This window comes from Nicotiana tabacum, chromosome 17 (assembly GCF_000715075.1).
Source record: "Nicotiana tabacum cultivar K326 chromosome 17, ASM71507v2, whole genome shotgun sequence".
Classification (NCBI taxonomy): Eukaryota; Viridiplantae; Streptophyta; class Magnoliopsida; order Solanales; family Solanaceae; genus Nicotiana; species Nicotiana tabacum.
The window spans coordinates 150,658,269-150,802,447 of NC_134096.1; the positions used below are offsets into that span (position 1 = coordinate 150,658,269).

Genomic DNA, 144,179 nt, shown 5'->3' on the forward strand with positions numbered 1-144,179 from the left:
CTCATCGCATGCGTTTCAACACCCTGACCTTATATCACTGCATGACTTCTAGTAATTCCCACACTAGCCACGCGTTTCAAGCCACGCTTATCTTACCGCATGCATATCAATATCACAATATTGCACAAATCGCACCACAAGTGTCCAAATATCACAGCATAATACACCTTGCACCTCAAGTGCCCAAATATCACGGCATTTCACAAATTGCACATCAAGTGCTCAAATCTTACAACATATTAAAAATTATACATCAAGTGCTCAAATCTTACAACATGTCACAAATTGCACATCAAGTGCCCAAATATTACAATTTGCCACAGAAATGAACAATACATTATTTCCCACAATAAGGAGCCCATGGCTCGACCATAATGTGCACAAAATCTTACAAAAAATAACAGGAAGTGAACAGCTCAACAAAATAATATTTCACAAAAAATCAAGGTGGCAATCACACCAAATCATCGTATAAAACAATTTAAACAAACAAGGATCTAGGCATGATAAATAGAGGATTTAATAAGTGTCAATAATTTCCAATTTAATAGCTAAGGGCGTTTAAGCATTTTTAATCAACGAAATTTGCACATATAAACCAAGTACGTACTCGTCACCTCGCGTACATGGTTTTCATTTACATAGTATGCACATAATACACAATGCCTAAGGGGTATTTCCCCCACTCGGGGTTAAGCAAGACACTTACCTTTTAGAAGTTATGCCGATATTTTAAAATCATCTTCTTGCTTGAATTGACCTCCGGACCGCTCAAATATACTCAAATCAGTTGTATAACTTAATTAAAATTCATCGGAAACAATTCCGGATAATAAAACGTCGACTTAAAAATTTATTCCAAAATGTCAACAAAAGTCAACGCGGGGAACGCTTCTCTGAACCAGACAAAATTTTTACGAAATCCGAATACCCATTCTAATACGAGTTCAACCATACCAATTTTATCGAATTCCAATAACAAATCGACTTCCAAGTCTTAAATTTGTGGTTTATGAAGTTTCTACAATTTTTCCCAAATTTCCATCTCAAAGTACAAATTAAATGATGAAATCAGTGATATATTCATGTATATTAACCAAATCCGAGTTAGAATCACTTGCCCCGATGAATTTCTTGAAAACCCCACGAAAGATCGTCTCAAACCGAGCTCCCAAAGTCCAAAAATAAACTAATAACCTAAACCTCAGATATATAGTACATCCTCTGAACTTCCAATGTGCGGTCCGCACAACTGCAAGTGCAGCCGGACATCCCAGCTCCTACGGTCCCACAAAAATGGTGCGGCCGCATCCTTTTAGTGATTGCACTGTCAGGCTTTAGTATTTTGGCCATACCTTTCTCTACAGATATCCAAATGATGATCTCTTTACCTTTTTGGAAACTAGACACGAAGGGTTACAACTTTCATTTTTAAATCATCTTAAGATTCCTTATGGATCAAAAAATATAAGCTTCCGAAGTCGGACCATCGAATCTGAGAGTTCCTGGGTGTGGCCGCACACAAAATTGCGCGGTCCGCACACTCCACTGCGGACTGGAGTGCGGCCACACCAAAAATGTGCGGTCCGCACAACTCCCCTGAGGTCCACACTTCCCTTTTGCCTCAGCACTCCAAAACTCATCCGGAACCTCCCGGACACAAACCATATATGAATTTCAATCATAAAACACGCTACGGACCTTCTCGCGCACTCAAAACACTGAAAAGAGGTCGTCTTGACCCGATATTGACCATGGTCAAACTCCCAAATTTCTTAACTTTACTAATCTCTCAACCAATGACCAAACATATACACCCAATTCCCTCGGGACCTCAACCAAATATACCAACACGTTCCAAAATACAATGCGAATTTAGTGGAGGCTTCAAATAACGTCAAACAAATGTGTGAATTACGAATCGTGCCTTGAATTGAATTATGAGTTTTCGGATCTTCCAACTTCTATATTTTGCGCCGAAACATATCAAATCAGTCCTGAATGACTTCAAATTTTGCACACAAGTCATAATTGACGTAATGGAGCTATTCCCATCATCGAAATTTCATTACGGTCGTTTGCTCAAAAGTCAACTCTCCGGTCAACTTTTTCCATTTAAGCTTCTAAATAAGAATTGTTCTTTTAATTAAATTGTGAATCTTCCGAAAATCAAATTAGACCACATCCGCAGGTCATAATACTTATTACGAAGTTGCTCGAGACCTTAAGTCATTGAACGGGGCATTAATTCTTAAAACGACAAGTCGGGTCGTTACATACTCCACCTCTTAAACAAACGTTCGTCCTCGAACGTGCTAAGAATTATTCTGAGGTTACAAAATTGATGATTTTACTTCTACACATATACTCACGGTTGATCCCACATTACCGCATTTGAGATGAGCCCGACAACACCATCTCAATTGAGATTATTTCTTTTATCCATATTTGTAAACCTTAAGATCAATTTCTTTCACTCCAAACATTTTCAAAAGGCGTGATTTTCACAACAACGCACGGTATTAGTCTAAACTGGCTATAGTAACTCGTGCCTACGCACACATCAACTTTCTTAATAGTGTTTAAGTATTTCAAAAAATTTCTGGGTTTTACATTCTTCCCCGCTTAGGATCATTCGCCCCCAAACACATAACATAATTTATCTCTTCTTTTGCACGTCTCAATCCCCCAATTTTACTAACTCCCAAATTTTTCAGAAATTTCTGCAGAGTCTCCCCTGAAATTGGGCATATCCACCTGCCGGAGTAACACCAAAATAACTCCTAACAACACATCCACAACCCAATAAAGCACCACAATGTAGATATCAATAACACTAATCTCAGCATTACAAGCACTGCATTATCATAATGATATCAGGACATGAAGCACATCATATGTATACCCATCACCACATCTCTGGTCTTAAAGGTTGTTCATAATTAATTCCAGCATCATCAATTAATCTCATATTAACCACCACCTCGTTTTGAATTTTCACAACACTGACAACAGAATGTGAGGCATGAAGACCTCATGAATAGTTACTCGGATTAATGAGTCACATTTAACGCCACCTGGGCACTCACCTCATAGGCTAAAACTCAATGTTTACAGTACAAAAATGGCTGAATATGAACAAAAAATATACAAGAATTATCAAATAAGCCTAACAGGAATGACTCCATATTAATATTATTGTACAAATTTAATTTCACAAGGGAGAATTTAAACACATAAATTTTCATCACAAGGATCTAGTCCTTATATAACTTCCACCAAGGCTCGTAGCCCGGTTTAACATATCAAATCATATTAAAATGTGAGGATCTCGTCCTCAACTCCGAATCACAAGTATTTTGTACATTGTGCCAACCGAAATTTTCAATTTCCTCTCTTTATTCTTTTCAAAAAAAAAAATCATAAACAATATTTTTATAACACATAACGAACCCTCATACCGGTATGGCATATAATTCATAAAAATTAGAATCAATTATTCTGAAACACATTAAACCCACTATAGTGCATAATAAACATTACTTTTGGACTTATAGTCCCCAATGGTGTACAAAAATAAAATGACAGACACGGGCTCACATCTTTATATCTCCCAACAGGAATAAACATATAAGTGGGTCACAAACTTACGAAGCTCGCCCATAAACGGAGCATAATAGGAGGACACCTCAATATTTAGATCCATATTCAACTAAGGGAAATATTCTTTTATAACAATCGGGATCGTACCTGTAATGGGTCGACTGCTCGAGCCTCCGCTATAATGGGTCCTAGCTGAATAGTAAAATCCATTGAACCCTCCCGATCTTTGAGACCGTTTGGCCTCCTTAGACTCCCTTTCCTCGCCTAACACACCCTCAATCTTCCTTGCAATCCCCACTACTTGTTGAAATGGAGTATCAGTTTGCAACTCTCGAGCCATGCATATTTTAATATCATAATCGAGCCCCTCAATGAATATGTGGACCCGCTCCCTGATTGTAGGAACTAAGATAGGTGCATGGCGGGATAGGTCACTGAACCTGATAGCATATTCTGACACGGCCATACTGGCCTGATGCAAGCATTCAAACTCTGTGCGCCACACATCTCGGAGAGTATGGGGAATAATCTCCTTCAATAGGTTGTACCGGTATTGCCACCTGAACCTGACCAACGTGAACCTACTGCTCAGGAGTTGTGGTAGGAGTCTGAGCTACTCCCTCAATCCGCAAAATATTTGGTGCAACAGGGATTAATCCCTCCCGAGTTAATGTACCAAACATACTCTAGAACTGTGCTAAGGTCTCCTGAAGTCTGGGGTAATAACAGGTGCTTCAGGTACCTGTCCCCCAACTGGATCTACGGGCGGCTCCTTAACTGTTGCTCTGACAAGTGCTTCAGTCGCAGCACGTGCCCTTCCTCGACTTCTGCCTCGGCCTCTATCTCGGCCCTGGCCTCTTGCTGCCCTAGCAGTATGTGCGGATGCCTGCTCAGCTAACTCGGCAGCACGTGTCCTCACCATCTGTGAGAGAATAGAGATACAAAAGCTCAAATTCTACAATCAAAAAATCCGCACGACAGGAATGAAAGAAGTGGAAATTTCCTAATAGTTTTGTAGCCTCTCGAAGATAAGTACAAACGTCTCCGTACCGATCCGCAAGACTCTACTAGACTCGTTCATGACTCGTAGAACCTATGGCCGAAAATAACATTTGCACTTAAATTAAAGCATCAGTTAACTACTAATTTGGATGTAAAACAATTTAATTTAAAACACAAAAATTCCTTTTATTTAAATCAACTCAATCATCGCAAATCAGTAAGAAAAACTAGAAATATACTTCTTCAGAGTCACGTGCTAAAAAGCCAAAACCAACACAATATAACTAGGGTCACAAAACACATAATAATAAAGTCAACTAGTACATCACGGAAGAAGATAAGAATTTACATATTAAATGAAATAAAATCACCCAAGACAAGAACATAAATAAAGAAATATCAACAGGGCACTCCCGAGGTACCGCCTCGTAGTCCCAAATCATAAATAAATTCACAATATCTCATTTTCTTATATCACCACGGGAGCCTTCACATTTAATTTTAAAGAAATCATTTTCCCGAAATAGCATCCCGCGTTTTAGGCACCCTTATCACACTGCATGACTTCTATTAGTTCCCTTAGTAGCCACCCGTTTCAAGCCACCTTTATCTCACTGCATGCGTTTCAACACCCTGACCTTATATCACCGCATGACTTCTAGTAGTTCGCCCACTAGCCACGTGTTTCAAGCCACCCTTATCTCACCGCATGCGTATCAATATCATAATATTTCACAAATCGCACCTCAAGTGCCCAAATATCACAACATAATACACCTTGCACCTCAAGTGCCCAAACATCACAGCATTTCACAAATTGCACATCAAGTGCTCAAATCTTACAACATATCACAAATTGCACATCAAGTGCTCAAATCATACAACATATCACAAATTGCACATCAAGTGCTCAAATCTTACAACATATCACAAATTGCACAACAAGTGCCCAAATATTACAATTTGCCACAGAAATAAACAATACATTATTTTTCACAATAAGGAGCCCATGGCTCGACCATTATGTGCACAAAATCTTGCCAAAAATATCAGAAAGTGAACAGCTCAACAAAATAATATTTTACAAAACATCAAGGTGGCAATCACACCAAATCATCGTATAAAACAATTTCAACAAACAAGGATCTAGGCATGATAAATAGAGGATTTAATAAGTGTCAATAATTTCCAATTTAATAGCTAAGGGCTTCTAAGGATTTTTAATCAACGAAATTTGCACATATAAACCAAGTACGTACTCGTCACCTCGCGTACATAGTTTTCAATTACATAGTTTGAACATAATACTCAATGCCTAAGGGGTATTTCCCCCACTCGAGGTTAAGCAAGACACTTACCTTTTAGAAGTTATGCCGATATTCCAAAATCGCCTTCTTGCTTGAATTGACCTACGGACCGCTCAAATCTACTCAAATCAGTTGTATAACTTCATTAAAATTCATCGGAAATAATTTCGGATAATAAAATGTCGACTTAAAAATTTATTCCAAAAAGTCAACAAAAGTCAATGCGGGGCCTGCTTCTCGGAACACGACAAACGTTTTATAAAATTCGAACACCCATTCCGATACGAGTTCAACCATACCAATTTTATCGAATTCCAATAACAAATCGACCTCCAAATCTTAAATTTGTGATTTATTAAGTTTCTACAATTTTTCCAAAATTTCCATCTCAAAGTACAAATTAAACGATGAAATCACTGATATATTCTTGTATATTAACCAAATCCAAATTAGAATCACTTACCCCGATTAATTTCTTGAAAACTCCACGAAATATCGTCTCAAACCGAGCTCCCAAAGTCCAAAAAAGAAATTATAACCTAAACCTCGAATATATTGTACATCCTCTAAACTTACAATGTGCAGTCCGCACAATTCGAAGTGCGGCCGCACATCCCAGCTCCTGCAGTCGCACAAAAATGGTGCGGCCGCATCCTTTTAGTGACTGCACTGCCAGGTTTTAGTATTTTGGCCATAACTTTCTCTACAGATGTCCAAATGATGACTTCTTTACCTTTAAGGAAACTAGACACGAAGGGTTACAATTTTCATTTTTGAATCATCCCAAAATCCTTGTGGATCAAAATATATAAAATTTCGAAGTCGGACCATCGAATCTGAGAGTTCCTGAGTGCGGCCTTACACAAAATTGTGCGGTCCACACACTCCACTACGGACTGGAGTGCGGCCGCACCAAAATTGTGCGGTCCGCACTACTCCCCTAAGGTTTGCACTTCCCTTTTGCCTCAGCACTCCCGAAACTCATCCGGAACCTCCCGGACACAAACCATATATGAATTTCAATCATAAAACATGCTACGGACCTTCTCGCGCACTCAAAACACTGAAAAGAGGTCGTCTTGACCCGATATTCACCATGGTCAAACTCCCAAATTTCTTAACTTTACTAATCTCTCAACCAATGACCCAAAATATACACCCAAGTCCCTCGGGACCTCAACCAAATATACGAACACGTTCCAAAATACAATACGAACTTAGTGGAGACTTCAAATCATGTCAAACAAATGTCTGAATTACGATTCGCGCCTCGAATCGAATTATGAATTTTCGGATCTTCCAACTTCTATATTTTGCGCTGAAACCTATCAAATCAATTCGGAATGACTTCAAATTTTGCACACAAGTCATAATTGACGTAATGGAGCTATTCTCATCATCGAAATTCCATTTTGGTGGTTTGCTTAAAAGTCAACTCTTCGGTCAACTCTTTCCATTTAAGCTTCTAAATAAGAATTGTTCTTTTAATTAAATTCCGAATCTTCTGAAAATCAAACTCTACCACACCCGCAGGTCATAATACTTATTACGAAGTTGCTCGAGACGTTAAGTCATTGAACGTGGCATTAATTCTTAAAACGACAAGTCAGGTCGTTACACTCCAATACCTGGCTCAGCACAAAAATGTGCAGAAGTGTAGTATGAGTAAACCACGGTCGGTACCAAGTAAGTATCAAGACTAATCTCGATAGAGTAGTGACAAGGAATCAGTCAAGACACTCACTAGTCAATTATCATGTGCAGTATAACATTATACAACTAATAATGGAAGGCAGGAATAAAGAAAGTAGCAACAATCTCAACATATGCATATAAGCAATAAAGCAATAAGGATACCGAGAAAACCTCAGTAAAACTAGATAAAGAACACAAAGGCCAATCAACTAATCAAGTCATCAATCACAAGTTCTTTTTTACAACAAAGTCTCTCTGTGGTACCTCATCTTATAATAATAAATCATGGGTCTCAACCCACCATCATATACTCACGAAATCTCGTGCTCACATATCAAATCATAATCTCACGAAGAAATCACGTGCCAATAATATCAATATATGGATCTACACGGATAACTCACGTGCCAATAATGTCAATATGTGGATTTACACGGACAACTCACGTGTTGCACGAACAACTCACGTGCCAATAATATCATCCGCCCGACATATTCACAAGATCACAATCTCAACATGAAAAGGATAACACCAGAGTACATGGACATAACCAATAAATGTCAAGTTTCGTACTCATGAGCTAGTATAAGTAGTATGTTACAGTGTATGCATGTGCAGGTATACTACTACATCCCAAATCAACAAGAAAAGTCAAGTACATCAAATAGTTCATCGAAAAAAACAAGTCAAGTTACTCAAAATGTACAACGAGCACAATGAACACACATTTCTAAAAATAATTTCAATATCACAACCATACCAAGCCTTCGGCTCAACAACACTGAGTACAACAACAACAAAAATGATAACAATAGGAATGAGATGATTAAAGAAATACACCGAACTAAGGCAGTTTAACGCATCACAGAAGAAAAAAAGGGATATTATAACACGGAACAAAACAATCAAACATAAGTGCACCAAAAGAGAAATATCATCAAGGGAACTCACAAGATACCGCCTCGTAGTTCCAAATCATAAATAAATTCACAATATTTCCTTAGATCAGCGTGGGAGCCTTCACATTTAGTTTTAAAAATTATTTTTCCCGAAATATCAAGCCCGGCTTATCTCACCGCATGAGTTTCAACACCAAGACCTTATACCACCGCATGCGTATTAGTATCACAATATATCACAAACCGCACATCAAGTGCCCACATATTATCACTTGCCAAAGAAATCAACAATAACAGTATTCTTCACAATAAGGAGCCCACGGCTCAACCACAATGTACACAAATTCTCAATAACAATAACATGAACGGAAAGGTAACTCATCAAGAAACAACATCTCCTTTAATCACAACCTCAAGTAAACAAATTAATGCCTATTCATAACTTAAAATTCTCATTTAATTAATTGTAGTTAAAAGTCAATTATGAAAGCGTTTCCACAAAAGGGAAACTTAACAATAAAAGTATTCACGAAATTGTCAAAGTGGTAATAATTCCAAATAAGCATATAATAGCAATTCAGCAAGAAAAGAATGTACATATAACTACAATTTCAAACAAGGCATGTAATAGTGAACATGGCGAATAAAGGTATAACAATGTGCCAACAATTTCTAATTAAATACATAAAAGATGCCTTATATTTTTAACCTATAAATATTTCACATATAAGCCTGAGTACGTACTCATCACCTCGCGTATACGGCTTTAACATTACACAAATTGCACATACGACTCAATGCCTAAGGGGTAATTCTCCCACACAAGGTTAGGCAAGATACTTACTTGGCGAAGCTAATCCGATACATTAAATGATCTACGCGTGTGAAAGCACCTCCAGACCGCTCAAATATGAAATTAACCCTGTAATAATAATACGATGGTCCACTACAACAATGCAACACAATTGCGCCATTATTAGAAAGATTTCTATACTTTAAGTCATTTAGACATTTTATCAAACATCTAATGTGCATATTTTTCTACAACCTCCTTCAATGGAATTTCTTCACCTAACAATCACCTTCCACACAAATGATTCACCTCACAATCATCTCTAGGCCATCCACAACTTCCTTTAGCACATGTATGCCCATAGATTCACTCCCAACCCAAAACTCTTATCAATTAATTCATTTTACAATCTCTACAATACCAACATACCTAGGTTGGGCACTTATTGCTTCCAATCACCATCCCATAAGTCCTAACACATTTCGTACATAAATAATCACCATGAATTAGTTAGAGATGGTAGACATACCTCTTGTAGACCAAATCTTGAAAGACAACTTTTAGGGTGTTCTTGATACTTTTGAAGAAATCCTATGGAATCCAATCAAAACCTTGTTGTAACTAGTGATTGAGAAGTGAAATCATCATAAAAACACACTTAAAAACTCACCTTAGGTGTGTATTGTAAGCCTTGGCCGGATGGATGATGGAGAGAAAGACCTAGTCTTGAAGAAATGACTTAGCCACTCTCTATATCCGGCCTTTGGGGTATTAATAGGGCTCCTATGTGCGCGGCCGTGCACTTGGTCAAGTGACCGCGCATTTTTCTGCGCACACAAGGTAGAAACCCCTCTTCTGTGAGTGGGCGCGCATATGGCATATGTCTGGTAAAATGGCCATAACTTTCTCTGTGTGTGTGTGTGTGTGTGTGTGCGCGCGCGCGTGTGTGTGTGTGTGTGTGTGTGTGTGTTGTGTGTGCAATTCTCAAGTACTTAGCTGAGTATGATGCATTGGAAACTAGACTCAAAGGGATTTAATTTGATAGGTATATCACCACCTAAGTCCTTATAGTTTGGTAGTTTCATACGTTTAAAATCGGATCTTGTGCGAATTTATTTTAAATTTTAGCCCATTGCATAACTCTCAACTTGGCTTAGTTTTAGAGATCTCCTTACACCCTAACAACATCCAATACACCTCCTACACTTAATGTCATGATCATCTAAGTTGTTCCAGTCCTTAACCTCTCTTGGAAGTCAAGATGACACTTAAGCGACTTGTGAACGTGCTTATGGCCTCGGACTAATAGGAAATTCGAGGGGCCTAACATCTTCCAACAACACTAGTAGGCCTTTTCCACGATTATCCAACTCCGAATGGCTCAAATCTAGCAAAAACAATTTCATTCTATCATTATAACCATAGGAAACTAATTCAAACAATAAAATTTACGATTTTTGCAAAGAAATAAAAAGTCAACTCGGAAAGTCAACGCGGGGCCCACGTCTCAAAATTTACAAAAGTTACGAAATCCAAACCCCCATTCGACGACGAGTCTAACCATACCAAAATTACTAAATTCTGATCACAACTTGGCTCTCAAATCCTCAAATTTAACCTTAGGGGTTTTCACAATTTTCCAACTTAAAACTTCAAATCATGAAGATCATTCTTCCAACTAATTCCGAATCATCCGAAAATAAAAATCGATCACACACGCAAGTCATAATATATAATATGAAGTTGCTCGAGGCCTTAAATCGCCAAACGGGATGCTAATTCACAAAACAACTAGTTGGGTCATTTACATTCTCCCCCTCTTAAACAAACGTTTGTCCTCTAACGTGCCAGGTACCTTTCCGAGTTCATCAATAACTAAATGTACTTATCATACATATACTCGCGGGTGATCCCACGTCACCCTAATCGTCATAAGTCCGATAACACTATCTCAGTTGTAGATTATTTCTCCCATTCACACTAGTAAACATTAGAACCAAATTTCTCACCATCCAATCATTTCCAAAAGACCCAATTTCCACATCAACACACGGTATCAACCTCAACCAGCTATAACAACTCATGCCTACACTCACACGGTACAACCACACAACGTAACACATCATGCATAGGCCCATAACAATAACTCTAGCCACAATGGATGTTCATAATCAAACACAGCACCGGCAATTAGCCTCATATCAGTTAGAACCTCGTTCTAAACCTTCACAACCCCGACGACAATGTAAGAAACAAGAAGACCTCAAAACCATTTACCCGGATCAGCAAGTCACATTTAACGCCACCTGGGAACACACCTCGTAAGCTAAAAACCCAATAAATACAACACATATATGGCTAAATATGCACAGAGAAACACATAAAAGATCTATCAAATAAGCCAAACATGCATAACTCACTATCAGTGTTATAATACAAATAAATTTCACAAGGGAGAATTTAAAACACATGGATTACCTACAAGGGTTTCATCCAGATATAACTTCCACCGCGACACGTAGCCCGGTTCAAACATATCAAACCACATAGAACTCGAGGATCCCATCCTCCATTCTATATCACAAGTAATATACATATCATGCCAAACGAAACCTTCTTCTTTTTAAAAAAATATTTTGTTAACAAAACCATAATACATAGTGAGCCCCCCCATACTGGTAGGCATTTAAATCACAAGTTGCAACAAAACTACCTAGAAATCACATCAAAATCATTGTACTAAGTAATAAAAAGTCACTTCTAGCCTCACAGCTCTCAGTAGTGAACAGAAACAAAACGATAGACACAGACTAACACCATATAATCTTCCAACAGGAATAGACATATTAGTGGTGTACAGAAATCACAAATTCACCATATGTGGAGCATGATAGGAGGTCTTACCTCGATAATCAGAACTTAATCAAAATAAGAGTAGTGCTCCTCTATAACAAATCAATATCATATCTGTAACAACACCATTTGGTGTAACGGCCTCAGCCATACCATATCAAATATATCAACGTGCCAGATATCCCCCTCTAGGGCGCCCTCTACCCGCCTGACCTCCACCCCTAACTGGTTGTGCAGGTGGAGTAGTAACTAAAATAGGGCCCGTAGCCTGAGTGTTCTGATGAAATCTGCCTCTCCCAAGTCTAGGACAATCCCTCATGATGTTTATAGCATCACTACACTTATAACAACCCCTCTATGGGTGCGCTTGCTCGTACTGAGTCTGTGCCGAATAACTAGAATAACCACCGTAAGAACCTCATGCCGGTGGTGCACTAAAATATGACTGCCCCATCTGAATACCCTGACTAACTGGAGCACCACGAGTAGTTTGACGTGCGGACTAGGTTGGCCGACTTCCCGAGCCTCCGCCATAATGAGTCATAGCTGCAGAATAGAATCCACTGAATCCTCCATAACCTCGAGATCTCTTGGTCTCCTTAGTCTCCTTTTACTCATCTCAAACACGTTCTAACATCCTAGCAATTTCCACTACTTGCTAAAATGGAGTATCAGTCTGCCCGAGCCATATAGAATCTAAGATCATAACTGAGTCCTTCAATGAATCTGTGGGCTCGCTCTCTGACGGTAGGTGCCAAAGTAGGTGCATGATGGGCTAACTCACTAAACCTGATGGCATATTCTGACACAGTCATGGTGCCCTGATGCAAGCCTTCAAACTCTGTACACCACGCATCCCAGAGGGTCTGGGGAATAAACTCCCTAAAAACATCTCTGAAAACTGAGCCCAAGTGGGTAGTTTCATCGGCTGGTCTATACTCTTCATAAACTTGCCACCATTGATACGTTGCTCCTCACAACTGAAATGTAGTAAAGGCAACTCCTCACTTCCACAATACCTAATGTGCGGAGAATACGGTAACACTTTTCTAGAAATCCCTGAGCATCCTAGGTAATTGTGCCACTGGAAGTAGGTATACCACACCTTTTTAACCTCTCAAGCCTCTTTTGCTCCTCTTCTTATTCCCCTGGCCTGATCTCAGGCTGTACCGGCACTACAACCGAAACCTAACCAATATGAACCCGCTGCTCTAGAGTACGGGCGGTAGGAGTATGGGCTCCTCCCTAATTTGCGAAGTAATTGGTGAAATAGAGATCAATCCTACCTGAGCCAATGCACCAAACATGATCAGGAGCTGTGCTAAAGTCTCCTAATGTCCGGGGTTAACAACAGGTGCTTCCGGTAACTTTCCCCCAACCGGAGCAACTGGCGGCTCCTCAACTACTACTCTAACAGGTGCTTTACCTGCGACACATGCCCTTCCTTGGCCTCTACCTCAGCCTGGCCTCTCGCAGATTTAGTAGGGTGAGCAGGTATCTGCTCAAGTGATCCGGTAGCGCGTGTCCTCACCATATGTGATAGAATAGAGATACAAATGCTCAACTCTGAAATCAACAAATTCGCATGACATAAATGAAAGAAGTGAAAATTTTCCTAATAGTTTTGTAGCCTCTCGAAGATAATTACAGGCGTCTCCGTACCAATATGCAAGACTCTATTAAACTTGTTTGTGACTCGTAAAACCTATGAACCTGGAACTCTGATACCAGCTTCTCACGAACCGAAATCCCACCACAGGCGTCCTGATGGCACTTAGTCTCTAAGACTAGGTAAGCCGATTACTATAACAAATTTTTAAGCCATTTTTTTCACAATGATAATTTGAAATAGAGTTTAACACATGTACCGAAACCAAAAGCGGAAACAATTATAACAACCTCATAAGACTGGTAATATTGAGTCACGAACTCTAACTGAATACATGGAAGGATCTCAAGGATCAAAATACAATACTGTTCAAATAATAGCTGATAGTACAATATACGGAAAGACTCCAAGGGACTACGATGACCAAGTAACTCTACCTTGAACCCTTGCGATCAACAATCCAACCATGCCCGAGTCCAATATCTCCAATACCAAGCTCTGCACAAAAATGTGTAGAAGTATAGTACGAGTAAACCACGGTCGGTACCCAATAAGTATCAAGACTAAACTCGGTGGAGTAGTGACGAGGTACTGTCAAGACACTCACTAATCAATTATCCTATGCAGTATAACAATATACAACTAATAATGGAAGGCATGAATACAGTAAGTAGCAACAATTTCAACATGTGCATATAAAAAGTAAAGCAATAAGAATACCGGGAAAACATAAGTAAAACCAGATAAAGAACAAAGGACAATCAACTAATCAAGTTGTCAATCACAAGTGTTTTTTACAACAAAGTCTCTCCGTGGAACCTCTTCTTATAAAAATAAATCACGGGTCTCAACCTACCATCATATACTCACGGCACCTCGTGCCCACATCTTAAATTATAATCTCACAGACAATGCACGTGCTAATAATATCAATAAGTGGATCCACACGGACAACACACATGTTGCACGGATACTAACATGCTAATAATGGCAATATATGGATTTGTACGGACAACTCACGTGCCAATAACTTTAATATGTGGATCTGCACAGACAACTCACATGCTGCACGAATAACTAACGTGCCAATAATATCAATATGTGAATCTGCACAAAAAACTCACGTGCCAATAATATCATCCGCCCAACATTTTTGCTGGCTCACAATCTCAACATGAAACGGATAATACCATAGTACATGGACATAATCAATAAATGCCAAGTTTCGTACTCATAAGCTAGTATAAGTAGTATGTTACAGTATATGCATGTGCAGGTGTACAATTGCAGCCCAAATCAACAAGAGAAGTCAAGTACATCAAATAGTTCATCGAAAAAACAAGCCAAGTTACTCAAAATGTATAACAAACACAATGAACACACATTTCTTAAAAATAATTTCAATACCACAACCACACCAAACCTTCGGCTCAACAACACTGAGTACAACAACAACAACTGAGTACAACAACAAAAATAATGATAACAATAGGAATGAGACGATTAAAGAAATACACCGAACTAAGGCAGTTTAACACATCACAGAAGAAAAAAAGGGATATTATAACACGGAACAAAACAACCAAACACAAGTGCACCAAAAGAGAAATATCAACAAGGGAACTCCTGAGGTACCGCCTCGTAGTCCCAAATCATAAATAAATTCACAATATTTCCTTATATCAGCGTGGGAGCCTTCACATTTAGTTTTAAAAATTATTTTTCCTGAAATATCATCGCGCATTTTAGCCCACCTTATCACACCGCATGGCTTCTAGTAATTCCCCTACTTGCCACACATATCAAGCCTAGCTTATTTCTCCGCACGCGTTTCAACACCCAGACCTTATACCACCGCATGCGTATCAGTATCACAACATATCACAAACCACACATCAAGTGCCCACATATTAGCACTTGCCAAAGAAATCAACAATAACAGTATTCTTCACAATAAGGAGCCCACGGCTCAACCATAATGCACACAAAGTCTCAATAACATAACATGAACGGAAAGGTAACTCAGTAAGAAACAACATCTCCTTTAATCACAACCTCAAGTAAACAAATTAATGCCTATTTATAACTTACAATTCTCATTTAATTAATTACAGTTAAAAGTCAATTATGAAAGTGTTTCCACAAAAGGGCAACTTAACAATAAAAGTTTTCACAAAATTGTCAAAGTGGTCATAATTCCAAATAAGCATATAAGAGCAACCTCGGCAAGTAAAGAATGTACATGTAATTCTCCCACACAAGGTTAGGCAAGATACTTACTTGGAAATAGCCCTTTCATGACTAAAGGAAAGGGTAATGGTTATACACCTCGTACCACATTCACTATTCGATGAAGAAAACAGACTTTAGGAAAGTGGTTCAGGTAGCTCAGCTGGTTAGAGCAAAGGACTGAAAATCCTTGTGTCAGTGGTTCGAACGTTTTCCCAAAATTTTCTTCAAACCTCTCTGAGATAAATAGTCTTTTTTGTGCAATTCTAAATGTGACTCTCTTTGATCATTCCTGTGTTTCGGTGCTTGCCCTTTCTTTTAAGAATAAAGATCTTCATCGATCAGCAAATATCGATCGAAACTTGAACCCTTGTATAGGTATGCAATTTCAGAAAGCACAACAATTGAAATAGGTAGTCCGTATTGGTATCAGATCTATTCCCATGTTCCGATCTTTCCATTTTTTTGACCCATTTCTTGGGTTTTAGCCCTTTCAAGAATGAAGGCCCGCGCGACACTCGGCGTTAACACTCCCAAATCTGGAAATCTTCCAGTTCCTGGATAATCATTCCCGGATAATGCTTGCCGCAGGGGCTAACCCTATCTTCGCGCATACTTCCTTGGTTGTCTGGGAGTTGAATCAGAAGCTAATCCGATACTTTAAATGATCTTCGCGAGTGAAACCACCTCCGATAGCTCAAATCTGAAATTTGCCCCTTAATAATACTACGATGGTCCACCACACCAAACAAATTTCAATCTATGACAATGCAATACAATTGCACCAATATTAGCAAGATTTCTATATTCTAAGTCATTTAGACATTTTAACAAACATCTAATATGCATATTTTTCTACAACCTCCTTCAATGGAATTTCTTCACCTAACAACCACCTTCCACGCAAAGTATTCACCTCACAATCATCACTAGGCCATCCACAACTTCCTTTAGCACATGTATGCCCAATAATTCACTCCCAACCCACAAATCTTATCAATTAATTCATTTTATAATCTCTACAATATTAACGCACCTAGGTTGGGCACTTATTGCTTCCAATCACCATCCCATAAGTCCTAACACATATTCCGTACATAAATAATCACCATGAATTAGTTAGAGATGGTAGACATACCTCTTGTAGACCAAATCTTGAAAGACAACTTTTAGGGTATTCTTGAGATTTTTGAAGAAATCCTAGGAATCCAATCAAAAACTTGTTTTAACTTGTGATTGAGAAGTGAAATCATCATAAAAACACACTAAAAAACTCACCTTAGGTGTCTATTGGAAACCTTGGCCGGATGGATGATGGAGAGAAAGACCTAGTCTTAAAGAAAGGACTTAGTCACTCTCTATCCCTTGCCTTGGGGATATTTATAAGGCTCTTACATGCACAGCCGCACACCTGGGCAAGTGATCGCACATCTTGCCGTGCACACAAGGCAGAAACCTCTCTTCTATGTGCGGCCACGCAACTGGGCGCCCATATGGCATAGGTCCGGTAAAATAGCCATAACCTTCTGTATACATATCCAAATGACAAACAGTTTGATGCGTTGGAAACTATCCTCAAACCACCTAAGTCTTTATAGTTTGGTAGTTTCATGCGTTTGAAATCGGATCTTGTGCGAATTTATTTGAAATTTTAGCCCATTGTATAGCTCTCAACTTGGCTTAGTTCTAGGGATCTCCTTAGACCCTAACAACATCCAATACACCTCCTACACTTAATATCATGATCATCTAAGTTGTTCCAGTCCTTAACCTCTCGTGGAAAGGCAAGACGACACTTAAGTGACTTGTGCGTGCTTATGGCCTCGGGCTAATAGGAAATTCTAGGGGCCTCACATCCTCCAACAACACTAGTAGGACTTTTCCTCGATTATCCAACTCTGAATGGCTCGAATCTAGACAAAACAATTTCATTCTATCATTATAACCATAGGAAACTAATTCAAATAATAAAATTAAAGATATTTGCAAAGAAATAAAAAAGTCAACTCGAAAAGTCAACGTAGGACCCACATTTTGATATTTACAAAAGTTATGAAATCCAAACCCCCATTCAACGACGAGTCTAACCATACCAAAATTACTAAATTCCGATCATAACTCGGCCCTCAAATCCTCAAATTTAACCTCATATATTTTCACAATTTTCCAACTTAAAACTTCAAATCATGAAATTCATTCTTCCAACTAATTCTGAATCATCTGAAAATCAGACTCGACCACACACGAAAGTCATAATACATAATACGAAGCTGCTTGAGACCTTTAGTCGCCGAATGGGAGGCTAATTCTCAAAAAGACTGGTCGGCTCGTAACACTTAGATCCCACACATATTTGGCATTTCAAATTTAGGCAATACTTCCAAGTTAACCATTTTTCGTATAGTTTTCAAGTTGACGTGACCTAAATGTGTATGCCATAAATTATTTGACTCAAGTAAGTAAGAAGAATCTTGAACTTTATTGATGTCAATAACTACTACATTCAACTTGAAAAGGCCATCAGTGAGGTAACTTTTTCCTACATACACATCATTCTTACGTATTACAACTTTTTTCAGAAATAAATACACATTTAAAACCATTCTTGATAAGAAGTCCAGCAGAGACCGAATTATTGCGAATTTCAGGAACATGAAGAACATTATTTAGAGTCACAACTTTGCCCGAAGTCATCTTCAAAGATATCTTCCCAACTCCTTCAATTTTTGTTGTTGTGGAGTTTCCCATAAGGATAGTCTCGCCGGGCCCTACGGGAACATAAGAGGCAAATAACTCTTTGTTAGCACAAACATGGCGAGTGGCTCCAGAATCAATCCACCATCCTTGGTATTTCCTACCAAGGTGCATTAAGATAACATGGCACATAAGTCCTCCATTTCATCATTTTTTTTCAATCATGTTTGCTTGATTCTACTTCTTTTCCTTCTTCGGTGCACGCCAATCCACAGACTTATGTCCAACCTTTCCACAATTGTGATAATTACCTTTGAACTTCTTCTTTCTCGGGTAATTCTTTGGACCAAATGGCTTCTTTCTCTTTCTGTTGCTTGTAGACGCCTCGTCAACAATATTTGCTTCCGTTAATGTTGAGTTACCACGAGACTTCTTCTCAGAAGCCTTCTTGTCCTCTTCAATCCATAAACGAACAATAAGTTTTTCAAGCGTCATCTCCTTGTCCTTATATTTCAAGTAATTCTTAAAGTGCTTCCACAATGGAGGCAGCTTTTCAATAAATGTCGTAACTTAAAACTTCGTTTATGATCATACCTTCAATCAAAAATTTATAATTAGTAAAATAATCAATATCTTGAATAAAAATATTGAATCGATTTATACCATCAGTAAGGAGGTCATAAACAATCACTTGCAATTTCAGACTTGCGTTATGACAGATTTGCCATCAATAATTTTGAAATCCAATAATTTGGCGGCCACAAACTTCGTAAGTCCGGCATCTTCAATTTTGTACTTCTTTTCAAGAGTATTCCACAACTCTCTTGGTGTTTTTATGACTCTATAAACATTGTACAACTTGTCTTCCAAGCAACTTAAAATATAATTTTTGCATAAGATGTCATAAAGCTTCCATGCCTCTGTGACTACAAATTGCTTATTTTCAGGAGTTTCTTCTCCCAGAATTTGGAATGTTTTTGCTGATAAAGCGCTGAGTGTGGTCAGGTAGAAGAATAATTTATGCTGCCAACGCTTAAAGTCCACGTCAAAAAACTTTTCGGGCTTTTATGCCCGAGCCATCGCCGGTGCAGGCGTTGTGCGACTTGAAAACACAGTAGCTATTGCAACAGTAGTAGTCCCAACAAAATCATTTTGTTGTTTCGCACTTGTTGTCATTTTTCTGTAAAAGAAATTGACACAATCAGAAATAGTAAGTCAGTGAAGTTTTTATATCTTCAAACCGAATACAAATAACCTAGTAGAAAATCACAAGGATTTTAATCTCGGATTGAGTAGAAAGTCACAAAGGCTTTAATCTCAAACTGGAGTAGAAAATTCGAAGATTTTAATCTTCAAAACGGGAGTAGAAAATTGCTAGGATTTTAGTCTCCCAAAGCAGAAAGTAAGATGAATACAAAATATAAAAATTAAATTCCTTAAGCTTGTTATAAACCTATGTTCGAAAATAATTTCTGCAAAAAATAAAACAAACAGAAGCGAAAACAGAATAGAAATAGAATAAATAGAAGTTCTGAGCCCAACAGAAAATTGTGTTTCCTTAAGGATTTAATTCCCTCACTGTTGCCCAAGAATATTCGATTAATCCCTCTCCGGATAAAACGGAATAACTATTCTGTAATACCGGCAATGAAAATTACAGAACTTCGTCGAACTCATCAAACTCCAGTAAACCACACTTATGCTTACGTTTTGCTTTGAAAGTAATAATGCAGAAATACATAAGATGAAGGGAGATTTTGCAGATTTTCGGTGGTGAAAAATGAGGCTACTCCTATGTAACGATTGGGGTTTCAACAGGTGCCAAGATACATGTTCGCTTGAAATTGTGTCTGTTTGCCAGAATTAAAATTCTATTAGTCGCAAAATTGCCCGTTGGAAACCGCAAATTTTAAATTAAATTTCCACGAAAAAGAAATTATATAACGAAAAACGGGAAATAAATTTGGTCAAAATATTGACCGGAGCCGAGCGAGCGACAGCAACGACGGCACAAAGCACTACTTCTTAACTATCTAAGAGCTGGAAAATGTGCTTCTCTATATAAGCACAAAAATTTTCTTTTTATTTTTCGATAAGGGACAAAGTGCATTAGTAAAGAAAATAATTTCAAATTTTTTGTTTCCCTCCAAAAAGATTTTCAACTTCAAAACTACTTAGACTTACCTCATTCTCTGTCTTCTTTTTATTACGGTAAAATTGATTTAAAACAAGTGCCTTGTGCTTTATGGATTCCAGGCCCAAGTGGTTTGTAGGGCTGGTAACTCCAATCCAGTACCAACAGCTACAGCAACCAAGACCAAGTGTGTGGCTGGTGAAAATAGCGCGGGGTAGTCAGTTTTTTGAACTGGTAATTAAAAAATAGTCAACGTTTGCAAAGTTATTAAAAAATATTCATTATTTTGCGGCAACACGGAATGTTCCAGCATAATATACTAGAGATTGGTGCACCTGTGTATAAACTTCCAGCATATTATGATGTACCAGTATATTATGTTGGAATATTTTTCGTATTTTGAACAGTATTTTCGTTCAGATTTATCTTTACATGAAAAATGGCTAAATTTCGATTACTTTTGAAAATGTTGTTGTTTTTCAATTAACACTTTTAGATCTTGCTATTTTTGAATTTCATCCGTGTGGCTGCTCAAAGATTCGTTTAGTATTGGGCCCATCAAGTAAACGGAACTTTACATAATGGTAAAAACTTACCCGCATCGGATGTTCACATCAAATTTAGTTAAGTTAACTATGAGATAATATTAACGTCTAGTAGGAGTAGTATATTCAATAAATAAATATTTTTAAAAAAACACAATAGAATCATAACATAACTACTTACAAAGTTTTAGGGCTGCCGTCATCATCTTTATCTTATTTCCTGTAATCTGCTTGGAAAAGTTGTTTTATCAAATGTAAGGTTGCAATATTATTACTCCAACCACCTACAACCAATAAAATGCGCTGAACCTGCTCAGTGAACTAATTGAGAGTCTTTTTGGTGGAATAAAGCTTCACTTTTTTGCAACTTTTGTATTTGCGTGTGTTGTGTTTCGATGGTTGGACAACATTTAGTTTGAGCAGAATAGGAGAACTAATAAGTAAAAATCATGTGATCAACAGTGTAATAATTGGAAAATCGTGGCAACAAGAACTAATAGATGATTTTATTATAAAAATGTCAATTTGTAAATGGTAAGACGAAATAGTTTTCTTGACTTTTTATCACTCCACAAGAATTATTGGAGTATCTTGGCAACAAGAATTGATAAAAAAGTATCACCATTTTCAATCGATCTATTTGCCGTTAAGAGAACAAGGGTATAACAAGGTTATTAAGGATAATTTATATTATTATTATTATTTAAGATCATGTGGCAAAACATATGATAGCTAACTATGGTTAAGTACTAATAATTGTAGTTAAATAAAGTGACAATTATTATTTATTTATTTGTCGGAGGCAAACACCAAGTGCGGATAAGTTTTTACCTCGCATAATTATGGAATCATCAAAGACCCATTACGAATTTTTAGCAATAATCTTAAGTTTTACATACCATAGTAGATTTCAATCTAGGGAAATCTGTTGTGATACGAAAAAGAAATGATGCCCCAACTTGACGGCACTAAGCTGCCGGAAATTCATTAAAAAGGTAGGCCCAACCGATCCTCTCTCCATCTAACCCCCTATCTACTTGTGTTCGTAGTTTCATAAGAGGTCAAGAATGTGGTTCGGCGGAAAACAGAAGTTATCCGTATCAAATGCAGGAAAGTTGTAATTCAAGTTACCTTGAAATTCACTAATTTCCTTGATAAATCTCCTTTTATGATCCTCTGTGTTACTCATCAATTTATCTAATTAATATATACTGTTTTGTCTGTTGTTGGCTATGATTATTGGTTAAAGCTGAAGTATCTTTCATACGGCAAAACAAATTCGACAAAATAATCAATCAATTGCTATAAGGTGTTAATCATAGTCGTTCCCTAAATTGATGCAACCATTAGACCAAGTAGCGCTAAAACAAGATTCATATCAATAATACAAACAAAATGAAATAAAAGTAACGTGGTTATAATTACATAAGATGGATTACAACCATTTTTATTATAGGCTATAGGTGCCATTGAAGTTTTATTCCCATAGTAGAAGCTACACAACAAGTAATTAAAATGTTGGTATACATAAGACCTAATTAACAACTGGGAATGCTAACTCCGCAGGAGCTAGCAACTTTCCTGGCATTAGGAGAGTTGACATACTGCCTAAGGTTAGGATCCCTCATATATCCACAAAGGCAAGGCTGCTGGCCCCTCAGCCTAGCGCAACATGCCTGTGATGGGGGCGTCCCTGATGTGATCGCCCCCAAGCACGGGCTCAGCTGTGTGGCGCTGCATGTCACTGCCTCACTCGCCCCCAATTGGTCACCAATAAGGACCACCACCAACATCACTGCAACCAAAGAACAACCCTTCTTCATTTTTGAGCACTGCTTTATATGTAGGAAAGAGAGAAATTATTAATAAAGAGGAAGTGAAGTAAAGAAGCAGTGAAAGTTTATGGCTCAATTTATAGAGTAGTAATGGGCGATTCAAGACAATGCTGAGGAAAGAAAAAGACCCCATTGTTGAAAGTGTTGAAGAAATGACAAAAAGATAAACAGATCACAAATTTGAAGATGATTTGTAGTTTGGCTCTACTAGAAATGGTGATGCTGGAATATTTGTACATTGGGTTGGTGGCAGATGTAGTAAACATATGACTACAAACCTCGCCGACTAATGGTCGTAACTTTATTTTAGCCATTTACTTACTTATAGATTGATTCATACGTTATACGGCTGCAGGATTTTGAAGAATGGAGATCTGTTCACACTTCTTCATCTCTATATAGTGATCATTTCTCTTACTCTCTCTACACTTAATTTTTCTTCATATGCATATTGTTTTTAAGTGAGAAAACTTGACTTCAATGAACTCAAAGTCATGTTACAGATTTCTATCCCAAACTTAACCATTTAAAGTAGAAGAGAATATAAGATAGCCCGTTTAATTTTAGGAAAAATAACGATGTATAGCCGCTCTCAAAATAATAGCTGAAAAATATATATTTTTTGTATATATACATATTTCTGTATGTTATATACAAAAATATATAAATTTTATACACTTTTGCAGCTACCTGATGTAAATAGTTCCGGTCGTGGGCTAAAAGTGATCTTTGCCCTTAATTTTATAGATTTGCTCAATATATATTGATAGAATCTAAGGGTCCACCAAACTTTATAGAGAATCAGGTTCTCTATTAGTTCCCACAGAACACACGCACACTGCAGTAAGTAAATGACACAATGAAGTTTTGCGTGGAAAACTCCCAGCTCACGGGATTAAAAACCACGACCTACCTTTGTAGGATTTCAACTTCACTACTGAGCAAACTTTAGATTACAACCTATTGTAACCTAGGAATTAACCTCTTAATCCCTCACTAACTTGTAACAACTCTATTACAAGCCACTTTGTAATAACTCTATTACAAAGACTTACAACTCGACTAACTCTAGCCTAGACACAAACACAAGGGTTTATGATTTACAAAGGTTTCCTACACAATGCTTCTAACTAAGCTAAGTAAGAATTACAAGTAAAGAACTTTAACAAAGGTGCAACACAACTAAGGACATGTTATAACTCAATACAGGGAATTGGTCCGTTGTTATGTTGTTCTTTTTTCTTGATGCCCTTGAGAATCGCTTGCCAGATTGATTGATCACTTGAGAGAGTGCTTGATGGATTCTTCAAAATGTTCAAGTAATGTTTTGCCTTTGGTTTAATGTTAATATAACATTGGTGACATCACTTGAATGATGCAAGCATGTTTGGTACAGGAGCATTCCCAATGAAGTTGACTGCTGCACTGTTTTATACTTTTGCGTGTGCAGGCAGCAACTTTACAGCTGTTGGAGAGTTGACCAGTACAGTCACCAGGGGAATTGGTGTCCATTTGTTCCCCTTGTTGTTTCTTTGACTTCTGAAGAGTTGATTTACGTCTCCAGCTTGAGACTTGTTATTCTCACGTACTTGAGGATATATATCAAGTTCCTTATCTGGTTCTTATCATTAAGTTTGTTAGATCATCAAAACATAACAAGGGTACATATGACCTATCAATTTCCCCTTTTTTGATGATGACAAACTTATAATTGAAGTTCTCCCTAAGAACCAGAATTACATACACATATCTTGTATTCCCCCTGAATCTGTTCCCCCTCAATTATTTTTTTCCCTTTTGGCATCATAAAAAGACGGGTAACAAGCAATGAGTAAAAAGAAGTCTAGTTTGGTTAACTCATGCCACATGTGTACACACAAACATGGCTAAAACCAGAACATAAGAGCAAGGCATACATAGAAAAAGAAGGAAGCTTTCATTAATATTTGGATATTAAGCAGGGAGCAGTTCCATTGTTACCAACACAACCACAAAATAAAAATAACAAAACAAAAGTACCAGTCATAAACATCATCAGAACTTAAAACAGAGGACAGACACTAAGAACTTGACACTGGAAAGGGAACACTTTTTAGGGAGCACTGGAAGGGGAAGGCCCAGATGAAGAGGCAAGGGTATTAAGAATGATGTACATTCGAGCATTAGCTGACATCTTCTCATTGAACAGTTTCTCCTTTAGGTCCTCAGCCTGTTTCTTGAGGTCGGCATTTTCTTTGGTCAGACGGGCAACCTCTGTGCTTTGAGAGCTGCTGGAACCAGGTGCCTCCTGAAGCTGACTTAGCTGACCCTCAAGAATGGCATTCCTTGCCTTCAGATTCCTTATCTCATCAGTGGCACTGTTTTGAGCATTGATCAACTGGGAGATAGTAGAAGTGTTGCCAACCCCTCCACTCTTATCAATGTATGCACATTCCTCGAGGGTGATCTTGGAGAAGGTTTGCTTACGAGTACCCACTTTAGCTTTTCCCAAAGGGACTTTGAAGAACTCAAAGGCCTTAGTGAGGAGGAACCTGTAAGGCAGCCCATGATTACTATCCTTGAACTCTGCCACCTTTGGCATGTGCTCTATCATGATGCCAGGCAGGTTTATAGTTGTGTATCCATCCAGCGCTTCCATGAGAACCAGGTCTGCTCGAGATGTAATAGACCTTCTTTCTGCACGAGGGAGCAAAACCTTGTTCACCAATTTAAACAGCAGTTGGTACACTAGAAGAAGGGCCTTCTTGTGTACCAGTTCCCCTTGTTGAATTGCCTTATCCTTCAAGATAGCATTTCTAAAGTTCGAAGAGAAGGATCCCTGAAAAGAAGACAAACCCTCAGCAGGCACTCCCAAAATAGTTCCCAGCACATAAGAGTCCATCACAAAATCAACACCATTCACCATCATACAAATATGATCATCCCCAACTGTAAAGAAGTCGGCATAAAAGCTGCGCACCTCTTCCTCATAAACTTTGGGACTGATACTTCTGAACAGATGTGTCCACTATTGGAATTCACAGATCTCCACCAATTGGCGCATTCCGACCACATCCAGAATATCAGGGGCAAATGTACGGCCCCACAACACCTTTTGGTTTTTCAATGTTTCCTTGCCAGCATCCTTAGTATCACCAACCTTGGTCTTTTGGGAGGAACCAGGTTCCTCACTGGCATCGGCCTTCCTTTTCACTGATTTGCAACCACTCTTTCTTTTCTCAGCAGATTTCTCAGACATCCTCTTCTCTGTCATTTTTTTCTCCAGATTTCTCAACTACCTTTTCACTAGAGTTATTACCTTCAACTTTGTTCAAACTCTCCGTACTCACAGATGACTCCCTTTTGGACTTTGGAATAGTGTGCTTCTGTGAGAACTTGCGATTTAAGGAACTAGGTTCTTCATTTGCCTCATCATCAACATTGATAATAGGCACTACTTTCTCATTCACAATTTTTCCATCCTTTACCAATTTTCTCCTCTTTTGTTCTTCTTTGCTTTTCCTAATAACTGACTCAAGTGCTTCCTTCTTTTGCAACCTAGTGGTAAGTCTTTTAGGAGTTGGCTCTTGAGATGTAGCCTATCTACTCCTATCCCTAATGAAACTGGCAATAGCCACATTATCATAATCATCTTCACTGTCCTCATTCTCCTCCTCAGATAAAGATCTCATTTCAGGAACAACTATGGACAAAGGTTCAGCATAGAAGTGAGGAGAGGGAGCAGGATCAGTACTGACCTGGGGTGCTTGAGAGGAACCAAGGGTTGGCTCCTCTTGGGTGGAGGGATCAAGTCCCTCAGTTGGTGCCTCAGTAGTACTGTCTGGTACTGATGTTTCAACAGGCACCAGTTCCCTATTCTCCACTAGTGTACTATTTTCTTCCCCTTGAGACTCAGACACACATTCACCATCACCAATAACATTTCCCTCAGCAGCTATTGACAACATATTTTCTATGGCCTCTTGGTCTTGTAACCCCATGGTAAACCCAAAAGTAGGAGGAGTATTACCTGTAGAATCAAGGCCAGGAGCTATCATCATGGATATGACCCACATCTTGGTCTTTGCCAGAGCTTTCTTCCATTGGTAGACTAGAAATTTCTTGATTTTCTTCTCCTTCTACAGTATCTTCTTCAACCATTTTTTCCAGCGATGCAAAAGGAGAGGTCACAGCCACAAACTTCTTTGGAGTTGAAGTTTTGTGATTCTGATGAGAACCAATACTCGATTGGGTTGGAGAGGAAGAAGAAGGTGGTTATGACTCTGTCTTAGGGTTTGGACTGGTCGGAGTGGAGAGTGTGGGCTCCATCACTGACGCTTCAATGGGTGAGGACATAGTGGGGATGACACTTGGAACATTTTGTGTTTCCTGGTTTTCAGACATGGTAGAGTGTAGTGAGTTGAAGAAGAGAGTTTGGTTTGAAGAAGGGAAAAGAGGAATTTTGGATTTTTTGATGTGAACAGTGGTGAAAATGATTGTGAATGGATGTATTTAAGAGGAGTGAGGGACCGGTTAGGAATAGGTGGAAATTTGGGTAGTCGGGTCGCTTCATAACGGGCAAGACGTTTGGGTTCACAAATCGGGAAAGAAAATAAAATGACAATGTAATGACGTGGCACCGTTTCAACCGTTTAAAAAATTGTGCATGAGAGTACAGAGAAACTACTAACCTGTGTCGAGGGAACCAGGTTCCCTGACAGACTTTGCAAATGTAAGCCGCATCCTTTGACCAACGTGCAATGCATTAGCTGCTTGTTTGCTCTATAATCGTCATGCGTGTGTACCTGTAACGGTATAGAGATGAGTTAGACTTTGCCAGAAAATACTTTTTAGCTATTTTACATGTACATTTATTTCGTAGCCAATCATCGAGGGACCAGGTCCTCATCTTGGTTTCATCAACCCTAGTGCCAAGTGATTCCCTTTAAAGTGCTCGCTGCTCAGTGCTTTGGTGAATATGTCTGCAATTTGATCTTCTATGCTGCAAAATATCATACAGATGAGCCCTTTTTCAACATTCTCTCTGAGAAAATGGTGTCGCACATCTATGTGCTTTGTTCTCTTATGTTGCACTGGATTCTTGGCCATGTTGAGAGCACCGGTATTGTCACATAGTAAGGGCACACAATCAGAAAAAATACCAAAGTCTTCCAGCTGTTACTTAATCCACAACAGTTGAGCACAGCACGAGGCAGCCGCCACATATTCTGATACATACTAGAAGAAATTTTGACAACCTTTCATACCAAGCACAAGGAGCTTGCTTCAGCCCATACAAAGCCTTGTCAAGTTTAAAGACGTGCTTAGGATGCTCATGATTCTCAAATCCAGGTGGTTGCTTGACGAAGACCTCTTCTTTTAGAAAACCATTTAGAAATGCACTTTTGATATACATTTGGAACAATTTGAATTCCATATGTGATGCAAAGGCAATAAGAATTGTGATTGCCTCCATTAAAGCAACTGGAGTAAAAGTTTCATCATAGTCAATCCCTTTTTCCTGATTGTAGCCTTGAACTACTAGCCTTGCTTTTTTCCTTGTTGTGTTTCCAAACTCATCACGTTTGTTCTTGAATACCCACCTGGTTCCTATAACAGTTCGATCTGCAGGTCGTGGAACCAAGTGTCATACATTGTTCCTCTCAAATTGATGGAGCTCTTTTTGCATAGCTGTAATCCAGTCTGCATCTTTTAATGCTTTCTTGAAATTTTTGGGCTTTATTTAAGAGAGAAAGGCTGAGAAGGCAAGTGAGTTTCCAGCCTTTGATCTGGTTTGAATTCCTGAATCAAGAGGAGCGATTATGTTTTCAAGAGGGTGTGAACTTTTGTGCTTCCAATTAGACACCTGAATCGCATTGTTAGATGATCCAAGTATTTTTTTTTTACTGTGATTCTTGGCTGTTTCTCATCTCACCATGTGGGGTGCCTTGGACAGCATCGACAACTCTGTTCTCAGCTTCAATTGTTGTGATTGCAGGACCAGGTTCCTCTCCATTAGTTGGAGATATAGTTGCACCATCCTCATTTGACTCCTTGACATGGCTCGTCGTGTCAGCCTTTCCATTTGCCATGTCAATGACTTCACCAGGGACAGTTGAATGTTCTCCTTCTTGATCACTCTTATCATGCAAATCCTTTTCACAAGAGTGGTGAGATTCATCAAAGATCACATCTATGATTTCCTCAACACATTGAGTTCTTTTGTTGTATACTTTGTAGGCTTTGCTTTGTGAAGAATAACCCAGAAAGATTCCTTCATCGTTTTTAGCATCGAACTTTCCAAGTGCTTCCTTGCCGTTGTTGAGAACAAAACATTTACATCCAAAGCTCATTAAATGTGTCAGCTTGGGCTTCCTTCCGTTCAGCAATTCATATGGGATTTTGTTCAGAAGGGACCTGATCATGAACCTGTTTATCAAGTAGCATGCAGTTTTGACTACTTTTGCCCAAAAATGTTTTACAATACCACTGTCAATCAGTATTGTTCTTGCCATGTCTTCAAGAGTCTTATTATTCCTCTCTACAACACCATTTTTGTTGTGGTGTTCTTGGAGCTAAAAAATTGTGAGTGATGCCATTTTCAGCACAGAACTCGTCGAATTTAGCATTATCAAATTCTGTCCTATGGTCAGATCTGATACATACTACATTATTGCTCATCTTCACCTGGATCTTCTTGACAAATGCAGCAAACACTTGAAAGGTTCCATCCTTGGTTCTGAGAAATAGAGTCCAGGTGAATCTGGAATAGTCGTCCACTATAACGAAGATGTACCTCTTTCCTCCTCTGCTTGGCACCCTCATAGGTCCACATAGATCTATGTGAAGAAGAACAAGTGGCCTTGAGGTAATAACTTCCTTTTGGGCTTGAAAGAGGATCTGACATGCTTTCCTTTTATACATGCATCACACACCTTGTGATCCTTGAAGCTTGACTTGGGTAGACCACGAACCAGGTCCTTCTTGACCAATTTGTTCAGCAACGAAAAACCTGTATGACCCGGCCATCTGTGTCATAGTTCAGCATCATCATCAACAGCACTTAGATAGCTGAGGTCACCTCTCTACAAGGACTCAAAATCAGTAACATAGATATTTTTATATCTTTTAGCCACTAACACCACTTCACCAGTCATAAGATTAGTGACTGTGCATATCTTTGACACAAATTCCACTTTTTTTCCCTTGTCACGGATTTGGGAAATACTCAGCAAGCTGTACTTCAATCCGTTCACATAGTACATATTTTCAATAGAGTGAGAGAGAGACTTCCCAATCCTTCCAACTCCCAGAATGTATCCCTTCTTGCTATTTCCAAAAGATACACTCCCTCCTTGCAGGGCCTTTAGTGAAAGGAAATCGTTTGTACTTCCAGTCATGTGCTTTGAGCAACCACTATCCATGTACCATTGTTAGCTGCTCCCCTTCACTGCTCCCTGCACAAGGAAATCAAGGGTTAGACTTAGGAACCCAAACAAGTTCGGGTCCCTTGTAATGAGGAAAGGGGTGAATGAGGGTACTTTTGGTCCAAGCAGGCATCACACGTCTTTAATATGAGGGACCAGGTTCTCTAGCAATCGTTACCTTTTTAGCAAAAACTTTATTTTTCTGTTGAGATTGAAACTTGGCCTTACAGGTTTCCTTAAAGTGCTCAGTGTTACCACAGTAAGTGCAGAGCTAGTTGTCAGGTACAGTAACGTACTTACTATGAGGGTTGTAAGGAGATTTTTTTCCTTTGTAACCTGATTCCCTGCTTGTTTCCCTCATTACTCGTATACATGGTAATGATAGCATCAGAGGACCAGGTCCACTTGAGTGATTTTTAAAGATCACTCTTGACTCTACCTAGTTCTTCCTGAAGTTATTTATTTTTTTGAGTTCAACACACAAACTAGATTTCACTGATTTTAGCTCATCTTCAAGCCTAAGATGTGTTTCATCTGCAACTTCCTTTCCCTTTTGAAGAATCTCATGCCTACCTTCTCCTTTTAGTTCCTCAATTGTATCCTTCAGATCTACAATCACTACTAATAGGTCATCTCTCTCATGCTATATGTTAGCAACCTTTTCGGTTAAGGCTTCTTTTTCCTTTTTAACACACTCAATGATCTCTTTTAGATCGACCACAACTACCACTAGATCATCTCTCTCATGTTATAAGTTAGCAACCTTTTCAGTTAAAGCTTATTTCTCCTTTTTAACACACTCAATGGTCTCTTTTAGATTGACTACAACAACCACTAGATCATCTCTCTCATGTTCTATGTTTGCAATTTTTTCAATTAAGGCATCTTTTTCTTTCTTCAGACTCTCAATGGTTTCCTTTAAATCTACCACAACGACTACTAGATCATTTCTTGACTGTTCTACTTCTCCTAGTTCTATAGTTAATGCATTTTTATCATTTATAAGACTGTGATAAGCATCAATTAAAATATTTGCCAAGGACATAAGTTTTTTAGGAGAATAGGATTTCAGATTTCTTTGAACATCTAGAAAGTTTACCTCATCATCATCGTCGTCATCTTCAATTTCATCAGACTGTGCTATCAAGGAAAAGATGGAGTCATACTTAGCTGCTTCACTTTCCACTGCCATCACGGAGCTGTCACCTTGATCATCATCTTCTTCATATTCGCTGGAAGAGTCTCCCCATGCAGCAAGAGCTTGTTTCACAACATTGTCAGCGACATTTTTCCTCTTGAAACATTTGTCAGGAACCGGGTTCCTCTTAGCTGCTTTGTTTGTGTTGTGTTTGTATTGATCTTGATTGAGGAGAGGACAATCCTTAATGAAATGTCCTGGCTTACCACACTTATGACATAGTTCATAACCTTTTGTCTTGCTGGAGCTGCCTCCTTTTGGAATGCCTCCATTTCTGCGAACTATTTTCTGGAATCTTTTGGTCAGGTAAGCCATATCAGTATCCTCACCACCAGAATCATTGTTGTCTATCTTGAGGACCAGGTTCTTCTCCCTTTTGGGCTCTCTTCTCTCATATCCTTCTTCTTCTTCATTTCATAAGTTTTCAGATTACCAACAAGTTCATCAATGGTTAGCGTCTGCCGATCCTTTGACTTTGTGATAGCATTTACTTTGCTTTCCCAGGAACTGGGTAAAACACTGAGTATTTTCCTGATAAGTGTTTTCCTTGGAATGATTTTTCCCAAAGAATGAAGCTCATTGATGATAGAGGTGAACTCATCATCCTGGATGGACTCATCATCTTTCATCATGAAAAGCTCGTATTATGTGGTAAGCATGTCAATATTTGATTGCTTAACTTGGGTTGTCCCTTCATGAGATGTTTGGAGAGCTTCCCAGATCTCTTTAGTAGATTTGCATGCTGAAATTCTGTTATATTCATCAGGACTAATACCACATACAAGAATTGTTTTTGCACGAAAGTTCTTCTCTATGGCCTTGCGATCAGCATCATTGAATTCTTTTCTTGTTTTGGAAACTGTTACTGCTGGGTCACCACTGGTCTTTGTAGGAATGAAGGGTCCATGGTAGATGACATCCTAGAGCTCTGAATCTTCAGCCACGATGAAGTCGTGCATCTTTGTCTTCCACCATACATAGTATTGGCCATTGAATCTTGGTAGCATGTAGGTAGATTGACCTTCTTCAAAGTTTGGTGAAGCAGCCATGAGGTTCCTTTCTAGGTGTTAGCCTGATAGAAAGAACCTGCTCTGATACCAATTGATAGAATCTAAGGGTCCACCAAACTTTATAGAAAACCAGGTTCTCTATTAATTCCCACAGAATACAAGCACACTGCAATAAGTAAATGACACAATGAAGTTTTACGTGAAAAACTCTCAGCTCACGGGATTAAAAACCACGACCTACCTTTGTAGGATTTCAACTTTACTACTGAGCAAACTTTAGATTACACATATTGTAATCTAGAAAATAACCTCTTAATCCCTCACTAACTTGTAACAACTCTATTATAAGCCACTTTGTAATAACTCTATTACAAAGACTTACAACTCAACTAACTCTAGCCAAGACACAAACACAAGGGTTTATGATTTACAAAGGTTTCCTACACAATGCTTCTAACTGAGCTAAGTAGGAATTACAAGTAAAGAACTTTAACAAAGGTGCAACACAACTAAGGACATGTAATAACTCAATACATGGAACTGGTCCATTGTTATGTTATTCTTTTTTCTTGATGCCCTTGAGAATCGCTTGCCAGATTGATTGATCACTTGAGAGAGTGCTTGATAGATTCTTCAAAATGTTCAAGTAATGTTTTGCCTTTGGTTTAATGTTAATATAACATTAGTGACATCACTTGAATGATGCAAGCATGTTTGGTACAGGATCATTCCCAATGAAGTTGACTAATGCACTATTTTGCACTGTTACATGTGCAGGCAGCAACTTTACAGCTGTTGGAGAGTTGACTGGTACAGTCACTAGGAGAACTGGTGTCCATCTGTTCCCCTTGTTGTTTCTTTGACTTCTGAAAAGTTGATTTACATTTTCAGCTTGAGACTTGTTATTCCTACGTACTTGAGGATGTGTATCAGGTTCCTTAACTGGTTCTTATCATTAAGTTTGTTAGATCATCAAAACATAACAAGGGTACATATGACCTATCATATATAAATCAAAAATAAATATACTCTTGTTAGCCCTGTAATGTCCCTATATGTATATCACTCTTTTCTAAGATTTCACAATACAATTCTTAAGTTCAATAACCTCATAGTTTGTAAAATTTAATTTGAATAACTCTTTCGTTTTGTATATGATAGCAATCAAGACACCCAGTCCACTCATTTAGCCTTTTCACTCCTTAATACGTATAACTTTGAATAGTTTGCTTAGGGCCTTAGGCATATAATCATGGAGTATAGCTTATTCTTTCTCTAGGACTCCCCTCGTTAAGAAGATATACAAGAAAATGGTTAAAAAACCATCCTTCAACTATACCTCAAATTAAAACATCCTTGTGCTACTAAAATGAACAAAAATATCCCTAAGCTATTCCAATAATTGCAGATTTCATCCTTCCGCCAATTGTTTGATAGAAACTAACGGCTCAACAATTATGGCCAATTAGTTAAGTAGATTCATCTTTTCAAAACTTGTATTAATACTGTTGACAATCTGTTTTTGCGCTAGCGGATTCAATCAATACTAATACTAATACTAATACTCTTGACAATCAGAATTGTATAATAAAAGCACATTGAAAGAATTCATTCATAAACAAGAATGCTTTGGTGAACAAAAGAAATCATTCTTGTTTATGAATGAATTTTGTCGATGTGGTTTTATTATAAATTTATGATTCATTGTACGTTTGGGGACATGTAATTTCTTTAATAAGAAAATAATCAATGAAGTATCTAAATTTACATCGAAACTCAGATGATTTTACTCTCATACGTCCGATACTGGTCATTCTTATTGAAATAGGAAAAATAATTTCTCCATTTCCTTTTTTAAAATCTTTTGAGTTTTTTTTAAAGTTTTGAAAATAATTTTGTCACTAATTCTACGAATCAAGCTTGAGATGCAAAGTATGTAATAATCTAAGTAACAATCAATATTTTAAAAAATTAGAGTGGAGTAACTCATCGTGGGGTTCATTCTGGTGTAAGTAGAGACTCTAAAAGCTCAATACCTCTTGGTACTACAATGTGTTTTGAAATTATCTTTGTGATACCTGAAGATAACTTATGTAATATATTTTTCGTATGATTTAAATTTGAAGACTAGTATATATTTATGTATACTTGTGCAGTTGTGCTATCAATTCTGGAGATTCAAAGTATTTTTTGAACATTTTGGCTTTTTAATTTTATATTTAATTGATGAATTTTCCGTAATTTACAAATTATTATCTATGGTTAATTTATTTTAATTTTGAAACTATTAAAAATGAGAGCTTTCGCCAACTTGAATGTAATAATGATCATTATTTGCCCCACTCTAACAAAATCAGAAGAAAATATAAATTCAAATTGAATAGCTTAGGGCTTGTTTGGTACGAAGGATAATAGATAATTAATTTCGTGATTAAATTTGAGATGAGTTTATTCCACGTTTGGTTGGAAAAAATCATGGTATAACTAATCCCGAGATTAGTTATTCCGGTAATATAGTGTTATTTTTATTCCTATGGGAGGTGGGATACCAATACTGGAATAACTAATCTCGGGATAATTAATTCTGGGATAACTTGCAGCCCAACCAAACGACGTCTTAGAGTTTTATGGGTTAGACCCATTGGATGGCCTTCTAAAGCCCATTTAGAGCCTCATTTTACTCGATTGATGGGTACATACTAGTAAAAATAGTACGGGCTTGCCAGTTTTCGGACTAGTAATTGAAAAATAGCTGGCATTTGTAAAGTCATTAAAAATAGCCACTATTTTGTTGAAACGTGGAAAGTTCCAGCGTAATATGCTGGATTATGGAGCACATGCGTATAAACTTCTAGGATATTATGTTGGAACTCCAATACACAGGAAGTTCCAGCATAATATGCTGAATTATGGAGCTCCTGCATATAAATTTCCAGCATATTATGTTAAAACTCCAGCATATTATATTGAAATTTTATATGTAAAAAATTCGAACTCCAACATTGTCACGACCCAAAACCCGCTATAGGCTGTGATGGCGCCCAACGTCGCCGTTAGACAAGCCGACGATGAGTTATCAAATTAATTATTCATTTTAATATTTTTGAAATCATGAGATTTTATTTAATAAAGAAACTAAATATAAAAGATTATGATGATATAACGCATAAATACGACAAAAAAGAAAATGAGATGGTAATAATGTTAGGCAAAATCATAGATATCGAAATTTTTAAAATCCCGTGTCACAAGTGTATGAGCAATCTAGTAGAATATATACAACCATATAACTACTGTCTGAAGTAAAATAGATAGAAAAAATAGTAAATATAACAAGGAGGGAATTCCGGGTGCTGTAGAATGGAGCATGGAAAGCAGCTCACTACTACACCTCCGGATAATGTGGATGCGCGCCCAAACAGATACCAAATGTACCCGCCTTAGTACTTGCATAATTTGTGCAGAAGTGTAGCGTGAGTACGTAAAACAACGCGTACCTAGTAAGTATCTAGTCTAACCTCGAAGAAATAGTGACAAGAGATTGATATTGATATTTACTAGTAGTCAATATATAAAGTACCAGAATTATAAATAGGCATGAAATACAACAGTAATAATGAAATAAGAAGCAATAAATAAGTGATTTTTTAATAAAATATCAATTTAAAATTCTCAAATATCACATGCCAGTTTCAACGAATAAGAGCCATCAAGTAATCATCAAATCTCAAGTCATGAAGGCAATATCAACTATAAGCGGACTCCTAGCGACATCACGCACGAGTTATGCTGAGGTCGTACGATCGATCCATAATAATTGTGTACATACACTACCAAACTCGTACGACTCGATCCATGAATGCATCTCATTATATATATCCGAGGCATTCGGCCCGATCCATAGGAATAGAGAAACTCTTCGGACTACGGGACATACATTTACAACACCATGATATGCACATAAAGGAGCATAATTTCCTATCAACAATTGGATATTCCACCAAAACTCAAGTTATCGAAGCTCGGTCTAACATGATCCCTAATTAAATTTTAATTATTAATTCAAGTAATTAAACTAACAAGTTGGGTTCAAATAATATAAATATTGCATGATAAAGTCCTAAGTCTACCCGGACATAAACATGATTTTAGCTACGTACGAACTCTCGTCACTTCGTGTGTACGTAGCAACCACAATTATTAGCAAACAACAATTTAAATACCTACGGGATTAATTCTCTCTTACAAGATTAGGCAAGATACTTACATCGCTTCCAAGTTCACTACTCGTCTCTTCAACCATACTAATTGCCTCAAATTGATACCGAGCAATCCGAAACTAGCCAAAGGTCGTACAAACTAATCAATATATGCTTAAAAGTTCATATTTTTACTATTAGAGTAATTATCCAACCCAATTTGGAAAGACCCTATAAGTCACCCCGGGCTCACGTGCCCGGATTCCGAAAATTTTTGTAGATATTTGTTACCCATGACCTTATGAACTCAAATATATAATTTCTACTCAATTCCATAATTATTTTCGTGGTCGAATCTCATTTTTACCAAATCCTAACTTTTTTAACATAATCCCATAATTTCTACAATTTCTATGTTAAAATCTACTCATAATCTATGTATTAAACTCAATTAGGTAGGAATGAGTAACTTTAAAATGCTAGATGAAAAATCCCCCTCAAAGAGCTCCAAAGTCGGCCAAGAGGTGGAAAATGAAAAAGGAATGGCCTAAGTCCACATTTTTATTAAGCTTCTGCCTAGTGATCCCTTTTTCGCGATCGCGAAGGAAAAACAAATTACCCAGTCCCACAAAAGCCTCTCCGCGAACGCGATGAGGTCCTCGCGATCGCGAAGGCTAGCCAGCCAACGCACGTATCACGAATACGACCTGCCTTTCACGAACGCGAAGGGAAATCGACCTGCTGACCCCAGCCCCTTTTACGCGAACGCGTGTCTCTCATCGCGAACGTTAAGGTCACAGGTCCTATTCCTTCGTGAACGCGACGAGAAAAAACACTTCAGCCCCAAATCCTTCATCGCGAACACGAAGCAACTTCCGCGTTCGCGAAGAAGGAAACCAGTAGCAGAAAATTTGCTATTTTGGACTTAACTCCGGGTGGTTCAAAACTCACCCGAGCCACCTGGGATCCCATCCAAATACACCATCAAGTCCATAAATATAATATGGACTTGATTGAAACCTCGTAATACATAAAAAATCGAAACTAAGAATCACACCCTAAAACCAAATTAATCAACTTATGAACTTCAAACTTCTTCAATCAGCTGCGAACGCGATGAATCATACATAGACAACTCGGAATGACGCCAAATTTTACGCACAAGTCACAAATCACCATACGAACCTATTCCCAGGCTCGGAATCCCAAACGGACAAAGATAACACCAAAGTCTACTTCAAACCAAATTAAAGAAACTCTAAAACATTCAAGGCGCCAACTTTCAACATTAAGCGTCGAAAAGCTCTCGGATCACCCCCGAAACACGATCCAAACACTCGCCCAAGTCTAAAATCATCATACGGACCTATTAGAACCATCAAATCTCGGTTCCGAGGTCGTTTACCCAAAATATTTACTCAAGTCAAACTTGGTCACCTTAGGCCGCTATTAAGAAACTAAGTGTTCTGAATTTAACCCGTACCCTTCCAAAACCAAACCAACTATCCCCGCAAGTCATATAACAGTAAAAGCACATATGAGGAGTCTTAAATAGGAGAACGGAGATCTAGAAAGCAAAACGACCGATCGGGTCGTTACAAGAAATGTTCACGGATTTTTAAGGGTGTTTTTGTTCAAATTTTATCTTTACATAAAAAAGTGGTTGCATTTCGATTATTTTTAAAATTGTGACTATTTTTTAATTACCAGTTATAAATCTGGCTGTTTCTAATTCGTTTCCCTACCGACAGCAACTAACAAAGGCTCAATATATCGTTTCTTTAGCATAAAATGTGTCATTCTTTTGTGTTGCGAATTTTTGGGATGTCTGTATTCACATTTATTCTCTTATGCATAAGTATATCAAGCATCAATTTGTTCCGAATATCGATGCTTTTTTTTCCTTCTCGAATATCGAATGCTTATAAAAAATAAAAAATAAAAATGTTTTTCATGAAAATAGATAATTTTTAATAAGGAGCCTTCTCCCTTAGACGTGTCATATCCGATACGAGTTTAAATTAGTCGGGCTAATGAATTAAATTCCTCATACCAGATAGTTATAAAAAAAAAAGGATTTAAATTGTCAATTAAATAAACCATGTTGAAAGACTTAAAAGGTAAAAAGAGGAACAAACTCATTTAATATCCGTTTAATATAACGGGAAGTTTTGATATTTGTTTTCAAGCGCTATGTATCTATTTAAAGTCCTCAGCAAGAAAAAAAATTCTACTTAAAATCGTAAACTGTATGGCTGAATCAGTGATGACCTAATAAAATATCGTTCAAGAGTACTATCCTTTCCAACATAACCAAATTTAAAAATAAAAAAAAAATTCTAAATACAGCAAAAATGTTCTTAAATTTGCACAAAAGCACAATATATCTTGATTGTAGTCTTAACTCTTACTACCCTCTTAATTTAGACCAGAGTGAGCTTCCAACACTGCTACATAAGCAGAAGAAGGTATAGATCCTGTACATTCATATATAATTGAATTCAAAACAGAACCAATTAATCACTAATACTATCAAGAATATGAAACGTAATTAGGTGTCAAAGAATAAAAAAAGATCGTTTTGCATTCTCATTGAGCATGTCTTCTTGGGACTATAACTTGAAGACTTCATCACTTAAATTCGTTGCATCTTTAGTCTATGCAATATGAAGACTTCTTGGAGTTTCTGTATGGAGAATATGGTGGAAAGTTTTTATCCAATATTTGATGAAACTGTCGAAATCCATAATCATTCCCGAAATCAAACAACACACATATATTCATCATCAGCGCTACTAAATTTAATAGCTACAAATTCTGTAGTTTCTGTAATCACGTTATTCTTCAAGCCCAAGGGGGACAACATACGTTTCTCAACGTTTGTCGATAAATTTGGGAATTCAAATGGAGAATGTTCTCTGCTAAAATTGGGAATTCAACTGGAGGATCATTCTTGAACGGCGGAAGGGTTTTTTTGGAGTATAGCACTGCTCCTGTCCTTCTATGTCTAACGACTTGTAAAGTTGAAGTTTGAATTGTCATGAGAAAATATCTGTGTACTCAATTTGTGTACTAATATTTACGTTAACAAACGGGGTATTATATATGTTTACCCGAAAAACGGATAGGAGTTGAATTTGTACGTAGTTTTAAGGATACGTGATATAACTTGATACAAATCGTAGGAATAAATAGAAATATCAAATATGGATTGCAAAGAATGTAAATTAAACAAGGTTGGAAAGAAGATGATTTTTAGGACTAAGCACAATGAATCAATTAATGAAGCTTACAAGGATAATCTTTGAATATAGGAGAATATGTTGCTTGAATTACAATGTAAGCAAAAACCTGCCTTATATAGAAATATAGACATCCTCTTTATAGTGGAGGATCCTACTTTAGATATAATTAAAAATACATAGTGGAGAACTCATGATAAATCAGTTTTTCCCTAATTTCCGCCGAGATTCTCTCCCTTAGTGTGTTTGCAACGGCTCTTGTCTGTGAGCTCGAGCTCGATCGGTCTCGGTGTTGGTCGGTATTTCTTCTAAAACTCGATATGGACTCGGGATCAAGTGATGATTCGGACTCGGTCCCGGTAGGCCTCCGCCCCTTAAGCTCGAAATCATCTCATCATAGTTCGATTCGGACCCGAGCTCGATAATGACTTCGAACGCGGTGTTTGACCTCTACCCGAAATCTGAAGCTTGTTTGTACCATCTTCGGAAGCCATCTCGATATTACAAAGTCTATCTTCAATCCATTATGTTTCGACCTCGATCAATAGTACGAAGGCCGAAATCTATTTCGACCGTATACAGATAGTCCCCTCGTTTCTCAGGAAGGATGTGGTGAGTAACGATATGATTTCTCAATGGCTCGATTGGACTATAAACTTACGTTCACATTGGGCTCGATCATGACGCATGTGATAGATGTCCCGTCGATTTAGTTTTTAAGGCATTTAATGCATGCCAGACGGTGGTCGGCCATCACTGATACTGAACCGTCATTGCTTTAATCTATAAATAGCCCTTCGTTTTACCATTTACCACTTTTACATCTTCAATCTTCCAAATTTCCCAAGTTCTTTTTCGTATCCTCTGAGTTTATTTGCAAACCTGTGATTCCTCTTTGCAAAATTCCTCTTCTAAACCACCAAATCTTTGTCAACTTCTTTAAATCTAAAAATGGTGAGGACATCAAAAACCGTCCCCCAAAAAAGAAAAAGCTTCTTCTTCTCAATCTGCCGCAGATAAAACACCGGTAGATCCACGGGCTGAGGAGTGCGTTCCGGCGGCGTGTGTTCTAACCTCCGATTTAAAACTCGATAAAGGTTTGCCGGTTCCTGGCCGATGTGAGCCCGTATCGAGATATATTTGTTCGATAACCGGGGGCTACATCGAGCAGATAAAAAAAGATTGTAACTGGGGAAACAAAGAAGTGGTAGTGCCGTCTCCGGAAGAGGATATTACTATTCATGTGAAAGGGTTTTTAAGTGTGTATACTTACCCTTTCACGTTAGGTCCCCTCGACCCAGCTATCATAGATTTTTGTCGTAAATACCTAATAACTCTAGGCCAGATCCATCCTTCTTTTTGGCGGATCGTTATTTTGATTCGATACTTTGTGAACAAAATCAAGGAGATGCCTTTCACCCTCGATCATCTCATCCGATTGTATCGTCCTCGCCTTTTTCGATGAGGATTAATAAAACTTCAACGTCGAGCTACCAAGGCTCTGTTCTCGAGCATAGACGAGGACAGGGATCGAGGCTCGATGGGCAGGTTCGTCCGAGTAAGGACTTCGGACCTGATTCCGACTGAAAAGATACCTTTTCCCGAGGAGTGGAACATGAAGCGTAAGTGTAATTCTTGCTGTTATTTCCTACTATTTTATCCTTCCATTTCTTTTCTTACCGATATCCCACTTTTGTGATGCAGCGGTTCCCTGGATGCCCGGCGCAGTTCCCGATCTCAAGAACTGGGTACAGGATCTTGTTTCGACCTCTGCATATGCCGAGCGCTCATTGCGTGACTTGTCAAAGGGCCGATGGGAGGCCAAAAATCAAGGTGAGCCCATTTCTCGTATTTTTTTTGGTAGCCAAGAAACTTAGCTCTTAGTTTCTATGTTGCAATCAATCATGTAAACAATCTTGTATATATATATATATATAAATATCTCTTGTATATATATATAAATATCTTTTTATTTTACCGACTTGCTTCTATTTTGTTTCCTGCCTTGTGAAGATTTTATCCATGCCTTATGAATGTTTTCATAAGGATTTAGGCAATTTGATCGAATTTGGACTTCGTAGCCTTTATAACCGAGTGAGCGGTTACTCAAGCTTGAAATAAGGTAGCCCATTGTTTGAACTTGAAGTATGATGTAGCCCTTAGTCTTATTAGTTGAGTGAGTGATTCGAACTCAGAGTAATATAGCTCGTAGGCATAATAGTCGAGTGAGTGCTTGCTCGAACTCGAAATAAGAATAGCCCGTAGGCTTATTAGTCGAGTGAATATTTTGAACTCGAATTAATGTAGGCCGTAGGCTTAATAGTCGAGTGAGTGCTTGCTCGAACTTGAAGTAATGTAGCCCGTGGGCTTAGTAGTCGAGTGAATATTTTTAATTCGAAGTAATGTAGCCCGTAGGCGTAATGGTCGAGTGAGGGCTTGCTCGAACTCGGAATAAGAGTAGCCCATAGGCTTATTAGTTGAGTGAATGTTTCGAACTCGAAGTAATGTAGCTCGTAAGCTTAGTAGTCGAGTGAATGTTTCGAACTCGAAGTAATGTAGCCCGTAGGCGTAATGGTCGAGTGAGGGATTGCTCGAACTCTGAATAAGAGTAGCTCATAGACTAGTCGAGTGAATGTTTCGAACTCGAAGTAATATAGCCCGTAGGTTTAATGGTCGAGTGAGTGCTTGCTCGAACTCGAAATAAAAGTAGTATGTAGGCTTATTAGTCGAGTGAATTTTTTGAACTCGAAGTAATATAGCCCGTAGGCATAATGGTCGAGTGAGTGCTTACTCGAACTCGAAATAAAAATAGCTCGTAGGCTTATTAGTCGAGTAATGTTTTGAACTCGAAGTAATATATCTCGTAGGCGTAATGGTCGAGTGAGTGCTTGCTCGAACTCGAAATAAAAGTAGCTCGTAGGCTTATTAGTCGAGTGAATGTTTCGAACTCGAAGTAATATATCCCGTAGGCGTAATGGTCGAGTGAGTGCTTGCTCGAAATTGAAATAAAAGTAGCTTGTAGGCTTATTATTCGAGTGAATGTTTCGAACTTGAAGTAATATAGCCCGAAGGCGTAATGGTCGAGTGAGTGCTTGCTCGAACTCGAAATAAAAGTAGCATGTAGTCGAGTGAATGTTTCGAAGTCGAAGTAATGTAGCCCGTAGGCATAATAGTCGAGTGAGTGCTTCCTCGAACTCGGAGATTTATCTCAATCCTGTTTGCATAATAGATCTCAAAATATAGGAATTTGTCTTGGATATAAGATATCGGTAAAGTAGAAAACTTTCTTTGCAAGTCATTATACATGTGTTCATGTTTTGCGTCAGGGCTCGGTCCAACTACATGAGCATGGTTCGTTTTGACCATTTGGCTCTTACAACTTTTCCTATTGGGGCCCTATTGTTACAAAATAACTTTCTTGCATCAGAACTTGATATATCAGAGGGCTAATGCCTCCCCCAGTACTCGAGGTCGATTGTAAAGAGGCCTTGGATACTGTCGAATTGTTTCTAAGTTTAGCAATGGTTGCCTATATAAAAACCTTGCCGAAAAACCCATTCGGGATAAAACCGGTCTAAGGAAAAAAGAGTGCAACACGTGCTTTCAGACCTAGGGCTTCGTATTGAAGGATACATCATAGCTCCTGATCGGACTCCTGCAGGGGTTAGTTTCGAAATGTAAACGAATATGGGAGGGTCGTACCTTAGCAGTAGTATCATTTTAGGTGCGATACATTCCAATTTCTTGATAGTTGTTTGCCGTTTATAATACCGAGCTTGTATGATCCTTTTCCGACGTTTTTGAGAACTTGATACAGTCCTTCCCAGTTCGGTCCTAGTTTTCCTTCATTTGGATTTCGGGTACTGAGGGTGACTTTTCTTAGCAATAAGTCCCCGAGTTTAAAATGGCAAAGCTTGGTTCTTCGATTATAGTATCTTTCGATTCGTTGCTTTTGGGCGGCTAATTGGACGAGAGAAGCTTCTCGTTTTTCATCCGATAATTTGAGGCTAGTGTTCATAGCCTCGTTATTTGACTCTTCTGTTGTATATCAAAACCTGGTAGTAGGTTCCCCGACTTCGACTGGAATCAAGGCTTCAGAGCCATATACTAAGGAGAACGGGGTTGCCCCCGTACTAGATTTTGATGTTGTTCGATATGCCCAAAGGACTTCGGGTGGATTTCTCTCCATTTTCCTTTAGCGTCGTTCTGCCTCTTCTTTAGGTTTTGAATGATAGTTTTGTTCATTGATTCGGCCTGGCCGTTCCCACTGGGGTGATATGGTATTGATAATATCCTTTTTATTTTGTGGTCTTTGAAGAATTTCGTCACTTTGCTGCCGACAAACTGTTTCCTATTGTCACACACTATTTCAGTAGGTATCCCGAATCGACATACGATATGATCCCAGATAAAGTCTATAACCTCTTTCTCTCTTACTTTCACGAACGCCTGCGCTTCAACCCATTTAGAGAAACAGTCGGTCATGAATAAAATGAACTTAGCTTTACCTGGGGCCGATGGAAGAGGGCTGACAATATCCATTCCCCATTTAATGAATGGCCATGGGGATAGGACTGAGTGAAGTTGCTCTCCGGGATGATGGATCATTGGTGAAAACCTTTGACATTTGTCACATTTTCGAACAAACTCCTTTGCATCTTTGCACATATCGATCCAATAATACCCTTCCCTGATTTTTTTTGGACTAATGAATCGGCACCAGAGTGATTTCCACAAGTGCCCTCGTGCACCTCACGTAGGATGTAATCGGTGTCTCCTGGACCTAAGCATACTGCCAATGGTCCATCGAATGTCCTTCGGTATAGCGTTCCATCTACAGTTAATGTGAATCGAGCAGCTTTGGTTCGTAGGGCCCTCAAGCCATGTTTAGGGTTCGATGGGAGATTTCCATTCTTTAAGTATTCAATATACTTATTCCTCCAATCCCAGGTTAAGCTCGTAGAATTTATCTCGGCATGACCTTCTTCGATCACGAATCTCGAGAGTTGAATGACAGTCCCCGAGCTTATCTCGCCTTCCTCGACCGATGATCCCAAATTTGTGAGTGCATCAGCCTCATTGTTTTGCTCTCGTGGAACATGTTGCAAAGTCCATTCTTTAAATGGTGCAAAGTGACCTGCAGTTTGGCCAAAAACCTTTGCATTCTATCTTCTCGAATTTCGAAGGTTTTGTTTACTTGATTTACCACCAGCAAGGAGTCACACTTGGCTTCAATGACTTCTGCTCCCAAGCTTTTGGCTAGCTCGAGACCTGCAATCATGGCCTCATACTCGGCCTCGTAGTTAGTCAACCTAGTAGTTTTGATAGATTGCCTAATAGTGTTACCCGTGGGTGGCTTTAAAATGATGCCTAGCCTGGACCCCTTCACGTTCGAAGCCCCGTCCGTAAAAAGGGTCCATACCCCTGATGACGTACCCGATTTCAATAAGAGTTCTTTTTTGACTTCGGGTACGAGGGTCGGCGTGAAATCGGCCACGAAGTCCGCTAAAATTTGAGACTCGATGGCCGTACGGGGTTGATATTCGATATCGTACCCACTGAGTTCGACGGCCCATTTGGCTAATCGGCCTGATAGTTCGGGCTTGTGCAAAATATTAGGAAGCGGGTAAGTGGTTAATACGCATATGGGGTGACATTGAAAGTACGGTCTTAACTTTCTAGAGGCGCTTATCAGTGCAAGTGCCAATTTTTCTAGGTGCGGATATCTAGTTTCTGCTTCTCCTAAGGTTCGACTTACATAATAAACGGGAAATTGTGTACCTTGCTCTTCTCGAACTAGGACACCGCTTACCATAATTTCCGATACTGCCAAGTACAAGCAAAGTCTCTCGTCTATTTTTGGAGTATGAAGCAGTGGTGGGCTCGATAGATATCGTTTTAATTCCTTTAATGCATGTTGGCATTCCGGGGTCTAAGCGAAATCGTTCTTCTTTTTGAGTAGAAAGAAAAATTTGTGACTTCGATCTAACGACCTCGAAATGAATCGGCCTAAGGCTGCAATCCGTCCCGTTAGCCTCTGTACGGCTTTCACGCTGTCCACGATGGCGATGTCTTCGATGGTCTTGATTTTATCGGGGTTAATCTCGATTCCCCGATTTGACACCATAAAGCCGAGGAACTTTCCCAAACCGACCCCGAAAGCACATTTCTCGGGGTTGAGCTTCATGTTGTATTTCCTTCAAATCTTGAATGTTTCCTACAAATGGGTCTAGCATGTCATCAATATAAACTTTCATTGACTTACCTATTTGTTCCTCAAATATTTATTTACTAGGCGTTGGTAAGTAACTCCTGCATTTTTTAGCCCGAAGGGCATCACATTATAACAATATGTTCCATACTTGGTGACAAATGAAGTCTTTTCCTGGTCTTCCGAGTTCATTTGGATTTGATTATACCCGGAATAGGCATCGAGAAAAGTAAGGATCTCGTGGCCGGTCGTGGCATCGATCATGCGATCGATGTTGGGCAGCGGAAAAGAATCTTTGGGGCATGCTTTGTTCAAATCCTTATAATCTACACACATTCTAAGTTTGTTCCCATTTTTAGGTAGTACAACTACATTGGCTAACCATTCGGGATATTTCACCTCCCGAATGGACCCTATCTTGAGAAGTTTGGTTACCTTGTCCTTTATGAATGTGTGCTTTACCTCGGACTGGGGTCTTCTCTTTTGCTTCACCGGTCTGAACCTAGGGTCCAAGCTTAGCCGATGTGTCGTTATATCCGGTGGAATCCCTGTTATATCTACAAGGGACCAGGCAAAATAATCTATGTTATCGATAAGAAATTAAATAAGTTTTTTCCTGAGTTCGGGGGTCAACCCCGTTCCCAGGTATAGCTTCCGTTCGGGCCAGTGCTCGATTAGTGTGACTTGCTCCAATTCCTCAATCATTGATTTGGTAGCGTCGGAATCATCAGGAACCACGAAGGATCGAGGGATCCTTTGATCATCATCTTCATCAATCTTTTGATTATCTGGTCGGGTTAAAGCTGATGTCTGTGATTGCTATTTGGTATCTCGTTCCCTTTTTGAGCCCGATCCCTGTATTGGCGAAGGCAAGGATATTGGATTCGCTTCCTCGATGGCAAACATTTTTCTTGCAGACGGTTGTTCTCCGTACACTGTTATGACTCCCCTCGACATTGGGAATTTAAGGACCTGGTGTAGGGTCGAAGGTGCAGCTCTCATGTTGTGGTTCCATTGCCTTTCAAAAAGGGCGTTGTACCTCATGTCACCTTCGATTATGTGGAACTTCATTTCCTGGATGGTCCCGGCCACGTTCATCGGTAGAACTATCTTGCCTTTGGTGGTTTCACATGCCATATTAAATCCATTTAGAACCAGGGTTGCAGGTACGACCTGGTCCTGTAAATTGAGTTGTTCTATGACCTTCAATCTAATGATGTTGGCTGAGCTACCTGGATCAATTAACACCCGCTTAACTTTAGTTTTATTCATAAGTACGAATATTACCAGTGCATCGTTATGAGGTTGTATGACTCCTTCTGCATCTTCATCATTGAAGGACAAAGTTCCTATGGGTGTGTAATCCTGAGTTCGAGATTGCTTTTCTCTCACAATCGATGTCTTAGTGCGTTTAAGCACCGATCCCTGAGGGGTATCGGCACCGCCGATGATCATGTGAATGACGTGTTGTGGTTCTTCTTGTTCGTTTTGCTTGCCGAAATCCCTATTTTTAAAATGGTTCTTCGCTCTATCGCTTAAAAATTCTCGAAGGTGCCCTTTGTTGAATAACCGGGCTACCTCCTCTCTTAGTTGCCTGCAATCTTCCGTTTTGTGGCAATGGGTGCCATGATATTCGCACATTTGATTGGGATTCCTCTGGGCAGGATCGGTCTACGTGGGTCGAGGCCATTTAGTGTTTTTGATGCGTCCGATAGCCGACACGATGGCGGATGCATCGATGTTGAAGTTATACTCCGATAACCGAGGTGCTTCCTTAGATCCGATAGGCCTGTCGAACCTACTTCTGTTCATCAGCCCTCGTGACCCTTGACCTCGATCACTTTTTTTGTTATTTTGTCCGGGATTATGTCTTGATTCGTCGATTTTGTGGTTTTCGTTATACGGTCGGTATCGATCCCTGATCGAACCTTATTCTCGATTAATATCCCTTCGAGCAGCGGGTTCAGACCCCAACTGATCATCTTCGACCCTAATTTTTGATTGGTACTGATTATGCACGTCGACCCACGTGATGGCTAGGTATTTGATCAAGTTATGCTTCAACCGTCGTGAAGCCGTCGAACTTCGTTCGTTCAAACCTTAAGTGAAAGCCTGAACAGCTCAATCGTCTGTGACTGTTGGCAGATCCATTCATTCCATTTGAAAACGAGATACGAACTCTCTCAGCATCTCGTTATTCTTTTGTCTTCGATTTCTTTGTTGCGACTTTTATGGTGCCGGCGTGTGCTTTTACAAAAGAATCTGCTAACATGGCAAACGAGTCGATGGAATTTGGTAGTAGGTTGTGATACCAAATCAGTGCTCCCTTCGAGAGGGTCTCTCCGAATTTTTTTAACAACACAGATTCGATTTCATCGTCTTCCAAATCATTGCCCTTGATGGCATACGTGTAAGAAATGACGTGTTCGTTGGGGTCGGTCGTTCCATTATATTTGGAAATTTTGGGCATACGGAATCTTTTGGGGATTGGTTTTGGGGCTGCGCTCGAGGGAAAAGGTTTTTGCACGAATTTTTTGGAATCCAACCCCTTTATCATTGGTGGAGCTCCCGGGATCTGATCGACCCTGGAGTTATATGTTTATACTTTTTTATCGTTGGCAAGACTTGCTTTGTGAGCTCCTCTAGTATTTTAGCAATTTCGGGAGTAGTCCCCGATTCTTGCTCATTTGACCTCATTATGGCTGGCTCCATTCTGTGGGTGATTTCTCGAGGTGGACTGGGCTCCGGCTTGCTCGGTAGCTGGGTTTGGCTCTGCAACTGAGCTATTGCTACCTGTTGATCTTGCAACATTTTGAAAATCATACGCAAGCTGATGCCGTTTTCCTCGACGTTATGGGTATCTCGAGCTGCAGAACGAGTGCCACCATGAATGCTATTTTCAGGTTCAGAATGTAGGTTCGCCTCAACGGCCACGTGCGAATTGATATCTATCAGCACTTCGATTCGAGCTCCAACGGTATTGACAAGTGGTCTTTCGGTATTGGGTGTCAAGTTGTTGTTCTCATCTTGAAGACCGGCTTCGTTGTCGATAGATGAGGCCATTTTATTGGTAGTTAGTCATTGCTAATCTGAAATCCAAGATACTTTCGGAAATAAGCGCAAAACGGTGTGTTATTACATATTCGTATCAAATAACCATTGTTATCCTTAGCCCCACGGTGGGCGCCAAATGAGGCCTACCGGGACCAAGTCCGAATCATCACCTGATCCCGAGTCCATATCGAGTTCTAGAAGCAATACCGACCAACACCGAGGTCGATCGAGCTCGAGCTCACAGACAAGAGCCGTTGCAAACACACTAAGGGAGAGAATCTCGGCGAAAATTAGGGAAAAGCTGATTTATCATGGGTTTTTCACTATGTATTTTTAATTATATCTAAAGTAGGATCCTCCGCTATAAAGAGGATGGCTATATTTCTGTAGAAGGCAGGTTTTTGCTTACATTCTAATTCAAGCAACATATTCTCCTATATTCAAAGATTATCCTTGTAAGTTTCATTAATTGATTCATTGTGCTTAGTCCTAAAAATCATCTTCTTTCCAACCTTGTTTATTTTGCATTCTTTGCAATCCATATTTGATATTTTTATTTATCTTTACAATTTGTATCAAGTTATATCACATATCCTTAGAACTACGTATAAATTCAACTCCTATCCGTTTTTCGGGTAAACAATATAGTTGAAGATATGCTGGTGTTTTATTACCAAGAAGCCTAAGGAATGTATTCAGATTTAAGTTGAATAAGCTCGATCGGAAATGGTAAATATAGTAGTAATTCTATTCCTAGTTCTACCTGGACAAGTGCTTTCATTGGGCAAGTATGAAACATCGCAACTAAATTAGTGATATCATATTCTCACGTATACCTCTTTGCTGACGGAAGCTCCATGCGTAGGAAAGGACGGATTCAAGAATCGAACTTTAATTTATAGGTTCTGAGTTCGAAATTTTAAAACAGTTCATTTGATTTATTGGGAGCGACATCTATTATTTAGATGTATTTGTTATAAGACAAATCAAATTATGGTGGATGTCTACTCTTCCTCCATGATCTTCTCAAATGCTTAATGACATATTCAATGACATATTTCTATGCTTAATGACATATTCAATAACATATTTTTCTTCACTTTTCATGCTATATAAAGGCCTTGTAATAGATAAGAAAATACACACAATTGAAGAAGAAAATCTCTTCCTTCTCTCTATCTCTATTTCTTGTTCATGTTTTGCTAAATTGCTTTTATTTCATAACATGTCTTCATGTTTTACTAAATTGCTTTTATTTATAACACGTTATCAGCACGAATTGCTCATTTTATGATCTTCTACGTCAAGACTATGTAAATTATAAGCAGACAATGAGATCAAGTACAATGAAAAATGTCTTGGATGATAATACAAAGATAAGTTTTACATCCATCTAAACCCATTCATACTTTTATATCTTTGCATTAACTTTATGTGCAGTATTTAGTTAAAATATTTTTTTCAATTGTATCCACTGAAATAAAGAACTGGAAAGGTATGTCTTTATTTGCTACATCTCTTATAGGAGAAATATAATATTCCAATGTATATATATGTTCTCACCTTTTACATACTATGATAGATAATTATTAAGGTAATTTAGTAATAATATTTCTACCATCACATGATGTATTTCATTGAAAGCAAAATTATCAAATATGTAGGCGATTTTACAGTACCTTGCAAATTTGTCATTGGAATATACAATCAATATAAACTCATTATAGTTATAATTTATAATAGTCACAGTTATGCATTAAGCCTTAAATATTTTTGCTGGAAACATAAGGCTCATTCCTCAGTATTGAATTTTTTTGATGAAGTTCTTATAGTCTTTAAAATATAAGTGGTTATAGGTTATCTATACCTTTCCCCTAATTAATTTATTAAAATGTAAAAATGATTGTATCATATTAAAAAAAATGGCATATATCCTAACTAGCATTTTTGTTGCAAAGGAACTGTTTCAAGATTGAAATAGTTATATATGTCTTCTTGAAAGTTAATTTACTTATGCTTATAATTATGAAGTAATAATATTTTAAAGGCTCGAGTGCGAGTCCTAGTGAATTTTGGCCTATTATGCCAAAGATTGAGGGTAAGACGATGGGTTCAAGTCCCAACACACTATGTTGATGAAAAGACGTTGGATTCAAGTTCCAACGCATTATGACCTAGCGTGCCTTTATATGGGTAAGGCATTGGGTTTGAGTCCTAATGCACCATATTGATAATAATAATAACTAAAAAAAAAATCATGAAAAAGCATGAAGCTTGTCCCACTTGATTTGCTCCATTCTTGAAGTGAATGTGATAGCAGTGCATGATAAGTCTAAATAAAGACAAGTGGTTGAAAAATGAATGTGGGCGTGCGAAAGGCCAAAATAATAATAGTTATCACTATGGTAATTATAAAAAAGAAGAACAAGACAATGTTTACCATTAAATGGGTATAAAAATAATAATAAAGCACATTGTATGATTATACTCCATTATTTGAAGAGATTGTGACTTGTGATAAACATTGAGAATGCATACTCATTCCTGAAAGTGAATGTGAAAATATATATGTGATAAAGATTATGCATAATAATGTACTTGTGCATGGTTGGATAAATACTACAACTCACCTCTAAGGGAGGTTTGAGACAAAGAAAGATAATGAATATTATTGTGTAGTTACATGAATATATCATTGGTCGCATACATGTGATACGCCAAATATTTTGTCAAGCCTTATGAAAGTTATTAAAAGCAAAATTAAAGCAAGAAATTATTTTGCTTATGATGATTTTAAACATGACAATTATTATGATATGATTCTCTTTGTGAAAGAGACATTCATTATATAGATGGTGTGATAAAAGATCTTGTAGTACAAAAGCAGTTAAGAGATTTGAAAGAACTAATTTGTTACTACCCGAATGAATGAAATTGTTCATGACATTAATCTTGTAGTAAGTCTCAAAAGAAACATTTTGATTTACGAATATATTAACCAAAGTGGTTGGCATATTGAGACTATAAATGAAAAGAAGATTGAATATCTTTATATTACTATAATCATACCGGGTAAATATGAAATGTTACCTGACTTTTCTTCTATTTGTACTACACTAGTATAAGCATGATGATGCAATCACAAGCCACAAGTAAACTAGAGGTTTACTGAAATAAATATTAGTTGGCATGACCGGTTGACCATCTCGGTTCAATTATGATGCGAAAAATTAATTGAGAATTATATTGGCATATATTGAAGAAATATAAGATTCTTCAAGAATTCTCTTCTGCTGCTTATTCTCATGATATACCAGTTAAAATTGGGATTGAATCCCTTGATTTATGGAATGAATAAAAGGTGATAAATATATGGGCCCAGTCACCTTCCATGTGGACCGTTTACTATTATATGATTTTAATAGATGCATCTATTCTATGGTCACATGTGCATTTGTTATCAACTTGCAGTTTGGCTTTTGCAAGATTGATTGCTCAAATTATTAGAGCACAGTTCCAAAATATAAATTATGATAATTTATCTTAATAATACTGGTTTAAATCCAAGTTGGTTTAGCAGAAATTGCATGCCTCCAATTATATCTAAACCATTGGTTATGAGAACAAAATTGCCAAAATAAAATTTGGTATGTGATGTATTATTTAATATACAACAGCACTTGTACGCATCTAGCCAAGTTATGATAAGTTCTCCCTATCACAATCGGTTCAGGGTCAGAAACCAAATAATTTCCATTTAGAAATATGAACGTGCCATATGATTTAATTGTTCCACCACAATGCACAAAGATGGATCCCCAAATAAGGCTAGTGATATTTGTTGGTGATCCCAACAATAGGGGGAGAAAATGGGTAGCTGAAAAAGTAATGCATGTAATGAATTATTATGAGTACATCTAGATCCTCGTACGAGAAAATGTGAACTTGAAGTTCATGTGATAATTCATTTGCAAAATATTGCCAGGCGTATTTGATGACCCAAAACTAAATATCATATTCAGCTGCTAATGCTACAAATAAAATAAAGTTCATAATGAATAGAGTCTATGCATGCATGAAGCATAATAGACTAATCGGTTCCAAAGATAAAACCCCTTGAAGAAGGAGAGGAGCAAATGTTCAAGATGGTCATAATAAGAAGGCAAGTGCTCTAGAAGAGCACCACGACATAACACTTCATAAGACCTCATGGGAGAGGCTCAGGTACCTGAAGATAATAAGATAAAGAGATCTCAATAAGTTATGTCTTTATTGGGTAATAATAGAACCGATATAAAATGATCGTTGACGATATTGTTAATATAATGTAGCGCTCAATATTATTAATATTGATGAGGATCTTGAGCTCAAATCTGTCATGAAATTTGGACAGATAAATAATTGGCCAAATGAAAAATACGCAATGAAAATTAATTTCACCTGAAAAATATGAAGTTAGTCCCAACATCTGAAAGTATAAAGCCAGTGGAGGTATAAATGTGTTCTTGTGCGAAAATAAAGGTCAAGTCAATAAACATAAAGACGACTTGTATCACAAGAAAATTTATAAATATCCTGGCATTGATTATATAGAGACATGTTCTCCTGTGGTGGATGTCGCCATTTCAGGTTTTAATCTGGTAATACAAGAAAAACGTGATATGAGTATAATAGAAATCATTGAAGGATTTAAATTGTTCTGAAGCATATTAAGGTTTCCAAGAAATTTATTAAATAAAGCTTCAAAAATCCTTATACGGATTGAAACAATCAGGGCACATGTGATATAATCGCCTGAGTGAGTACCTGTTGAAAGAAGGGTACAAGAATGATTCAATTTGTCCTTGTGCCTTTATAAAAAGATCTGGATCTAAATTTATTATAATCATCGTGTATGTTGATGATTTAAATATCATTGGAACTCCTAGGGAGCTTCCTAAAGCAGTAGACTAATTAAAGAAAGAATTTGAAATGGAAGATCTTGGAAAGACAAAATTTTGTCTTGGTCTACAAATTGAGTATATGAAAGATGAAATTTTTATCCATCAACCAGCATACACTAAAATGATTTTAAAGCGATTATATATGGATAAAGCACATCCATTCCGACTTCATGAAAATAATGAAGAGCTTCTTGGTCCCGAAGTACCATATCTTAGTGCAATTGGTGCACTAATGTATCTTTCTAACATTACAAGGTCTGACATAACTTTTTCAGTTAATGTCTTAACAAGATATAGCTATGCTCCTACAAGGAGATCTTGGAATGGAATCAAACACATATTGCGGTATCTAAAAGGGACTACTGATATGGGATTATTTTATGGTAATGATTGCAGTCCCGATCTTGTTGGTTATGCCGATGCTGGGTATTTTTATGACCCACATAAGGCTCGATCTCAAACAGGCTATGTGTTTACATATAGAGACACTGTCATATCTTGGCGATCGACTAAGTAATCAATCGTGGCTACTTCATTTAATCATGCTGAGATAATTGCTATTTATGAAGCAAGTCGAGAATGTATATGGTTGAGGTCTATAATACATCTTATTCGAGACAAATGTGGTTTGAAGTGTGACAAACTACCCACAATTTTGTATGAAGACAATGCAGTATGCATAGCCCAATTGAAGGGAGGATTCATAAAGGAGATAGGACAAAGCAAATTTCACCAAAGTTATTTTTCACACATAATCTTCAAAAGAATGGTGATATCAATGTGCAACAGATCCGTTCAAGTAATAATATGGCTGATCTGTTCACCAAATCTCTACCGACGTCAACCTTCAAGAAACTAGTGTACAAGATTGGGATGCGAAGGCTCAAGGATGTGAATTGATGCTCTCATCAGGGGGAGTTAATACGCATTGTACTCTTTTTTCCTTGCAAGGTTTTGTCCCACTGGGTTTTCCTTGCAAGGTTTTTAACGAGGCAACCAAAAGGCGTATTTCTAAACATGTGTACTCTTTTTCCTTCACTGGGATTTTTTTCCCATAGGGTTTTTTCCTAATAAAGTTTTAACGAGTCACATTATCTATGGACATCCAAGGGGGAGTGTTATAAGACAAATCAAATTATGTTGGATGTCTACTCTTGCTCCATGATCTTCTCAAATGCTTAATGACATATTCAATGACATATTTCTATGCTTAATGACATATTCAATGACATATTTTTCTTCACTTTTCATGTCTATATAAAGGCCTTGTAATAGATAAGAAAATACACACAATTGAAGAAGAAAATCTCTTCCTTCTCTCTATCTCTATTTCTTGTTCATGTTTTGCTAAATTACTTTTATTTCATAACATGTCTTCATGTTTTACTAAATTGCTTTTATTTTATAACAGTATTTAATTAATAAAAACTTTAACACATGAACAGGCTTCAATCCTCTCTCTTATGTACATATTTCGCTTTTGTTAATATAGGGCATCCAAAATTTGAGTGTTTTCTCCAAAAAATAAAATAAAATGGCAAAGTGTCAATCCTTTTTTTAAAGCATAAAATGCATCAATCTTTTGTGTTGTAACTGAATATTGGAAATATGTCTTCACAGTATTTCATGATCGATCTTACACATATAAGCATCAAATTGTGTGTTATTAGTGTTTTCTTTTCTAGATATAACAACAAGAAGTACATCCCAATCATAAGCTAGTTGAGGGCTTACTTTTACGTACAACGTCTGTTCTTAGCGGAGATTAAAGAAAGAGTCACGGGTAAAACTTAATTTAGGATGCATCCTCTTTTTAGATCCTTAATTCTCTTTATTATGTATTTTTTTCCTTTTTTTCTCGTTAATATATTTTAGTTTGTACCAGAAGTAGTATGTAAATAAAAAGTAAAAACAATTAACAATTCTACCAATTAAGAGAATTTTAACAAAGATTACTAAATACTAATTACCAGAAAGTACACTGTACAAGATGTTTTCTAAAGAGTTTGGTCATTCCGATTATCCAGCAAAGAAAATTGGAGATTTTCCTAACATATTATTCTTTCCATTTAAGCCTCCTTTGTTTTTCTTTTTTCTTTTCTGTTTTTTGTTTCTTTTTATTCCACCCCGCCACGACTCCATGCCTCGTTTATTTAACCTTAAGATCATGACAAACTTGATAATAATAAAGATATCATGTCTAGATTTTAGTAATAAATAATTAAGACTGTTTAGCATATGTGTATGATGTATCTTTATTAAAAATCTAAAATATATAAAAAGTCAAATAAAAATAAAATATTAAATATTATATACACAAAATGTTAAACAAAATCTAAATCTATATGTTGTTGACGTAATGATCTCTAGCCGGAAGCTCAAATTCAAACCAGTTTATCGATGCCCATTATAGTATAGTAGCATGTCTTATTTATGTACCAATATATTAGAGAGCCCAATATAATTTTCTCTGATGAATAGCCTCGGGTCAGGCCCATTGTATAAATAGAGACAATTAGCTCTATTCATTAGTAGTTTTGTACATTCTTTTTCAATAATGAAAGAAGCTTCCAGATATTCTCTCTCAACCGACCTTCTTCCACCTTGAAACAATGATAAACTTTATGTGATTTTGATTGATTCTTTGCATGTTAACATGGTATCAGAGCAGCGATCTTGCTTGATCTCGTTGTCCTCTCCTCTCCGGTATTACCCGCTCCTGTTTTGACTGGGTTTTTTTTGGTCTCTGAATATGGTTATTTTGCTGTTTTGGGGGTTTCTCTCGCTGTTTGAAGGAGCTCGTAATTGCTAAAGTCAATTGTTGTGTATTCTTCACTCTAGAAGGCCGTGTTTTCCGGTTGCGAAAACTCCGGTAATTTTGTTCTTTTCTCTCTGATTTTGCGTGCTAGGGTTTGGGTGTGTGATGTTTTGTGTTAATCGCCTATTTTTTCATGGCTCCGACTGATAATGATATCAGCAGTACCTCTGGTTGTCGTGAACAGTCTGAATTTATCCCTAAGCCCTCAAGTCCTATTTTTCTTCACTCTTCCGATATACCTGGTCTTTCCTTAGTTCCTGTACCTTTCTCAGGATCTGGTTTTGGAGGATGGAGAAGGAGCATTATTGTGTCATTGTCTGGTAGAAATAAAATTGAATTCATCGATGGTACCTTGCCTAGACCTTCCCCTAATTCACCTGAGTCTAAGCATTGGGATAGATGTAATAACAAAGTAATTTTCTGGTTAACTAGCTCTTTGTCTTTCAGTATTGCTGAGAGTGTTCAGTACTCTGAGACAGCTGAAGACATATGGAAACAATTAAATAGAAGATATGAGACTATAAATGGGACTAAGGTTTTTGAGATTAAGAAGGAACTAGCCTCCACTAACCAGGGTTCTCTCGACATTGCCTCTTATTTCAACAAGTTGAAGAAGTTATGGGATGAACTAAGAGTCATGCGCACTTGTCATGGTAGCACTTGTACCTCTGCTGTTAAGGCTGGTATCCAGAAAGAGGAGGAAGAGGATAGGCTGCATCAGTTTCTCATGGGTCTGAATGACACTTATATCAGTGTCAGGAGTAATCTTCTTATGATGCAGCCACCTCCTTCCTTGGACAGTGCATATAACATTCTCCTTCAGGATGAGAGACAAAGGCAGATCAATCCTTCCTCTCAATTCAATCCCGAGTCGACTTCTTTCAATGTAACATCCCTTAACCATTCTTGACCATTACAACCTCAAAAGCACTACTCTCAAAAAGTATCTTTTGATTCAAGTAGAGCAACTCAGTTTTGCAAATATTGTAAGAAGAGTGGTCATTTAATTGAAAAGTGCTATAAGTTGCATGGATTCCCACCTGCTTTCAAGTTCACTAATGGTAGGAAGATGGCTGCAAATGTTGAGGTTGACATATCCTCTAGCAATGAGTCACATGCCTCTGCACCTCCTAATCAGAATGAGGGTGGTTCTCTGGTACCTGGACTTACTAAGGAGCAGTATGTTCAGCTCATGTCTATGTTGCAACACACTCTTGTGTCTGAATCTCCTTCTTCTCATACAAATCTTATGGCATCTACAAATTTTGCTGGTAATGTTCCTTTGACTGCTTGTGTAGAAGTGCGTTACAGTGCATCTCTGTTAAGTAGGGTAGCTGAATATAGTTGGATTTTAGATTCTGGAGCCACACATCACATGACTTCACACAAAGACCTTCTTTCTAACATCCAACCTCTAGTTATTCCTTATCTTGTTACCCTTCCCAATGGTTATAAGGTGAAAGTAAATTGCACAGGTTCTCTTAAATTATTTGCTTTTACTTTGCATCATGTCCTTTATGTTTCCACTTTTCACTACAATCTTATTTTTGTTTCTCAGTTAGTCATTCAACTTCATGGCATGGTTCAATTTACTTCACTTTCATGTATCCTACAGGCCCCTTCACTGAAGAGTCCACTGGAAGTTAGTAAATTGGAACATGGACTTTACAGGCTTCTGATGACTCCTCCTCAGTGTAGTAATTCTGCTTCACACTGCTACACTTCAGTATCTGATAGTTTACCTTCTGTTTCCAGTGTTGTTTCACGTTGTAAATGCCCATTTATTGTTTCTGATTCTTCCTCTATATGCATTCCATCTACCATGCATTGTAAAAATCATTCTGGCATCAATAAAGAGGAAATGTTATGGCATCAAAGATTTGGTCACATTCCTTTTGTTAGACTAAGAGACATTTCTGGTATCCCTTATGTTTTCTCTTCAAAGCAATCATTTGTTTGTTCTATTTGTCCTATGGCTAGACAGTCCCGACTTCTTTTCCCTGATAGTAGCATTAAGTCATCCCATCCATTTCAACTGATTCATGTTGACACATGGGGGGGACCTTACTCTACTCCCACCTACAATGGCTTTAAATACTTTCTTACTATAGTTGATGACTTCTCTAGAGCAACTTGGACACATCTTATGGGTTCTAAAAACAATGCATTCCCCTTGCTTAAAGCACTTATTGCATTGGTCCATACCCAATTTTCTACCAAAGTTCAATCTGTTAGGAGTGACAATGCATTAGAACTTGGTTCCAGTAATCTTGCTACTCAATTGTTTAGGGATCAGGGGATAATACATCAAATTAGTTGCTCACATACACCTCAGCAGAATGGTGTAGTTGAAAGGAAGTATAAATATCTGCTTGAAACTTCTAGGGGCCTACTTTTTTCAGTCCAAATTACCTCTCAAATTTTGGGGGGAGTGTGTCCTCACTTCTACCTATCTTATCAATAGGTTTCCTTCCAAGCTCCTCCAGAATAAATCTCCTTTTGAACTACTCTATGGTACTCCCCCTTCCTACTCACATATCAGAACATTTGGCTGTCTCTGTTTTCATACTATTCCCAAATGTCATAAGAATAAGTTGCAAGCTAGGGTCGAACCCTGTGTCTTCCTTAGGTACCCTCTTGGTAAGAAAGGCTACAAGTTGTTTAACCTTTCTACTAGGCAAGTCTTTGTTTCCAGGGATGTCATATTCCATGAACACCTCTTTCCTTTTGATGCTTCTACACTTTCCTCTCTTGGTCCTTCACCTCCTATTTTCTCTTCTCATGTTCACTTCTCTCCTTCTAATTCTTCCCCTGCTCATTATGATTCTCCAAGTTCTCCTTCTGCTTCTATTCCCTCTCTTATTTCCTCTACCTTAGTTGCTCCTCATGTCCAGACACCTTCTCCCCTTATCCAACCTACTATAAAATCTGCTAGAACTCATCAGCCTCCTGCTCATCTTGCAGACTTTGTTTGTGACTTTCCTCCCTCCTTGGCTAGCTCCAGTTCTTTATCCTCTATAGTACAGTATTTTGCTAATAGTGCTGCCATTGAGCCTCAATTCTATCATCAAGTTGTTTCAATTCCAGCTTGGCAAGAAACCATGAAAAAGGAGTTTGAGGCTCTTGAAGCCAACAATACTTGGATGATTGTTGAATTACCTGAAGGTAAAAAACCTATTGGCTGCAAATGGGTATATAAAATCAAATATCGAGCTGATGGTAGTGTTGAAAGATATAAAGGTAGGTTAGTGGTAAGAGGATATACTCAAGTAGAGGGAGTGGATTTTACTGAACCTTCTCTCCTGTTATTAAATTTTCCACTGTTAAATGTCTGGTGGTTGTGGCAGTTAAGAAGAGGTGGTCTCTTTTCCAACTTGATGTGAATAATGCTTTCTTGCATGGTAATCTAGATGAGGAGGTCTACGTGAAATTGCCTCCTGGTTTGTCTGTTTCTTCTTCTTCTTCTTCTTCCTCTCCTTTGGTATGCAAGCTTCAAAAATCTTTATATGGGCTTAGGCAGGCTTCTCGGCAGTGGTATGCTAAGTTGTATCTTGCCTTGTGCTCTAGGGGTTAAACACATTCTTTGAATGACTATTCTCTATTTTTCAAAAAATATGTCTCTTTTATTATGTTGTTGGTTGTCTGTGTTGTTGATATTATTTTAACGGGTGATGATGAGGCTGAGATACTTGCTTTAAAAGCCTTTTTGGATGGTTATTTTAAGATCAAGGACTTGGGTACCTTGAATTATTTCCTGGGCATTTAAGTGACCTATTTCCCTTCTGGTTTACTTCTCCATCAACATAAGGTTATCTCTGTTCAGTTCTGAGGCTGCCCATGTTGTCTCTCCTTTGGATCTCACTCAAAAACTTAAGGCTGGTGTTGGTGATCTGTTACCTAAACTTGAACAGTTTCGGAGTTTGATTGGAAAGCTCAATTTCCTTACACACATCAGACCTGACTTGTGCTTTGCAGTCCAGCACTTAAGCCAGTTTCTTCAATCTCCGAGGCTTCCTCATATGGTTGTTGCTCTTCATATTCTGAGGTATTTGAAAGGCACATATGACATGGGGGTTTTCTTTGAAGACTCTTCTGATTTGTCCCTAACTGCCTATTGTGATAGTGATTGGGCAGCTTGCCCTGACACACGAAGATCCGTTACTGGTTTTAGCATTTTCTTGGGGGGTTCCCTCATTGGTTGGAAGTCTAAGAAGCAACCAGTAGTTTCACTTTCTTCCGCAGAAGCCGAATACAGTGCTGTTAGTAAAGTTGTTGCAGAGCTTGCTTAGGTTGCCCGCTTGCTTGATGATCTGCATGTCTTTGTTGCTTCTCCTGTGCCTGCTTTTTGTGATAATCAGGCAGCTATTCACATTGCTCGCAATCCTGTTTTCCATGAACGCACTATACACATAGAAGTGGACTGCCACTTTGTCCGTACCAAACTTGCTGCTGGGGACATTCAGTTGTTTCATGTGCCTACTACGGCTCGACTTGTTCACCAAGCCCCTCACTAGTGGTATCCATCATGGGTTGATGTCCAAGTTGGGCGTTGTATCCCCGTCCAACTTGCGGGAGGTGTTGACGTAATGATCTCCAGTCGGAAGCCCAAATTCAAACCAGTTGATCGAGGCCCATTATAGTGTAGTAGCATATCTTATTTATGTACCAATATATTAGAGAGCCCAATGTAATTTTCTATGATTAATAGTCTCGGGCCAGGTCCATTGTATAAATAGAGACAATTAGCTCTATTCAGTAGTAGTTTTGTACATTCTTTTTCAATAATAAAAGAAGCTTCTAGATATTCTCTCTCAACCGACTTTCATCCACCTTGAAACAACGATAAACTTTATGTGATTTTGATCGATTCTTTGCATGTTAACATATGCTGTTGTAAAAATTGTTCCTTTAATAATACACACTCTAAAAGTTAGTAGCAGTGAGGGTCGTTGACAATGTTGATTTTTAAGGTAGCATTCTCTCTCGCGCGCGTTGTCTCTCCCTCTCTTACCATTATCAGCCACCACATTATTGCACGTGCCGCGAGACTAGTATAACCAAAATGTATGTCGCATAACCAAAATGTATGTCGCGAGACTAGTATAACCAAAATGTATGTCGACTGAAGTCTTCTACCTATTGAGTTTAGACCAGATTGTGCGGCAAACATTTCACAAAGCCTTTAAGAATGAAGAAGAAACAAAACATGCACATTCACAATACAGTATTCAAAACATAAACAATTAGTTTATTACTGATACTAACAAGAACATGAAACATAAGTATAAATTACGAATTAAAAAAGACTGCTTTTTAAAAACTCATCGATCATGTCTTCTTGGGACGATAACTTGAAAACGTCATCACTTAAACTTTTTGCATCTTTAATCATTGCTACTGAGTCGCTTAAACGTGGCGACACTTCCTCAAACAACTTGGAATTTTTGTATGGACAATTTGGCGGTATCTTTTTCTCCAAAATTTTATAGACCTCCCAAAATCCATAATCATTCCCGAAATCAAACGACACACATTTATTAGCACTTCGAAATTCAGTAGCCGCCACATGTTCTGTAGTTTCTGTCAATTTATTGTTCGCGGCGGCAAAATATGTCAGCCGCAGATTCTTGATATTCTCCTCAACTTTTGCCGCCGATAAACTTTTGAACTGAGGATTGTTCTGATCTGGTAAATAACTTGGGAATTCAAGTGGCGGATCGTTCTTGAATGGGAGATGACGTTTCTTGAAGAAAAGCACTGCTCCCGTCCTTCTCTGTCTAACAACTCCTAAAGTTGGAGTTTGAGTTGCCATTAGGAGAAGATATGTAAATTACCTTTTTACATGGCCAATGGGGTATTATATAGTTTTACATATATACTTACTGGTGTTTTGTTGCTCAAATCCGATCCGCCCCCTTGTACACGATTTGAGTATGGATTTAGTCGACCTTACTTTACTTTAATTACAGATATATTCAACAAGTATAGTCGTATATGTTGATTGGGTATTTAATTATTTTGGGTATATATATGTCCTATATATATTCTCATTAGTACTAGAACGCGTCGCATTATACGAAATAACTTGTAAATAAAATGTAAGTGTATACAAAGATCAGTTTAATTGTACTACTACTAATTTTATACCTTCAAATATTTATCACAATATATACTTAAATGTGTCGTATTGATTGTATCTTAACACAAATAGTCATACTTCTATACGTATTCCCGAATTCTAAGATACAGGTAATAAGAATTTGATTTTAGATCTACACTCTATAGGATGTCGATACCCGTGTCCCAGCAACAGAGGAATGTTGCTGGTTTTAAATCTGGATAAAGAAGAAAAATTATGGGTAAAATTAGTTAATTTATAATGAATCGTGTTTTTAGATCATTATTCTATCCATAACTTATTTTTCTTCCTTTTCAATCATTAAGAAACTTTAGTATGTACTATATGTGAATACAAGTAAAACCGTAAGAATTCTTCCAATTAATAAAATCATAGCAAAGATTACTAACTTACCAGAGACTTACACAACACAAGATGTTTTCAATGAGTTTGGCTTCATCCAAAAAAACATGGAATCTCTCTCTCTCTCTCTCTCTCTCTCTCTCTCTCTCTCTCTCTCTCTCTCTCTCTCTCAAATGGGCGATATGCTGTCTGGGGTCGCCCTTTCATATGGAATACGGCTTTTAAGTGACCTAGAAATTCTTGGGATGGATCACCTTACTAAACTCTGATTATGTTTGTTATCATGTCTTTTAAATTGTAAAACATCATATATCTTTCCTATCAATAAATTAGTTAGTCAATAAGTGTCTTTTAAAGTTTAAGGGGAAAAAGGGGAATGCATTTCCATTTAATGTTATGATGAATAGTTTTGTTTTTTGTTTTTAAGCTTTAGAAGAGATTATGTATCTATTTAAAATCCTAAATTAGTTGGCGTAAAAGAGTTCTAACTTGCTGAAATTTGGCTGAAGAAAACTATCCGTTACAACATGAACCAAATTTTTTTGGGAACATTTTCTCCAATACAGGAAACATATTCTTAAATTTGCACAATGTAGCTTAATGGCCAGCTTTCTACCAAGCGAAGGTGCAAATAATCTACACTGATAACTGGATTCTACACAGAAACAATTAATTAGTGATAATAACAAGAATGAAAATAAGACCATGGGTTCAACTGAAATCACTTTCTGCTTAAATTATGTATGCATACAATAATTACAACAATCACGTTTTTATCCCAAGCAAGTTGGAATCAGCTAAACGACAAATTATGTATGCATAGGCAATTAAAAAATAAAAAAAATCAAGATAACATTATTGTGAATCCTAGATCCAGGATTGGCCTCTAAATTTAAGTAACAATAATCAAAAAAGATCTTTTTGCTGAAACTCATCGAGCATATCTTCTAGAGACGACAAGGTGAAGACATCTTCGCTTAAACGTTCCTCTTGGGCCGAAAATTTAGATTTTGCTTTGTATGAAGGAATCATTTTATTCAAGATTTGTAAGGGGTGTTGAAATCCATAATCATTTCCGAAATAGAACAACACATGTTCATCAGCCGCCATTCTATGTTCTTTAGTTTCTGTCACGTTATTCTTCATATCTGTCCGCTGCAGATTCTTTATTATACCCTCAACTTTTGGTAAAGTTGGGAAATCAACAAGAGGATCGTTCTTGAAAGGGGGACGAGGTTTCTTGTAGAACAGTACTGCTCCTGTTCTTCTATGTCTTACAACTTCTAAAGCTGAACTACAGCTCGACATGAGAACTCAACTCGATTTGTGCAAATAACTTTTTTACGTGCCTAACGCGGTTGTATATATATATATATATAGTTGTGCACTGGTGTTATATGTTACCTAGAAGCCTACCAAATTGGATTCCTGTTTAAGCCGAAGTTCCGAAATTGTAGGGACATAACAAGCCTCGTCATAAACTAATGAACCCTACTAGGATAGGTGATTTCTTTGAGCAAGTGTGAAATGAATCATGTTTCCTCTTAAACATCATTTGTCTGTTTAAAGCTATATTCCATTTGAATAATGCTACTCTTGTTTTTATGTTAAGCACTCCTTTAAAGATATTGCTCACATTAAAATTATTATTGCTTAAAATTAATCTGCTCCATAATTACCCAACATTATTATAATTTTTGAATGGATTTAATACAAAATTTAGTAATCAAATCGGATAGTTAATTCTATTCACCTGATTTTCTCAAGAGGAAGAAACGCGAATACATTAGAGTGATATGACGATATCGCGGAAAACTCTACGCAGATTACGGAAGTATTACTTGTACATTTTCTCATGGGTGGATTTTCTATTTTTCAAACTGAGAAAATAAGCGAGATAGTTCACATTCTGTTGTCCTATTGGTTGCAGCTGCAGACTCCTTAGTCACTAGTATTTGGCTACCGTGAACCTTTAATACTATTATTGTGAATTTACTGACAAAGTTCACTTTATAACTCAAACTATTAGACTTTGATTTAGGTGTGAGAAGGATGTCCCATCCAAAGGACATCATGTACCGCATGTTTTAATGAAATGGACACTGGAGTAATAGATTGAGTTGGTGTAAACACTCTGTGCAGGAAAATATTTACCCCGAAAGCAAATTAGGACAAACCTTTCATATGTGGTTCTCCTTATTCATCAGAGAATAAATTCAATTCGGGGCTCTGGGAGAATCGAGGAGCAGGAGTTATTTGATAAGATTCGTGCTCGGAAAAATGCTAGACCAGTAAATCTCCTATATCATTTGTAAAGCTAAGGATATGTAAACGTTTTCTTCTACTGTTGGCAAATTCATTACATTTCTTGGATATAAAGAATGAAATAAATTGCAAAATCTCATCCAGATAATGGGAAAGCTTAAGTGAAAAATCAAAAAATGGACAATGTAGTCTACTGCACAACATACAAAAAACTTCTTTCCATTTTTACTTCCCTGCAAAAGGAAAGAGCCATAATCATTGACTTGGGGGAGTATCCTCGGTGCCCTTTGCTTTTCCCCTGAGCATGTCCGAAAAACCACCTCTCATGATCCGCCTAAATCGTGTGTCTTCTACCACTGCTGCAGTTGGTGCAATGGGCTTCAGAGGTTCAACAACTTCCACTGATGGTGGAGATGCATCTCCAGTTTCCCTTTTCCCTAATAAACCACCTTCACCAAAGAAGCTGCTTACTGATGATGCAATTCCCAGATGAGCACCCATTACCTTACTAATCGTATCAAACGTGCCACCAGATCTTTCCCTCATTATAATCTCCAGAGCTTCTTTGTGTGCTGGATCAAGGGAATCAGCATCTTTTAACAGATTTTGAATTGCCGGTAGAAGGAAATCTCTGACACTAGAAGCAGAAAGATCTGCAATAAAACAATCATAAACTGAGCATAGGAAGATTCTAATGAAAAGGTCATGTAAAATGCTAAGATACAGGGGATGAAAAGCAGGACAAAGTCACAGAGTGCAAAATTTAGGCTTTGATAGCACATGTAGTTACATTTTGTATGTCAAAGACTATACAATAGGCAACCAGAGGAAGAGAGATCAATAGGAGAACTTGTCCTTAGACCTTCCGCATATCATCTCTGACATTAGATACATCAGTTAAACCACAGAGAGATTATATATTGAATGCTTCGGTGTTTCTTCTTCTTTCACTTTGTTTCTCCTTTCCTGTGTTTAGTTTTCAGGGTGCTGGCAGACTTAGTTCGGTAGAGACAGTCCGAGTATCTATAGAAATCAAATATCATTCAATTTTTCAGAAGTTCTTTGGAGTCATATTTCTATCAACCCTCCTTAGGTCCGGAAGGTAACTGGAGGTCTCTTTCACTCATTTGAGAGTTTCCTAGGTTTCACTTAACTATCTTAGGACATGTCTGTCATGCACTTGCTATTGACATGAACAAGAAAATGAATCACGCTAAACCTAATAAATTACAACCTATCGCTTTTTTACTTCAGCGTGTATTTAGGTACAAATTGGGCCATTTGTCAGGTAATTCCTCTGGATGGCACAAAACTCCATAAGATCTACTTTGATCAACCACTAAAGATAAAGGTAGTTTACAACAAATATATCAGAAAATTAACCCCCAGTATCAGTCCATCGTGTTACATATTTTTTCGTACTTTGCTACATCTTTCAAAGCAGCTAACCTAGAGGCAATCATCTCGAATAAACATATACCAACAGAAAGTAAAGAGAGTTATGAAGGAGAAGAAGAGAAGAATATCTAAAAGGAGCAAACCAGTAGCATCAAGAGCACGAATTGATTCACAAAACGCGTCCGCTCTCTCACGGCGACGTCTCACGTCACTTGAAGGAGGAGGTGTTGCTGTAAGTAGGAAAATCTTGGACAACAGATGTATCATAAGTTAAAGAAAGCTAATGAGAAATAGAAATTGAACTAGTGCTTTGGCACACGTTATAAGAATGTATCTACTTCAAGAGTGCATAAAAGCTGAAGTAAAAGATTGAGGATATAATCTCTTAATCTCTCCGTCGTATGTGGCACTGCCATCACCAATGCACGAACTACAGCTATTGTAGCTTCATGTGATCCATCCTCAAGAAAAGCATCCATTTGAACACGTATTTTGTCAACAATCTAACAAGACGGTTAGAAGAGCCGGTCTCATCAAAGCCTCTATAGATCAACATAGAATAAGAATGACACCAGATATTTAAAAAGAAACCTTTCCATACCGCATCATTTTTAAACTGCTGTGCTACAGCTCCAAAAGCATCAATGCTGGCGTATTTCACATTCAAGTTTTGGTCAGAACCAAGAGTTACTAGAGCAGGCAAAACATGAGTTGAGGCGACCTTGGCATCAATACATGGAACCTGGTGAAGTTTCAAATATGGTACAAAGAATGTTACGACAACGCTTAAATTATTATTATATTTTTTTTGAGAAAGACAGGAATTGACATAATCCCAAGAAAAACCAAAGGACTTACAATGACTTTAAAAAGATTGGCAGCGGTTGTCTTCATGTTTATGTCAGAGCTCACAACCATTTCCCAGAGGATGTTAAAAATCATATTGTGATGTTCATCAATGGTGCTGCAGGAAAAGAGAGTCTAGCCATCATCTAAGGAGTTCAGACACAGGACTGTAATGATTAACTTGTTAAATGGCACAAACCAAAGGAAGCGAACAGAATTGAAAATCTCGCGCTTCACTGGCTGACTCTCTCGCTCTGAAGTTTGAATCAAGAGATTTCTCAAGTACTCTGTCAATAGTTCATGCTTTCTAGGGGATCCTAAAACACCTGCAAGCAGAAGAGGCAGGACGCAGATGGCAGCAAGTCTTTCAGCTACAGCAGTTTTTGGTTTTAAACCTGTTGAAGAGTAAATCAACACCAATTTGAAAAGGTTTGAACATGATGTATGACTTAAAGGTTAATAATCAGAAAGTTTTTAACTCATTACCTCTTATTCTTGATTGGCGTGTTGCAGGGAAGTATGATAAATCACCATTGTCACCAACTGCTACCAAGAATATAGGTAGCATGATGTGTGTCAGGTAAGGTTCCCCAAGCAGGACTGAAACGGCCAATAAAAACTGCATTGCCAAATTAAAGACGAATTCGGGAAACAAGAACGCATTTTCAAACCTAAACCACCAAAACTCATGTCAAACAATTCAAGCTACCTGTGTGATTCGATTCCTTAAATTATCTTCCTTCTGAGGCAATAGAGAGGCCAGTTCAATCAATGCTGAAAAGCAATCAATATGCAACCACTCAAAAGAAGGCCAATCCATCTTTCCTCTGCACATACAATTCAAATATGTAGCAAGTATTAGCTACACATGAGAGTACCTTTGCAGAAGAAAGTATAGAAAGGTAGGTTAAAAACGCAGGCAAAAGGGAATATTACCCTGCATACTGTTCAAGTAGTGAAGTAGAAAAAACTAGTCCTTTGTCATCTGAAATCAAAGGGAATGGACAGGTCTCAATAGCTTTCTTGAGCACAAATGGAAGCAACTCTATTAGTAAGCGCAACAAAACGTCTATGTTCCACCGCTCTCTCTCTCCTAAAGCACGAAGATGTGACTCAACAGAACCTTCAACCCCTGAAAGAGGTTGACAACGCTGGGAAAAAAATATATGTATCAGATCCATGTCTAAGGCAAGTTACTACTTCAGTGAGAAACAAAATAAATGTAGAATACATACCTGACCAGAGCCCAATGCATGAGATAATAAAACTTGTAGCAAATGATCCAACTCCTTTCCCCAGTTTACTAAAGCTGGAACAACTTCCTTGATTGTTGTATCCACAACCACTCCAGATGGATCACACGCCAATTGAAACATCATCTCCTCAACCTGTACACACACACACAAAAAAAAAAGAGGAATTGGAGAACTTCCAATTATGTTTATCTTATCATTTAATCAGTTTCGGCAATCACACTAAGACCAGCAGAAAATGCTCCCTTCCTAGACCACGGAGCTTACTTTGTAGGAAATTCTGTCAAGTCAGATTTCTTCTCCGTGATTGCCTCGAAGCTTATGTAGTGAAGCTGACCTTGAAATATTTGTCCGTATTTGGGAAGAGAGGCAGAAGCAATGCCAAGTTATGAGCAGCAGCCTCCCGAACAACAGTTGCAGGATCCTCGATCAGCTGTTGCACAATAGACAAGATAAGAGAATCTCGAATCTCAGGGCGCACGAATTCAGCAAGCTCTCCACATGATTGAGCAACTAGCAAGCGGCGCTCCTCATACATGTGATTGATCTACATTTCACAATATAACAGTAAGAGCAGTTGCAAGAGTTGATGGAAAATATGGTAAAATCATGAGAGCATCCAGCATATATAATAATTCACCTGTTCCCAACACTGAGGAAGAAGTTCAGTTTCCGTTCTCATCTCTCCAACATTTCTGGCAAGGGTGACACAAGCCTAAACGTGATAACAAAATTGGTGGCATGCTCAACTTTAAGAAAAAAAATCCATTATGAATTAATAGTTTTGACAATCTTACATCCATTATAATCCGTCTCTGTTCTTCATCAGGACGTTTGATTAAGTTGAATAATGTATGAGTCAAGGAGTCCCGCGTACTGCTATCTGGGTGGCGCTCAATTGCACACATTATAAGAGGAAGAAGCTCCTGCAGAGACAACACCAATCAAGTGGAATGACAGCTAATTAGACAAAAAGATTTGCAGATCCCTCAAGGTTGCTGAAGAATATTTTGGAAGCCATTGAAACAACATTTTGAAAAAGGTTTGAAAAAGAAAAGTTCGTGGAAGCCGAAGATATATTGGGATAGTTGTAGCTTTTTTGAAGATTTTTAAGTGTTTTGTCAGTGGAAAGAGAGTTTTCAATGAAAAGCACCCTTCAAGCACTTCTTCATTTGAAAACGCCTTTGAAAAAACTTTTTAAGATCATGTTTGTCAAGAAAAGTTTCAAAACTTGAAAAGATTTTCTCAAACAAAAGCCTCCTAAATAAGATAAGAACATCAGACTTCAGAAGCATGATTTTGAATAATAACAAATGGCAAAACACACCTCTCTGTGGTTGATCAAAACATAAGGTACAATTTTTGGCAATGCATCTGAAAGGATCTGAATAGTCCCCAAACCCTGCGAAATCCAAAAAGTTTGACGTATAATTGCCAAGCGAAAACGTTACCAAGCAAAAGCCATCATGTATACATATGAGAGAGAGCTTACGATCTTTTCAGCATTTGATTCGACAAATAAATTGTCTGGTTTCAAGATTAGTCCTTTAGCCTCTGAAGGTAGCTCACCATTGTGTGCGAGTACATTCTCGACTTTCTCAACAATGCCGTTATCATTTGAAGCTTCCACTACTTCCTCAGGTTTGGTAATTGTGTCAGCAGAGGTTTGAGCCATCAATAACTGAGAATTGGCATTTCCTAAATCCCCAGAAGAGATGCCAGCTGAATCGTCAAAGACATTATGCTCACTTGATTCTCCAACTTCATTTTCAGGACCTGTATTTCTAGTTTCTTCATTGTTATCTTCAAGAGACTCACTGTTCAAGGAATCATTTGCCAATTTCAACCTCTGGATCTCATTCTGTAGGAACTTCATCTCTTCCTTATAACTATCTATTGATGGCAGGTTCGCAACATCTTCAGAATCGCTTGTTACAAAATTACGCGCAGAACGAGCACCCTCTATATGCATTTTTAATGAAGTTATTTCAGCTCTGCATTCATTCAATTCTTGTCTTTGCCTATCTAGAGATTGCTTCAAGGTTTGAACCTAAAGTACATCATTCAAGTATGAGGTATGTACATGCTACACAGGAAAATCTTGTAAAACATAAAACATAACAAAGAAACTACCAGAATCTCCTTGTCCTTCATTTCCTTCTGCAATGCCTCCAAAGATTTTGTCACTACTGTGACTTGGGCCTCTGCCATATCTTTACTCCTAAGCAAGGACTGCTTTTCATGTTTCAGCTTGTCTTTTTCTTTCACCAAATACTCATTTTCTCTAAGCATAGCAATTTTTTCCTGCAAAAAAGCCACGATTCTTTTTATAAAATAGCACACCACAATAAAGCTCCATCCACATATATTTACAGTTTTCAGCAAGTAAATGAGAAATTTGATCTAGTCAGTTCCGTACTTGACTGGTACCACAAGCTTTAAGACATTTGATAGAAAATCACCAAGTAAATCATGCTTTTTCAGAAGAGCAGTCATAAGTGAACATTAATGCTTATCTAGAATAGGTGACTCTTCTTCTCTCTAAGACTCCGGAAACTCATAAAACTAATTCCCACGATCTCTCAAACATAACTCTGGAGCTAATCAGGTGGGTTTAGGTGGTTTGATTCACAGTAAATCAGCCCTGGATACGGCAAAGAGAACTGTAGATTTACAAGCCTTGTTATTCAAGAAGCTGCAGTTATTCAAACAAAACAAACTGAAATTACTGCAGTGACAAATTTCTATGCCTTTTGAGTTACACTTGTAGTCTGAAAATGGAATCATAACTCAAAAAAAAAAAAGGAAAAGAGATAAGTTAAATATTAGACTAATCTTAAATCTGAAGGCATACAAATTTGACACCAAACATTATCTGAAGGACTCAAATAGCAGACAAGATAAATGGAACTACAAACAAAATCTGTCTGGATGAAACTAAGGTATGAACTGGCCATGAGGAACATAGAACAAAGAGCAGCATAGAGCATAAACAAAACCAGGACTTGCAAGGAAAAATATTAATACCTGAATACACTATGAACAACTGGGTGGACGTATTGTTCTTGCAGAATTAAATCACGAGAAATTGAGAATTATAATTGCCGGAAGAAGAAAGAATATAGTATATCAGTTACAACTTGTAGTTAACCTAGCTTGACTATACAAGATGCAAAGTTATCCACATGACATGATTAACGTAGGTTTCCTACAGGCAATTCGGGATAAGCATACATGTATAAAACTTGTCCATACTATCAACAGTTGAGAAAGTACCTCAGCAGCCTCTGAGGTGGAAGAAAGGTACTGGTAATAGTAATGGCGCAAAGCATCTGGAACGCCTGCGGAGGAGTTCTGCTGAACATCTAGATCTTGATCAGTAACCTGTCATACATATTAAAGAAGTTATGAAGACTTCCAAAATGACATGTTGGCAGAGCGCACAGGACAGATGCATGTGTCTCACACCTTAATTCTTCTATGGTTAAGGCCCTCTGCCTAGTAAGTGCATAAAATAGATGAGTGGTAATACATGAAAGGCCTCTGAAAGATGAAGATAAAATAATAGAAAACACATTACACATTTCAAACCGTGCCAGAATACCTTTTTTTTTCCTTTTGGTGTGTGTCAAATCCTACCCCTCCGCCTAAACTCCTCTTCCCAGGAGCCGAACAGTGGGCTTTTCCCACTTTGCTCCCTGGGTGGCTTAAACCCCAAACTAATGGAAGGAGATGGAGGCCCTTTCCTGAATTACCAAGTTTATAAACCAAGCTTTAGCTCATTCCAGCATGAGATTTCCATGGACTGGCATTCAGAAGATGCTACGAAGAATTTTTGAGTAGTAACCAAAATTTTGAACATTGACAAAACAGCTATCTTACTGGAATTCTGTCCCAAAAATGCTTTTAATTACCTTCAACCTAGAATTTCTAAAGATTGCTCCATCTTCTGAGATAACCAACGAGTTGAGATCAAGGTTCACTGAATATTTCACAGTTGAATGAAAAGTGTGTGGTCTTTAGTACACAAGGAATAAATTTTCCTTATCTGATTACAGAATGAACTCTTGCCTCTACATTTTTCTCATATTGATAAAGAAATGGACCTTGGGTCTAACTCAACCCCAAAGTTAGCTCAAGCGGTGAGGATTGCCCAAGACCATATAAAGAGACCAAACACCCCCACCCATAGCCGATGTGGGACATTAACCCCCCCGCACGCCTAGGACTGGACATCTAGAGCGGGAACAATATAAGATGGGCGCCCAACATCGGATGAAACGAGAATTAGGTGGGCCTGGCTATGATACCATGATAAAGAAATGGACCTTGGGCCTAACTCAACCCCAAAAGTTAGCTCAAGAGGTGAGGATTGCCCAAGACTATATAAAGAGACCAAACACCCACACATAGCCGATGTGGGACACTAACACATCTTGCAGAATTCCAACTCCTCAACAATCTAATCCCTAAAGCATTTCCAACAACATCCCATATCTCATTGGACACGTAAGCATGGATATAACATAAAGAGTTAAGCGCTCTCTCTCTCTCTCTCTCTCTCTCTCTCTCTCTCTCTGTGTAGCTACTGGTGTGGAACTAAAAGATTGAAGCCAATGCCCTCTGGTCCTCATTTTCTCTAATCACACAATCTGCGAAAGCAAAACATAGATCCTAGAGACCAAGCGAATTAAGAGGGGAGTGGTCTAAGAAATTCCTCAGTCAGAGAAAGATCTGCTTTTCCTCTTTTTAGCCAAGAGTTTCACTGAAAGCATCATACACAATAATGAATTAATGAATAAATTTTCTTTGCTCGGATTAAAATTAAGAGGAGTTACCAATCTTCTAGGGTCTGGCATTTGACCTGGTGTTTATTCTTCTTTTGATAAATGATCTGGTGTATGATTAGTTCCACGGGAAGTAATCATACACAATAATGATTAAACTTTCTTTGCTCGGATTAATTATAAAAGGAGTTACCGATCTTCTAGGGTCTGGCATTCGACTTAGTGTTTTTCTTCTTTTGATAAATGATCTGGTGATCTGGTGTATGTTCTTATTCTATTTAATAATATCTACTTGAGTTTCTTTATCAAAACAAAAAAACATTTACTTGAGTTCCACAGGGATAAAATGGATGAACAAGTAACTTGTTGTTCTCAATCACGTACACCTGTTGCTCTTAATTCTTAAGGTTCTTTTAATCTTTTTGGTTAACCTTTGAGAATGTGGAAGAGGAGCCTTGTGCATGGTAAGAGTTGTTATCATGTGACCAGGAGGTCAAGGTTTCAAGATGTATGAATAACAAGGTAAGGTTGTGTACATAAGACAAAATGTGGTCTAGCCCTTCCCCCACCCCCACATAGAGGGAGCTTAGCTCACCGGGCTCCCAGTGCACTAGAAGGATCTATGGAATAATTCAGATTATCTTTTGGCAGTTCTACTTCTATCATAGAAGTGGTATTCATCATATTATTATGTGACATTTTAAGTTAAAACTTAACTTATGCCTGGTTCGATAGCCGGAAGCAAAGGTGATTACAAAGTTAATTTTAATCTCTATGTAATCGCAGTCTGAATAAATAAAATTAAACAAAAGGAAATATGGTGCTTATATAAAACCAATCATTTTACCTTCCTTTCTTGGGAAGCTTTGATTATCTTGGCATCTTTTCATGGTCAATCAGTTATTTCCCTTGTAATTGTGAGATATAACATCGTCTACACCTAACAAAGTGTTGGTTGGTGCATTGGTTAGGTGGTAGGTGGAATGGTGGCCTAGTCTTTGTGGTCACGAGTTCAGTTCCAGCCTTCGGCAAAAAAAACATTATCTACATCTAAGTGGTAGTCCCCTAGACCAGCAAATTTTAACTTATTTTTATACCTTTACTGGAAAAAAAAAAGTGAAAATTCTATCTTCTGAGAGAAGTTTTCAATAAATTCTACCCAATTATCTATACATGTTGGAATATTATGTGTGCTCCAAAATAAACCTAAAGAAAATCTGGTCAGCCGAATTCTAAGGCAAGCCCCTGGGGATATAGCCAGTTGTATTTAAAAGGTCACAGTTCTACTTACTATCTTCACATTTAACATAAATGCAGGAAAGAGGCCACACTACTTGAAGGTCTGCCGAGAACATGTAATTTGGATGATCGTTTCTAAGTTAACTAGAGTTTGATTGGTACTTGTATTTCATTGAGACGTCAACTGCAGCATATATGTTTAACATAAATGAAGCTCCAAATATTTTAGGTCCTCCGCAGATAATAAACCAAAAAGGTGGAAAGAAGGAACAAGAAGATGTAGATAACTAAAAATACAGCTCTGTGACATAATGTAGATAAATGCAACCTCCTTCAGTAGTGTGATGAACATCAAGAAATAAGCAAGTTGTCTTCATATCAGTTACCTCCTCCAAAAATGTCATTGCAGTCAAGCGATATCCTGCTAATAGTAAATACTCCTTTACAGCACAGTTCAAATCCCTCCGCTCATTATCCTTCAAAGGACCCAAATCAGAGAAAGAACCTTCCCTCTTCTGCTGCTGAAAATCAGTTCCATGGTTTTCCGAAGCATCTATCTTTGAATCTGCACAATGAAGAAACAGATAAATTCGCATGAACAAAATGATCATACTGAATGAAACAAAATATAACCCATATCTAAAGCAGAAACACTGGCCCTAGGCCTCCTGTCACACACAAAAGCCTAGTATTTAAGTGGAGAAGGCGAGCCCATCATCCACCAAATTTCAAACCGTGTGCCAGCTGGCCCCTGGGGATTTCTCGGTTAACAAAAAGTAATATTTAAAGCATAACCACCAGTCCTTCAAGAAACTACTTTAGGTTCAGACATGACAAGCCTACAGTTTATCCTGGCATCCATTCTAAATCTGCCTAATCATACAACTTCACTGAGAAACAGAATATCCAGGCTAAACTAGGATTCGCAGTTCCAAGAACATTATCAGAATGAACGAGCTAAAGCTAACAAAGTCACAATCAGAAGAGGCAGCGAAAGTGCAAAACAGTTTCAGGGATGTACCACTTGTTTGACGAGGAAAAGTCTGACTTTTCTTTTGCAACTCGGTCTTAAGTTGCACAATGTCCTCTTTAGCCAAACGGAACTCATATTCACAGAGCGCCAACTTTTCTTCCAGGGCTTCTTTTTCTTCAAGCAAACTTTGGGGATCTGCAACTGCTTTGATAAATGAATAGTTACTATTCATATAAAAAAAATATATGAGCCTGCAACTAAAAAGCTGATTCAAACAATCAGGCAATTGATCGTCCTGCATAATGAACTAAGGACCATGAGCAAAATTAAAGTAAAGTTGTAGTTATTACAACTGAACACTGGCCAAAATGAAAAAGAACAAATTACTTGATATTAATCAACTTATTTCAGATACTCCCTTTGCTCTTATATACCATGAAATTCCTCAGTCGTAACACAAGAAAACTCAACTTCATAACCTAATCTTAACGGATTGATTCGCTCGATTTTGCTAAATATTTATCGCAATAAATTCCAAATGCAGAAAATGTGCATAAACACAGCGGATTTTATTGATATGTGCGTTTAGCAAATAAAGGCAAGGTAGAGAAGCGGCAAACCTCTGAGGGAATTGAAGCGGGAGATCTGATCGGGAGGGAATTGCGAAGGATCGGAGAAAAACTGTTTGAGACGAATTGCTTGATCGTCACGGCCATCATCTAGAAGCTCGTGAAGAAGCTCGAATGCCGTTAACAAGTAGTTCTCTTCCAACAGAAAATTCACCACGCAATTGCACAGGGACGATTTCTCCACGTCCATTTGATCTTCAACTGTAATTCAACATTTCGTTTCAAACAATGACATCGGTGGAGGGAAGGACAAGTTACGGTGCGGTGCGAGAAACTGTAGAAAGGGCCGTCAATCCACTGTTGTGAACAGTCACGTGATTTGGCTTGAGAACCGTGGATTAATCTGTGAGATCTCTAAAAAGAAATAAATTTAAAAAAAAAGAATGCAGAAATTTACGAGGAACCCATGTGCGTTTCATTAGATCTGCTGCAGTTTCAGATGTCAGCAGTCAACGTTTTCTCAAAAACAAATTAAGATTTTGGTCATATACATTCTAATCACTAAATTATACTAATATATTTGTTTACTTTAATTTATGACTCCATTATGATGAATTAAAATAATTTGACATAATTAGGCAGGAAAGGTAGAGATAGACCAAAGAAGTATCGGGGTAAGGTGATTAGGTAGGAAATAGCGTTACATCAGTTTATACTTGACAGGAGGGGCGTGGATGTCTAGAATTAGGATATAAGGTTAGTAGTTAGTCGAGCATTACAGTAATACTAGTGTTAGCCATGTATTTTTTTATTTTTTGTTTTCTATTAATGTATGTTGATCTTCTTAATATTGGTGTTGTTTCTTTTGCTTCGATGTTTTACTATCTTGTTGGTTTTATTGCTTACTGTTATTGCTTCTTTTTCATTTTTACTTGAGTCAGGGGTCCATCGGAAACAAATTCTCTATCTTCGTTAGGTAGGGATAAAGACTACGTACACATTACCTTCCCTAAAACACATTTTTAGGATTACAGGATTTGTTATTATTGATATAAATATTAAGTGCCGATAAATTTTACCCATTAAAGTTTCCTTTTACGCCCGCTGATAAGGTTATCTCATTTTTGGCTCCAAATAAAATGGTATGTGAATAATACAGAAACAAATTTGTTACTATTAGGGGAGGAGACTTCGGAAAAAGCTCTTATTCTACTTTTATGATTACTATTAGCAGGAATTATTAAAAGGTACAGGATACTCCAAAGGAAACATAATTATTGTGGGGGGTATTTCTTATTATTTGCAAGGTACAAAGTTAAAGGAAAGTTCAGCATGTATATATTTCTAGTCCTCATTCCTAAAATCCTATCCCCAAATCTTATCATCCTCTTCCTATCTTTTCTGTAGTTTCCAAGTGAAGCCAATACCATCAGATAGACTACCTTTCCTAACTTTGGCTTATAAAATGGAACGGACAACCTTTTGTATTTTAGTATATTGACAAGTATTTTATGTCACAAGAATCTTAGTAGGTAATAAACAGCTGAAATTAATAGGCCAGAACATGCTTTACTTCAATATCGCTGAATTATAATAATCCTTCTTGATTTATCCTCTAGTCTGAGAAGGAAAAACACCAAGAAATTATAAAGGTCTCGAATTACATAATGTATGCAGCAGCCACCGAGAATAAGCTAAAGTAAATATCTCAATGGGACTGCTACTTTAATATTAATTGAGGGATACTCTCTTTTTAGCCAACTTTAGTTTTCTTTTTCAATTTTTGATAAATACACGGTGATATACCTATCATTTTTTCTTTTTTGTGTTTTCTTTTGCCTTAAATTCGGCAAGAATGCCATTAATCAAGATCAAATGTAGTGTTGGGACATTAAAGTGTAAATCGAGCACGCCCTATGTTCCACGATCAAATGTAGTGTTAGGACATTGAAATATAAAATTGAGTACTCCTCTGTTTCATTTTATGTTATACCTTTTGTTTAGTCCGATAAAAAAAGAATGACACTTTTTTTAATTTGAAAATTCTTTGATTTTAAAATTTTCATTTTATTCTAAATCATATGTTCTTATTTAGCCATAAAAATGTGTATTTTTGATATACACCAAAGTCTTTTTTTAGTTCTTAATTTTAGAGTCCAATCAAACACCGTCATATAAAATAATACGGAGGAAGGGGAATTTTGGAGTAACGATAAAGTTGTTTTTGTGTGATCTATAAGTCACATGTTCGAGCCGTGGAGTCAGTCATTGATGATTGTATTAAGGTAGACTGTCTATATCACATCCATTTGGAGTGTGGCCCTTTCCGGAACGATGCATGAAACCGGACTGTCCTCTCATAAAATGATGCGCAGGAAGTATCTTCTTTATCCATATGGTTTAGGATCTAACGATGTGGCCACTCATGCACCTTAATATTTGAATAGTAGCAAATGCATTTGTTCTGCCTTGAAACATTGGTCCCCTGCTTCTTAAATCTCGCCCAACTTCTTATTTGTGGCATCTGTTAAAATTGTTGAGGGAAATGGTCGTTTTTTTTTTCTTCAATTTTTTTGAAGAAATACTTTCAGCCAAACACCACTTGAAAAGCTGTTTAGTTTAGAAATTTTGAAAAGGACTTCTGGAGTAGTTTTGATAGCTCAAGAGTATATACGTACGTACCGTAGACATCAAAATTTTAACGGATCAACTTAAATACTAAATTCAAGATACTACAAGACGACTCTTGAAATTTTAGGAGTCTATTAGGATTACTTGGAGGTTACTCTACCCTAACCCTAGGTCACTCTTATAAAAAGGGTTACATATTCCCTTAAAGAATATCTTAAAAAATGGAGATCATCTCAACAATTACAACTCTCGGAATATGCACAAAGAGATCAAATATACTATCCAAATATGTCATGCTGCAACATGTCAAATATGTCTTACTCAAAGTTCTAGCAACATTCAAGATCCGAATGGAGTGCTGCTACATGCTTCTTGATAATCAAATAGATCGAGGAGATGCATATCATCCTACGTTCAAGGAATACGCCGCTAAGGCCCTCAAATTACGGATAACAAATCGGAAGAAAGAATTAAGAAATAAACAGAGTTGAACCCTCAATATTTATCAATAAAATTATTTTTTATTTATAATTATTTGTGATTGCAATTTTATTGTTCTACACGAATTTATTGCAAACACGTACATTAGTTAGCTATAAAGAGACTTTCAAATTATGAGAAATAAAATTATGTGGGCACGTATCTAGTAAAGAAGAGTCAATCATCTTCCTGTGGACTTTTGACGTGCAGCAAGGCAAGGATTACGTGACAAGACAAACACCACGACTAGAAAAACAAGAAAAGAAAAGAGAAAAAAAGATTTGGGTAAAAGGGTTATAAAAAGAAAAGAAGAAAAAAAGATTTAAAAAAGTTAATATCATTTCGTGCCAGTGGATTGGTTGTTGGGAAAAGACAAGATTCCTGCTTGTAACAGCAGCCAATCATCAACAGCTTTATCCATCTTCTTATTTTTTCTTTTATTTCATGGGTTTTTTATGGAGCTCATAACACCTGTTCCAAACTGGCAATTACAGCATCTCACCTGATAAACCATTTTCTGATGTCTTTTCCATCAACTATTTCCAGGTAAAACATGCTCTGATGTTACTCTCTCCTTGTTATATTGCATAGCCAGAGCTTCATCTAAGGTGGGAGTTCTCTGCTGATGCAAATTGTCGAGAAGTTGAATAGGGAAGGACAAGAATTCCATGGAAGAGACCTTAGGGTCTGTTAAAGCAGCCATTAATTTGTACAAAGGAAAGGTTCTTGAAGGAAAATCTGCACAGAACCAATCCTCAATTATGAAGTCTTTAGAGGTAGACGACATATTTTCACCCAATTTTCATTCACCTTTCAGCATCATTTGAGTCTTTCTTGGTGAACTAACCTTAATCTTGCATAATCTTATCAGAAGCCATATCCAAGAACGAGCCAACTTCACATAGCAAGAAGGGACATGGGGCGACTCGGTGAGAGCAGAAAAGTTGCAGAGGCAGAAAAATCCCAAGCAGAATCTGAACTTTTGGACGCGAAAAAGATGGTGAAAGAGCTAACTTCACGGATAGAAGAGTTAAATTCAAGACTAAATGACAGGAATAAAGACTTGGAGAAACTAAAGACGGCAAAAAGAGGAGGAATTTGGGGTATGGCTATTAGCAACCCTCAGAATTCCAAAGTAACAACAGAGTTGGGAAATGCAAAAGAACAACTGATTAAGCTTAAACAAGATATGGCTTCCATGTTAGAGGAAAAAAGAAGAGCAGAGCAAGAAATAGAAGCCTCTAGTTTGAAAATGCAATCTTTTTCAAGCAAAGTAGATGCATTAAGGAAGGAGGTTGAGGAACTTAACGAAGAGCTTGTGCTAGTTGAGTTGGCTCGAATAGAGGCCATTAAAGAATTCAGAGCAATTGAAGCTCAAAGAAGGGAAGACGCAGAGAAACATTCAGCAGCAATGGAGGAGAACAGGAAGAAAATGAATGACACGGTCCAAGAAATTCAGAGATCACAAGAGCTACAAGAAAAACTGGCCTTGACAACTTCAGATGTCCAAGTTTTGGAAAGTGAATTGAAGCAAGTAAAGGAAATGGACAGATGGATTCAGAAAGACGAGAGCTTGATTATCCAACCTGATTTCCTGGAAAAAGACTTATCTTTGTTGCAGTCATTGAAAGAAGACTTGGAGACAGCAAAGAAGGAATTAGCTTCCGTTAAAAGAGGCAGCTTTGAGTTCATGGCTTCAATGGACATCGTGAGGAATGAGCTCGACCGCATCTCTGAGGAATCAGCTCGATTAAAGAAAAAAGGAAACAAAGCCGACTTGACGATTCAGAACCTGAACGCGAAGCTTCTGAGGGCAAAGGCTAAACTGGAAGCTGCATCAGACAATGAAGGAAAAGCAAGCTCTATTGCTTCAAGTTTATCCCTCACTCTAGAACAGTTGAGAAATGAAACTGAAGAAGCTGAGAAAGAAAGGGTGACAGCAACTGAGGAAGCTGCAAAAGTGAAAGAAGAAATTCAGAAAACAGAATCTGAAACACTCTTGGCCGAGGAAAAATGGGAAGCTGCACTACAAGAGCTTGAAACCATCAAATTATCAGAAGCTACTGTCCTAAACAATCTAAAGAGGCTTGTTGAGATTACAATGAAAAGTAGGGCATCAGCTTCAAGGGGAAGCTCAATAACTATTTCAAGATTTGAGTATGAGTACTTAACGGGACGTGCAGCACAGGCAGTTGAAATTGCTGATAAAAAAGTAGCAGCAGCTCAGGCTTGGATAAAAGCTTTGCAAGCCAGTGAAAAGGAGATCTCACTGAAGACAGAGGTCACCAGAGAGGAAATCCGAGAGCTTAAGATGGAAGAAGAGCAAAATGGCCCAAAAATGGAGTATTCACCTTCTGCAAAGATATTGGTTGATATGCAGTTGCAGAAATGGGAGGAGATAAATGAAACAAACCTGGAACAATCTCAGAACGGTTTACGTACAAACTCCACCTCAATAAGTGGAAAAATGACACCAGCAAGACGAGCTAAGTTCAGAAAGTCAACATCTCCTGCACCTCGAACATCTAGAGCGGCTTCCTTTGCGGTTAGGAGAAGAAGAAAGGTAATGCCAAACATAGCTAAGTTATTTAATAGCAAGAGCAATGAAGAGAGCCTGTAAGCTATATTATTGCAGCTGCAAATATTTGCCAAAGTTTTCTGATGCATGAGATTATGTCCCACTAAATCCTTCTGTTTTTAGTCTCTGAATGTCTTCTCTGATGGATGGCTTGTTCGTCCTGATTTAGTCAGAGCGATACTAAGGAGGACACTCTCAAGGAAATTCACATGAGAAGGCCCTTAGGGAATTAGCTCCAAGACAGTGAAACTTCAGTCTTTACATTGAAACCGACATCACCCAATTTTACTTGTTTTACTGTTGTTACCATCATTTGGACAAAAATGCAGATTTTAGTTTAAATCCACCAGGGAAAGTTGTCGTTATATTGCAGCAAAGTTCCTCGAAGCCAGCAGTGTGGTCAGTGGTGCGCCATTCGCAACCCTCTGATATTGCTTCAGTGATCTTAAGAAGCCTGCTTCAACTTCTGAACCGTTTTATAAAAGATGAATTTTGCAAGTAAACACTTTCTTTACTCATACACCCTTGAATATATGTCCTCTGTCATATATGCCCTCTTGTTCTCGTGATACACAGCACAGACAGTTATCTCAAAAGGAGGAATATTTCACACACAACTCAACCAAACCATGCTTCTGTGCAATGACCTGCATCTTGTCCAAAGGCAAGCCTTCAACAGCAGGGTGAGAAAACACCTAATACAGGAGAAAGAGAGATCCACAAGCAGACTCCCATTTCCAGGGCATGGAAACTAAGGTTTTAAACGTAACAGTTCATCTCCTTGCCTGCTGGGGCTTGTAGATGAGGAGTTAGTCGGCCTTTTAAAGAACAATAAATTTTTTAGTTCTGAACTACAGAATAGTATCATTAGGTTTTGCACTGAATCTACTGAGGTAAACAACTTGCAAAAAGGAATACAATAAGAAACAATAATGAACTCAATGCAACTATATTCCTGAATAAGAGCACCACATTAAGGTTCCGGTCCACATAGAACTACGCTTAACACTCTAACCATTCTTAGAGACATTAATCAGGAAACAACTCAATTTATCAGATGGCTATTCATTTAGCACACAACAGTTGAGAGTACAAAGTTACCCATTATCAGACAAAATACCGATGGTAAAAAAACACTGTAATAACGTATATCATGACACATACAAACCAAAACTTTCAGTCTTCACCAATTTCTAAATTTCCTTTTTTTCTTTTTCTTTCTTTTTTTGGTTGGGATGCGCTCGGTGTATGGGGAAGTTCTACCAAATATTATATAAAGAGACAAACAAATTGCACAAGAAAAGCTTATGGTTTATGTGCCTCAAACAAGATGAAAGAATAGATTTTAAAAGTTGTGAACTATAAGAAAAGATGAACCACTATCAAAACTTTTGTTCTTCTTTTCACAGCCTCACTGAGGATGTGATGGTGCCTGGTTCATCACATTGTTACTGTGCAGCTGCATTGAAGACTCTGAAAGTAATACTGTTGCCCCCTTTGTAATGGTTTGACACTGGGAAATGAACGCAGGTGGAGGAGGCTGAGATTTATATATCTGACTGTATGCAAGATCATCCTCAATCTCATTTGCATCATTTGCAGCAGGAACTGATGCATTTAAGATAGGTTGGGAACTAAGCTGTGGCTCAGGAGGGGAAGTATAGTGTTGCTGAGTCTGAGAAAGTGCATTAATGGGTGGTGTTGCTGCTGGGACTGTTGTATAAACTTTAGAACCCAACTCAGGTACTGATTGAGCCGTCATAACCTCCTTATAAACTATTGATGGAGGGGTCATGACACTTTGCCGATGCAAGGGGGGCCGACTGGGGGCAATCACTGCTGTATGATTAATGTTTGGCTGCACCGGCATACTCTGGGATTGCATTGGCTGCACAGGAACTAAGTATATTGGGTATTGTTGATTCAATGGATAAGGACTTTGTTGCGGCTGCTGCATGGGAAGCTGATAAAACGGATAACAGGATGATACTGGCAATGGACCACTAGGATAGTGAGGTACATAACAGGCACCACCATGAACATATTGCATGCCTTGTTGGGGCTGCTTACCATCCAATGTCTGAGGTAGCTGATATCCAGAAACCTGAACCATGTTTGGCGTCTGAATGAGAGAGGGATTTGCCATGGAGCCTTCTACTTCAATAAGACTGTGTGAGGCCATAGTGGACACCACTTGAACGAGTTGCTCTTGATGAATTCCAACTTTAGGTTGAAAACCAGTACTTCCAACACCGTTATCACTGTGGAAATAAACCATATATGAAGCCCATAAGTACAGATTTAGAGGCAATCAGTATAACTGAAGGTAAGGAATATGGATCCAGATCCAAATAAATCCATGCATCTTATTTCCCGTGTTAGGTCCCGGGTGATCTAGATTCCGAATTGAAGACTATTGCCTTCTCTTTGTTTCCTCTTTTCATTAGTGTATTCCCAGTAAGAAATCAATAAAAAGCCACCACTGTCTTGAGCAGATAGATTCAAAAGCTCAAGAGAACGTTACAAGTCCCTTAATTGGAGTAATAAAGAGGAAAATACTAAGACTTATTAGAGTGAATAGATTGAATGCAATTCAGGGAAGTGCAGACTGTCAACTCATACGACTACAGTAACCACACAAGCAGCCTGTCAGCCTAGATTACACGCCAAAGCATTCACCGGGAGTTTTTTTATTTCTATTTCTCTTGTTGGGAGAAAGGGATGACTAGTAAGTCAAAAATATAAATCAATATGTTTCTCAGCACCTTATTATCTCTTATCTGGTACCATTGGCCCGACTAATCCGGATTTGCCCGCTAATTATTAGGGGGAAGCATTTCCTACCAGGAATTACTCCATTCCAAGGGTTTGGTTAAGGGTGGAGGGATTCCATCCATCGCATCACATCTCCTCAATTTTCACCGGGCAAAGTAGAACTCAACCGAAACGAGACTACTCATACATCACATGTATTGGGCGCAAAATTCAGTCCATCAGACCACTAGGTCAACCAAAGATCTAAACTTTTGTTAACCTACATACTCTCAATGATTCCAATAGCATAACAAGCTAACATCGAAAAGAAAAAAGAAAAGGAAAAGAGTAATACCTCTCTAATGAAGCTGATGAGGGCACTCTAACCCTTTTGTCCTGCAAATTGGCACCACCATCCTCTGATTGAACTCCAATAGCAGGCAAATTAGACATTGAAATGGAAGAACTGGTCGAACCAAAAGATGAGCTAGTCTCCAAAACCAAAGACTCGGGCACTGAACCACCCCCAAACTCCAATCCTTGCTTGGCACTCATATTTTCACTCTGACCCTCTGCAGAATTAGACCCACCCATATTTTCAAACCCGATAAGCTCATTCACAAAACCCGAATCAGTCGATTGGCCCCTTCTAGCAATCCGGGTATTATTCAAAGCATCGGAAAACCAAGAATCCGCTTTGGAATCAAGTAAAGCCGAGCCTAAGGATTCAGGCTTTACAGGAAAGAGAAATAATCTGATACGGGAAGATGTAACAGAGGCACAGGTGATCCTATCGTGTTCTTCAAGCATGTTCTGTAAGTCCTCATCGGTTGTGACAGAGATAAGAGAGTCAAGTTCCTCGTTAGGGAGCTGGTATTTGAGATAAAACGGACGGTTGCCGTAAAGGGAACGGGAAAGATGGGCAGTAAGGGCGGATAGGGACGCGGCGGTGGTACGACGGTCAACAGAGACGACACGGTTGTCACCGCCGGCGTAGCAGAGGGATTTATCGTGGGGACGTTGAACTATATGTCCACCGTAGCTGCATAAAAGGCGGACCTTGGCGGTGGAAGTGGGAAGAGGTGGCAGGTCCAAGAGGGAATCCGTGGTGGTAGACGGCGGAGCCGGCGGAGGTGGGTCCATTTAGGCGTAAATGGTGGCGGGGGATCTGGTATGTTTGGGAACAAAGCGTGAGAGAGGAAGTATGGGATTTTATTTTGGTGGCTTTAGAAGGAAACCTTTTTTGCTTTTTTTCTTTCTTTTTTTGCTTTTTGAAAGAGCAATGTAATCTTTAGATTTCTTCTGATAATAACGTTCAAACGCCTCATCAATCAAAATAAAAGATCTAACGGAAAGGTTCTTACCTCCAACTTTTTTGTCCTAAACTTCAAGAAAAAAAATGCTGTACCAATAGAGTATATTAGGGCTAGTTCCGTGCTAGGTATAAAGTATAATTAATTTTGAAATTAAATTTGAGTCGAGTTTATTAATGTTTGATTGAAAAGTTTTTTTTGATAACTAATTCCGGAATTATAGTGTTTCTTATCTTATGGGAAGGTGAGATAACTAATTCTAGAATATTTAATTCAGAAATAATTAATTATAATATAATTTGTTTCTCAATCAAACTATCGCTTAGTACCTAATTATAAAGTGCAAGTAGACTAAACTCCAAATAGAAAGCTAAACTTGAGTCAAATGTTAACATTTTGGGTCAGTTGACCGGTCAAAAGGGTAGGATAATATTTCATTTGTTTCAGTTTATATGAGGTTGGTTTTATTTGAAATAATCCAAAATATTTGACAGTAATCTGTTGGTATATCATCTTATATAATTTTCTATAAATTAAAACAGGGGAATATATAACATTTTATGCTTCGTTTGAAAGATATAAATTAATTACAGTAGTTCCATGTCAAAGTAAATGATACTCCTAAGTCCGGTCACATAAATGAGAGCAAGGAAATAAGGAAAATAAATAATTAAGATAAATTACTGTCAAACATGTAAAAGAAAAAGGAAAAAGGGGAAAGTGAGTAATGAATAATGATACAGTGAAATCTGAGTTGGCATGCGCATATGAAATAGCTGGCAAATTCATGTGTTGGGGTAATAAACAGAGTACGATGTCTAAAGATTTATCCGAGGAGAGAGTAGTAGCAAAAAAGAATTAATATAAAAATATTCAGTAGTTGAACTGATGAAACTACAAAGACAAGCTGACATGGCTGAAGGCCGACGTAATTATAGTGACATGGTTTGCCTTTGACGCGCACATTGTTTTATGGGAACATGACCCACCTCCTACTCCTGCGCCTCTTAAATACTCATTGCATAATTTTTTTTAAACATTTTTTTTGTTACAAAAATGCATTCCACGCGAGTTGAAAAAGGTTTTGAAAGGGTAATTTTATTTTTATTTTATATATTACGTAAAAATTATAATATTATAATTTATAAGAATAGTATTGAATATGATATATAATTAATATATATATTAGTTATACTATAGATTGAAAAACACTATCAAACAAGGAATTAATAATATCAAAACTAATACATGTATTATTTTCCTTAATATATCCTACCAAATGACCCTAAAAATTTTAGGTTTTATAGTGAGATTTCCCAATTTGAATTCGAATTAAATCATACTGCGAAACAGAAGAATTCCGTACGGGTAACAAACACCAAGTAAAAACAAATTACCACTACTCCCTCTATTTATTTCATGGAATAAACAAGTGCATGTTGATAAGTAGTATACAATTGTAATCAAGATAACAAGATATATCTATATCTAGATCGCCGTATTAGGTAATCTAACAAGAGATTGATGCAAATAGTATTGTAAGAGCAAGTCCAATTCCTAATATAGATAGATTGGAAACTTATCCTTCCACGTCTGATGTCTAATATTTGAACATGTCAATTTATTTAAATACAGCGATAGCATATAAATATGCCAAGAGGGATTTATGTAGAACCCTATTGTCTAAATCCGTTGACGATCAGACTACTCAAAGGGGCTGATATTGTCGGTAGTGTAGTGTGTACGCATACCTTACCCCTACCTTTGTGAGGATAGATAGGCTATTTCCAATAGACCATCGACTCAGGAAAGCATAAGCACTACATTAATGAAAATATAGACAAGAACGGACAATACAAAAAAGCCATATAAAAGCAGAATAAAAACAACAAGACAGTAAGGTGATCAACAATGAAAGAAAACAACGGTTAGTCATAAAAATCTACTACCAACAGAAAGCGAGACTGCGTGCCAATATTACTGTTATGAACACTCTAGATTACCTACTCTACTACCTTAATCCTCGACCTTCATACCTTCCTATCAAGGGTCATGTCCTCGGTTACCTGAAATTGCGCCATGTCTTGCCTAATCACCTCTCTCCCCACCTCTTATTTGGCCTACCCTTACCTCTCTGTAGGCTCTCCAATGTCAACCTCTCACACATCCTCGCCGGGGCGTCTATGCAACTTCTCCTCACATGACCAAACCACATAAGTCGCGCTTCCCACGTCTTGTCCTCAATAGGGGTCACACCCACCTTATCGCGAATAACCTCATTTCTGATCCTATCTAACCTAGCGTGCCCGCACATCCATCTCAACATCCTCATCTCTGCTACCTTCATCTTCTGGATATGAGCGATCTTGACTGGCCAACACTCAGCCCCATACAACATCGTTGGTCTGACCATCACTCTGTAGAACTTACCCTGAAGTTTTGGTGGCACCTTCTTGTCACATAAAACACCCGAAGCGACTCTTCATTTCATCCATCCCGCCCCAACACAATGGGTGACATCTTCATCAATCTCCCCATCCCCCTGAATAATAGACCTAAGGTACTTAAAACTCCCTCTTCTAGGGATGACCTGCGAGTCCAGCCTCACCTCACCTTCCCCTCCTTGAGTCTCTCCACTGAACTTACACTTCAAGTATTCTGTCTTGGTCCTGCTCAACTTGAAACCTTTAGATTCCAGGTTCTGCCTTCCACACCTCTAATTGCGCATTCACACCGTCTCGCTTCTCGTCAATCAATACAATATCATCTGCAAATAGTATGCACCACGACACCTCCCCTTGGATGTGGTGCGTCAGTACGTCCATCACGAGAGCAAACAAAAAAGGGTCGAGTGCCGACCCCTGATGCAACCCCATCATAGCCAAAAAAATGGTCTGAGTTCCCACCCACCGTCCTCACCCGGGTCTTTATTTCATCATACATGTCCTTAATCAACCTAACGTAGGCAACTGGTATACCTCTAACCTCCAAACATCTCCACAAAACCTCCTTCGGAACTTTATTATACGTCTTTTCTAAGTCGATGAACACCATATGCAAGTCTTTCTTTCTCTCCCTATACTGCTCCATCAATCTCCTAACAAGGTTGATGGCTTCTGTAGTCGAACGCCTCGGCATAAACCCGAACTAGTTCTCGGAAATAGATACACTCCTCCTCACCCTTAGCTCTACCACTCTCCCCTATACTTTTATAGTATGGCTAAGCAGCTTGATACCCCGATAGTTATTGCAATTTTGGATATCACCCTTGTTCTTGTATACATGAACCATCGTGCTCCACCTCTACTCTTCGGGCATCTTTTTCGTTCTAAAAATGACATTAAATAATCTAGTGAGCCACTCCGAGCCTGCCTTACTCGCGCTCTTCCAAAACTTCACCGGGATTTCATTCGGCCCGGTTGCTTTGCCCCTGCTCATCTTACACATAGCCCCCTCAACTTCATAAACTCTAATCCGCCTACAATACCCAAAGTCACAACGACTCCCTGAGAGTTCCAAATCACCCAGTACAATACTCTTGTCCCCATCCTCGTTCAAGAGACTACGGAAATAGGTCTGCCATCTCCGACGGATAAGCCCCTCATCTAACAAAACTCTACCTCCTTCGTCCTTGATGCACTTCACTTGATCCAAGTCACGCGTCTTCCTTTCTCGCGCCTTGACTAACCTGAACAACCTCTTATCCCCACCTCGGCCCTCGAGTTCCTCATTCAAACGACTAAAAGCTGCAGTCTTGACCGTCGTGACTGCTAGCTTTGCCTCTTTCTTAGCCAACTTATAATGTTCCCTAGTCGCCCTCTTTTCCTCCTCGTCTACACTTGCTAGTTAATTGCTCATTAGTCATAATTATGAACTTTACTCTAGTATGATTTATTTTTTAAAATTTCCTTCACTTTTCCCGTTCTTAGTAAGATGTACATGTATTCAAATGGTCATCTATGTTACTCCGAACTATTATAGTGATATCGATAACTTAAGAGTTCCTAATTTACAATAAAACATAAAATATAGTAGTATAAACAATGGGTTTCTCCAACTGATCGATATTACTTTCATTCAAAATCATTTATGTTTTGTTTTTATTCAATTTCTGGTTTCGTTAGTGAGTTAGGTAGGTAGCCAGCCTAACAATAACAATTAACAGATGGTCGTTAAGTCGTTAGTCTAACAGGCATGTCGAAGCAAGGAGCTGTAGTTGGTATTTTCTTTGTCTTTTTGTCTTTCTTTTTATAGAGAGAAAGCAGTACTTCACAAAGTTGTTCAGAAAAATATTGCATCTTTGACCACCTCATCGATTGATGTGTCAATTCCTCGGCATGGGTGGGAGTGGGATCCAAATTGAGTCTAGCTGTAGAAGTAGTAGTAGTACTATAACCTTTCATTTTTAAGGTGATCAATTTTAATTTGACATTAAATCCATTTGGCAGCAAGTTTATATAGCTTTATTATTTTAATTGCTGAATTGAGTATTTGATATTTTGGTGAAACTAAAAGAAAAGAATTGAAGTTGTGTTGAAAATAGTACCTAAAAGTTGAACTTCCTAAAAGTCGAATTGTACCCTTGATCGAATTATTTGGGCTAATAACTTTGCAAACGTCAGGTTGCGAGATGATAGTAGGCACACATGAGACCATCTTGAAGATGCATCTATTAGGACCATAAAATATCTAAACAACCCACTTGGTGGGTGAATAGGTCCACATATATTCACATTTATACGTTCTAAAAAGTCAGGGGATTCAGTGCCAACCTTCATTGGTGATGGTCTAGTGATCATTTTGCCTTGATAACAAGCATCACAAGAAAATTCATTATTTGTAAGAATCTTCAGGTTCTTTAATGGATGCCCACTTGAATTTTCAGTAATTTATTTCATCCTTATTGATCCAGAATGGCCCAAACGACCATGCCAAAACACAAAAATATTTGAATCAGTAAACTTATGGTTTATAGAGTGTGCTTCAACTGTACTAATCTTTGAATAGTATAAGTCAGAAGATAAAGTTGGTAACTTTTCTACAATGCACTTCTGGCCAGAAACATTATTTGTAATACAAAGATATTTCATATTCATTTCATCTATCGTCTTAACATGATACCCATTTCGGCGGATATCTATAAAACTCAACAAGTTTCTTTCGGATTTGGAGGAGAATAATGCATTTTCTATTATAAGTTTTGTTCCCTTAGACAAAAATATAGTGGCTTTTCCGGAGCCTTCAATCAAACTTATATTACAAGAAATTGTTAAAATATTTGCTTTTTCCTTATGCAAATAAGAAAAGTATTTATGATCTTTGAATATGACATGAGTTGTTCCACTATCAATTACACAAATATTTTCATGGTTAGTCTTTGATCCAAATATAATTTGAGGATTATCCATATTCTTCAAAATGACATAAACAAAATAAATATGATAGTAAACATCATTATCAAAGCATAACTTTTATTTATGTACAATAATTACATAACCATACTATCTACTACAAATAACAAAAATTAAAATATTTACATCTCTACAGATTCATCACCGATCACATGACTTGTTTCTCCTTCCGGGAGTGCAAAGTAATCAGCTAAATCCAAATGCATGAAGTCTAAATTATCTTTAGAAATAAAATTTGCTTCAACATTTTTCTCTATCATCTTCAGGGAGGCTTGACACAGCTCAACCAGGTGTGTTGGCATACGACATGTACGTGACTAGTACCCTTTTCCTCCACATCTATAGCATGCATTTTCTGCGTTTGCTGCTTGCACCGCTTCATGCCTTTGTTCCTTCCTTTTCCATTGCTGGTGGCGATGAGGGTTCTTTGGTGCATTATTATTACCATGATTAGTATTTCTTACCCGACCACGGCCATGACCACGACTGGGGCCACGTCCTCTTCCATACTTAGCTTGGTGGAAGTTCGTCTCATTCACTTCGGGGAATGGACAAGAACCAGTAGGCCGACTTTCATGGTTTTTCATTAATAGTCCATTGTGTTGCTCGGCTACAAGAAGATGTGAGATAAGTTCATAATACTTTCTGAATCCCATCTCTCGATATTGCTGCTGCAGGAGCATATTCGAGGCATGAAAAGTGGTGAAAATTTTTTCCAACATATCATGATCAGTAATATTATCACCACATAGCTTCAATTGGGAAATAATTCTGAACATAGCAGAATTATACTCACTGTTAGATTTAAAATCTTGTAGCCTTAGACGAGTCCAATCATAACGTGCATGTGAAAGAACAGCCATCTTGAGGTGGTCATCTCTATCTTTCAAATTGTTCCACAGTATGACTAGATCTTTAATAGTGAGATATTTCATTTTCAAGCCTTCATCAAGGTGATCTTGGTTTGATGCTTGATTTTTGTCCTTGATGGTGTCTGCCAGACCCATCGCATCAAGATGAATTTCAGCATCAAGCACTCAAGACATGTAGCTTTTGCCCGATATATCGAGGGCTACAAATTCAAGTTTAGAAAGATTTGACATTATTTAGAAAAATAAAGTTCGTACCTCTGATACTTTCAAAGTATTTGCTCGAGATGGCAGAGTCTCGTGCTGATAACGTGTTATAAAATAAAGACTATAAAGTAAAGACAAGTATAGAGAGAAACTGATATATTATTCAAACTTCAAACTTATGTACATAATGAACTGAAATCTCCTCGATTTATAGAAAAAAGCAAGCTGCTGTGTAAGCTGCTTCTGCAAACTGCTATGTAAGCTGCTTCTGCAAGCTGTTGCATAAGCTGCTTCTGCAAGCTGTTGTGTAAGCTGCTACTGTACCAGATATAGATAATTTTCTACCGGGGATAATATTTATCCATAACAGAGTACCGAAAAGATAAGCTCATTATACCAGATATAGATTATCTTCTACCGGGGGTAATGTTTATCCATAACGGAGTATCGAAAGGATAAGTTTATTATACCAGATATAGATAATCTTCTACCGGGGGTAATGTTTATCCATAACAGGGTACCGAAAGGATAAGCTTCTTCGGAAGACTTATTTCCAATAGAGTACTAAATAGATAAATATATTTACGGCGGAGTCTCATATAGATAAGCTTCTTTAGGAAGCTTATTTACAATGGAGTACTAAATGAACATCCATAATATAATATATTTATAACACAAACATAATAGTAAACGTGTTATAAAATATAACTCAAAGTAACAATATGAAACAAGAAAAAATAAGCTAAGAGATATAGAGAGAAAGAGAGGAGAGATTCTTATTTCTTCTTCAATTGAGTGTATTTTTCTATCTATTACAAGGCCTTTATATAGGCATGAAAAGTGAATAAAATGGGTCATTGAATATGTCATTAAACATAAAAAATATGTCATTGAATATGTCATTAAGCATTTGAGATGAATATCATGGGGGAAGAGTAGACATCCACCATAATTTGATATTTTTTATAATACTCCCCCTTGGATGTCCATAGATAATGTGCCTTGTTAAAACATTATTAGAGAAAAAAAATTTAGTGAAGGAAAAAGAGTACACATGTTTAGAAATATGCTTTTTGGTTGCCTCATTAAAAACCTTGCAAGGAAAACCCAGTGGGACAAAATCTTGTGAGGAAAAAAAAAGTACATCGCGTATTAACTCCCCTTGATGAGAGCATCAATTCACATCCCTGAGCCTTCGCATCCCAATCTTGTACACTAGTTTCTTGAAGGTTTACGTCGGTAGAGATTTGGTAAACAAATCAGTCATATTATCACTTGAACGGATCTGTTGCACACTGATATCACCATTCTTTTGAAGATCGTGTGTAAAAAATAACTTTGGTAAAATGTGCTTTGTTCTATCTCCTTTTATGAATCCTCCTTTCAATTGAGCTATGCATGTTGCATTGTCTTCATACAAAATTGTGGGTAGTTTGTCACACTTCAAACCACATTTATCTCGAATAAGGTGTATTACAGACCTCAACCATACACATTCTCGACTTGCTTCATGAATAGCGATTATCTCAGCATGATTAGATGAAGTAGCCACGATTGATTGTTTAGTCGAACGCCAAGATATTACAGTACCTCCACATGTAAACACATAGCATGTTTGAGATCGAGCCTTGTGTGGGTCAGATAAATATCCAGCATCGGCATAACCAACAAGATCGGGACTGCAATCATTGCCATAAGCCCATATCGGTAGTCCCTTTTAGATACCGCAATATGTGTTTGATTCCATTCCAATGTCTCTTTGTAGGAGCAGAGCTATATCTTGCTATGACACTAACTGAAAAAGTTATGTCAGGCCTTGTAGTATTAGCAAGATACATCAGTGGACCAATTGCACTAAGATATGGTACTTCAGGACCAAGAAGTTCTTCATTCTTTTCTTGAGGTCGGAACGAGTCCTTATTCACATCAAGTGATTGAACAATCATCGGAGTACTTAATGGATGTGCTCCATCCATGTAAAACCGTTATAATACCTTTTCTATGTAGGTTGATTGATGAACAAAAATTCCGTTTGCCAAATGTTCAATTTGCAAACCAAGACTTAATTTTGTCTTTCCGAGATCTTTCATCTCGAATTCCTTATTTAAATTATCAATTGTCTTTTGGAGTTCTGTAGAAGTTCCAATAAAGTTTATGTCATCAACATATACGGCAAGTACAACAAACTCCGATGCTATTTTCTTTATAAAAACACATGGACAAATGGCATCATTTATATAACCTTCCTTTAATAAATATTCACTAAGGCGGTTATACCGCATTCTTCCTGATTGCTTTAGACCATATAAAGATCTTTGCAATTTGATTGAAAACATTTCTCTAGACTTTAAATTATGTGCGTCATACATTTTAAATCCCTCAGAAATTTTTATGTATATCTCATTATCAAGTGAGCCGTAAAGGTAGGCTGTAACCACATCCATTAAATGCATGTCAAGCTTTTCATGGACAGCAAGACTAATAAGATAACGGAACGTTATAGCATCCATAACAGGGGAATACGTCTCTTCATAATCGACACCAGGCCTTTGTGAAAATCCTTCTGCAACAAGGCATGCCTTATATCTTTATACCTCATTTTTCTCATTCCTTTTACGTACAAAGACTCATTTATAGCCAACAGGTTTAACACCATTAGGTGTTTGGACTACAGACCTAAAAACTTCATGTTTCGCAAGTGAATCTAACTCAGATTGGATTGCTCCTTGACATTTTGGCCAATCACGTCTTTGTCGATATTCTCCAACAGATTGAGGTTCAAGATCCTCATTATCTTTCATAATGCTAAATGCAACATTGTATGTAAAGACATAATCCACCACTATATTCAATCGATTCAAATTTGTCTCAATATCCATTGGATTTATTTATAATTCCTTATTTTCTTGAGTCTCAGGCTCATTGATATCCTCATGAATCTCAGGATTGGTTAAATCATGGGTTTCTTTATGAGACTCTTTCGTAGTGTCATCTTGATCATTTATTTTCCTTTTTCTAGAATTTTGATCCTTAAAACCCAATGGTCTGCCATGCTTTAGGCGTGCTTTTGACTCATTAGTTATGGCAATAGAAGATTGTCCAATAAGGACATCAACACAGATTGGTATTTGATTTGCTATTTTCTGCAAATGGATAATCTTTTGCACCTTTTTTTCACAAATAGAGGCATGTGGATCAAGATGAGACAATGATGGATTTTTTCACGAAATTTCCCGTTTGATTTCACCAATTTCTCCCCCTAATTTTGGGGAAAATGCCTCATCGAATCGACAATCTGCAAATCGAGCAGTGAACAAATATCCCGTTAATGTTTCGAGGTAGCGAATAATAGAGGGCGATTCAAACCCAACATATATTCATAACCTTCTTTGGGGACCCATCTTGGTGCGATATGGCAGTGCTACATGCACATATAAACGCATCCGAAAATTCTTAGATGGGATATATTAGGTTCATGATCTAAAACTAATTGCAACGGGGAATATTTATGCTACAGACAAGAGTGGATTACTCTAGTGGTAAGCACCCTCCACTTCCAACCAAGAGGTTGTGAGTTCGAGTCACCCCAAGAGCAAGGTGGAGAGTTCTTGGAGGGAGGAAGCCAAGGGTCTATCGGAAACAGCCTCTCTACCCTAGGGTAGGGGTAAGGTCTGCATACACACTACCCTCCCCATACCCCACTAGTAGGATTATACTGGGTTGTTGTTATTGTTGTTGTTGTCGGTCCGAGACGAACTAACATTGTTGCATGCAAAATGGCATGATCCCAAACAGAAGTGGGTAATTTCATTTTCATGAGTAACGGTCTTGCTATCAATTGCAGACGTTTAATCAAAGACTCTGCAAAGCCATTTTGAGTGTGAACATGAGCTACAGGATGTTCCACTTTTTATCCCAATTGATAAGCAATAATTATTAAATGCCTGGGATGAAACTCAACAGCATTATCAAGTCGAATAGACTTAACTGGATTATCGGAAAATTATGCCCGTAATCGAATTATTTGTGCCATTAATTTTGCAAACATCAAGTTGCGAGATGACAATAGGCACACATAAGACCATCTAGAAGATGCATCTATTAAGACCATAAAATATCTAAACGACCCATTAGGTGGGTGAATAGGTCCACAAATATCCCCTTGTATACGTTCCAAAAACGCATGAGACTCAATCCCAACCTTTGTTGGTGATGGTCTAATAATTAACTTGCCTTGAAAATAAGAAGTGCAAGAAAATTCAATATTTAAAAGAATCTTTAAATTCTTTAATGGATGCCCATTTGAGTTTTCTGTAATTCATCTCATCATAATTGATCCAGGATGTCCCAATCGATCATGCCAAAGTACAAAAGTATTGGAATCAGTAACCTTTTGGTTTACGATAGAATGTGCCTCAATTGCACTAATTCTTGTCCAATACATGCCACAAGATATAGATGAGAACTTCTCAATAACCCTTTTCTGGCCAGAGACATTCTTGGTAACGATGAGATATTCGATATTATTCTCATCTATTGTCTCAATATGAATTCCATTTCGACGGATATCTTTAAAACTCAACAAGTTCCTCTTGGACTTGGAGGAGAATATTACATTCTCTATGATAAGTATTGTTCCCTTAGGCAGAGTTATATTAGCTCTTCCAGAGCCTTCAATTAGATTACTACTACCAGAAATTATAGTAACATCTGCCTTACACATAATTAAATGAGAGAAATATTTATTCTCTTTGAATATTGTATGCGTTGTACATGAATCAAATAAGCAAATATTTTTACAATTGAACTTTGATCCAAGTTTGCTTTGAAAGATATCCATATTTGCTTCTCATGGTTTGACATACAAAAGAAGTGAATAAATATTAGTATTTTTAGAGAAAAGGGAAAAGAAATAAAGTTAAACCAACAATTCAATAGTGACCTTTTAATGCATTTTCTGAAATTTTTTAATTATTATACAAATAATTACTCAACAAAAATAATACAATTATAAGTACATTACACATATGACTAATACAACTACAATAAATTTATTTAAACGTATAAGTTATTTGCATTTTCCTACACATTGTATGGAAAATAATTGATCCATATAAGAAAAGAACATACTAAGTTGCTTATCTTTTCTTTATTCATAATATTTCATCCATGTACATGAAAAATAATTGAGGGTGCAGCAATTATTAGATTTTCCAGGGTGCTTGTAAATCTTTTCTTAAAGAGAATTAAAGTAACGTAAAGGAAAATCAAAAGCTTTAAACGATCACTGAGACTAGGACACTAATTACTTAGATATTACTCCTTATTTGTGAAATTTCGGAAATACATATATTTTTAAGAACTACATAAGAAGTATTATTAAGTGCAATAAAAATTACAAGATGTTTATTCATTAGATACTACGAATAGGAAAACATAAAAATCAAACTGCTAAATCATCTTTAACCACAAATCCATCACCGATCAAGTGATTTATTTTTTCATCAGGGTGCTCAAAAAAATCTGCCACATCCAAGTGGGTAATGTCAAATTCATTATCATAGACAAAATTAGCTTCAAAGGCTTTATTCTTTAGAGATGCTTGATAAAGCTCAACCAAATATTTTGGTATGCGATAAATATTTGCCCAATGCCCTTTTCCACCGCAACGATAACATTCAGTTTCTGAACCATTTGCCCTTGACCCTCTCCACTTTTGGTGGTTATTTTTCTTTGGGGGGTGATTAACACCAGAAAAATTTCTTCCTTAGCCCCGGCCATGGCCACGACCACGAACAGGGCCACAACCTTTTCCACGTTTAGAATAATGGGAATACAGCCCATTCACTTCAGGCAATGGTATAGACCCAGTGGGTCGATTTTTGTGATTTCTCATGAGCAAGTCGTTGTTTCGTTCAGCCACAAGGAGAAGAGAAATCAACTCAGAGTACTTCTTGAAACCTTTCTCTCGGTACTGCTGTTGCAAGACCAGGGGCGGCTCAACAGATCTCGGGGCCTAAGGCGGAATCATATTCGGAGGCCCTTAATCCCAGTATAATCCCACTAGTGGGATCTAGGGAGGATAGTTTATACGCAGACCTTACCCCTACCCTGGAGTAGAGAGACTGTTTTCGATAGACTCTCGGCTCCCTCCCTCCAAGAACTCCCCACCTTACTCTTGGGGTGACTCGAACTCACAACCTCTTAGTTGGAAGTGGAGGGTGCTCACCACTAGAGCAACTCACTCTTGTCAAATATACTAATTAATGAAGGAAGAAAATTATCATAATTTATAAATTTATTGTATAAAATAACCTTAATCAAGTAACAAAAAATATATTGTAACACTTTTTTAATTCTAATTATTTATATAAATTATATAATATATAATAGTAACAATAATAATAAGAATTTAAAATAAATTTGGGGGCCTTCAAAATTTGGGGGCCTAAGGCAATGGCCTCACTGCCCAAAGCCTTAATATCACTTCTATTCAAACACACAACGAATACAACATGTGTCAACTTCAATCATATCATAGTCAGTGATAGTATCTCCACAGAGTTTCAATTTAGAAGTAATTCTGAACATCGCAGAATTATATTCAGAAACAGACTTAAAGTCTTGGAGCCTCAGATGAGCCCAATCATATCGTGCTTGTGGAAGAGTGACCAACTTTAAGTTGTCATATATTTCCTTTAAGTCATTCCACAAAATAAGTGGATATTTGATTGTGAGATATTCTATCTTCAACCCTTCATCAAGGTGATGGCGCAAGAAAATCAAGTCATTAGCATAGTCTTGGGTAGATGCTTTATTTTTGTTTTTTATGGCGTCTCCAAGACCCATTGCATCTAAATGGATTTCAGCATCCAACACCCATGTCATATAGTTCTTGCCCGAAATTTCAAGGGCAACGAACTTTCTTTTCATAATATCAGTCATAATTAAAAGAGGAGAAAAGTTATACCTTAGTCTTCTCAAAGAGCTTCTTGAGACGGTAGAGTCTCGTGCTGATAACGTGTTATAAAATATAACTCAAAGTAACAATATTGAACAAAGAAAAACAAGCTAAGAGATATATAGAAAAAAAGATGATAGATTCTTATTTCTTCTTCAATTGTGTGTATTTTCCTATCTATTACAAGACCTTTATATATGCATGAAAAATGAAGAAAATATGTCATTGAATATGTCATTAAGCATATAAAATATGTCATTGAATATGTCATTAAGCATTTGAGATGAATATCATGGAGGAAGAATAGACATCCACAATAATTTGATATTTCTTATAGCAAAACGTTTATAGTTAGGGATTTTTTTAATTATTAATTGTATCAAATTAGAAGTGGATAAACAATATACTCCACTACATTTTTGTAAGGACAAATTATTATTAATAATTGTATCAAATTAGAAGCGTATAGTACTAGTAAGTAGTAACAATATAATACTACTAGTATATACATCTGGTATACATTGGGTTGACAGCAGAGCAACAATATTCTAACGCAACAGACGTGGCATTCATGATTTTGGACAACGTAGGAAATCAGCAAAACAAACACCTTACCAAACAAAGCCCTTAACCCCGTTTGAAATGAAAGGAAAAATAAGAGAGCCCAAGCGCGGCAGGACAACCCCTGACCATCTCCAGTCCCAACAGAGAAAAGAATCCCTTATTTGATTCCACTCTGCTCGTTAAGTAGGTCACATCACTGAATCTTTTCCGTTGTTGTTCGTGCTGCTTCACATCATCAATCAAAAGTTTTAACATAAACTTTTCCATTTGTCTTTTGATTTTAACAGAGACTCTCCATTGTCTTTTTATTTCTTTTTTGTATCTTTTCTGGGTTGACTTTGTTAGTGCTTTCTGACAACTGCTACTTCTTAATTTGTTCCAAATCAGCGTGGATAAGGGGTTTATTTAATAGTATATACATATTGTGTGGACGTGTTTTTGTGCTTTTCCCATGTGAAATCTGGCTCTTACTGTCACTGTCGTGAATAGTGCTCTAATTTATTGATGTCTTGATTCACTATTATTTCCTGATTAAGGGTTGTTTTTTCCTCTTCGAATTTTTATTTTTTATTTTTTTCCCCTTGGTTTCTTTGGTTCCTCAATGTCGTGGTGGGATTTGAGATCTGTTTTCTTTTTCAAGAATTTCGGAGGCTTTTCGCAGCCTAAGGTCCGTCGGGATTATGTGCAACGCATATCTGCTTTTCCTTTTTAGTGTACATGTAAAAAAACAACGGCGGCTAAGAGTCTAAGATATGAGTTCGGCATTCTAATCTTTTTAAGTTAATGGGTTCTACATTAATAATTTGTATATATTTAATAAAAAAATATTGTATAGACAAATACATGATTTGAACCAAACTTACTAGGTTCGACCCAACCCGTAGCCGACACTGTGGCTCCGCCGCTGGCTGAGATGATGACTGATGTTAAGATTTAATGCTTTAGCCTTCAAATGTGGTGACTTTAGTAAAATCTGTTCTTTCCCAGTTTTAGCTCTCTTTCTGATGTAATGTCATTTTTATACTTTCATTTCCAAGTAAAGTGTGTTCTTTTTTTTACACCTGGTTCTCCTGTGAAAACAGTACTGAATTAGTGCAGCATCTGAAGTTCTAAAAGTTATAGTCCTTGCAAAATTTATGATTGATGCAACTGCACTAACCACACAATATGTCAAGACCTTATACTCCGAAAAGCCTCTGAAATTCTACATGTTGTATGATTAATCATGTTATTGCTGTACTACACCTCTAATTTGATAAATAGGCCACTTATTTCTAGATATTTATGGGTTGAATTTTAAGTCTTAGATAAGCATGTGACCATTGACTGTACTAGTTGCAACAGCTGAATGCCAGAATACTACTTATGATGTAATTGAGCTTTAGTTTTGTAACTCGTGAGTAGAGGAGGATGTAACCTTCTGTTACTAGATTCGTCTGAACCCAATACTTTTGATGCGGAGCATAAATTTATATTTAAAAATCCACTAAAATTGCAACAAATAGTAAAATGAACCCATAACTTTGAATATATAATGAGTTCAATGCTAAAAACCTTAAAAATTGAACCCATAGAGCTTAAATCTTTGATACGCCTCTGCTCATGAGGACATGACAAGTTTTACTTCCAACTTAATTGACCATGGCAATTGATTGATTTATTTGCTTTCAATCAGAACGGATCAAGTCAAAAGCCAGAAGCTTCTGCTGGATTTTCTCAACTATTTCTGCCGCTGATAGCACCCAAGAAACACCAGGTATATATTTCTTACGTTTGACGTACTAAGCTTAAAGGAACTATGCTAAGGAGTTGGGATGAAAATGAGTAGCTGGCTCGGGTTATTCCATCCATAACATGTTGGATACAAGACTATAAGATGAAGGAAAGATATGGGATAAGTTGGTCCTGGTTTTTGGGAAACACTTGGGCAAGATATTTGCAAACTCAGAAGACTGGACATTCCTGTGACCTATTATGAGTCGTGTGCAGCTACTTGTAAACTGACAAAAAGAACTTTGGCTAATTTTTCCAAGATGCACTTGGAACCATACAAGTACCACAGTTTTATTGGAAACGTGTTATGTTCAAACTTCCATTTGTCCTTTAGGCCACAACTCATTTTAGATTGATCATGAGCCATGTATCTACTTTTTGGGCTTCCAATATGCTTTGTTGAAGTGTGTGACCATGTCATCTAAAATCTTAAACTGTTCGTAAGAACATACTTTTATTCATTTAATTGTCTCTTCAACACGTCCTCTCACGTGCATGCTTAATTTTTTTTTCATTGGCAAGCACGTGAAAATTCATTTAATGCTGGCCGTGAGACTCAAACCCAGGGCCTTTGTCTGCTCTGATATCATGTTGAAGCGTGTGATCATCTCATCTGAAAGTTTAAGCGGTTAGAGAGAACACATTTTTATTCATTTAATTGTCTCTTCAACAAAGTTTTTTGTTAGGCATGTCATGCTTGCTTTTCATTTTTGGCCAATGGCTACCCCTGATACATTTTATGCTTTACCTTAGACTGTTTTATTAGTTTTATAACAAAACCTTATAGTTGACTATATAAAGCTTTGTAGATTTGGCAATATGGCTTCTCACCTTATGTGATGAAACAAACAAAATTTACCTGGTTGTCGAATAGATTTGTGATGCAAATGACCTTATTATCGTCATTTGTGTTAACCAGATGATTATTAAACCAATTTAGTAATAGAATCGCTATTATGGCTCTGAAATTCAGAAAAAGGAGACTAGCTTGTGTTTATATTTGCAGCTTATTACAAAATTAGACACAGTTATAAGTCATCGTTATCATATTATAAAAATACTTGAGTTCTTACTTTTGCATGTTCTTAGCAGGCCAGAATGAGGGGTGCCCAGCTTGGGTCACATACTGTGAGGTCTCACGGTATGACAGTGGCAAGAACTCACTTGCATGACTGGCTTATCTTAATACTACTTTTGGCGATAGTTGTCATTCTGAATGCTATCCATCCGTTTTATCGGTTTGTCGGAAAAGATATGATGACAGACCTCAAGTATCCTCTAAAAAGTAACACTGTACCTATTTGGGCTGTGCCAGTGAGTTGATCTTCATTTTTCATTCAGTTGCTACAAAACTTATTTCGTTTTCATTTTCTTTTCCATTTCAAATAAAGTACCTCATATTTAGATTTCACAATTTCCAAATGTTATCAGGTGTATGCTGTTCTGTTGCCTATAGTTGTTTTTCTGCTAGTTTATTTTCGGCGAAAAGATGTTTATGATCTTCATCATGCCATATTAGGTAAGCTATTCTTTGGATTTGGCTAGTTTTAGTGGTAATAGTTTATATATGTTCTCGCTTATGTAAAAGCTTTCTGGTAGTCGTCCTCTAATTATGTTGTGATGGCAGGGCTCTTGTTCTCTGTTCTGATAACAGCTGTTATCACAGACGCCATAAAAGATGCAGTTGGACGGCCTAGGCCAGACTTCTTCTGGCGCTGTTTCCCAGATGGAAAAGAAGTATGCTGCCTTGATGGTTATATTTTCATACTTTTAGTTATAGACTAAGGCTCCTCCCTTGTAAATTAGTATTTCAGTAAATATTGATGGGTCAACAGGTATACGATAAATGGGGAGATGTTGTATGCCATGGCGATAAAAATGTCGTCAAGGAAGGGCATAAGAGTTTTCCCAGTGGGCATACCTCCTGTAAGTAGAATGCTTGTCTCATTACATGTTCTCATATGTTGTACGGGAAAAGATTGCATGTGCGGAGCATAAACTTGAAATTTACAGTGTTTCAGAATGTGTCTATGATGTTTCTTTCTTGTTTTCTTGACCTTTGAAGATTTCGGATCAACTTGCAGGGTCCTTTGCTGGTCTTACCTTTCTGTCACTTTATTTATCTGGCAAGATACAAGTCTTTGACCGTAGAGGACATGTTGCAAAACTGTGTCTTGTGTTACTTCCCGTTCTGCTTGCATCTCTGGTTGCCATTTCTCGGGTGGATGACTATTGGCACCACTGGCAGGATGTGTTTGCTGGAGGTCTAATCGGTGCGTGTTGTTAGATTTTATTTGTTTGTATCTTTACAGTAAGACTGACTGCATGAGAGAATAATGAAATCTGAGGATATTTTCCTTTGCAGGTCTTGTAGTTGCAGCATTATGCTATTTGCAGTTTTTCCCACCTCCATATCATGTTCAAGGTGTGCTGTCATTCCTCCAGTGGTGTGAATTTTTTTCTGATAGAATATCAGAAGCTTTCTCTTTCATGGTAAACTTGTGCTGCGTGTCACAGTACAAAGTTGAAACCTTCACACTTCACAGTACTCTATTGAATTTTTATTCTGTGATTGATTCGGAGGAAGAATTGCTGATTCCAAGTTGTTCTTACCACTTTTGCTTTTGTGTTACTTTAGTTGTAAAGTGATTTGTATATATGCATATGACTATAGTTAGTTCATTATACATGGGTAAGAGGTTAATTCTCTCATTCAATAGCTCTCTGCGACTTGAGGGATCATGTCCTATGGAAAATGTAATGATGATTGCCTCTTTTAAGCCTATGGTTGAAAAGAAAGTAAACCTATTCTCCAACATCCAAAGAACTGATAAACCTGTGAATTGTCTAAGGAATACACTACTGCTAGACCATGGAAAAGGCCTTACAATTTAGCCCAGCTACATTACAGAAGGCAGCCTCCTCCCTACAAATGAATGGATCTAGAAAACGGTTCTGGTTTATGTTTTTCATAGAGGAGCAGAATATGGCCATGGAGAGGATTTATGTACTATGAAGATGGTTTTAGTTTTTCCCCCTCATTTTTCTAGTCGTTTTCTGATGGTCTGTCAATTTTGTGCTTCTAGGCTGGGCAACTTACGCTTACTTCCGTGTGCTGGAGGAGTCCCTAAGAACTTCACAAGCTGCAAATGGTGTAAATGCCAATGTAAATAATACACACAGTGCAGAGGTTCAAGTAGAAAGTCAACAGAATGCGAGAAACAACCACGCATTTATGGGCATTTCTTTATCTGGGGATTCTGGTACACCCGTGGAAGATCTAGAATCTGGGAGAAGGTAGTTTAGCTTAAGGCAGTTCCTAGCTGGAATTGCTCACACAAAATGCTGTCAGAGTACATGGTTATTATGCAGAACTGATCTCTTGTGCAGAATATGCTCCATTGGATGGACTAGATTTCTCTCTTGCCGCTCTTGTTGCAGGGTGCTTACATATACTAACATGTGAAGAATTTTCTCTTCGTTCTTTCATTTTTTCTTTATTTTAAGATTGATTGTTATACCCTTCCAGTTAGTACAGAATTAGTAGATCGGGAGATTCATGAAACTGCTACCTGCAACTTTTGATAGCAATTTGGAGAAAGTTTGTGTACAGCGCAAAAATGTGCTAAGTGACATTTTTAACAAAGACTAATACTCTTTCTTTGAGTGTTTCTGCCGATGTTCTCTTCTGCAGCTGAAAATTTATGCATAATGATTGGTGACAGTTTGCTAAGGATGATACTTTCAGTTTTTCTGCTGCTGAAGCCTGAAAATGGAGGATTTATTGAATAGACAATGCGCGAGTTTAAATGTAGAATTCTCACTTGCTAAAGGATGGCTAGTGGTTCTCCCTTTATTTGAACAAAACGTTTTTGATTGAATAGAAAGGGGATATGAGCCTTTTTTCCTAAAAAAGGTTTTATGACTTGTTTGAATCAATTAGAAAAGGAAGGAATGAGTCAAGATCAGTTTAGAAATTTCTCTTGTAGTCATTTGCTATTTTCGACCAAATGTAAATTTTAAGTAGATGTCTGGCAAGTAAGAATGTTAATGTAAACATTAGATGTCAGCTCATTTCAGTGTCTTTTTTCGTGGTCAACTCAAATTTGGTTCGGATCTTGCCCATTTATCCGCACTTAATATTTATGTCAATAATAACAAATTTTGTAATTCTAAAAATGTGGTTTGGAATGATGATATCCGGGAGAAGGTGCATGTGGCTCCCATTGATGACAAGATGCGGGAAGCGAGGCTTAGATGGTTCGGACATGTTCAGAGGTGAAGCCCAGATGTTCCGGTACGGAGGTGTGAGCAGTTGGTTGTGGATGGCACGAGAAGAGGTAGAGGGCGACCTAAGAAGTATTGGGGAGAGGTGATCAGACAGGATATGACGAGGCTCCAGATTTCCGAGGACATGACACTTGATAGGAAGATGTGGAGGTCGAGTATTAGGGTTGTAGGTTAGGAGGTAGTTGAGTCGTACCTTACTTCGTACCACTGTGGGACTAGCCTTGTAGGGTTTTTGTCTAAGATAGCTATTGGCAATGTTGTGGCTTACTATTTCGCTTTTCGGTGCATGTCCTATTTACTAGCTATCGCTTTTGCTTTGCACCTTTCTTCTAGATTTCATGGTGTTCTTATTTTTCTTATGATTGTTGTGGTGATACTAATATTTACTAATATTGTCTCCCTTTGCTTTGCATCTTTCTTCTGGATTCCATGGTGTTCATATTTATCCTATGATTGTTGTTGTGATACTAATATTGTTTCCTTTTATTTTTTTGTCATTTTGTCTTCTTTTTTTTTTTGAGCCGAGAGTCTTTCGGAAACAGCCTCTCTACTCCTTCGGGGTAGGGGTAAGGTCTGCGTACACACTACCCTCCCCACACCCCATTAGTGGGATTTTACTGGGTTGTTATTGTTGTTGTTATTGTTGTTGTAAAAATATGATTTGGGGAAGGTAATGCGTATGTGGTTTTATCCCTACCTTACGAAGATAGAGAGGTTATTTCCGATAGACCCCCGACTCAAGTAAAGATGAAAAAGAAGCAATAGCAGTAAGCAATAACACCAACAAGATAGTAAAAAATCGAAGCAAAAGAAACTGCACCGCTATTAAGAAGATTGACGCGAAAGAACAACAGACCGTAATAGAAAACGAAGAATAAGAAAATACATGACTAACATTAGTATTACGATAACGCTCGACTACCAACTAACCTTATATCCTAATTCTCGACCCTCACACTCTCCTGTCAAGTATAAGTTGAAGCAACCTAATCAACCCCAATACTTATTTGGTCTATATCTACCTATCCTGCCTAATTAGGTCAAATTACTTTAATTCATCATAATGGAGTCATAAATTAAAGTAAACAAATATAATAACTATAATTTAGTGATTAGAATGTATATGACTAAAATCTTAATTTGTTTTTCAGAAAACGTTGACCGCTGACATCTGAGACTGCAGCAGATCTAATGAAATGCACATGGGTTCCTCGTAAATTTCTGCATCCTTTTCAAACCTCTCAACACTTATGAACTTGCCTAAACGCTTCCAAATTAGAATTCTAGGAAGCTGCTAGTAGCATTTGTACAATTACTAATGGAGTTAAAATGCAAATGAAGGAACACAAAACAAAAGCTACTGGAAATAGCAATTCTACAGAGGTACAAACACAAAAATAGCATAACAAGAAAAGAAAAAAAATAGCAGATTCGAATTACAAGGGGCTCTCTGGAACTGCTTTAATCTTCGAAAAATCGAGACTTAAATTCTTCCCATGAATAACCAACACCAATCCCCTGCCCATACCCGAAACCTATACCAACACCACAACCCATTCCCACACCGAAAACCGTCTTGAGATGGTTCCATTCTGAACCCCCGAAACCTAGACCTCCGACTACGCCTAGTCCCACTCCTATGCCGCAACCAATACCTAAGCCGCCGCCTGGACCTAACGTTGCTTCTTCTATTTTCCGGCTGTTTTCCTGGATGAATTCTGTCACTGAAAGTCGCTTGTCTTCACGTTTTCCCCTTTTCCCGTTGAAATTAATGCCCTTCAATTTCCACAGGGAAGTGTCCTCAGCTTTCCGATAAGCAAAACCATTGAGGCGAAGGGTTTTGTCTTGCATTCTGATAGGGAATCAGTTCACTTTACTGAAACTGGGTCGGCTTGACCTAGGGCTAAAGTTTATGTGCTTTTTTTTAAGGGGTCCAACAGGAGGTTGACCAAGGAAATGAGGATAAGGGAAAAAGAAATGGTGGAACCAACTTACTGTCAAAATATATGATATATACACATTATTATTATTATTATTATTATTATTATCACTTTATATTAAGTGATTTATATTTTTACTTTGATTTTTAACTAATTAAATTATTTGATTTGATATAATCATAGAGTGTAAGTGAATTTAACGTATTAATAGAGGGAAGTGTTAAACCTGTAAAACGTAATTTTTGGGGGGGGGGGGGGGGAAGACTAAAGAGTGAGAATCTTGTTACTTAAAGGTTACGGAGGAACAATCACTGGACAAGGTAAAAAATAGTTTTGTCACACAAGTTTAATCATACTGAGGTTTATTTATCTGATCTTGAAATAACTCGCTAATTAGGTTAAATCTTACGGAGTATGTGTAATTGACCCTTAGATGTTAATTTTCAGAACTAATTTGAGAATAATCAGTACTCGTATATCTTAAAGGAGTTATTTGGTAAAGTTGAATTGTTAGATAAAATGGTTTTCTGTGTTTCAAAAAATTTAAAAAATGTGTTTAAAATTCAAGTTAGTTATTGGAAAGCTAAAGGGTACTTTTGTCTGGATTCCGTTCTGTTTATGGAAAAAAGTAGAGAAAACTTGGGTCCCATTTGAAAGTTTTTTGTAAAGTTTGCAGAGTTTTTCAAATAAACCTGCTAGGTTAACTTTTTTTGGGGAAAAAATCTTTTTGGCTGAATTATAGAGGGAGAAAATAATATATGTTACTTTTGTTTATCTTTGACTAGCTGTCTGTTTGAAAAAGAAAAAACTAAAACAAATACTAGTATAATTGAAGAATTTCAATTTGGCACACGTTACCTGTAAAACGAATGGAGATTCAGCAATAAATTGACCCTTCAATTCTCCAAAAATAATTGTTTATAGTGGAACAATAGTTGCTGATAATGGTGCTAGGAAACAAAAGTTTTCAATAGTGATGGTAATGGTCATTTCTCTGAAGACTCTGAACTAGTAATAGGCGGGGGCGGAGCTACCCTTGTCCGAGGGGTGTCAATTTGACACCCCTTCGCCCGAAAAATTACACTTTATAGATAGGTTTAAAATATATATATATATATAATATATACAATGAGTTGACAATCCTTGACACAAGACAAACCTCTATTTTAATGGTTAAGGGGTGTCAAAAGTTACTGAAGGTTGCAAGTTCTATTCCTGTGATGTCGTTTTCTTATCTGTAAGTATTTTTTTAAAATTAATTAATAAACGATATGACATGAGGGCAATTGGGAGTAAATCGTAAAGAAATCCTTAATTTCAAAACTCAAAAGGAAACATCTCTCACGGCTCATATTCTCAAATTGCTACTTGCTAGTGTTCATTCTTATCGCCGACTCGCCGAGACGCCGATTCGTGTCGTTAGTCATCTTTGAAAATTGCTGGACGTTGGTGCTAGTTGATCTTTCTTCGCCACTGGTCATGGCAGCCACGGTAAGTTTCTTTACTCTATTTCTTTGCCCCTTTCTTTTTAGAAGTTTGGAAATGGTTTCTATAAGACTATAACTTTCACTAGAATAAATTAATGGAGGACAAAAAGGATTAATTCCACTGAAACAAAATATTACTTGTATTTCTTGTATTTCTTATAACTGTGAATTGACAGTTTTTATAACTGTGAATTGTGATATTTTATAGAAATTATTACTTGTATTTCTTCTAATTAAATTTTGTTTTATAATTCAGAATCAGAAATCAATGAAGCAGTTTTTTTTTTGTAAAGTACCAAAATCAAGTTTGGCCACTCATAATCCATCTAATTTGGAAGAAGATGTAGTACCAAAATCAAATTTGGCCACTAATAATCAATCTAACCTGGAAGAAGATGCCAACCAATCGGAAGTACCATTGCATTCTTCTCAAAAACAACAAATTAATCTTGAAACTTTAAACTCCGATCCGGCAGAAAGAACTCAAATCTTGGACTACCATCCAAACCTCCGCGATGTGATTAGAAGAGCATACATTCAGAGAGGTGCTTGTCAACCTCGAGAACATAACTTTCCTCAAACAATTTTTTATGGAGTAATGCGTCATTTTAATCCTAAATGGTTTGTTGATTATCATGGGTGGTTGGAGTATAGTATAAGTAACGATGTAACATATTGTTTGAGTTGTTATTTGTTTAAAGACGATAACATTCATCAAGGTGGAGATGATGCATTTTTGAGCATAGGGTTTAAGAGTTGGAACAAAAAGAAGAGCTTTGATAAGCATGTTGGTGGGCCAAAAGTAGCTTTCATAACCAAGCAAAAAGAAAATGTGTAGATCTACTACGGCAACAACAGTCCATTATATATGCATTTGAGAAGCAATCTGATCAAGTTAAGCATGATTATTGGATTCGCTTAACTGTTTCGGTTAATGTCGTAAGATTTTTTTTGAAGCAAGAATTTGCATTTCGGGGTCATGATAAATCTAAAACATCATTTAACAGGGGTAATTTCTTAAAATTCTCTCATGGTATGCAAAAGAATGTGATAAAATTCATGATTATGTATTGAAATATGCTCCTCAAAATGATCAGATGACTTCTCCAATGATTCAAAAAGATATTGTGACTGCATGTAAGATGGAAATAATTAAAGCTATCATTAAAGAATTAAATGGTGACTACTTTGCCTTATTAGTTGATGAATCTTTTAATGTATCGCAAAAGGAGCAAATGGCTATTGTCTTACAATATGTTGATAGAATGGGATTTGTGGTGGAGCGACTTGTTGATATTGTTCATGTCAAAGATACGTGTGCTTCATCTCTAAAGAAGGCAATTATTGATTTACTTGCTAAATATTCCTTAAGTCTATCATATGTTCGTGGGCAATGTTACGATGGAGCAAGCAATATGCAAGTTGAGCTCAATGGCCATAAAATGTTGATTAGGAAAGAAAATAGATCGTCTCACTCTATTCATTGTTTTGCTTACCAACTTCAATTAACTCTTGTTGCGGTTTCAAAAAAATATATTCAAGTAGGAGAACTTGTAGTTTTGGTCTCAAATATTTTGAATGTGTTGGGATCTTCTTTTAAGCGTATGGATGAATTTCGAGAATCTCAAAAGGAAAGAATTGAAGAGGCATTAGATATGGGTGAGCTTAAAACTGGTAGAGGCTTGAATCAAGAACTTGGTCTTTCAAGAGCTTGTGATACTCGTTGGGGATCTCATTATAAATCTTTTAAAAAATTTATTCTTATGTTTGGCTCTATTCTTGATGTTCTTGAAGCATTTGTTGTTGATGCACGTTTGATGGATGACGTACAGAGCCAAGACAATGAGATATCTCAAAACTAGTCAAACATTTGAGGTTGCATTCATGTTGCATTTGATGGTAGATGTTTTAGCAATCACAAATGAGCTAAATAAATGTTTACAAAAAAAAGGAGCAAGATATCGCAAATGCTATGCTACTTGTAGAAGTAGCAAACAGAAGGTTGCAAAGTTTAAGAGAAGATGATTGGGATTTACTTATTGAAAAAGTATCTACATTTAGTATCAACTATGGCATTTTGATACCTAATTTTGATGAGCCATACGTTAACTCTTTAAGATCACGACGCAAATCTACCGATCATACTATTTTGCATCATTATCATGTTGATGTGTTTTGTAAGATTATTGATTAGCAAATTCAAGAACTCAATGGTCATTTTGACGAAGTGACTACTAATTTGCTTCATGGAGTTGCTTGTTTGAATCCAATTGACTCATTTTCTAGTTTTGACATCAAGATGGCTAAATTATATCCTGATGACTTTGATGAAGTTAATATGGGTGCTCTTGAGAATCAACTTGCGACATACATTATTGATATCCGTGATATTGATGAAAGGTTCTCCAATTTAAATGGACTTTGTGATCTTTCAAGAAAATTGGTTCAGACAAAGAAGAATTTAAACTTTCCTCTTGTATTCTGCTCGGTGAAATTTGCTTTGCTTTTGCCAGTTGCCACTGCATCGATTGAAAGAGCTTTTTCGGCAATGGAGTTTATCAAGAATGACATGCGGAATCGAATGAATGATGAACTTTTGAGTGGTTGTTTGGTGCCTTAGGTAGAAAAAGATGTATTTAGTACTATATCAAATGATGATATTATAAAAACATTTCAAAAAATAAAACCTCGTCGAGTACAATTGTAATAATATAATATTATTTTGCTTTAGACTGTGGTAACTTTGGTTTTGCTTCTAAGGTAGAGTTACATGCTTTTCATCACACCTTTTCCTTGTAATAGTTTGTTGGGTGTTATCTGCTGAATCTTCTTGATTTGTTCCCTCTTTTTCCCTGTACTGCTTCTTTTAACTATCTGTAGCTAAGATGAATTAAAAAATGGTTTCTTCCTTTGAACCTACCATTGTCTGCTTTCTCAAGCTCGTTAGTATGTGTTTGTTCCCAATGTTTTGAGCAGTTCACAAATTGTCAGCTTGTTTGTTTAGTGTCTATCTAGCTTTCTGCTTGATTCACCATATGAGGAAAACTGTGGTCTGACGGAAAAAAAAGTTTGTTGTTGTACTTGTTGTTTCACTAGTAGAATTATTTTTCTTGGTTTCTTCTTTCAGATTTTGACACCCCTTTGTGTAAATCCTGGCTCCGCTACTGGTAATAGGAGTAGCAATAAGGATAATACATAGATATTTTAATAATTTTTCTCCATATAAATATATTTGGCATACTATACATTTGATTTGTAAAGGAAGTAAAAAAATTCTAAAATTCTATGTAGAGTTTGCAAAAAATATCTTGCAAAAATGGCTTGGGCTTAGCAACCAATTTCGACTAGTAGAAGTCTTGGTAGACGACTATCTTCAATCAAAATTAAATCTCTTGTCTTTTCTCCAGAGGGTCAATTTGTTTTGACTGTCAAACTTCTAGACGGATTCTTTTGTAATAATATCCTCGTGCATTATATATTCTCTCTTCATTGGAGTGCTTGACTTTCTTCTTTTTGCCTTCTCTAGTAGTTTTCTTTGAAAGTTATCTTTGACTCGTAGTTTGACCATAATATGTCAATTTAATGCCTTTGATTTTCCAGGGAATTTCGGAACACCTTCCTCTTCCTTCTTTGTTTTACGTATTCTTCCCTAATATAAATAGTAATCTTTTTTGGCCTAAAACAAATAACATAACTCACTAATTAGCTCTCTCATAAACATAGACAAAGGCAAATATAATAGAGAGATGGATTTGGTTCAAAGCATATTTAGTGGTGGCTTAATTAAGAGACAGTGGAGAAGAAGAAGATACCAACGTCTAGATGGTACAGGAAGGAAGAACATGAAGGTCACTAGGTTTGGTAAAGCAAATGGAAATAGCAAAAGAAAATGGAGAATTAAAGCAATTCCAAAGTTGAAGTTGAAGATTTTTTCACCATTTAAGTTATGGAACAAGTTCAAGAATGCTTACATGAGCATGATGCTTAACTTGGCTGGAAATGTAAACTCATTGAACAATGGGAATGTGTTTGGTGCGAAAAGGATTCCAAAGGCAAGAGAAGCTAAATTGGGTTATACAAATACTGAGTTTGAGAACAGACTTATATATGAGATTTACAAGTCAATGGTTCCTTCCATGGAACTGTATCCAAATCTATAGCGTTTCTAATTTCTTCTTTTCTTCTTCTAATGATCAGCTTCTAGTTTAAAGATTGCTAGGAGTTTGGTTATATATATATATATATGCATTCATTATTTCGTATATTTTGTAACAAAAGCTTGTCTGTGCAGCCGGCCATAACTTGAATATTCTTTGTGTTTAATTCTTGAATCATGATATGATCAAAAAGTTGATTTTGTTTGTTTATTTTTTGTTTTTGTGTAACAAGTTATCCTCAAAGTTGTTAATTCTTTTAAAATATACTAGTTTCTGGATACGTGCGTTGCACATGTATCCCATATTATTTTTATAAAACTTAGATATAATAAATTAAACCTACATACTTTAAAGTGACCAAATCTTAAATTCAAAATGATTGAATAACCTTCTCTATACGAAAGATGAACAATTACATTAACTTAGTTGTTATTATTTGCAATCACATTATCTTTAGTTTATGAGGTAAAATGTGTCACTTGGTTTTCAAGATATTCTCTGTTTCTTTTGTGGCTGTAGTTGGGGGTAAAAAGTTGGTATAAGGATATGTTATTACCTCCGAAGAAAGAAAACTGAAGTAAAATGAAACTTTAATAAATATGTCATTAGCGAACTAAGTATACAACTCAAAGTATAATACTGAAAGAAGTTTTGCTATATATTAACTTATTAAAATTGTCCACGTGCATATATTCCATACACTTCAATCGGATAGACCATACATGAGAGAGGTTTATAATGACAAGATAGTTATATTAGATGTATATGTGGAGGTCCTTTTAGGCAAAACCAAACTATATAATCAAATAAGAAATTATGCTAGAAAAAGAATTTCAAAAGCTGAGCCGAAGAAAATACATTCAAGTTAGAAAGACGCGTACCTCATCTGGCTTATGTTCTTCATGTAATATTCAGACCGAATGACAGCCTGGGTGAGACAAAGCAGAATAATTTAATTGGAGGAGTGAAAGCCAGGATGGGAGCTCATGCCATAAATTGCTAATGAAGACCGGGTCCCCAGTCGCTGACAATTGAGTGTGGCATTCCATGCAATGAATATATCAGTCAATGACGTTGCCAAGGTAGATGTTTTTCTTTGCCTTTCAAGATATTGCGTATAAAGAGAAAGATAGCCAGTCCTCTTGGGCGGCCGAGAGTGTTATGTAAAAAGGACCAAGGAGGATCCTATCCTAAAGGAGAAGGAGGAGGAGTAGGAGCTAGCTTTAGGGGCGGAATCGAAGCGAAGAAATTAGTTCATGCCACGACGATCTATATGGAAGGGAAGTTTTGTTGATGCATTCCTCTTGAGAATGATGTGCCAGAACAAACTCTTAAACAATAATTAAACAACATAATTTACATGATAAGTAATAAGAAACAAGAAGCTAAAAAAAAACTGAAAAAACATGCACGATAAGAAATAATGGTTTTGTTCTATATGTCTAAACAAAACTCACCCAAAAGCAACAATTGAACTCAAATATATCCTTAAAAAGTGGTCCAATAAAAATTTAAGGCACTCGACCATTGTTAAAGAGTTCATGCTCGCCGCAAAGGAGAACATAGTGAATTTCTCGCTCACTCCTTACATAATACCTATATATTTGTATTGTTTGTATCTGTCGAAAACAAAGTGATACTAATTATATTCAATTTACGTCGCAAATGCATCCGTCGCGAAGGGACAACAATAATATTCAATTTACATTGATAAAAACAAACAATTTTGAATGTGAATTGAATTTGGTCAAGAAGATAAAAAGCTCACATTCATTGACGTCTTCTTCGACAAATCGCTCTCTGCTCTCTCATCATCTCTCGACACAAGCAGTGATTAGATTTGTAGTTGAAATGTTTGCTCTATCACCAAAGCCATTGAATCATATTGCCTTGATATTACTTGTACTTGAAAATAAAGAAATTAAAAATTTCTTTAGCTATCGTAGCATTCGAACGTTATTCCAATCATTGTCACTGAATTTTGAGGACATTCATCTTACAATATGGTTTTTTTCTACTGAAATCTTTAAGATAGATAGTTTTTCAATTAAAAGAGAAAAGAACGAAAAGAACAATAAGTGAAAAGATGAGATAGTATAAATTTGAGGGAAACGAAAAGACATGCAACATGGGAAATGTAAAAGATATTAGTTGTTTTTAGAAGATTATTATTGATGTATTAATTGATTTCTTAACATAAGTGATGGGATTATTGTCCTATCATTTGCTCTTGAATTTTGATTAATCGAGATTATGTTGAAATCTATAGCACTTAAAAGAGTATAAATAGCAATTGAAGAGAATTTGGTTCATATTGTATTATTAATTGCAACTTCTCAAGTTCTCTATTTATTACTGATTGCTTTTCGTATATCAATATTACATGGGTGTTTAGTAGGTAGAACAAATTTATCATTTATTGTAATGTAGGTTTACTTTTTGATACAAAATTATTATATAAATAGTGTTTAAGGGAAGGGTAAAAGTGTCGCTCAATGTTTAATGGGTAATATAGTAATTTAATTTTTACTTTGGGGCTTCACACTTATAATATAGATTACAATATGATATGATGATACATATTATCATTATTGAGGTTACATGAACCTTCAGGTACATGAGAAGCAAGTTTGATATTTTAATATCAAAAGTTTAAGTAGAAACTACAAAATCGTATGTACTTGATATTTGAGATCAAAGATATAGATTAAGGTAGAGACCAAAATTTTAGTTGGAGAGAAATAACAGGAATTAATGTGATTTTTTCTAGATCTCCGACCTATTGTTATGTAGTAGAAGAAATCAATTTCTTTTGCATGATACCAACTAGTAAAATTAAACTTGAGACTTTTTAGTTTCATCACTTTAATCTCGATTGAATAATAATCAGGCCATAACTTAACATTTTGACTGAGTAAATTAAAAAAATAAAAAATGGGAAACATCAATTTTATTTTATTTTGAGCTATTATCACTTTTAGCCATCCGGAAAAAACTAATGACAATCGGTAACCATAAAATACACCATACAATTCATAGCCCAAAACCAATTATAAGAGCAAATAATTGAAACCAAAAAACCAGCGACCACCTAATCTTTTTGTAAAGTGTCTACAAAAAATATTTACATCAGTTTGAACCCCCTTTTGCATTTGGGAGCCTTAGTTTTTTCTTCAATTCCTTTTACGTCGATAAAAAAAAGTTCATTTTAGGTTTTAAGATTTTTTGTTTATTTGTTTGTTATGATACATGAAAATTAAGTTTTGAACACTTTCATCTCTTTTTATGTTTAGGATTTCTTTTTTTTTTGGGGAGGGGGGGGGGGGGGAGGAATTGAGCACTTTCACCTCTGCAACCACCATACTCTTCCTATTATACATAAATTATAATCTCTTTTATCTTTTACTAAGAGCCTAAATTTTTTATTGAACTAATCTAAAAGAATATATGATATTGCATAAGTAAAAATACCCATGATATAAGAAAAAGAAGAAGAAGATGATGTATACGTTGTACACATAATATACACATTTTACACTAGTATAAAGTGTATATACACTTTTTATACATCATAAAATAATATATACATTTCTTATGTATTGTAGAATAATACATACACTTTTTATACATCGTAGAACAATATATATACTTTGGATACTCTAAAATACTTAGAATACAATAAAGATATTTTAGGGGTACACCAAAAAATATAGGATACACTTTATATACAAAATTTAAACAATGTATTAGTGTATATACAATTTCATCTCTTTTTTTTTGCTCACCAAAAATAACTCAAAGACTGAAAACTTCTCATATATATATATATATATATATATATATATATATATATATATATATATATATATATATATATAATCAATGTATACCGAGCAGAAAAAGATAACATCAACAACCTCCTATACAAATACACTTCACCCTTTACTTCTTCCCAGGAAATGCACATAAATTTATCCCAAAAGAATCATGAAGCTCCAACCTCCAAAACAGCTCACAAAACACCAACAACTCACCAACAATATTTATATTGTGTGTGTGTATATATATATATACTCCTATTATATAACATATATATACATTTGTAAGGTCGCTGCAAAGAAGTCGGAGCCATGAATATACACTAATGATATATTAGGGATACACTAAAATATAGAGGAATCACTTTATATACAAAATATATACAATGTAATAGTATATATACAAATTTTATACATTTTATAATAGTTTATATATAATTTTTATAATATACACTGAAAAATACAGGATACACTTTATATACAAAATTTATACAATGTAATAGTGTATATAGAATTTTTATACATTGTAAAACCGTCTATATACCATTTTTATAATAACATTATTATACAGAATGTAATTATATACATATAACAGTGTATATATAACTTTTACACACTGTATATAAAATTTTTATATGAAATTACATTATATCTTCCAAACACCATTAAAATTTTAACTCACCACCAATACCCACTTCAAAAGATCTGTACTTATAAAATATCACTATGACCTGAAAAAGTAGATGATGAAGAAGAAGCAATCACATAAACAAAAATAAGAAGAAGAAGCAAACATTTGTACTTAATAAGAAGAAGAAGCAAAATTATTGCGTTTCTCTATTTTTTTAAGTAGCAACTCAAAATTACAAAATGAATCAATAAGAAAAGAAATGAATATAAAAAAAGGGGAGGATGTTAAATGAATTGAGCTATTGAAAAAATGCATGTCCAAGTTTATACAAGTATTTTTATAAAAGCCACTTGCTAAGTACTAAGTAACCAAAATAAATAAATGAAATATAAATGCAAATGGAAGAGAGAAAAAAGTAAAAGGTATGGGGAAAAGAAAAAGTTATGGGGAGACGTAGAAAGAGAAAAATAATTACATTGGGGAGGGAACTATACCTTGGGTAGAGAAAAATGGAGGGGGGGAGGGGGGATGGGAGGGAATCCAAGAAGAGAAAACTCTATGCATTGGAAAAAATAGCTACAACTTATCAATAAATTGGGCCTAAAGACTATTTCGGGCCAAAGGAAAAAAACATGGGTTAATAAATTTTTTAGAGTGCCATAGAGCATCATTTTCTCTTTTATTTTTTTATTGGGACAACTTGTTATTTGAATCAAAATTGAGGGACGATGTTTAGCCCATTCGATTGGTTGGGCTTACTTCTTGGATTAGGAACATGGGCTGCTTTTTCTACAAGTGAAGTGAAAGTTCATTTTGGCCCAATTAACTTGGTCCAGTGGTACTCATTTTCCTCTAATTATGGAATGAAAAATTAACTCATATAGCCGTCCATCTAATTTCTTAAATTATAAATAGCCGGTGAATATATAATACATGTATAATATATGTATAACTACGTATAATTAATGTATATATATATATATATATATATATATATATATATATATATATATATATATATATATATATATATACACACACACACACACACACACACACACACATCTGACCGGCTATTTGTGTAACATTCCCTTATGGAATCTCTCATTATTATTTAAAAATAGAAATAACTAAAGTAGGATAAAAACTCCTTCAAATTTTGTTAGTTATCTGAATTTTAGTAAAATATAATACATTATTTATGTGCTTATCTCTTTATTTATTATTATTATCATCTAAACAGCAAGAGTAGAAACTTTGAAGTAAAAGAACCTAAATTTAAAATTAATTCCATTAAATTACTTTTGCATGACTTCTACTAACCTAGCATCGAATCGCATCATAATTTTAAAACATGAGTGAATATAAACTAGCGTTGTACTTTAATAAATATTTTCAATAAAATGTGAGCTGATGCAGTGGTTCCATTCGTACTAGTCTCGTTTCGTTAATTTTTTATTTGTTGCAAAATATATATATATATATATATATATATATATATATATATATATATATATATAGAAAGGAAGCCGGAGGAAAATGACAAAGTGAAGGTGAAGACGTGTTGATATATAAAAACAACAGCAACAACAACCGAGTATAATTCCACTAGTGGGGTTTGGGGAGGGTAGTGTGTACGCATGCCTTACCCCTATCATGGGGTAGAGAGGCTGTTTCTGATAGATACTCGGCTCCCTCCCTCCAAGAACTCCCCACTTTACTCTTGAGGTGACTCGAACTCACAAACTATTAATATATATAAACGAACTCTATAATATTAGTAAGGGTGAATATAATAATATTATAATGAGTTGTTAAATTAAAATTTGTATGGGACCAATTGAATCTTGAAGAATGAAATTTGATGGGAAAGACAGCAAGGGGAGTAAGTAGGACCACAAAGTTAGTTAAAGTTGTGACAAGGAAGCAACTCTAGAGGAGTAATGATTTGATTATTAGTTAGAGCGTTACTTAAATAATAGCCTTAGAAACCAAACTATACTTTATTAATCTGAATGACTATCATTACTTTCAGATAATTTCTAGCTATTTCTTGAGCTTTAAATCACCTTCTTCTTTCACCTTCTTATACTTTCATGCCACGCCAATATTCTCATACTTGACTAGTACCCACCCAGCTTCCCCTTGCCATTTCCAACCGCTACTCTTTCTATTTTTATATGTTTTCTTGTGTGGGTCTATAGTCTTATCTCGTGTCAATGTGCTATACTTAGTGTTTCCCACCTAATATCCGGTACTTGTATTGGAGTCGACTAAATTTAGATTCGCGTTGGGAAGCTTCACATTGGAGGTAAAATGTTCTCTAACAAAAGCGATTTCATACCAGGACTCGAACCCGAAACCTTTGGTTAAGGATGAAATAATACTTACCCCTCCACTACAATATCCACGTATACTTGATTGAATATGTATATATTTGTTAAAAAATTTAGATGGTAATTAAGCATTGAACGGTTCTTGATCCATGTCAGTGTCCTTAGAGGAAAATAAAAGTTGATAAATGACTAGTTAGCTAATTTAGTATCTTAAATTTCCATTTTCAATATATGGAGAATATCACAGACGGAAAATATACAGGGAGATTGAGGACTAGGCAGCAGTGAAGATGTTTCATACTTGAAACATTACCTATTACTCTCTCTGGCTCAATTTATGCAGAGATGTTCTGAGTTCCAAGGTTAAAGCACCTAACTTATTTTATGTGATTCCGACATCGATATATTTAAGTTTTAACGATAAAATTTATGTACTTGAAAATTACATAAAAGTTACTTTAGCTCGACGTAGTTAAAAATTTAAAATATTTAAAAATTAAAATATTTGACCAATCCTTGTAAAAGAAAAAACGTTTTGACTACTCAAATAGTAACACCTTCATATAAATTGGGATGAAGGAAGTAACACATTCATATTGTCTCTTCTCTAAATATTTTCTGAATTATGATGCAAATTGATTGTGACAATCCTAAATATGATTTGAAAAAAGATAAATTAGAAGAAATGCACTTCTTGTGTTTTGCATGCCTTTATCTATAAATTGATAATGACATGTTGGTGACATAACGTTAATATTAAGTAATTTGCAGCAACATAGATTTGACTATTAGTGAGAATTAACAATCTCAATCAACACCAACATATACAATGTGTGATAAAGAAATAAAGATAGTTAGCTAATTTAGTTATGCCGTAATAATCAAATTAGGGGAACATTAGTTTTATAGAATAACTAACTCGTGATACTTGATTTATCCTTCCGCAACAACTTACAAACTTCGGATAGTATATACAACTAAATTTGTGGGGTAAAGTCGCAGGGGTAGGTCAAGCTGACCCTTACATTTTCATTCTTCCATAACGGTATTAAAAACGATTTGATTTTTATCCACATATAGTGTAAAGTTTTTACAATAATAGTGTATTTAATTATAAATATTATATCGGCTTTATTTTCTAGAATTTTAGGTTTCTAATCTTGCTAATAATCGATGAATTTAAGTTATATACACTACAAAAAGGTTTACAATGAATTTGAAGTTGCAATTTTACTTGTAATTATCGAATAAAAAGCTTAATTGTATAAATATGTTTTTGCGTTGGTCAGTGCATAAAATTTAAAAACTTAACTGTTAGAGGACTTGATGTGTAATTTTTACACTACCATTATATTTGAAATCCACTTTGGGCGTTTAAAATTTCCGCGCCTTGTGACCGAAGCAAGCAAAGTTCTTGCTACCGGATCTACTATATAATATTGGTAATCCCAGGCACGAGTTGTGCTTTGTCTCAACCACTGGACGAAGACCTTAATTGCTCTCTCTGCTACTCTGTCAACTCTCCGGACATTTCTTCCTTCTTTAGAAGTACGAATTACTCAGCTCCATCTTACTACCACGACTGTCTTCAGGTAGATTCTGGTGCTTTTTGTCCTCTTCGTCATTTTCATTTGACATTTTCTATTGATGCGATTTGCCTATTTTGTTTTTGTTTCTGTTTTTTCATCTTGCTTCAATTAGTGTTATGTGATTGCTAGTTTGAATATCTACTGCGAATTCTCGTTGTTTTGTAAGTATTTGATCTGTGCGATTTTTGCAAAATTCATTAAGCTAGATTGCGGTGCCTTTTCTACTCTTCGTGATTCCAATTTGCATTCCATCAGATGCCGTTTGCTTATCCTTGCGTTTCTAGTTTGATATACTTCGATTTCTGTTATGCGATTGCTAAATTCTATATCTATGTGAATTTAGGTTGTTTTTAAGTATTACTTATTCTGTTTAATTCTGGAAAATTCAGTAGACGAGATGAACTGTGCTTGAAGGCCGGTATTGTTTAGTGTTTTGGAACGTTGATCTTAAATTACCGATCATATTCCACTTTAGCTCGCAGCGAAATGCTTTTTGTCCTCTTCGTGCTATCCTCTATTAGAATTTTCATCAGAAGCAATTTGATTATTATTATTTCATACGTTTCTCAGTCTGTTTTGCTTCGATTCGTTAATGTGATCGCTAGGTTTCTATATCTGTTTGAACCTCAGTTGCTTTTGAGTTATTGTTCGGTGCAATAAGAACTACTCTATAGAAGATCAAATAATGCACTTGAAATTTTCATTGTTGACTGTTTTAGAATGCTTTCTGAATTTACTGATCATTTTTTATTTCAAGTGAATAGGCCGTATGCTTACTTCTACGTCTGTGTCTGTTATGCTTCTATTAGCTTTTATGTGATTGTCGGTGAAAAGAAGGTTTTATGTGATTTTTAGGTTCAGTTTCTCTGTGAATCTCCGTTAGTCTGTTAGTTTTCAGTACTTGTTCTGCTCAATTTGGGTAAATTCGCTATACTATATCAAATGATTTCAATTTTTCTGGTATAATTGATTGTTCGGAATGTTATTTCTAATTACTGATCATTTTCCACTTATACTCTGTTATCAGCAAAATGCAGAACGAGAATCCTTCAAGTGATGGCCTCAACAGCAGCACCGCCGATGCAGCTGCAGTCCCGTCCGGCAACAAAAATTATACCTGCTCTGATGCAACTTCACCACATCTGGCTCACAATCCATTTCTCTCACCTACCTCAACTCACCAATTCGATTCCTCCGAATTCACCCCAAACTTTTACTCAACTTTCTCTCGCAGCTCAAATTCCCCTTCCCTAACCTCCTTTGACGATATTGATGACATCGCCACTGATGGCCGCCTCCACCAAGCTAGCTACATTCTCGAGTACCAGCAGCTCTACAATCGCTACACTCTCTGCCTTGCACATCTCCAGGAATCTATCAAAGAAGTTGAAGCTCTTCACCAGGAGAATGAATCTCTCCGGCTAGTTAACTCCGATTTGGATCGACGCCTCAGCCTCCTCACGCAGGCCACTATCCAAAACTGCCTTCTTTCTGATTTCAATCGTTTTGGTCTGGGAGTCAACCGTGACAGTCAAATCTCTGATCCCAGACCTCCGAACATTAGGCCTGCAAACGTCACTGAACCAAACCGGCCTGAGCGAAGGAATGTTGAGCGAGTCTCGCTTCCGAAGAGTATTTCTGTCCGTTCTAGTGGTTATCTCAAGTTGAAAGCACAAGGTGGAAAGAATGAAGGTCCCAGCCAGGGAAAAACTCGCCAAAAAGCCACGAATCCTCCCCTATCCGAATCCGTGAGTAATGTTTCATATTCATTCCTCTGTTTTCTTATTCATCTCTCAATATAATCGGTGAATTTCTGCGTGGTTTTGTGAAATGTGATATTTGGTTTGTTTTCAGTTTCAACTAATGTGTCAATTGTTCAATACTCCTTATTTTTTGACTTAGAAATCAGTGCTATGCAAATTTGATTGATAGTCAGAGTTTTTTTTCTTTTCTTTTTTGTGGGTGACGTATGGTGTGGAGCAGCAAAGAGTGTATGTTCCAGGAAGTAAGAAGGAAGAGGAGGCAGTGGAGTTTGAAGTTTACAACCAAGGAATGCTCAAGACAGAGCTTTGCAACAAATGGCAGGAGACTGGGACGTGCCCTTATGGCGAAAACTGTCAGTTCGCTCATGGTATCACAGAGTTGCGCCCAGTGATCAGGCATCCACGCTACAAGACTGAGGTCTGCCGAATGGTCCTAGCTGGTGATATGTGTCCCTATGGTCATCGTTGCCACTTCCGTCACTCCCTCACTGAGGAAGAGCGACGCCTAGGTCCCAGCCTGTTCTGATTCTGACTCGATATATCTTCAATTTTCCAATCTGTGAAGTCTTAGGTGCAAAACTTAAATCCTATGCCATGGTTCAATTTCGCATATCCGTAAATCCCCAAAAAGCAATAAGATGGAAATAGTTTCGTGAATAAACGTATATGTGGAACTGGAGAGGACAGGATTACGTGATGAGAATTCTATTTTGAATGGTACCCAACCCACCCACACTGCAAATAGAAAAATTACAGACTAGATATTTTGGAGTTGGTACTTGATATACAGCTAGGGAAATTCTAAAGCTTTTTTTGGGTTGTTCAATTGCTTTTGTAACTATTTTTTCAAGTATTCATGTTGAACATGTTATCAATCGTCTGAGAGCTGAAGGACAAAAGGGCAAGAGCATGGAACAGTGGGTGTTTAAAATCATGGTAATGATCATAAACTGTTTGATACAGCAGTCTGCCCAATTGCCACGTGGTTTATGCAACATATTCACTTCTAAAATAAATTTAAAATAGTTCCATATTTTCTGTATTAGTTGTAATAAAAAAGTTGTATTTAAAATGAAATAGTAGTTGCGTAAAATATTTATATTGGATTTGAAAGTGTAATTTACTCTTCTGAAATCTATTTCTTGCATTTTCTATTACCAATATATTTACTTTTAACTTTTAAAGTATGTAGTGTCTAATAGCATTAATGTGTATTAGCTATTAAGGAGTAATACTTTGTCTAACTTAGCAAAAGGCAGGTGTAGATAGTATCATTTTAAGGATATAAAACCAAAAAGATCAGAGTATATTGTCAGAAAAAAAAGTGAAAATAGAATCGAAACCATATGAGGAGTGCACATTACATATATAACCATACATGGGTCCTTTGGTTGGATTAGGTAAAATAATTTTAGCATAAAAATCATATAGAAATTGTTTGATTTACTTATCAGTTATTGTTTATATGATAATTAATAATGAAGAGATTGTTATACATAAATTACTTATTTTTAAAAATATATTATTGTCTCTAATAATAGTTTAATTCCTGCATTTTTATTTCATATACTATGCCACAAAAAATAATTTTTAGGTTCCTGCATTAGTATTTAACATCATCAACCCAACACTGATTAGTTATGCAATAATCATTTCGTCTTATGCGATCAACGTCACCAAATACCAAATTATCTTATACAAAATTTTTATGTCAGAATTAATTGTTCTATATCACACCAAACGATCCCATATTGTTTTGGTTTGAGGGATTTAGGAAATAATTCTCACATAACTAATATTACAATATTTGATTGGCGATCAAATAATACATTAAATTATGCGAGAATGTGTATATTATTTTATGCACAATAAAGAAATAAAAATATTTAACTACAAAGTTTCCTTAAAGTATGTAATTCATACATATATGTATTACTACTCACCGCAAACAAATAATTTATTAATTCCCTGCATAAACAATCCACTTATTATGGTTTAAAAAACACAAATCCAAACTAGTACTGTACTCCCTCTAAACCAAACGACAGCGTACCAAATAACAATGCATTGACATAAAACATGGTCGGTTATTTTTTAATTTACTCGGTTATATAATAGAGCAGTCAATGTGAAAGAGAAAAAAAAATAGAGCAGTGAATGGTAACTACGTACAGAATCGATATACGAAAATGGAAATGGCAAAATAGCAATTGCAATTCCGATTTTAAGTAAAAGATGTTTGACACATATAAAGGAAAAGTTTGATTTTTGATGCCACATAGCAGGTGTTCTGGTTGGTGTCAATGTCTTGAAATCATCCGAGGCTTAAGTGGAAAGCCAGTCTTTGAAATCACCAAATAAGCTTGTGCTTTCTCGAACTTTTATGTGAATTACTACTTACTAGGCGATTCTATGATTGACTTGGAGAAGGCGAGGTAAATGGGTTGGCATTGAGTCAAGGGAGGAGATGGCAGCTGACATTTAACTTCAGGCGGCGGCATGCGGAGAACTTCTTTCACAATTTTCTCAGCTAGGTTTTGCTTCTTCTTTTGTATTTTTTTCTTGTTAATAGGAAAAGTAGTAGCACCAAATAAGAACATAAGAATCAAAGTTGGGAATATCTCTGACCTTTGGTAAAGCTTTTACTGTAAATTGTATATTTTTAACCTAAATACAATGTTCTGAAGAAGAAATATGAACGTGCGTAAGTTTTTTTTGTATTTGTTTCTTTTAGATAGGAAAATCACAGTATTGAGATTTACTATCTTGAAAGCAAAAAGCTTGAAAGGTTTAATTAAGCAGAAAGTTTGAAATCTCTAATTCCATAACTTTTTGCCACTTATGGAGAAGACTTTGCACACATTATAAAGTAGGCTTGTAAAATCACCAAAGGAGCAAATTCTTTCCTAGATAATCCCATATCCAATTGAGATATCTCATTTGTATGCTGATGTTTCTTTCCATAAGGAATTTCCTTCATCAAGCTTTCTCTCAATTTTATAACCTGATTAATGTTGGTGCTGATTTTGCTGGTTAGGTCCGTAACGAAGTGCTATTAGCATGTATGTGGAGTGTATGCCATATATTTATTACAAGTTCTCGAAATTTTATGGGTTGAAGAAGAAAATCCCATTTTCCCGTTTGCTGCATTCCAACTTTAGGTTCAGCATCCAGGCCCCAATTGATAGATTTGACTATTAATCCTTTAAATCCTTAAAGAAAGGAACAACCCATGACCCACCTGATAACCATTTTCTAGATATCTGAAAAATCAAACTACTTTAAACTCCAGTAAGGGTGGCTCTGTCTCAAATATTGCTATCAAGAGAGTTGGTGTTCTTTGATTAGTGTAACTTAGTTGCTTTTGTCATATTAGTTTTTCTTATCTTGATATTCTTCTTACTAACATTATGTGTTACCAATTGATGCTTGAGACAAGTGCTTGCTGTTCTAACTAGCTACTCAACGAAGGAAAATGACGTTATCACATTAGGGAATTACACAATCCTTCCACACTTTTTGTTGAAGATGCTCAAGAACAACTTGGACAGGTACAAATTTGAGTTACCTATTTCATTTCTTTGCTTAAAATATTTTTAAAAGTTTGTTTGATTGTCATTTTGGTTTTGAAATAACATTATCACAGTAGAGAATTGCACAATCCTTCAATAACTCCTTATGAAGATGCTTAAGAACAACTTGGTATGCCCAAATCTATGTTTGATGTTCTATACTTTGCTATGCCTATCATTTTTTAAAAGTTCGTAGAATTGTCATTATGATTTTTGATGGACTTTCTTTAGATAAAAATATTTCAGTGAGTGAGTGAACATGTTTATCAAGCTTGTTAAAGTAGATTAGTTAAGTGATTTATTCTTTGTTGTTTTAACCAACATCAGTTGGCAGTGATGTTGAGGCAGAGCAGTGATATTACCATTTTCTTGTACTTCTGTTTGTTCTTTCTTATTTGTTATTTGAATGCTTTTAATTGCTTTCTGACTGCAAAATAGTGCTAGAATCTGTACTTTGTTGAAGTGGGAAGATACTTATGGTGTTAAAGTTCAAATCATAATGATGTCAAGCTTCGATGCCTTGATAGGTTTGTGTTAGTAACATAAACTGCATTTTAGTGATGACAAATTTTTTGGTCTCTCAAATATGTATGAACTTCATGGTGGCATTGCTCTGTGTGCATTATGCCTGTCTCAGCTATTTGTGCATTGAGTTGTTGTGAGCTACATTGTGTTTGTTGTATGTAAAACAAAGAAAATGAAGAAGTAAAATAGAAAAGAAATACATAGTCGGGCATATGACATTCTTGGCACTGGCTACACTGATCTAGTAAATATGTAGAAAACACTCTTAATTTATTGGCTTATTTTTGCGTAAAAATCAAGCTAAACCTAACCATGAACATCCAAAGAGACAATGTGCTTTAACTCTCAAGTTAAGCAGATCAGACAACTAGATAAACAAAGACGATCAAGTCATTGTCCCTTCCTCTCTCTTTTTTCCCCCTCTTTTTTATTGGGCTATATGTAAACACACATGGAACAAAATCTTCCTGTTATCCTTGGCTTCCGTTGGTGTAACAGGCAAAAATCATTTTCTCCTACCTATATTATTGCATAAATAATGCTCCAAGGCAAAATTTATTAGACTTTTTCTATTGCTTAACTATTTGGGGAGTAAACTTATGGTTCCATCGGTTGGTGGATGTGCATATAACTTCCATGTGAAATTTGTTGTCTGTGAATTATTCTCCCCCCAGACGAAGAAAAATTTTGTTGCCATGTAAAGATGAAAAAGAATAGTGAGTAACAAGACACTGAATCGCTGGTGGGAGAGTGACCATGTTGCAGACATATTAGACGGACTATGATTAATCACATCTTGGTGCCATGACACCAATTCTCTCTTCAAACAACAGCTTAAAAGTCGCCTGTCCTACCTTTCATTTCCTTTTACGACCAACGTCAGAAGTCCTTTGCTTAAACATACTGTAGATGGTTCCACGATGAAAAGAACCAATATGGAATTTTTTCTTTTCTTCTTGTTTTTATTTTATTTATTTATTTAGTTATTTTGATGAATGGTGGGACTACATTTTCAAGATACTCGTCAGGGAAAAAAATCTATAGTGCGACAAATAAGCACTTATTATTCCACACATCTGCATAAAGAAAATCAATTAATGGTTGAGTGGAGGATTATATCCTTATTAATGATGAATATATCTGAGATTATATTCCTAATAAATATGGACCTAACGATGACTTCAAAATTAATGCGTAGTAGCTCTCCTGGGGGTGGGAGAAGGAGCTACGGCATAGTGTTTCTGCTATTTAAAGCCCCTTCTTCCCCAAATATTATCAATCTGGTGAAGACATCGATTGGAACGTTTCGTCAATGGAATTCCCAAAATCCTCATCAGCTCTGTCATCAGAAATGCAAAAGCCGGTTGGTATTCATAGCTGCTTGCCAAGTAACAACAAAACTCAGCAGGTAATCAATACTATCGAGCTTTATACCGAAACTTTTTTTTTACATATAGCTACCGTTCATATAAGATGAGATTTATCCCTTTGGTTTCCTTGCGTATCTAGGATGAAGATAAAAGGGAGCCTTGTTTCATGCATTTGCTAAGAGCAAAGCTCCTCTGTTTCTGGAAACAACAAGTCGAAGAAACTCTTCAAGCTTCAGGTGTTTTTTTTCTCCTTACACATAGTCACCTACAGAGACCAATGATATGATACATTCATGCATGATCAAAGGTTATTCTTGAGCTTTTGGGCCGGTTTTACGACCTGCCACGGCCCTCACGTATGTTGATTTTGTTAGAAGTATCTCAATCATCACATAAAAAGATATGTTCCATATGAAAATTTACAAATATATATATGTTGCACATTTTTGCTTCCACCAGTCATGAAACAGTTGTAAGCAGGTCATGTCATTGAAAGCAACACTAGAATCATAAAAAATCAATAAATCAAATTGCAAGTAAAAGATCCTCTTATTTTTTAGAGATCGTAGGGCTTACTTCGCTGCTGTTTTTCCCTGTTGGTTTTACCTTTTCACAGCCGCTTCATTTTATTTTTAGAGCTAAAGAAAAAACAAGAGCTGCCCCTTGCAAGGATCAGGCGCGCAATTAAGTCAAACGATCAAGTAAAGGTATGTTCATGGTTGTGATTTTCCATTCACATTGGCAAGGGTCGTTTTAATTTAATTTATTTTTTCGATCTGCTACTAGTTGGAACTTGAAAAGCTTGAGAGAGTGTTTTTTTTTTTTTTTAACTTTTCTTGATCTGCTGCATCTCTAACTGGGGAGTGGGTACTAAAAAAAATTTAACCTCTTAACGGGCATGTGTAAATTCAGATGGTTAGTGCACATTCTATCGTTTTGTTTGCAAAAGCAACTGAGATGTTCATTCTTGAACTCACACTTCGTGCGTGGATGCAAGCTGAGCAAGTCAAACGTCGAACTCTGAAGCGTTATGACATTGCTAGGGCCATAAGGAATGAAGAACTTCTTGATTTCCTGTGTGATATCGTCCCACTCCAGTCCTACAAGGTTGGTTTATATGCTAGTATATCATCCATCATCACTTCCCGAGATGAAAATTGTTCTTAGCAAATAATTTCATTGGCTATTTCAAGCACTTTGAGACCTTGAATACATGCTAAATGACCTACAAATCTGTGAGGTAATTAAACTTTATAAAGTTGTACTTGTACTGCGAAATGCTTCCTTTATATATTTTATCTGATATTATTACTACTTAGCGAGTCAAACAAATTTTTCTGTCTACAAGTTTTTCAAATATTTTGAATCCTAAAATATTTTATTTGAATTTTATGGAGGACTTTTTACGTAGTCTCAGAATATGTAAGTTTTATTTCGATAAAATTGACTAGTCAATGTTCAACTTCAACGGATAATCAAATACTTTGATCCTCGTTTTCGAATCCCGTTACGAGTTTTTGAACGCTTATTAATGATCTTACCACTTAAAGTACTAAAATATCACTGGCTACAATACCAGTTTCAGGTGGAAGAGGCAAATTATGGCCAAGGAAATGAATTTCACCCGGCTTATCAAATGGTTCAGCCTATTAACTTTCCAGTGAGTAGTAGTGACTTTGAACATTACATGTGGTGGAACTACCTTGTAACCTTCATTCCAAATAACACCAGCATATTGTTTATCTAGGCTAATGTTGGTGTTGTTTATCCTCATAATGTATGAGTTTGAACTTCATAAAGTCGTACTTGTACTTCCTGCAAAATACTTTCTCTATATATTATACCTGATATTTTTACTACTTTGAGGGTCAAACAATCTTTTTCTGTCTCCCTCATTTGAATCCTAAAATATTGTACGTAATTCAAACTTTACAAAGTAGTACCTTTTATATTGTCTCAAAATATGTAAATTTTATTTCGGTAAAGTTGAGCCCATGTTCAGCTTCACAGAGATACATATTTTGATCCTCGTAATTGGATGCTAATGAATTTTGGAACATTTTTAATTATCTTACTTAAAAATATACCAAAATCTGCAGTACCAATTTCAGGTGGAAGAGGAGGCAAATGATGGCCAAGGAAATGAATTTCACCCGGCTTATGAAATGCTTCAGCTTCAGCCTAATAACATTCCGGTGAGTGATAGTGATTTTCAACATTACATGCTTAAATTGCCTTGTACAGCTTCATTCCAAATAACGGCAGCGACTTGTTTATCTAGGCTAATTTGTTGGTGTTTTGTTTATCCTAAAAAAGTATGAGGTGATTAAACTTCATAAAGTCGTACTTGTTCCTGCGAAATACTTCCTCTACATATTGAGATATAATATTATTACTACTTAGAGGGTCAAACGATCTTTTCCTGTCTACCTAATTTAAATCCAAAAACATATTGAAATTTTTAATTTTATGTAGTACCTTTTACACGGTTCAAAAATATGTAAGTTTTATTTCATATTTTGATCCCTGTATTTGAGTCCCGTCATGAATTTTGGATGTTTATTATTTATCGTACAGTTTAAAGTACTAAAATCGCACTAGCTACAGTACCAGTTTCAGGTGGAAGAGGAGTCACTTGATGTCCAAGGAAATGAATTTCACCAGTCTTATCAAATGGTTCAGCCCAATAACATTCCGGTGAGTGATTGTGACTTTCAACACTACATGTGTAAAATACCTTGTGAACTTTCATTTCAAATAACAGTAGCATATAATTTATCTTGGGTAATGTGTGGTGTTGCTTATCCTGAAAAACTATGAGATGAGTAAACTTCATGAAGTCCTACTTGTACTCCCATCCTACTCTATATATTTATATGATATTATTACTATGTAGAGAGTCAAACAATCTTATCCTGTCTACCTATTTTGAATCCTAAACTATTGTAATTTACGTTCTATGGGGTAGTACCTTTTAGGTAGTCCCAAAGTATGTAAATTTTGTTTCAATAAAATTTAGGAGTCAATGTTCAACTTCACACATATAAATACATATTTTGATCCTTGTATTTGAATCCTGTCATGAATTTGGAATGTTTATTAATTATCTTACAATTTAAAGTACTAAAATTGCACTAGCTGCAGCAGCAGAACCAATTTCAGGTGGAAGAGGAGGCAAATGATGGCCAAGGAAATGATTTTCTCGCAGCTTATCATATGGTTCAGCCTAATGATGTTCCAGTAAGTTATAATGACTTTCAACACTACATGTGCAAACTACCTAATCTTCATCATAAATGACAGTCACTTGTTGTTTATCTAGGCTAATTTGTTGTTGTAGTTTATCCTAAAAAACTAAGAGGTGATTAAACTTCATAAAGTCGTACTTGTACTTACCTGCAAAATGCTTCCTCGATATATAAAATAAGATATTATTACTTCTTAGAGGGTTAAACTAGCTTTTTCTATCTATCTATATTGAATTGTAATTCAAATTTAATGAAGTAGTAGTACCTTTTATGTAGCATCAAACTATATATGTAAACATTATTTCGATAAAATTGAGGAGTTAATATTCAACTTCACACAGATAATTACATATTTTGATCTTTCTTTGTTTTCAAATCCTCTTACAGTTTAAAGTACTAAAATAGCACTAGCTACAGTACCAATTTCAGGTGGAAGAGGAGGCAAATGGCGGCGAAGGAAATCAATTTCACCAGGCTTATCAAATGGTTCAGCCTAATAACATTCCGGTGAGTGATAGTGCCTTTCAACACTACCTGGTATAGACTACATTGTAAACCTTCATTCCAAATAACAGTAGCGAATTTTTTATCTAGGCTAATTTGGTGGTTTATGAACCTTGATCTGGAAAAAAAAGAAGAAAATTCAACACTTTCTGTGAACAAACGTAACGTAATTTTTTGATGTTATTTATGTAGGCTTCTTTCACCAGCATCCAAGGAATTCCAGCGCCACTGATGCTACCACCTGCGATTAATTCATCTGCTGAAGCCGAGTTTAGCAGTGATGGATTTGCATTGGACAATAAGGAGGGACTCTAAAGTGCGAGTTAATTAATTTCTGTTTCTTAAGTTATCATTTTCCTTTGTTGTTGTTTAGCCTTTTCCTTTAGACCTGTTTTAATTGACCCAAAAAAACTGTGTTCTCTATACTGCTGAAAGAATGCAGTGCACTTTAATAAGAACTGAATTAGGTATTTTCGGTGTTCTTGTTGGAACATGCATGCATATTCCTTGCTTTTGGCGACATTGACCCAAAGCTCCAGTATAGTCGGTGTGTCGTTCTAAAAATACGACTCTCGCTGTTTTATGGTATGCTAATTTTTTTTTTGACACAGGGCGGCTCTAAAGGCTGGCCCCGAATATTTGAAGGCCCCAAATTTACTTTAAACTCTTATTATTATTATTATTATTATTATTATTATTATTATTATTGCTACTATATACTATATAATTTATATAAATAATTATTATAAAGAAAAGTGTTACAATATATTTTTTTGTTATTTGATTGAGGTTATTTTATACCAATAAGTTCATAAATTATGATCATTTTCTCACTCATTAATTAGTATATTTGCTTCACTCTTCAATTTTAGTTTTATCCTTTTTTTTTTATATAGGAAATAAGTTATATATCGACAACATAATGAATTTTTTTTACAATCTTCTCTGAAACTGCATGAACGCAAAAGTATTCATGCACCGATTTTCTTTTAGTGTAATTTAACATATTATATTAGGTTATTTACAACTTATTTTAGATATTCATCGATAAGTGCTAATAATTAATAAAATGAACTACAATTATTGCTTTAAATTGATTAGGAGTAAATATTTTTGACACCATCAATGCTCAAAACTTAAGCTATTATGTTATGTACGTTTATTTCTTTTTCTTGATTGTGATGATAGCCAAATCAAAATTTTCACTTTGAGTTTTGGATCTCAACATCCGATAATCCACCACTTTATTCTTTGTGCTCTTCTTCCTAGTTTTTTTTTTTTTTTTTGAAATTCGTATTTTTTATCTTAAATGATTAATTTGTTATTTAGAAAGCAAATTTTGTTTAGTGTAAAAATTTTATAGAATAAATTTAAGGGTCTCTCAATATAATTTCGCCTTAGACCACAAGATCCATTGAGCCGCCTTTGTTTTTACATATTACATATTCCGAAACTTTTTAAATTTTAATATTCCATTATGCCGTTGAACACAAGCTTTCATAGGACTATTTGTAATTTTGAAATGGTACCAGCTATTAGAAGAATTTCAAAAAGAGTATTATGGGATCATTCACACATTTGTTGTTAGCAAATCCTTTTGCATTTGCCTTGACTTTAATGGAGTTCAAACGTGAATGGAGTGAATTGTCAGTGTCGAAATATATCCGGAAAAAGGTTTAAGTTTACTCTTTTACTTTTGATTATGGTTTCAAATGTATTAGGGGCTAGAACAAATATGAGACGATGTGCTAACAACAAGAGTATGGTGGCTCCGAAACATAACAGAGGATAAGAGTAAGATATTTCATATAGTAGGCGGATACCATTAAACCTTTTAAAATAAAATAAAATGATGAGGATTCATGCCGAGTGAATTACACAAATAGCTCTCAAAGTGGATGGTTTTGAATTTTTGTCCCCACTTGCCCACGAACAAAACTTCAAGTTTAATAAGTGTTGCCGCTCGCTTGCCCCATGGGCAACCTTTTTAACTTTTAACCGTGAAGTTCTGTCCATGGAACAAACATGGGTGAATACACGTATAACGAAGTCAGAATTTTTTACTAAATATATATATTAATACTAATGAGAAAACGAATAAATAGAAAAAATTACACAACTTAACATAAATTGTCTCTTGGCGCGTTGGTCATGAGCCTTATTTTACTCTAAGAGGTCAGAGGCTTGAACCTCAACTAGTACAATTTTTTGCAATATTTGAGAGAGTCTTTGTAGTTAAAAATTGTGATAAAGTAGAATTAAAGTTGCAACATTTTCTAATTTAAGACTCAACAAAATCGATAGACCAAGGCTTTTTCTTGTCTAGAAGTATAATAATTAGAGTTATTATTCTTGTTCTTTTATAAATTTCGACACCGGTTATAAAAACTATTGGGTACGCGGGACAAGCAATGGTCAAAAGATAAAAGACCACATCAAAGAAGTGTCATATTTTTGCAATTCTTTTTTATCCATGGCTTATTCGTGCGAGATTGTAGATTCTAATGTAGGAGGACTCCTTTCACCAAGAAATTTATGTGGTGTCATTTGATGGAAGTAGTACTTCTCTGATCCTGTTCTTCATTGAAGTAGATAGCTTCCCACCCATTTTAAAAGTTGATCCCGCTGGTTCATTTACCTCCAGAATAAAAAGATTTCAATTTTAAATTTGGGTGATAATCCTTACAGTGGAATTATTTTTTGTAGTAAACAAATTAGGAGAAATATTAAGTCCTAAGTGAAGGAATAATGTGTAGAATATTTGATCCAATTTCCAGATGCTTATATATCTCATTTGTTTAAAATTTTATTCGCTCACTATTAATATGGCTGAAAATATATCATCAAAATGGATATTTTAATAAGAAGAAAAAGTGAGGAATACGGGACGGTTTACCTAAAAAATGAAGTAATGCAAAAGCATATTGCAGGACAGGTGTCAAAAGGAGCTTTAGAAGACTCCCTTCTAGGGAAAAAAGAACTTTTGTGTATTTACACCAAATTACATTAATTTACCATAATATAAGTGATAAAATGACATAAAACTACTCTTAATTAGGGGTGTAAATGAGTCGGGTTGGTTCGGATTTTTCAATTATCAAACCAAACCAATGGTATCGAGTTTTTAAATTTATAAATCAAACCAACAAAGTCGAGTTTTTCAATCTCGATTTTTCTAGGGTTTTTTCAGATTTTTTTCCGGTAAAATCTTCATAGCATAAAATATGTAACTTGTGCTCCAAAATTTCTTAAGTCCTAGTAAAATACAACTATATAATGTGTTTTTCAAAAAACTAACACAATAATATGAGATAAGTCATAGCATTATACTAAAATATTCAATAACAAAGATAAAATAATAAAATTACATAAAACAAATATTTCTAATTAATAAGCCATAATGACAATTAACATAATCTAAAAATACTATATATGTCATGCTAAAATAAGTATAGCTAATAAGTACTAATATTAATTACATAATTAAGCACTAAAGAAAAAGATAAACTAAGTTATGCATTTTCATTATAAACCAATATAAAACTAAAATAATTATCCAATACTTTCGTCATTCCTAGTATTGAATTGAATTTCTTTTGTTAGCATTAGTATTGATTTAAACTTTGTTTGAGTTACTACATTTATGGGCTATAAAATTTATTTACCATTCAAGAATGTTAAGTCTAAACTTGAAATAATACGTTAGAAGATAAAACTGTGAAAAAGTTTAAGAAATATTTATTAATTACATTACAATAGATATTTATATGTATAAAATATTTTTAAAAATTATATAAATGTACTATCAGGTTGGTTTGATTTTGGTTTGAATTTTTTTAGTTAAAACCAAACCAAATCAATTATGGTCAGATTTTATTTTCCAATACCAAACCACATCGCGATTTTTTTTTTTCTGGTTTGATTCGAATTATCGGTTTGGTGTGGTTTATCGGTTTTCTTTGTACACCTTTACTCTTAATTAACCACGACTAATAGATAACATTTTCTATAAACATATGTTATATCTTTATTGAGTTGTTGTAAATATTAAGTGTATGTAAAAAATTTCCCTGTCCCAAGTCTACCTAATTACTAAGTCAATCAAATGATAGACGATAATTACTAAGCTAAAAGGCCGTTGGGGGTTGGAGTAAAGATGCCCAAAATCTTACTAAATTTTATGCTTCTCAAATATTCCAAAATTCTTTCTATAAAGTTAAAATTCCCACTAATGGCATTTCAAGTCGATTTGCATATTCTTTCGACGAGTCTTCTCTCCAAGTGCGTAAGCAATGGCAGTTGAACTTGGTATAGTAAAAAAATCGATGAGTAAATTCAACTTTTTATTTTTTATTTTGTGAAAATTGTACCTATAGTCACCAGTTTCTGAAGATATTTTAACTCAACAGCCGAGAAACAAGATTTTGTCTTTGTGTACGGTCGAAATCGAGCTCACCTACGATATGACGGGTTGGGAACATGACAACCAAAGACTGAAAATCGATTTCGAGTCCTACCGAACTAGAATCCGGGGTCATAATACCTGCCTTCGAGAACATTGAGTCCGTAATCTCGGAGTCGACCTTAGCCTCGATCGAGCTCGAAGAAACGTTGTTAGCATAACCAACAGAAGACCAGAATATCCATGACCGGTCGGATATTACGGCGGGAATCTCGACACGTATCAATAGGGCACCGACAATCATCAAATCAAGAGATTTTTTACCTTTTATAGAATTGTACTTAAAGTAGGACTCCTCTACTATATAAAGGGAGTCTGATAATTTATTGAAAAACATTGTAACATGCATTCCAAAGCAACACATTATTATTATCTTTAAGTTCTTACTACTCTCTTTAAAGCTCTCATTTCTTCAGTCTTGATATCGATCGAAGTACTTGGTTCGGGGGTCATTAATTAGCCAGAGCTAAAACTGTTCAATTCGTGTGGTTTGCGTTTACTTTTCCATTATTTATTTCAATTGCAATCTAATTTGTCGTTTTGTATCAAGTTAAATCACGTATCATTAAAATCACTTACAAATTTAATTGTTATCCGATTTGGAGGGTAAACAATCTTTGCTCGACAATCTCGAAGAATCATCAAATTGTTATTTTTTCCTACAATAATGGTTGGTGATATTGATACTATATGGTAAATATTAATCAAAATCCCTAGACGTTTGCTGCCAAGAATTAGAATGCTATTTTTTAAGGCCAAAATAAGTACATAAATACATTTACAAATTATTACTCTAAAAAAAGACTGAAATTAGCTACGAATTTTATCGATAATTTGTCGCAAATTGCTCGTAGACAATATTTTTTTTTGATAATGTGTCGCTAATCTGTCGCTAAATAAGATTAATGAGAAATTTTTCTATTTAGCTACAAAATTTTGTCCATCGCTAATTTCAATTTTTTTGTAGTATTAGTGATACTAATGGGGTTAATCAAAAAAAAATTAAGATTGAACATGGGTTAGAATTAAGAAAAACACTAATGGCACCGGAAATAGAATCTAACAATGGTTTGGAAGAAGAGAGGAAAGCAAAGTAGAAGCATAATGAGCAAAAGGCTGCAATTCCCGAAAGGGAAAGTCCAAGAATGGTACCAACTCTATAGTCTATCATTGATTGATATGAGACACAAGAAAAGAGAGGCACATACCTCTTTCCTCTTTTGGCTACTTGCTTCGATTCCATTTATTAGCCCTGCCCCTTGCCTGACATTTGTCGCCTTTGACACTATCACCAATAATGCTTAATAGTTTTTCCAATTTCTGGGCCCTGTACCTTTTCATGCACGCCTATGACAAAAGCCTACATATTATTTAATAGCCGATATATATATAAATTTTATACACTTTTATAATTATCGGATATAAATAATTTCAATCGGGAACTAAAAGTGATATTTGCCCTATTTTATATGCAATTTTTTTTATTTTAATATGTTTTAAAAGGATAACACATTTTATATTATGAAATGTTTTAATTTTAAATTTTTTATTTTACCATTCATAACCTGTTTTTACAGCCTTAAAAATGTCATGACATTCTAAAATTACAAATTTTAAGAGTATTGTTGGTATGTATTAAAAGTCTTTGGTTCGTTCTTAAATTTCGTTCACACACAAATGATGCTATATACTAACATAAACAGAGGGAATAACTTTTTTCCATGGGGGCGCGCGTATGCACTATGTATGAATCAGATTATTTTTTATTTTGTATATACATTATACTTTTTCTATTTTCACTTTATTATAAAATGAATGATAACTTTTTATACTCTATAACTCTTAACTTTAAACTTTTATTTTACGTTCATGTTTTTATAGTTACTAAAGTGGATATGCAGAAGACCATAAATTTTAGAGTGTTATAAATATAACTCAAAATAACAATATCGAACAAGGAAAAACAAGCTAAGATATATAGAGAGAAAGAGAGGAAGAGAGATTCTTATTTCTTCTTCAATTGTGTGTTTTTCCTATCTATTACAAGGCCTTTATATAGGCATGAAAAGTGAATAAAAATATGTCATTGAATATGTCATTAAGCATACAAATATGTCATTGAATATGTCATTAAGCATTTGAGAAGATCATGGAGGAAGAGTAGACATCCAACTTATTGATTTCTCTTATAACACTCCCCCTTGGATGTCCATAGATAATGTGCCTCGCTAAAATCTTATTAGGAAAAAATTCTATTGAAAAAAAAATCATAGTGAAGGAAAAAGAGTACACATGTTTAGAAATACGCCTTTTGGTTGCCTCGTTAAAAACCTTGCAAGGAAAACCCAGTGGGACAAAACCTTGTAAGGGAAAAAGAGTACAACGCGTATTAACTCCCCTTGATGAGAGCATCAATTCACATCCTTGAGCTTTCGCATCCCAATCTTGTACACTAGTTTCTTGAAGGTTGACATCGGTAGAGATTTGGTGAACAAATCAGCCATATTATCACTTGAACGGATCTGTTGCACATTGATATCACCATTCTTTTGAAGATCATGTGTGAAAAATAACTTTGGTGAAATGTGCTTTGTCCTATCCCCTTTTATGAATCCTCTTTTCAATTGGGTTATGCATGCTGCATTGTCTTCATACAAAATTATGGGTAATTTATCACACTTCAAACCACACTTGTCTCGAATAAGGTGTATTATAGACCTCAACCATATACATTCTCGACTTGCTTCATGAATAGCAATTATCTCAGCATGATTAGATAAAGTAGCCACTATTGATTGCTTAGTCGATCGCCAAGATATGGCAGTGCCTCCATATGTAAACACATAGCCTGTTTGAGATCGAGCCTTGTGTGGGTTAGATAAATACCCAGCATCGGCATAACCAACGAGATCGGGACTGCAATCATTGCCATAAAATAACCCCATATCGATAGTCCCTTTTAGATACCGCAATATGTGTTTGATTCCATTCCAATGTCTCATTGTAGGAGCAGAGCTATATCTTGCTAAGACATTAACTGAAAAAGTTATGTCAGGCCTTGTAGTGTTAGCAAGATACATAAGTGCACCAATTGCACTAAGATATGGTACTTCAGGACCAAGAAGTTCTTCATTCTTTTCTTGAGGTCGGAATGGGTCCTTATTCACATCAAGTGATCTAACAATCATCGGAGTACTTAATGGATGTGCTTCATCCATATAAAACCGTTTTAATACCTTTTCTATGTAGGCAGATTGATGAACAAAAGTCCCGTTTGCCAAATGTTCAATTTGCAAACTAAGACATAATTTTGTTTTTCCGAGATCTTTCATCTCAAATTCCTTCTTTAAATAATCAATTGCCTTTTGGAGTTCTGTAGGAGTTCCAATAAGGTTTATGTCATCAACATATACAGCAAGTACAACAAACTCTGATGTTGTTTTCTTTATAAAAACACATGGACAAATGGTATCATTTATATAACCTTCCTTTAATAAATACTCATTAAGGCGGTTATACCATATTCTACCTGATTGCTTTAGACCATACAAAGATCTTTGCAGTTTGATTGAAAATATTTTTTGGGACTTCTAATTATGTGCATCAGGCATTTTAAATCCCTGGGAAATTTTTATGTATATCTCATTATCAAGTGAGCCGTAAAGGTAGGCTGTAACCACATCCATTAAATGCATGTCAAGCTTTTCATGGACAGCAAAACTAATGAGATAACGAAACGTTATAGCATCCATAACAGGAGAATATGTCTCTTCATAATCGATACCAGGCCTTTGTGAAAATCCTTGTGCAACAAGGCGTGTCTTATATCTTTGTACCTCATTTTTCTCATTCCTTTTACGTACAAAAACCCATTTATAGCCAACAGGCTTAACACCATTTGGTGTTTGGACTACAGACCCAAAAACTTCACGTTTTGCAAGTGAAGTTAATTCTGCCTGGATAACATCTTTCCATTTTGGCCAATCATTTCTCTGTCTACATTCATCAACAGATTTTAGTTCAAGATCCTCATCTTGTTGCATTATTTCAATAGCGACATTATAAGCAAAAATGTTATCGATAACAATATTATTTCGGTTCCATCTTTTTCTCGTTAAGACATAACTTATTGAGATCTCTTCATTCTTATCATTTTCAGGTACCTGAACCTCCCTTGAGGTTTTATCATTTGTTATGTCTTTGTGTTCTTCTTGAGTCACTACCTCCGTATTATGATCACTTTGATCATTTGCTCCTTTTCTTTTTCGAGAATTCTTATCCTTAGAACCGATAGGTCTACCACGTTTCAAGCGTGGTTTAAAATTATTTGCTTTAATTAATTATCCTACCGGGATATCCACTCGAATTGGAGCATTAGCAGCTGGAATATGTGACTTAGTCACTCTTGGTAGGTCAGTGAATGCATCTGGCAGTTGATTTGCAATATTTTGCAAATGAATTATCTTTTGAACCTCTTGTTCACATTGATTTGTTCGAGGATATAAATGAGATATTGATAATACATTCCAATCTATCTCATTTCTCAGCTGCTTATTTTCTCCCCCTAATATTGGGTATACTGATTCATCAAAATGACAATCAGAAAATCTTGCTGTAAATAAATCTCCAGTCATAGGCTCCAGATATTTTATAATAGAAGGAGATTCATACCCAACATATACTCCCAACCTTCTTTGGGGACCCATCTTTGTGCGTTGTGGTGGAGCAATTGGAACATATATCGCACAACCAAAGATTCTAAGATGAGAAATATTTGGCTCATGACCAAAAGCCAATTGCAATGGGGAGACTTTATGATAACTTGTGGGTCTTATCCGCACAAGTGCTGCTGCATGTAAAATAGCATGACCCCATATTGAAATGGAAAGTTTTGTTCTCATAAGCATTGGTCTAGTAATTAATTGAAGGCGTTTGATCAATGATTCCGCTAGACCATTTTGTGTATGAACATGAGCAACCGGATGCTCAATTATTATCCCAGTTGATATACAATAATTATTAAAGGCTTGGGATGTAAACTCACCAGCATTATCAAGACGAATTGTCTTAATTGCATAATCTGAAAATTGTGCTCTTAGCTTTATTATTTGAGCCAACAATCTCGCAAGTGCCATATTGCGAGTTGATAGTAAGCACACATGTGACCATCTTGTAGATGCATCTACCAAAACCATATAATATCTGAATGGTCCACATGGAGGGTGAATGGGCCCACATATATCACCCTGTATACGTTCCAGAAATGTAGGGGATTCCATCCTAACTTTAATAGCTGATGGTCTAATAATTAATTTGCCTTGAGAACATGCAGCACAAGAGAATTCTTTAAATTGAAGAATCTTATGGTTCTTCATTGAATGTCCATGTGAATTCTCAATTATTTTACGCATCATAGTAGAACCAGGATGACCCAACCGGTCATGCCAAATAATAAAATTATCTTGATTAGTAAACTTTTCATTTACTATGGCATGCATTTCAATCTTGCTAATACTTGTGTAGTATAAGCCGGAGGAAAGAGCAGGTAATATTTCAAGCACATATTTCTTACCAGACATTATTGTAGTAATATAAAGATATTCAATCTTTTCCTCATTTGTAGTCTCAATATGGTAGCCATTTTGGCGAATATCTTTGAAACTTAATAAGTTTCTTTGAGATTTACTACAATATAGTGCTTCATCAATAGCCAAATTTGTTCCTCCTGGTAGTAATAAATTGGCTCTTCCAGAACCTTCAATTAATTTTGTACTACCGGATATTGTATTAACATTGGCTTCTTTCATTACCAAATAAGAGAAATATCTCTTATCTCTTAAAATAGTGTGTGTTGTA

At 36.4% G+C, this 144,179-nt stretch overlaps 7 protein-coding genes and 1 long non-coding RNA gene across 47 annotated transcripts; 6 read left to right on the forward strand and 2 right to left on the reverse strand.

Moving 5' to 3' along the window:
* The first annotated feature begins 57,412 nt into the window (after nucleotides 1-57,412).
* On the forward strand, nucleotides 57,413-62,094 carry LOC107821015 (uncharacterized). The gene is made up of 2 exons (XM_016647404.2): nucleotides 57,413-58,550; nucleotides 58,895-62,094. The coding sequence occupies exon 1, from the start codon at nucleotides 57,413-57,415 to the stop codon at nucleotides 58,187-58,189; it is 777 nt and encodes a 258-aa protein (XP_016502890.1). The 3' UTR covers nucleotides 58,190-58,550; nucleotides 58,895-62,094.
* Nucleotides 62,095-66,044: 3,950 nt separating this feature from the next.
* Nucleotides 66,045-77,587, reverse strand: LOC107821016 (uncharacterized). Its single transcript, XM_016647405.2, has 20 exons — nucleotides 77,142-77,587; nucleotides 76,570-76,722; nucleotides 75,935-76,113; nucleotides 72,799-72,906; nucleotides 71,656-71,826; nucleotides 71,015-71,572; nucleotides 70,850-70,924; nucleotides 70,320-70,448; nucleotides 70,163-70,237; nucleotides 69,860-70,069; nucleotides 69,505-69,657; nucleotides 69,206-69,420; nucleotides 68,979-69,096; nucleotides 68,756-68,888; nucleotides 68,469-68,664; nucleotides 68,282-68,387; nucleotides 68,025-68,165; nucleotides 67,803-67,926; nucleotides 67,567-67,683; nucleotides 66,045-66,678 (listed from the first exon to the last, which is right to left on the reverse strand). Exons 1-20 carry the CDS (start codon nucleotides 77,338-77,340, stop codon nucleotides 66,281-66,283), a joined length of 3,558 nt encoding a protein of 1,185 aa, XP_016502891.2. The 5' UTR covers nucleotides 77,341-77,587; the 3' UTR covers nucleotides 66,045-66,280.
* A 2,814-nt stretch (nucleotides 77,588-80,401) lies between these two features.
* Nucleotides 80,402-83,103, forward strand: LOC107821017 (protein PLASTID MOVEMENT IMPAIRED 2). The gene is made up of 2 exons (XM_016647407.2): nucleotides 80,402-80,977; nucleotides 81,073-83,103. The coding sequence occupies exons 1-2, from the start codon at nucleotides 80,870-80,872 to the stop codon at nucleotides 82,819-82,821; spliced, it is 1,857 nt and encodes a 618-aa protein (XP_016502893.1). The 5' UTR covers nucleotides 80,402-80,869; the 3' UTR covers nucleotides 82,822-83,103.
* Nucleotides 83,104-84,090: 987 nt separating this feature from the next.
* Nucleotides 84,091-86,807, reverse strand: LOC107821018 (protein PAL OF QUIRKY). The gene is made up of 2 exons (XM_016647408.2): nucleotides 85,889-86,807; nucleotides 84,091-85,040 (listed from the first exon to the last, which is right to left on the reverse strand). Exons 1-2 carry the CDS (start codon nucleotides 86,674-86,676, stop codon nucleotides 84,191-84,193), a joined length of 1,638 nt encoding a protein of 545 aa, XP_016502894.2. The 5' UTR covers nucleotides 86,677-86,807; the 3' UTR covers nucleotides 84,091-84,190.
* A 14,097-nt stretch (nucleotides 86,808-100,904) lies between these two features.
* LOC107821019 (putative lipid phosphate phosphatase 3, chloroplastic) lies at nucleotides 100,905-106,302 on the forward strand. Of its 6 annotated transcripts, none has more exons than XM_016647412.2 (9): nucleotides 100,905-101,041; nucleotides 102,534-102,614; nucleotides 103,721-103,945; nucleotides 104,063-104,150; nucleotides 104,259-104,368; nucleotides 104,467-104,557; nucleotides 104,716-104,904; nucleotides 104,997-105,056; nucleotides 105,718-106,302. In XM_016647412.2, exons 3-9 carry the CDS (start codon nucleotides 103,730-103,732, stop codon nucleotides 105,930-105,932), a joined length of 969 nt encoding a protein of 322 aa, XP_016502898.1. In that variant the 5' UTR covers nucleotides 100,905-101,041; nucleotides 102,534-102,614; nucleotides 103,721-103,729; the 3' UTR covers nucleotides 105,933-106,302. The 6 variants fall into 6 exon arrangements, with proteins under 6 accessions (XP_016502898.1, XP_016502897.1, XP_016502900.1 ...); XM_016647411.2 differs by having other exon boundaries at nucleotides 103,724-103,945; XM_016647414.2 differs by having other exon boundaries at nucleotides 100,918-101,045.
* A 3,804-nt stretch (nucleotides 106,303-110,106) lies between these two features.
* On the forward strand, nucleotides 110,107-114,715 carry LOC107821021 (uncharacterized). Its single transcript, XR_012701539.1, has 2 exons — nucleotides 110,107-110,352; nucleotides 112,862-114,715. It is a non-coding gene; the product is annotated as an uncharacterized LOC107821021 (long non-coding RNA).
* Nucleotides 114,716-122,672: 7,957 nt separating this feature from the next.
* On the forward strand, nucleotides 122,673-125,803 carry LOC107814313 (zinc finger CCCH domain-containing protein 14-like). Its single transcript, XM_016639694.2, has 3 exons — nucleotides 122,673-122,882; nucleotides 123,907-124,627; nucleotides 124,863-125,803. Exons 2-3 carry the CDS (start codon nucleotides 123,911-123,913, stop codon nucleotides 125,166-125,168), a joined length of 1,023 nt encoding a protein of 340 aa, XP_016495180.1. The 5' UTR covers nucleotides 122,673-122,882; nucleotides 123,907-123,910; the 3' UTR covers nucleotides 125,169-125,803.
* A 944-nt stretch (nucleotides 125,804-126,747) lies between these two features.
* LOC107814314 (uncharacterized) lies at nucleotides 126,748-134,331 on the forward strand. 35 transcript variants are annotated; one of them, XM_075235300.1, is made up of 13 exons: nucleotides 127,039-127,176; nucleotides 128,082-128,193; nucleotides 128,289-128,344; nucleotides 129,941-130,147; nucleotides 130,249-130,345; nucleotides 130,746-130,816; nucleotides 131,022-131,216; nucleotides 131,689-131,769; nucleotides 132,209-132,304; nucleotides 132,711-132,806; nucleotides 133,248-133,349; nucleotides 133,769-133,864; nucleotides 134,054-134,331. In XM_075235300.1, the coding sequence occupies exons 4-13, from the start codon at nucleotides 130,052-130,054 to the stop codon at nucleotides 134,174-134,176; spliced, it is 1,053 nt and encodes a 350-aa protein (XP_075091401.1). In that variant the 5' UTR covers nucleotides 127,039-127,176; nucleotides 128,082-128,193; nucleotides 128,289-128,344; nucleotides 129,941-130,051; the 3' UTR covers nucleotides 134,177-134,331. The 35 variants fall into 35 exon arrangements, with proteins under 35 accessions (XP_075091397.1, XP_075091408.1, XP_075091405.1 ...); XM_075235297.1 differs by having other exon boundaries at nucleotides 126,921-128,193; nucleotides 128,292-128,344; nucleotides 129,938-130,147; XM_075235298.1 differs by lacking the exon at nucleotides 128,289-128,344 and having other exon boundaries at nucleotides 129,938-130,147.
* The last annotated feature ends 9,848 nt before the right edge of the window (nucleotides 134,332-144,179 follow it).

Excerpts from the sequence above, each read along its gene's own strand:
- LOC107814314 (XM_075235296.1), top strand. The coding sequence starts at position 130,052 with ATGGAATTCCCAAAATCCTCATCAGCTCTGTCATCAGAAATGCAAAAG. Across the intron at positions 131,217-131,688 it reads TCCCACTCCAGTCCTACAAG|TTTCAGGTGGAAGAGGCAAA; the intron begins GTTGGTTTATAT and ends CTACAATACCAG. Across the intron at positions 133,350-133,768 it reads TTCAGCCTAATGATGTTCCA|CTACAGTACCAATTTCAGGT; the intron begins GTAAGTTATAAT and ends AAATAGCACTAG.
- LOC107821018 (XM_016647408.2), bottom strand. The coding sequence starts at position 86,676 with ATGGACCCACCTCCGCCGGCTCCGCCGTCTACCACCACGGATTCCCTC. Across the intron at positions 85,041-85,888 it reads TCATCAGCTTCATTAGAGAG|TGATAACGGTGTTGGAAGTA; the intron begins GTATTACTCTTT and ends TTATTTCCACAG.
- LOC107821017 (XM_016647407.2), top strand. The coding sequence starts at position 80,870 with ATGGAAGAGACCTTAGGGTCTGTTAAAGCAGCCATTAATTTGTACAAA. Across the intron at positions 80,978-81,072 it reads CAATTATGAAGTCTTTAGAG|AAGCCATATCCAAGAACGAG; the intron begins GTAGACGACATA and ends TAATCTTATCAG.
- LOC107814313 (XM_016639694.2), top strand. The coding sequence starts at position 123,911 with ATGCAGAACGAGAATCCTTCAAGTGATGGCCTCAACAGCAGCACCGCC. Across the intron at positions 124,628-124,862 it reads ATCCTCCCCTATCCGAATCC|CAAAGAGTGTATGTTCCAGG; the intron begins GTGAGTAATGTT and ends GGTGTGGAGCAG.
- LOC107821019 (XM_016647409.2), top strand. The coding sequence starts at position 101,460 with ATGTCGTGGTGGGATTTGAGATCTGTTTTCTTTTTCAAGAATTTCGGA. Across the intron at positions 103,946-104,062 it reads TACCTATTTGGGCTGTGCCA|GTGTATGCTGTTCTGTTGCC; the intron begins GTGAGTTGATCT and ends AAATGTTATCAG. Across the intron at positions 104,369-104,466 it reads GTTTCCCAGATGGAAAAGAA|GTATACGATAAATGGGGAGA; the intron begins GTATGCTGCCTT and ends ATGGGTCAACAG.
- LOC107821016 (XM_016647405.2), bottom strand. The coding sequence starts at position 77,340 with ATGGACGTGGAGAAATCGTCCCTGTGCAATTGCGTGGTGAATTTTCTG. Across the intron at positions 71,827-72,798 it reads CCACCTCAGAGGCTGCTGAG|GAAAAAATTGCTATGCTTAG; the intron begins GTACTTTCTCAA and ends GCTTTTTTGCAG. Across the intron at positions 68,388-68,468 it reads AATTCTGTTCGCTTCCTTTG|CACCATTGATGAACATCACA; the intron begins GTTTGTGCCATT and ends CTTTTCCTGCAG.
- LOC107821015 (XM_016647404.2), top strand. The coding sequence starts at position 57,413 with ATGGCTCCGACTGATAATGATATCAGCAGTACCTCTGGTTGTCGTGAA.